Here is a 119854-nt window from a genome sequence, read left to right on the forward strand (position 1 = left end):
TATTTGTGGCATGTCCCTACTGTGAAGTGTCTATCAAAATTTTGAGAAATTTTTTTTTTAAAGATTTTATTTATTTATCAGAGAAAGAGAGGGGGAGAGAGCGAGCACAGGCAGACAGAATGGCAGGCAGAGGCAGAGGGAGAAGCAGGCTCCCCGCCGAGCAAGGAGCCCGATGTGGGACTCGATCCCAGGACGCTGGGATCATGACTGAGCCGAAGGCAGAGACTTTAACCCACTGAGCCACCCAGGTGCCCCTACAGTCCAGGTGCCCCTACAGTGTTTTTTTTTTTTTTTTAAGATTTTATTTATTTATTTGACAGAGAGAGACACAGCAAGAGAGAGCACACAAGCAGGGGTGGTTGGAGAAGGAGAAGGCTTCCTGCCAAGCAGGGAGCCCGATACGGAGCTCGATCCTAGGACCTTGGGATCATGACCTGAGCTGAAGGCAGATGCTTAACGACTGAGCCACCCAGGCACCCCTGAATTACATTAGTTTAAAAGATGTTTTCATACCTGGTTGGGCAGGTGCTTCCAACCCCACTGCTGGCCCTTCTTGGAGTGTCCTCACAGCAGCTGGCTCGGCTGGCTCGGTTCTGGTGCTTTTCCATTTACATAATAAAGGCAGCTTGTCAAAATTTCAAGAGAAATTTTCACAGACTTTGGTTTCTTTCAATTAACTATAGTTATTATTTGCTTTTTGGGTGCTCCAGTTGTCATATTTTGGCCCTTTTAGGTGGGAGCCTTTTTCCTTTCAGGTGTACAGCAGACGTTTTAAAAGTATCTGAGGTTTTTGATCGCAAAAAATCATCCCAGTTCTTGACCTAATGTGTGGAATCAGCCACTTCTTTTTTCAAGAGATTTTTCAATTTATTTTAGAGAGAGAGCACATGTGTGCATGAGCATGGAGGGGGGCGGTGTAGAGGGAGAGGGAGAGAATCCCAAGTAGACCCCCCACTAAGCACGGAGCCCACCTTGGGACTCCATCCCACGACTCAGATCAGACCTGAGCCAAAATCAAGAGGTGGGTGCGTCTTGGTGTCTCAGTTAGTTAAGCATCTGCCTTCAGCTCAGGTCATGATCCCAAGGTCCTAGGATCGAGCTCCGCATCAGGCTCCCTGCTTGGCAGGAAGCCTTCTCCTTCTCCAAATACCCCTGCTTGTGTGCTCTCTCTTGCTGTGTCTCTCTCTGTCAAATAAATAAATAAAATCTTAAAAAAAAAAAAAAAATCAGGGCACCTGGGTGGCTCAGTGGCTTAAGCCTCTGCCTTCAGCTCAGGTCATGATCCCAGGGTCCTGGGATCAAGGCCCGCATCGGCCTCTCTGCTCAGCAGGGAGCCTGCTTCCCTTCCTCTCTCTCTCTGCCTGCCTCTCTGCCTGCTTGTGATCGCTCTCTGTCAAATAAATAAATAAAAATCTTAAAAAAAAAAATCAGTTGAGCAACTGACTGAGCCACCAGTTGCCCCTGGAGTCAACTACCTTTACCAGGGGATACCGATAGAACCTACAGTTTGAACGCTGGGCTATACATACTTGATGGTTCCTTGTGCATATTAGCGATAGGCAAAAAACCGTCGCACCACCACTAGTAAGAGCGAGAAAAAAGACGTTTCTTTCCCAAGTCATGAATTCACACTGGTGGTTCCGGTGAACTCTAACATCACACCAGTCTCTCAAAATTGTATCATAACATCAAAGGTTTAATTTTATTTTCTTTAAGCTTAATAACTATAATTATCACTGTACCTCCTTCTCTTAAATATGAGGTTTCGCCAACTGTTATTTCATTTACATGCATGAAGATCGAAGTTTCGTTTCCAGCTTCTTCACATTCTAAGTCTGAATGAATTGTTTTGACTGTTATGGTAACAGGCATTCTTCGGATCATTCCAGCTCAGGACCCCAGCTGCTTTAGAATATTTGGGACCGGGGCACCTGGGTGTCTCAGTCGTTAAGCATCTGCCTTCAGCTCAGGTCATGATCCTAGGATCCTGGGATTGAGCCCCACATCGGGCTTCCTGCTCCATGGAAAGCCTGCTCTTCCCTCTCCCACTCCCCCTGCTTGTGCTCCCTCTCTCACTGTGTCTCTCTCTGTCAAATGAAGAAAATCTTTAAAAAAATAGAATATTTGGGACCAACAATGTCTGTCTTTCTACAGCATGTCAGAGAACACTTGGTTTGCATAGATTTTTCCCAAATAGGTGAATTTTTAGTTTCTCCTTAATTGAATTACTTTTTTCCTTAATTGAATTCTATACCCCAGAAGTGTGGCAGCTTCTGACAGATAGATGCTTGGTAGCTGAACAAGGATCCTTCATGATACGTGAATAGCTGACTGGCCTCTCTTATCATTAAAAATTCTAGGATGCGGTTGTGGATGACTTCCTGTCTTAGGGTTCTCCAGAAAAACAAACCCAACAGGGAGTACACGCATATATATCAGTAGGAGGTGTATATGCGCACACACACACACACACACACAGATTCATTACGAGGAATTAACTCACAGTGGCTGACAGGTCCTCAGAGTTACGGGAGAGGCAGCAAGCTGGAGACCCAGGAGAGCCAGTGTTTTCATTTTCGTCCAAGCCTGAAGGTCTGAGAACCAGGCGAACTCTTTGTGTAGTTCTAGTCCAATCCAGTCCAAAGTCTGGCAGGCGCAAGACCCAGGAAGAGCCGATACTCACTTTGAGTCTGAAGGCAGAATCAAAGCCAAAGTCTCAGTTCTAGGAAAGTCAGGCAGGAAAACTCTTATTTGGGGCAGGGTCAGCCTTTTGGTTCTGTTCAGGCCTTCACCTGATTGGATGAGGCCCACCGGTATTATGGAGGGCCATCTGCTTTACTCAAAGTTTACTAATTTATATGTTAATCTCACCCAAAAATGCCCTCACAGAGACATCTAGCATAATGTTTGACCAAATATCCAGGCACAACATGGCCCAGTCAAGTGGATACATAAAATGAACTGTCACATTTCCCAGCACCAGGCAGACCCGTCCTCATGTGCATATTCCAAGCCCTCATAGTCATTCCACCCTTTTGCCAGTGGTTACTTCCCAGGGGGCAGCCCTAAGCCATGCGGTACAAGAGACATGAGGGAAAGCTGCTCTTAGGGCTCCCAGGAAAAGTTCCTTTGATCCCAAGAGTGCTGCATGACACAGTTTTCTCTCCCTCCTCTGGATGTTTTATGGTAGAAGGTGATGGCCAGAGAAAGGGACAAGCCGGGTCCTCCGTCACACTGCCACTGACTCAACCTGCCCCAGAGCCGCCTCCTTCTTGTCTTTCAGCTGAGATAATGCACAGCCATTTTGAGCTCTGGTTTGTGCTCCTTGAAACCGAGGCCTTCCTAATACAGATCTATCCAGAGAGCCTTGGCAACCTCTAGAGCCTTTACTTACACTGCCGGTCTATGACGGGCAATCTTGTGTATACATAATAAATTAAATTTGGCTACTACATCAGAGTTCTAATGACATTTAACGTGACAAATGTGTTTCCAGATTTTAATTAAAATTCAATCATGTGTGGCGCTTCCAGTGCCACCAGTCCGTCAGGGGTCACAGAGGTGAAGACACCATCTCCTTAAGGCAGCAGGTAGACATTCCCATCACCTCTCCCAGGGCCAAGTTTCCCCTGGCCATGACTATAAGATCCAACTCCCATTTCACAAATGTTACAGTGTGAGAAAATGTGAGTCTTAGAAATGAGGAAACATTTTTTTGGTGGGGGGAAATAGACATTTCTACTTTTTTTGTGGGGGGAGGCGCTCAGGACTGAGAGTGCAAAACAGAGGTGACAGGAGACGGGACGCTGAGCTGAGGACAGGATGTAGGCCTTGACTTCAAAAGCATAAGACACCATCAAGGGGATGCTTCTTGATTCTCCAGATGTGTCCTAAATGCTTTTCTGTCCCTTTTACCTACAGTGTGAAAATATGAGCTGTAATGACCCGTATCCATATTTCTGCTCATGCAAAAATGTTCTCCTTCCTTTCTTCAATAACTTTTACTAAAAACTGCTATGGAGTGACAGTGCCAGGCTGTGAGCCAAGGGAAAGAGACATGGGGTAAATAAGGCATACTCCTTTCAAGGACCTCTCAGTGTAGTGGGTACAATGGACAAGGGATAATGTGTGTATTATATGTGTGTGTAATATATATGTGTGTACTTGTGTGTTGTAGGGCTGTAGTCTGAATGTTTGTATCCTCCTGCAAGTTCATACATTGAAATCCTAACCCTCGAGGTGGGGTCTTTGGGAAGCAATTAGGTCATGAGATCGAAGCCCTCATGGATGGGGTCGATGTCCATACGGAAGAGACCTCAGAGAATCAGCTTGTCTCTCCTGCCATGTGCCCTCATCTGACAATCTTCCAGTGTCATGACCTTGAACTTCCCAGTCCCCAAAACTTGAGAAATAAATGTTTGCTGTTTATAAACCGCCCAGTCTGAGCATCTGACATTGTCGTATCAGCCCAAATGGACTAAGACACACAGAGAATAGGAGTTTGAAGGCTAAAAAAAATAAATAAATAAAAAAGTTGGAAGGTCACCATACAAGACATTGACCGCTCTTACCTGCCTCCTTCTTACATTGTGCTCTTTATTGTTATTATTCTTTAATTGCTGTGTGTTATAGGGACAGGGGAACCAGTGAAGAGACTTTGCAGTGGCCCAGATGAGGCTCTACAGTGGTCGTGATGGTGGCTTGGATGACCAGGGTATAGTGGACAAAGAGCTTTGCCTGGACGGGAAGCTGCGGGGGAGGGGCAGTCAGGGCTCAGTGGCAGATAGGATAAGAGGAGGAGGCAAAGATGGCTGGAGTGCTGGCGTGGACGGGGGGGGGGGGGGGGGGCACTGGAAGAGATGTGTGGGGGCAGCACCTGCCCAGGTAGATATAGGAGGAGTACCTCGGACAGGTTCCTGCTAGCTGTTCACCCAGAGTAACCTCCCTGACTGGAGAGGTTGGCTGAGAACTCTACGACCTCACCTCACCTCCCAGTGGCCTCTTTCCGGGGCACTTGTCCCTCGGGGAACCCGAGACTCGGTGGCCGTGGAGTCTACCAATAGACCGGAGGTTGCCCTGCTCATTCTAAACTGGGGGCTTCCAAGCCAGCATCCTGGGGCCAGGCCTTGTCGGAGCTCGCCCTGGTGAGACTCCTCCAGGGGCCGACTCCATCCTGCTCTCCGTCTGGCATTCCTAGTGGCGTCATGCATCCCCGCTCTGTGTCACTCTGGGTCTTGGCGGAGAAGGGGCACAGCGATGACTTTTCGAGTGAGTGCAGAGGGTGCGGCCAGGGCCCGTCCACACAGGGTGGAGTGGGCCGCCAACCCAATCTCGAAAATCTCCTGGGGAATAGATCCTTCTCAGCTTTAGAGAGAAAAGCGAGGTGGAGGCTTCCTGAGGATTGGAAAGGGAGAGGTTTGCGGAGTTTTGAGGGGGCATAGGGAGTGCTGCGATGCCATACAGGGGTCCAATGGCGGGAGGAGAGAACGTAGGCACCTGAACGAATGAATTAATGACAAATAGTAGCTTATCTTTCGACCACTGTTACTCAGGATCTAGGGTTGGAAAATCTAACCTCCCCTCGCGGAGCGGAAAGTCTCCTAGTTTTCGTCTTCTCACCTGTTGCGACTTGCATTGTAAGATCTCTGTGCCCCGCTCCATGAGCAGGTGGGCTTCTCCAGCTCGGAGCATCAGGTGGCCCTTGATGGGCGGCGTGTCCCCAGAATCCCGCAAGTCTGCAGAGCTCAGCGCCTGCAGCCTGGGACGGCTCAGGGGGACTCCTGTAGGAAGTGTGGCTCCGCCCCCTCGGACAAGGCCCCGCCCTCCCCTCCGCCCCCCCAGCCCCGGCCCCGCCCTGTCTGCGGACAGACTCTGCGGCGCCGCCGGGCTAGCGCCTCCGCCCCCGAGCGCCCCGGCGGGCGGAGTTGCGGGTGAGGGGCGGGATGTTTTGGGGGGCGGGGGTCCCGGTGACGGCATCGGAGCGCGCCGCGCGGAGGCTCGGAGCCTAACTGCACCGGCGGGGGACTGCTCCCACCCAAGCAGGTGGGTGTGGGCCCGGGAGGGGTGGAGGTCCAGGACGGCGTGGGTGGGGGAGGCGCGCCCTCGCCCCCTCCCCGCGCAGGCCTGGGCCGGGTGGCGGTGGGAGCCGGCACCTGGGGAGCTCTGACAGAGCACGAGGAGCCCCCTCCTTGCGTACCAGCCTCCTGAAGGCCCCTTCCTGGGAGGGCGGGAGCACCCCCTTCCCTAAGCCGGGAGCCGGAGGCCAGCATCCCGGGCCTGGCCGGGAGGAGCGAGAGCCGACGCTGCGAGGGTCTGGTCCGCATTTATAATCACTTTTGCAAACTTCGGAGCCCCTGTCCCGTGCCCGCCTTCTCCAGCGCCCGACCGCACCGGCGGAGTTGTCCCGGCGCGTCCGTGCGCAGGGCCTCCGGGAAGCCGGGACCGCGCTGCGCTGGAAGAGCTCAGGGTGCGGGGCGCGCGGAGGCTCCCACTGTACTGCGCGACGGTCACCGCCGTGTCCCCAGGGCCAGGCACCCAGCAGGGACTGGGTGATTGAAGGAAAGAAAGAACCGTTACATGCGTTGAGAGTAGTGACAAATCGAGAGCTGTGGGCCGGGTCCGTACGGGGCGGTGGGGGCTGTGGTAAGAAGGGAACCCGGACGGGGAAGGTTTTCGGGGTGCAGTTTCATCATCGCTGCTGGGCAGCTACTAAGCGTCCGACCTCGTGCTGGGCGCTGGAGGTACAGCACGAAGCGGGACAGGAGGGTTCCTGCCTGTGTGTGTGTAGTGCTGGGGGACACAGAGCAGAGGCGCCTCCCTGGCTCCCTGAAGAAGACAAGGCCAGCCTAAGCCCTGGAGACATGGGAGTGTGTTGCAGAGAAAGGTGAGCAAAGGTGGGGTGCAGGAAGTGAGTAGACAAGGTGGGCAGAGCTGTTAAAGTTTTGACTACCAAGGGCATTGTGGAACCTCTTTTGGGACAGTTTAAGCAGGAGAGTCACAGGGTTGCATTTCCAATTTTGGAAGATGCCCCTAGTTGCCTTGGCGGAGGGCACAGGGAGACTGAGAGCAGGGAGGCAGCTGGTGAAGGGGCCAGTGGCCAGGCCCCGGGCTTTGGCAATAGGATGGGGGGGCGGGGCAGCAGGTGAACATGATCTTAGGATGGAATTGACAGATCTGGTGGTGGGAACTTGTTCTTGAAGGATCTATTTTCGGGAAGGTGGGGCAGGGCCTGTGAGGTGACCAAGGCAGAGATCATGGGGGAACCCAGTGGGTAGTAGGGAAAGGAGTGGTGGTTGTGTGGGGTGTGTGTGTTTTAGGAGATGAGGTCCGGGGGAAGGGTAGAGCCAGAGTAAAGAAGCCCGTGGGAGTCAGGTGCAGGAGTGAGGGCCTATTTTGCCGGTGATGGGAGCCATGACGGGTTACCGAGCAGGAGCGCGTCGGCTGTCGCGGTGTTTGCGCACCAGGCTGGCGCAGAGGACGTTCTGAACGTTAATGACCCTCCCTCCCCTCTCTCGGAGGTCAGGAGCCCCAGGAGCCCCAGAAACCCCAGGATCCGACTCCCGGTTACCTGCAGGGGGCCGTCCAGCCCCTGGAGTACAGGTGCTGACCAGAGGGGTCTCTTTCTCTCCAGGACCCCACCCTCGCACCATGGGGCTGGAGACCCAGAGGCTGCCGGCCGCTGAGGAGGCCCCAGTGAGGGTGGGCCTGCGTGTCCGCCCGCTGCTGCCCAAGGAGCTGCTGCACGGCCACCAGAGCTGCCTGACGGTAGAGCCCAAGCACAGCCGCGTCACCCTTGGTCGAGACCGCCACTTTGGCTTCCACGTGGTGCTGGATGAGGACGCAGGGCAGGAGGCCGTGTACCAGGCCTGCGTGCAGCCCCTCCTCGAGGCTTTCTTTGAGGGCTTCAATGCCACCGTCTTTGCCTATGGCCAGACGGGCTCCGGGAAGACGTACACCATGGGGGAGGCCAGTGTGGGTGAGTGACCCCCCTGGAGGCCCCAGCAGCGTTGATGGGCCTCTGTGTCTCTTAAACTTCTGCCTCTGCCATTCCCTGTTGAAGGTGGGAGTGCTGCGGGCGGAGGTTTCCTCCTCAGATCTACCGCCCAGGGTGGGACCAGCCATGTCGGTAGAGTCCTTGGAGGTGGGAGCCTTGTGGTTCCACAGAAATGAGGCCACACTGTGTGGTTGTGGTGATCTCAACCGGGAGGACAGGCAACAGAAGCCGGCTTGTTGTCGGGGTGGCTGCTGAGGGTCAGGAATCCGAGTTTGGGTCAGAGTCGTTGGAATGGGAAGGGTCCTGGGAGAGCCGGGCTTTGCCCACCACGGGGTGAGGGAACAAGCAGCTCGTGGGGCTCAGAAGCAGACTCTTGGGAGAGATGCTGTGGAGCCAGTTAAAGGAACTGCTCCCATTTTAAGTAACACAGACTGCTTTCTCTCTCTCTCTCTCTTTTTTTTTTTTTTAAAGATTTTTTATTTGACAGAGATCACCAGTAGGCAGAGAGGCAGACAGAGAGAGAGGGGGAAGCAGGCTCCCCACTGAGCAGAGAGCCTGATTCGGGGCTTGATCCCAGGACCCTGAGATCATGACCTGAGCCAAAGGCAGAGGCTTAACCCACTGAGCCACCCAGGCGCCCCCAGACTGCTTTCTCTTAGGTTATAAAAGTATCCATATTTGTCAGGAAAAATTAGGAAAATACAGAAAAACACAAGTACACACACAAAAGTAACTTACTTGTTGATTGCTTTTCAGCACTTATCCTATTAGCATTCCAGTTTTTTTTCTCCTGAGGAAATTATTTTACCTTTAAAAAATGGGATTATATTATACCCATTCTTTTATAACCTGTTTTTTTTTTTTTAAAGAGTTTATTTATTTATTTGACAGAGAGAGAGACAGGGAGAGGGAACACAAACAGGGGGAGTGGGAGAGGGAGAAGCAGGCTTCCTGCTGAACAGGGAGCCTGATGCAGGGCTCGATCCCAGGACCCCGAGATCATGACCTGAGCCAAAGGCAGACGCTTAACGACTGAGCCACCCAGGCGCCCCTTTTTTTCTTTCCTTAACAACCTATCATAAACATTTCTCTTTATCATTAAATATTCTTCAAGCTAATTTTTTTAAAAAAGATTTTATTTATTTGAGAGATCACAAGCAGGCAGAGAGGCAGGCAGAGAGAGAGGGGAAGCAGGCTCCCCACTGAGCAGAGAGCCCGATGCGGGGCTCGATCCCAGGACCCTGAGACCAGACCCGAGCTGAAGGCAGAGGCTTTAACCCATTGAGCCACCCAGGTGCCCTGCTTCAAGCTAATTTTTAAGTGGTGGCTTGGCATTCTATGGCATTCTATGGTGTATATAATTTATTTAACCAGATCCCCTCTTGGATCTTAGGACATTTTTTTTTTTTTTTTGAGTTATGCAGAGTGCTGAAGAGCCTCTTATTACTTCCTTGGGATAAATGTAGGAGGTCCTTTAGATAACTGAGCACAGATTATAATAACGAGCTCCCTGTCCCAGGGAGTAATCAAACCAGGGGTATCTGATGATCAGGCAGAGATGTAGTGGAGGGGATGCTTACATCATAAAAGGGGTTGGTGGTACCTTGAGAGGTTGCTTCCAACTCTGACATTCTGTAATTCTGCCTGACCACCCCCGGGCATGGGCCGGCTCAGGCTCCCCAGCCATCCTGGCCTCTGCTGCTGTCTTCATGCTGGACCGTCGGCCTCCAGTTGCCGGCAGGGGCCTCTGGGCCCTGAGCCCTGTCCTGCTGAAGGCATGGTGGCAGGAGGCTCTGTGGTGTGTCCGCAGCTTCCCTTCACGAGGATGAGCAGGGCATCATCCCCCGGGCCATGGCTGAAGCCTTCAAGCTGATTGATGAGAATGACCTGCTGGACTGCCTCGTGCACGTGTCCTACCTGGAAGTGTATAAGGAAGAGTTCCGAGACCTGCTGGAGGTGGGCACTGCCAGCCGAGACATCCAGCTTCGGGAGGATGATCGGGGAAATGTTGGTGAGGAACTCCCGGGGCCGCCTCTGCTGGCAGTGGGGCTTCACCGGCTGAGGGGCAGTTCATCTGTCTGCGAGGGGTACCTCCTAACTGGGGAACCCAAGCTCTGGAAGATTTTGCCTTCCTGTCTCCTGTCTCCACTGAGTTCAGTATATACGTCTGTACTTAGAGTGCAAGGCATTGAGGTGGGCTTGGGGCAAGCTGGAGCCCCTCTGTCTGGGTCACGATGGGCAGGACCCCCTCTCTGGGGTTCAGTGGGCATGGGGAAGGGGCATCTGGGTCGGGAAAAGCTGTAGGGGGCCAGCCCTGCTCTGTCTGCCCTCCTGGACGGTCAGTCCCGCCCCAGGCTCACCACCTTCTGTGCCCGCAGTGCTGTGTGGCGTGAAGGAGGTAGACGTGGAGGGCCTGGACGAGGTGCTGAGCCTCCTGGAGATGGGCAACGCAGCGCGGCACACGGGGGCCACGCACCTCAACCGCCTGTCCAGCCGCTCACACACTGTGTTCACCGTGACCCTGGAGCAGCGGGGGCGCGCCCCCAGCCGCCTACCCCGACCCACCGCGGGCCAGCTGCTGGTCTCCAAGTTCCACTTCGTGGACCTGGCGGGCTCAGAGAGGGTGCTCAAGACGGGCAGCACAGGCGAGCGGCTCAAGGAGAGCATCCAGATCAACAGCAGCCTCCTGGCGCTGGGCAACGTCATCAGCGCCCTGGGCGACCCCCAGCGCCGTGGCAGCCACATCCCCTACCGGGACTCCAAGATCACCCGGTGAGGGCCCTGCGGCCAATGGCCCGCGCGAGCAGAGGCGCCTCTCCCGGGCTGCTGGTGGGGAAAAGGGGGCGGGGTAGGGGGAGGCGAGTAGGGGATGGGTCCGGTCTGGCTTCCGGGGCGCGCCGCCCACCAGTCCGAGCTGCCGTCCCGCGGGGTCCGATTCGAGGTCCCGGCGCCCCGGGGCCCCTGACGCGGCCCACCTGGCGTCCTCAGGATCCTCAAAGACTCGCTGGGCGGGAACGCCAAGACGGTGATGATCGCCTGCGTCAGTCCCTCCTCCTCGGACTTCGACGAGACCCTCAACACCCTCAACTACGCCAGCCGCGCCCAGAACATCCGCAACCGCGCCACCGTCAACTGGCGGCCCGAAATCGAGCGCGCCCCCGAGGAGGCGGCGGCCGGCGCGCGGGGGCCCCCGCGCCACCGCTCTGAGACTCGCATCATCCACCGCGGCCGGCGCGTCCCCGGCGCCGCCAACGCCCTCGCCCCTGCCGCCGCCGCCGCCGCGCGTCTGGGCGCCGAGTGCGCGCGCTACCGGGCCCGCACCGATGCCGCCTACAGCCTCCTGCGCGAGCTGCAGGCCGAGCCCGGGCTGCCCGGCGCCGCGGCCCGCAAGGTGCGCGACTGGCTGTGCGCCGTCGAGGGCGAGCGCAGCGCCCTGAGCTCCGCCTCCGGGCCTGACAGCGGCATCGAGAGCGCCTCCGCCGAGGAGCAGGCCACGCAGGGGCCCGGCGGGCCGACGGTGGCCAAGGGCCAGGTGTGGCCCCGGGGAGAGAGGGAAGGGGAAGGAAGAGGTCATCATCAAGCCAGTTGTGCCCCTGCCCCATGTCCATCGGCAGAGCCCATTCCCGATCCAGAGGCCTTTCTGCTGATCACCTCGATCGCATTCCCTACCCTCCCTGAGCCTCAGGGTCTCTGTGAAATGGGCTAACGTTGGTATCTACCTTCTGGGGATGTTGTAAGGGCTGGAGGTGTATCAAGGGCCCAGACCAGCATGCTGTGGAGCCTCAGTAGGTTGTTCCTAGTAATAGCGGTAATGTTATTATTGTCAATAAAAGTGTGATTAATAATGGCAGGAGATGGCCCCAATAGCTTGCAGAGGGGACCACTGGCAGGGTGGGCTCTGGAGCCCCGATTGCCAGGCAGGGCCTGCAGTGGAGTAGCAAGTTGGACTAGGGGAGCCCCTGGCAGGGCAGAGGGAGGGCTGGGGTGTCCCAGAGAAAGGCAGGCTTGTCCTGCCAGCTCATGTCCCTGAAGCCTCTCTCCTTGCCCGGTAGGACGAGGACGGGGCAGTACAGCTGCTTGCACTGCAGAGCCAGGTGGCCCGGCTGGAGGAGGAGAACCGAGACTTTCTGGCCGCGCTGGAGGACGCCATGGAGCAGTACAAACTGCAGGTGGGCGGCGGGCTTCCTCCAGGGGAAACTGAGCCGAGCCTCTCTGCAGCAGAGGGAGTTAGCCACCGCCGGCTTCTGAGAGGGTGGGAAGAGACAGGGGAGGCATAGCTGGGCAAAAGCGTGGAGGTGAGGAACAGAATCTGGTGGATGGGCGCGCGGCATGGCAGTGAGCGGGCATGAGAGGTGGGACTGGAGGGGCTGCTGGTCTGTCCCTGGAGTCAGGCCTTTTTGTCCCAAGGTAACTGAGTCAGCATTGCTGCGGGCGCCCTCTCGCGGCTGTGATTGGCATGGAAGTGGAGGATTGACACAGAGGGCGGGATAGGGCCTAATAGGATGGGGTGAGAATTTGACCCTGAACTAGTGCAGCCCAGCATGTGTTGGGAGTGTGCGGGGCCCTGAGAGGTGGTCAGAGATATTTGGCCCTTCTCGGTTTTTAGCCCAGAGAGGGTGGGGTGGCCTCAGACCTGTTCTACAGTTTTCTGCACTTCTGCCAGTGGGCGTCCATGCACCCTCCGCATCCGCGTCCCCCATCAGCCCCGGGAACTTGTCTTGCAGAGCGACCGGCTGCGGGAGCAGCAGCAGGAGATGGCAGAGCTGCGGCTGCGGCTAGAACTGGTGCGGCCTGGCTTGGGGGCCCCAGGGCTCCTGCAGGGTCTGCCTCCTGGGTCCTTTGTGCCTCGGCCTCACACAGCTCCTCTGGGGGGTGCCCACAGCCACGTGCTGGGCATGGTGCCTCCTGCCTGCCTTCCTGGAGACGAAGTTGGCCCCGAGAACTGGGGAGAGGTGAGGAAGTGGTGAGGCAAGCTGTCTCTTGAACCGGACAGGCTCAGACAGGGAAAGGCAGTGCCGGGGAATGTGCCGCTCACCCTGGGCTTTCCTGGGACCAGCTGTGAGACGCCCTTTCCAGTGCCCCTAGGGGAAGGGCCAAAATTTGGCCTCTCAGAAGGATCTGCTGTCATTGGGCATTCAGGGCTGGCTGGAGATTGTGGAATGAGGAGGTTACAGAGGGGATTCTGGCTTCCGGCGCTGGCTGGGAAGCTTGTATACCTCCAGAGCTTATCACCTCTCAGGCCACCCCTTTTGTCTTTGCAAGTATACTTTTCCAAAGGCCCTAATCTCCCTGAGCTTGTCTTCCTACTTATGACCTTTTGGACAAAGACTGTTCTGGCATCTTCTTCAAAGCTCTGAGTCATGTCTGCTGTAACAGCCCGATGCACAGAGAGGGAGGGCGTGAGTCTGGCAGTAGTCTGTTATATACCCGGTGCTCAGGCAGAGTGCAGACTTGGGTGCCTATGGCCTGTATATAAAGGAAGGGCAGATTGTCACCTGAGGAGTCCCAGGTGCTGTGGGTGTTGTGGGGTGGGGGAGAGGGGGAGCTCCTGCTCCAACTTGGGATGGGCGGTGGGGAGGGGAGGCATGGGGGGTGCAAAGACTGGTGATGGGAAATGACTGATGGAGGGTGCCCTGGAGGCTTCCTGTCCTGAGGCCATTGGCACTCCCCTAGCAGGTGACAAATGGCGGAGAGGCGGGAGCCAAGGTGGAGGCAGATGGGCCTGGAAGCGGAAGCAGTTCATCGGCGGAGGAGGAGGGGGAGGAGCAAGTGGCGGAGCCGCCGCGGACCCTGCACCTGCGCAGGTGAGTGGGACCCGCCGCCCACCTGACAGGAAGCAGCTCAGCGCCCAGGCTGGGCCCAGGAAGGATCCCGTTGGAGTCCCGGGCTGTGCTCACCTCCAGGTCCTATTGGGAGGTACAGATGGGGGCGGTGGGCTTGGAACCCAGGGTTCTCACTGGGGTGAACGTGCTGTGGGGTTCAGGGTTCCCAGCCTTCAAGGCGGCCCTCAGTGCCCCCAAAAGCTCAGCCCTGTGCCTCAGTTCTCCCAGACTGTCACCCTGGTTCCACTGACTCTGAGGGGACCGAAGGCCCAGTGGCTTCTCTTCCTTCCTTGTGGGGAAGGGTACAGACCCCTGCTTCTGTCTTCCAGAAACGGAATCAGCAAGTGGAGCCAGAGGGTGGGGGCCCGCCCAGAGAGTCCACTCGACAGGAAGGGCCCAGAGCTTACCCTTGAGGAAGTGGGTGCAGCCATCCTGGGGCCCAGAGGTGAGCTGGGTCTGGGGCAGAGAGGGCTCTGACCCTCCCCTCCGTGGCCCTGCACTGCCCTCCTGGACGGTCCATGCCTCGTCCCTGGCTGTCTGGCCGCCCCTGCCCGGAGTGTGCCTCTTTCCTCCCCCACCTCCCCCTGTGGGGGCAGCGGCCTTGACAGTGGGTTTGTTACAGTCAGTGGTGGGAGCAAGGCCCCGGCTCGACCCCGTCAGACCCCAGCGGCCATGGCGTCTGAGTGGCGGCTGGCCCAAGCCCAGCAGAAGATCCGAGAACTGGCCATCAACATCCGCATGAAGGAGGAGCTCATTGGCGAGCTGGTCCGCACAGGTGAGGTGGTGGGCTCTCGGGTGGGGCTTCCACCTGGGGGTGGTTAGGAGCGGGGGCCCGTCGGCTTAGGTCTGGTAACCAGCCAGCCTCTTCCAGCTGGACGACCTTGAGCAAGTAGGATAGCACCTCTGTGACTCGGTCTTCCCATCTCTAAGGTGGGGCTGGTAGTTCTACCTGTTTTATGGGTTGTTGAAGTGAGTTAATTCAGCTGGAGCGATGAGGCTGGTTCGCATTACCTGGTGGTAGTAGCAGGGGTTGTATTCATTAGTAGTGTGCTGGGTTAGCCCCATCATGCACACCGACTCTCTTGGTCTCAGGGAGCAAACAGTGTCCCCAGATCATGCTATCTGCCACCGGTGATGCGCGTCAAGGGGCTGGGAATGGTGTGAGGTAGTGACCAGCTGAGCCTTTTTATTTTAATAGTTATAGGTTTATTACAAAATGCCTTATGAAAAATTTCAAACCCACAGGGAGAGACTGGACCAGTGGGGCCCTTACCCACCACCCAGATTTAGCGTTACGAGCTTTTCCCCGCATTCATCTCTTCCTTTTCTCTTTGCTGAGGGCTTCGAAGCAAATCCCTGGCATCTTGTCACTGGGCCCCCACACCTTTCGGTATGCCTCTTTTTGGACATTTTAACCGAAATGCTGTGAGCATATCTAACAAAACTTACTGTCACCTGGACGCCCAAGGCACGGGCCTGTCCCCTCAGTTCCTCGGCAGGGTGTGCAGACCGCTGGTTTGCTGGAACCCAGCTCCCCATGTGTCCCACGTGCTGTGCGTGCTTGTTAGGCCTCTGAAGTCTCCCTTCTAGCTCCTTCTCACGTGTCTCAAATCCCCCACCTCCCAACCCCTGTGTTCTAGGTTTGCCTATTTGCTTCCTTGTGGTGTTATTTAACTTGTTCCTCTGTCCTCAGATTTCCTGCAAAGGAAGTTAATTCTAGAGGCTTAATTATATGCAGGCCCAAGGTCTGTATTTGTTAGCATGTATTAGGTAGAACTAAAGCCAGTTTAATCCATAATAGCTGTTACCAATAAGGCTCATTTAAAAAGCGAGCAATTTAAAAGAGTAGTTTAAGTAAGTAACTCACGTTACCAGTGGAACCAAAGTTTGGCAAAACCCGTGCAGGTGCCCATGGTGGACAGCCGTCTGGAACCCCGCCCAGGGGAGCGAAGGGATGGTCCCCCCTGGTGGAGGGGGCCCACCTGTGCTGAGGAGCATGCCCTCCCCCGCCCCCTTTCTACCAGGGAAGGCGGCCCAGGCCCTGAACCGCCAGCATAGCCAGCACATCCGGGAGCTGGAGCAGGAGGCAGAACAGGTGCGGGCTGAGCTGAGCGAAAGCCAGAGGCAGCTGCGGGAGCTCGAGGGCAAGGAGCCTCAGGACGCAGGCGAGCGCTCTCAGCTCCAGGAGTTCCGCAAGAGGGTCGCCGCCGCCCAGAGCCAGGTGCAGGTCAGTGTTGGGACCTTGGGGTGGTGGCTGGAGTCCTGGGATGGAGACACATGGGCCCCAGGGCCCAAGTTCACTGGAAGCAGTGGATGTTCAGGCCCTCATGGCCCTGGCTTCTGGCTGCTTTGGTGAACGACCTCCCGGCCTCCCAGGGTGAGGCTGGTGTTCCACAGAAGTCGCAGCTGTGGGGGAGAAGGGGTCGGCTCAGCTTTAAACAGAGCAGGGGCAGGAAGGCTACTCCTGCTGCAGACCAGTGAGAGGGGAAGGGTGGGCATCGAAAGCAAGGTACCCCTTCCTCATGCCACCCTCCCCTCCCGCTTCCCTGGCCACTTACCTCTCTATTCCTTCTTCCCTCTGTCTTTCTACCCACCTGTCCATATGTCTGTCTCATCCATACACCCGTTTATCATTTTGCTGGTTTGTAACCCACTCTGGAGCTCCCCAGGGATAACCCGAAATGGGTCCCCACGCTCGGAGGGCAGGGAGAATGGGAGAAAGAGACAGCTACTCCAAGTAGGAAGGTGGCAGGTTTACTAAGCACGGGAACTTGTCTTGGGTGCCCCTCTTTCTGCAGTGGGCTCTGACCCATCAGCAAGGCATTGGATTCACTTCAAGGTAGCTCTTTTCGTGGCCCTCTGGCTATCTTGGAGGCAGATGCCCCAGGAACAACGTAGGCACATGTAAGAGAGAATACAGAATAAGACACTGATTCCAAATTCCAAAATTAGTCACTGCTTTTTCTAAGAGCCCATGATGTGAACCACTGATTTCTGAGTCCCCAAGGCTGGGGCTGGGATCACTCGATTCACTTATGTTCTCGTGTGATTTAATAAAACCCATGTGTCAGCAGACTCAGCTGTGAACACACTGCAGTCTGTCTGGATAATGGCACAGGTGCTTCCTTGTGGAGTGACAGTGTCCCAGGCCATGCTGTTTTGGAGGATAGCTGTTCTCAACAGAGACATCAGTGTTCAGTAAGAACAGACTTTGTGGGCTGTCCTCTAAGCCTTGCTGGATGAATTCAGTAAGGGTTTCTGTGTGTGCTGTAACCACCGGGCTAGAGGAGGGAACCAAGATGGCGGCCACATCGTATTACTGGAAACAATGTCCACCTGGCATTGAGACGCAGGATGGCCCCTTTAGGAAATTGGCCTGGTTATGCATACTGTGCATGTTGGCTGGGAGAGGCAGCACAGTCTGTGTAAAGATGGATGGGGGTGGGACGTACCCAGCCCCCACCTTCTTCCCTCCCTCAATGGTGCATATTCCGTTGCACTAATAGTGCATTTCAGCAAGTCCAGCTTGTAGCAGGACAACAGAATCCCCGTGGAGATTGGATAGTTCCCTTTCACCTGGGGGTGTGAAGTCACTCACCCAACCTGATGGGACATCCCGAGGCAGGTTCTGGTAGATGATCCCTTTCCCAGGCATGGTGGGGCTTGGTCTTCTCAGCAGCACAGCAGCTTGCCCTTCGGGAAGAGTTGGGACCACGGCTGTTTCCCGTGACTTCTATATCTTTACAGGATTGGGTGCTTTGCTGGGGTCCCCAGTCTGACATAGGGGGCAACAGACCCTACTGGTTGATCAGCCAAATGTACGGAAGCCTAGGGCAATACTGTAGTCTACCCAGTCAGACTGGTCTTATGTGTTAATAGTTTAATCTGCTGGGGTTTTGGGGGTTTTTTTTGGAAGTATAGTTGACACACAATTTTACAGTAGTTTTAGGTGCACAACACAGTGATTTGACAAGTCTGTGTTTGTGCGGGGCTCACCACAAGTGCAGCTGTTGCCTGTACCACTCCACACTGTTCCAGTAGCACTGACTATGTTCCATATGCTGTGCCTTTCATCCCCGTGATTTATTCATTCCCTAGCTGGAAGCTTGGACCTCCCACTCCCCTTCACCCATTCTACCCATTCTCCTTTCTGCTAGCAGCCATCAGTTAGCTCCCTGTGCTGGTGGGTCTGCTTGTGATTTCTGTTTGTGCTGTTTGTTCATTTGTTCTTTAGATTCTGCATACTGGCAAAGATCATATAGTATTTGTCTTTTATTTCACTTAGCATAGTACTCTCTGGGTCCATCCATGTGGTTGCAAATGGCAAGATCTCGTTCTTTTTTTAGGGCTCAATGATAGTCATTGTGTATATATACCACATCTTTATCCATTCATTTATCAGTGGACACTTGGGCTGCTTCCGTATTTTGGCTATCGTAAATAATGCTGCAGTGAGGGGCACCTGGGTGGCTCAGTCAGTTAAGCACCTGCCTTCGGCTCAGGTCATGATCCCAGGGTCCTGGGATCAAGCTCCACATCAGGCTGTCTGCTCAGCAAGGAGTCTGCCTCTCCCTTCTGCTTGTGCTTTCTCTCACTCAGTCCCTCAAATAAATAAAATCTTTAAAAAATAATACTCCAATAAACATAGCGGTGCTTGTATCCTTTCAAATTAGCATTTCTATTTCCTTTAAGTAAATACCGATGACTGGATCATATGGTATTTCTGTTTTTTGTTTTTTTTAATAATGTATGCTACTTTTTATTTAAAATTTTTTTTGAGATTTTATTTATTTGACAGACAGAAATCACAAGTAGGTAGAGAGGCAGGTGGGGAGAGAGGGGGGAAGCAGGCTCCCTGCAGAGAGCCAGTTGTGGGGCTCGATCCCAGAACCCTGAGATCATGACCTGAGCTGAAGGCAGAGGCTTAACCCACTGAGCCACCCAGGTACCCCGGTATTTCTGTTTTTAATTTTTGTGGACCCTCTAGACTATCTTCCATAGCGGCTGCCCTGATTTGCATTCCCAGCAGCAGTACATGAGGTTTCCTTCCCACCCACCACCCTCCACAACACTTGTTACTTCTCGTCTTTTTAATTCTAGCCATTCCAACAAGCACGAGGTGATACCTCATCGTGGTTTTGATTTGCATTTCCCTGATGATGAGTGATGGTTGAACATCTTTACGTACGTGTGTTGGCTGTCTGGAAGTCTTCTTTAGAGGAATGTCTGTTCATGTCTTCTGCCCATTTTTGATTGGATTATTTGTCTTTTTGGTGTTGAGTTGTGTAAGTTCTTCATATATTTTGGATACTAATCTCTCACTGGCTATGTCATTTGCAAATATCTTCTTCTATTCCAGAGGTTACCTTTTGTTCTGCTGCTGGTTTCCTTGCTGTGCAGAAGCTTTTTATTTGGACGTGGCCTCAACTCTATTTCTTCGTCTATTTCCCTTGCCTCAGGGGCCTAGCTGGAAAAAAGTTGCTTCAGCTGATGTCAGAGAAGTTACTTCCTGTGCTCCCTTCTGTGATTTTTATGGTTTCAGGTCTCACATTTAGGTCCTTAACCCATTTTGAGTTTATTTTTGTGTGTGGTGTAAGAAAGTGGTCCAATTTCATTCTTTTGCATGTAGTTGTCCAGTTTTCCCAACACCACTTGTTGAAGAGATTGTCTTTTTCCCGTTGGATAGTCTTGCCTCCTTTGTTAAAAATTAATTAACACCATAAGCGTGGTTTATTTCTGGGCTTTCTATTCTGTTTTGTTGATCCATGTGTCTTTTTATTTATTTATTTATTTGACAGACAGAGATCACAAGTGGGCAGAGAGACAGGCAGAGGGGCGGGGGGAAGAAGACTCCCCATTGAGCAGAGAGCCTGATGCGGGGCCTTGATCCCAGGACCCTGAGTTCATGACCTGAGCTGAAGGCAGAGGCTTTAACCTACCCAAGCACCCCTCCAAATCCATTTTGGAAAGCATCCAAATCCATTCGAGGAGGCCAGCACTACCCTGATACTAAAACCAGATAAAGACACTGCCAAAAAAGGAACCACAGGCCAGTATCTCTGATGAGCATAGATGCAAAAATCCTCAACAAAATACTAGTGAACCGAATCCAACAACACATTAAAAGAAAAATCATTCACCACAATCAAGTGGGATTTATTCCCAGGATGCAGGGAGGGGTGGTTCAATATTTGCAGATCAATCCATGTGCTACATCACATCAGTACGAGAAAGGATAAAAACCATAGGATCATTTCAACAAATGCAGCAAAAGCACTTGACAGACTACAACGTCCACCCACAATAAAAACCCTCCACAAAAGTGGGTTCAGAGGGGACAAACCTCAACATAATGAAGGCCACAGATGATAAACCCGCAGCCAACACCACACTCAACGGTGAGAAACTGAGAGCTGTCCCCCTAAGGTCAGGAACAAGGTGATGGTGTCTGTCCACTCTCCCCACTTTTATTCAACACAGTACAGGAAATCTTGCCCCCAGCAATCAGACAACACAAAGAAATAAAATGCAGCCAAATTGGTAAGAAAGAAGTAAAACTGTCACTATATGCAGATGACATACTAGATACAGAAAACCCTAGAGACTGCAACCAAAGAAACTGCTAGAACTGATAAATGAATTCAGTAAAGTTGCAGGATACAAAATCAAGGTACAGAAATCTGTTGCAGCTCTTCACACTCATAATAAAGTAGTGGGAAGAGAAATTAAGAAAATAATTCAAAATATCTAGGAATAAACCTAACCAAAGAGGTAAAAGGCTTGTAATCTGAAAATCACAAAACACTGATGGAAGATGACACGAATGGAAAGACAGACTATGCTCACGGACTGGATGAGCAAATGTTGTTAAAATGTCCGTTCCAGGGGCACCTGGGTGGCTCAGTGGGTTAAAGCCTCTGTCTTCAGCTCAGGTCATGAACTCAGGGTCCTGGGATCGAGCCCCGCATCGGGCTCTCTGCTCAGCGGGGAGCCTGCTTCCCCCTCTCTCTCTGCCTGCCTCTCTGCCTACTTGTGATCTCTGTCAAATAAATAAAATCTTTAAAATAAATCTTTAAAATAAAATCTTTTTAAAAAATGGACTTGGAATAGTTTGAGAGCAATGGGTATTAACACTTCTTTAAAATGTTCAGTTGAGGGCGCCTGGGTGGCTCAGGTCATGATCCTAGGCTCCTGGGATCGAGCCCCGCATAGGGCTCTCTGCTCAGCAGGGGGCCTGCTTCTCCCTCTCTCTCTGCCTGTCTCTCTGCCTACTTGTGATCTCTCTCTGTCAAATAAGTAAATAAAATCTTAAAAAAAAAAAAATGTTCAGGTGAGAGGAGCCTGGGTGGCTCAGTCAGCTAAGTGTCTGTCTCTAGATTTTTGCTCAGGGCATGATCTTGGGGTCCTGGGATCAGGCCCCGTGTCGGTCTCCCCACTCAGTGGGCAGTCTGCTTGATTCCCTCCCCCTTTGCCCTTCCCCCCGCTTGTGCTTTCTCCCTAAAATAAAATCTTTAAAGAAATAAACATTTGGTAGAATTCACCTATGAAGCCATCTGGTCCTGAACTTTTGTTGGTTGGGAGTTTTTTTTTGTTTTGTTTTTGTTTTTTTATAACCAATTTAGTTTCATTGCTGATAATTGGTTTGTTCAAATTTTCTATTCCCAGTTCAGTTTTGGGAGGTTATATTTCTAGGAATTTATCCATTTCTCCTAGGTTGTTCAGTTTGTTGGCGTATCATTTTTCTTTTCTTTTATTTATTTATTTTTTAAGATTTTATTTATTTATTTGTCAGAGAGAGAGGGAGAGCAAGCACAGGCAGACAGAATGGCAGGCAGAGTCAGAGGGAGAAGCAGGCTCCCTGCAGAGCAAGGAGCCCGATGTGGGACTCGATCCCAGGACGCTGGGATCATGACCTGAGCTGAAGGCAGCTGCTTAACCAACTGAGCCACCCAGGCGTCCCTGGCATATCATTTTTCATAATATTTTTACAGTCCTTTGTATTTCTGTGCTGTTGGTTGTTATTTCGCTTTCATTTCTGATTTTGTTTGTGTCTTTCCTCTCTCATTTCTTTATTTTTATTTATTTTTTTTGATAGGATCGGCTAAAGCTTTATCAATTTCATTGATCTTTTCAAGGAACCAGCTTCTGGTTTCATTGATCTGTTCTGTGGTTTCTTTAGTTTCTATATCATTTATTTCTTCTCTAATTGTTCTTGTTTCCTTCCTTACGCTGTATTTGGGTTTTGTTTTTCTTTTTCTAGCTCCTTTAGGTATAAGGTTAGCTTTTTTTGAGATTCTTCTTGCCTCTTGAGGTCAGCCTGTGTTGCTATCAAACTTCCCTCTTAGAACCACTTTTGTTGCATCCCAAAGATTTTGGAGTGTCGTGTTTTCAGTTTCCTTTGTCTCTGTGTATGTTTTGGTTTCCTCTTTGATTTCTCGGTTGACCCCTTCACTGCCTCGTAGCATGTTTAACATCATGTACTTGTGTTCTTTCCAGATTTTTGCTTGTGGTTGATTTCTGGTTTCACAGTGTTGTGGTCAGAGAGGGTGCACAGGATATGACTTTGATCTTTTTGAATTTGTTTTGCGTCCCAATATATGCTCTATTCTGGTGAGTGTTCCGTGTGTACTTCAATGTATATCCTGCTGATTTAGGATGGAATGTTCTGGATATGTTTGTAAGATCCGTCCTGGTCCAGTGTGTCATTCAGAGCCACTGTCTCCTTGTTGATTTTTCTGTTTGGACGATCTGTCCATGGATGTAAATGGCCTGGTAGAGTCTCCCACTATTATTGTATTAGTATCGATTGCATAAATATTACAGTTGTTCTATCGTCTATCTTATCTATCTCCAATTCTTGTTGGATTGTCCCCTTAACAATTGTATAACGTCCTTTTTTGTTACGGGCTTTGTTTGAAATTCCATTTAGCCCCGTGTCAGTGCTGCTACCGGGCTGTCTTCACAGCCATTGCGTGATGGTCTCCATGCCCTCCCTTTCCATCTGCAGGCAACTTTCAGTCTGAAACGTGTCGTTTGTAGGCAGCACATAGATTGGTCTTATTTTTTTATCCATCCCATCACCCTATGTCTTTGTCCTTTGATTGGAGCCTTTAGTCCATTTACATTCCAAGTAATTACTGATCGCTATTGTACTTATTGCCATTTTGTTACTTATTTGTTGGTGGTTTTTTGTAGTTCCTCTTGGTTCCTTTATTCTCTTGCTCTCCCCGCACGGTTTGGTGGCTTTCTTTAATGATATACTTGGATTCCTTCCTCTTTATTTTTTGCATATCTGTTATTGATTTTTGATTTGCGGTTCCCAATACATTTGTGTATTATATTCTCTGCACTTAGCATTCTATCTTCAGTTGAGGGCGGGTTGAGTTTGAACCCGTTCTTTACCTGCCTCCACAGTTTAGGTATAGGGTGCATAACTTTACATCCTCTGAAGAGTCTCTTCACTGAGTCTTACAAAAAAACTTATTTTTACTGCTTTTGTGCTTGATACTTTTTTAACTCTTACTTAACAGTCTTTCCACTCAGAGCCACGTTGAACATTTCTTGCAAGGCTGGTTTAGTGGTCATGAGCTCCTTTAGCTTTTGTTTGGGAAATTCATTATTACTCCTATTTTAGGAGGCCACTTTCTTCTGACCTGCAAAATTTCTGCTGAAAAATCCATGGTACGTAACTGTTTTCTCTTCCCTGCTTTTTAAAAAAAAAATTTTTATTTATTTATTTTTTTAAGATTTTATTTATTTGAGAGAGAGCGAGCAAGAGTGAGAGAGAACATGAGTTGGGGGAGAGGCAGAGGAAGAGGGAGAAGCAGGCTCTCCACTGAGTAGGGAACCAGATGGGGGGCTCGATCCTGGGACTCCGGGATCTTAACCTGAGCCGAAGGTGGATGCTTAACTGAGCCACCCAGGTGCTCCCCTTAACTTTTAAAAATTCTCTCTTTATCACTATTTTTTTGCCATTTTAATTACTAAATGTCTTAGTTTGGGCTTCCTTGGGTTAATTTTGTTGGGGGAGTTTCTGTACCTCCTGGATCTGGATCTTTTTCCTTCCCCAGATGATAGAAGTTTTCAGCTATTATTTCTTGAAATAAATTTTCTGCCCTCTTTTCTCCCTCCTCTTCTTCTGGATCCTTATAATGCAAAACTTACTACACTGGAGGGAGTCACTGAGTTCCCTAAGTCTCTTTTCATTTTGCATATTTTTTTTCCTCTCACCTGCTTGCCTTGATGACTTTCCATTACTCTGTCCTCCATTCTTCTGCTGCTTCTTGTCTACTTATTCTCTCTAGTGTCTTTTCCATTTCATTTATTCTATTCTCTGACTGGTTCTTCTTTAATCTCTTTGTCGAGGGTCTCACTGATGTCTGTTAGTCTTTTCTCAAGTCCAGTGAGTATCTTTGTTATTTAAATTCTTTATTATTTAAATTTATTATTTATATTACATTGTTATATATATATTATATGTATGATATATACTATAATAATAATAAGCTATTAATTTGCTATTTATTATTTAAATTTAAATCTTTATTATTTAAATTCTCTATTCAGGCATGTTAGTTATCTCTGTTTCACTTTGGTCTTTTGCTGATTTTTGTCCTGTTCTTACATTTGGGACATATTCCTCTGTCTCCTCATTTTGTCTAACTCTGTGTCTGTTTCTCTGTGTTCAGAAAGTTAGCTACAGCTCCTGCTCTTGAAATCAGTGCCCTTATGATGAAGAGGTCCCATAGTGCCTGCAGTGCAGTGTCCCCTGTTGCCCAGAACCTGACCAAATGTCTGCCCCCAGCCCACTGATGGGACTGCAGTCTGCTGTGTGAGGTCACAGGTCCCTCTCCTTGGTGGCAAGAGTCACTTTGGAGTGGTGCTGCCTCCTGTCGGGGCTGTTTGCACACTGCCACGCTTGTGGCCCAGGTTTCGATGGGCTCCTCCAAGAGCAGATTAAAGGGGGCAGAGATGTGACCTCCACAGGGACAGGGCATCCAGTTTTAGTAAGGTTTGCGGACTGGTCCTCTGGTGACCGGAACCTGCCATCATGCCTGGGACCAACTGCAGGGTTGGAGAAGGCGGATCTGTAAAGCATGGGGCACAGAGTGTTTGCAAGGTTTGCGGCCTTCTTCTGGGGGAGGATTCCTGTCTTGCTGGGACTCCGGCAGGCCTGGTTGCAGGGGCCAGATCCACTTGAGCATGGTGGGGTGGGATAGGGCTCAGTGTGCATAAATTGAGTAGTAAATGTTGGTGCTGCCTGGTTCCTGCAGATGGCCGAGCACTGATGCTGGGGGCAGCAGAGGGGGAGGGTGCCTTCCAGCTCCTCTGTTCCTGGAGGAGTCTCCCAGTGACCTCTGTCCCTCCAGAACACCTCCGAGATTAGTGCATTTCTCTCCCTCCTGTATGCACCAGGCATTTTTTCAAACCACTGCTTCTGTGCTGTATCTCCTTGGCTCATGTGTTGTGCTCTCTCTGTAAGGGCAGGGATTTAACTTCCTGCCACCCTCGGGGCTCTCCCCTGAGCTGAGCCTGCTGAATTTTATAGTTCCAGGCTCTAAATATGCTAGTTGCTAGTTGTAAGAACTCTGAAAATTTGCCCCCTCTGGTTTTCAAAGCCAAATGCTATGGTAGTTGTCTCCCGTGGTGGCTCCCTGGTGTAAGGGTTTCCCTCCCTTCTTTATTTCTTTGGCATCTGTCCCTCCCGTGGACAGTCCTATGGTCCACTTAGCTCCCCACACCTCCTCCGCCCTTCCCTCCCTTTTCGATGCATTTAGTTGTGGAGTTTGATCTGCCATCCTCGGGTCATTTTCTGGGTCTTTTGGACCAATGCAAATGTTACGTAGCTGTACCCTGGGATGAGGCAAGCCTAAGGTTCTGCCCCTCCCCAGTCTTCCCACACCTCTCCCGCAACTTCCTGTATCCATTCGGCTTTCGTTGCGGCCATCTAGCCGGGAATCACTGTCCACCCGCACTCATACCCTTCATCTTCCAGAAGCTCTGGACGGGATTTGGGGCAAGGAAACTGACAGCAGTTTGTAGAAGGTCTCCCCGACATTTTTCTTTAGTCTCTGTGGGCAGGGCTTTGGAAGATACAAATTCAAGGGGCAGAGAAAGCGTGCAAGTTTTCTTCTAGAAGTTTTGGGGTGATTGCTCTTTAAATTTTTGCCTTTGTGGGGGTGACTTGGTGGCTCAGTCAGTGAAGCGTCTGCCTTCTGCTCAGAGTCCTGGGATCGAGTCCCGCATCGGGCACCTTGCTCAGCCAGGAGTCTGCGTCTCCTTCTGCCCTGCCTGCTGCTCCCCCTGCTTCTATGCTCGCTCGCACTCTCTCTCTCTCTCAAAAATTTTTAAAAAAAATAATAAATTTTTCCTTTGTTTGGGGGCATGGGCCACATTGTCCATTTCCTCCTCAATTACCACAACGTCGTCCTCTTTATTCTGATCACCTCCTTAGAGAGTCCCTCTCTTAGCGTCTGAACCAGGCTTTGTCCCAAGCCCCGATGTCAACTGGAGGTGTCTCGTGCCCTCATCCTCATAACTTGCTTATTACTCTGCTCTCCCACTTTGTCCGCCAGCCTAGAAAGCAGTAGACTCTAATCCGTCCGTCTCTAATCTCAGCTCTTCTAACTCTAACTCAGGCCAAGGCCTCTAGCTGGGTCTCAGCGGCCACATGAACTGCCCACAGTCAAGGCCAGCCCACTGCACAGCCTTGCCTTCTGCTTCTCTACCCCAGCCCACAATCCCCTAAATCAGCCAGCATCTTCAGGGTGCCCCTGTCCTCACGTGGCCGTCCGTGAGTGTCTGACATAGGGGCTGCCCCTCCCCGCCACACACACAGAGCTCTGTGACCAGCTCAGGATTTCCCCTGATGCCTTCTTCCCCAAGGTCCATTCCTTCGGTGGTAATCTCCTTGGGAGCTTCCCAGAGGTAACCTTAAATCGGTCCCCACATCTGGAGGGCAGGGAGAGACCAAAGAGGCAGCCACTCCAGGTTGGAAGGTGGCAGGTTTAATAAGCAAAGGGAATTTATTGACAAAGCTGATCTTCGGTGGATCCCCATGCCTACCTGCTACATCTTGAAAGTTTATCAAGAGGCCTTCACTGGGTTCCGTCTTAGGAACCGTGCAGCGTTCCCAGCTCCTCGTCACTGTCTCAAGACCATGTCTTTGGAGCCCCCTGTGAGAGCGGGAAAGGCAGGCAGAAACCACATTCCAAGGAAAGGGTGAGGCGCCTCTGATCACCCAGGTCCAGCCCATGGGTCAACCAGTGATCACGTCTTTCGATGATCTTCCTCAGCACCTTTGGTCGCAGTGGATGTGACCCACTGTCCGTTTTTCTGTGCATCCATTTGTCTTTCTCTTGTCTTTTTTCTGATGCTGCATTATCTCTTCATCCTGTTTTTTACCCTTCTGTGATCCCGTCCATCCGTCTGTCCAGCTGGCCATCCCTCTTTCCTTCCTAACTTTTCTCAGTTCCGGTGTCCGGGAGACACATAGTAGAAGGACTGGGAGTGCGGGCTCTGGAACTCAACTGCTTGGGTTTGAATCCCGCCTCTGCCTTTTACTAGCTGCGTGTCCTTGCTCGGGTTTCCTGACCTGTCGGTGCCTCAGTTTCCTAAGCTGTAAAGTAGGCATAATGGTAATCCTGCTTTTCCAGAGGAAGGTCAGGATCGCTTGATACAGAACACCTGCTGGGTGCCTGGGCCCTAGTTACCGTCAGACTGCCCCCCCCATCGCCAGTCTGATGTCCTGGGTCTATGCACCCCCCCAGCCCCTGGGCATGTGTCCCCCTCTGTCCGCCCCTCTATCCCTTCCCCGGCCTTGGGTCCTGCCCATCCCGGTGGAGTGTCCGGCGGGGGGTGGGCGGGCGGTGGCCCAGCAGAGGCTGTGTCGGTCCAGGTGCTGAAGGAGAGGAAGCAGGCGACGGAGCGGCTGGCGTCGCTGTCGGCGCAGCGTGAGAAGCGGCTGCAGGAGCTCGAGCGGCACGTGCAGCTCATGCGGCAACAGCAGGGGCAGCTGCAGCGGCGGCTGCGCGAGGAGACGGAGCAGAAGCGGCGCCTGGAGACCGAGATGAACAAGCGGCAGCACCGCGTCCAGGTCAGGCTCCCGGCGGGGGAAGCAGCCTACATCTGGGGGAGGCCCCCACCTCCTGCTCCCCTTGGGGCTGTGTGACCTCCTGAGCCGGTCGCTTGGCCTCCCTGAGTGTGTCCTCCAGCCTGGGGGAGGGTGGAGGCGGGCCGTGCGTGGAGTGGGGTCCCGTGAGATGCGGGGCGGCGAGCCTGTCCCCCCAGGGACTTTGGGGAGCCCAGGCAGCTCTTGGAGAGACCCGGCCTGCCCCCCACGGCCCCGCCGCTGAGCCTCTCGCCTGGTGCGTCCCCAGGAGCTGGAGCGAAGGCACGAGCAGCAGCAAAAGATCCTGAAGATCAAGACGGAAGAGATCGCGGCCTTCCAGCGGAAGCGGCGCAGCGGCAGCAACGGCTCCGTGGTCAGCCTGGAGCAGCAGCAGGTGGGGGGGCGCCGCGCCCATGGCGGGGAGTGGGGGAGCCGTTCTCCCTGCTCTGACCCTGGGCAGCCGCTCACCAGCCCCGTTCCAGAGCTGAGTTTCCCTCCCCGGGCCCCCCACCCTCCCACAGAAGATCGAGGAGCAGAAGAGGTGGCTGGATCAGGAGATGGAGAAGGTCCTGCAGCAGCGGCGGGCCCTGGAGGAGCTGGGGCAGGAGCTCCACAAGCGGGAGGCCATCCTGGCCAAGAAGGAGGCCCTGATGCAGGAGAAGACGGGGCTGGAGAGTAAACGCCTGCGGTCCAGCCAGGTGAGGTCCGGCCAGGTGAGGTCTGGCCAGGCGAGGTCCCACCAGGTGAGGTCCAGCTAGGCGAGGTCCTCCCAGGAGAGACCTGGCAGGGGGGTTTCTGCTAGGTGAGGTTCTGCCAGGTGAGATTCCAATAAGTGGCTCCTTCCAGTTGAGGTTCCTCCGCCAGCGGACGGTAATCCCGCCAGGTAAGGTCTAGACAGGTGAGCTGCTTCTGGGTGGCGTCCCTGCCAGGTCAGTCCCAGCCATGTGATGCTTGGTCCTACGGGACTACAGCCTGCCAGCCCCTGGGGCCTCGGGGGCGTCAGGGTGTTTATGCTGCAGGCTCTGATGTGCGGGTAGAAGACGCTGGTTGGGGCTATGCGGGCAGAACGAGGACTGGCAGGTGGAGAACCAGCCCTCCCTGGTGCTGGACGTGGAGAGACCCGGGCACGTGGCCCAGCCCGCCTCTCTCCACCCCGTGTCATGGCTTCCTCCTAAATAAGACCTTCTGAGCCAGTTTCCACCTCAGTCGAGTGGAGTCGAGCAGAAGCCCCATGTTGCCACGCAGATGGCAAGGGGGTGTCAAACACAGAACCAGAGCCTGGGCCAGGAGCCGGTGCTCCCGCAAGGTCCCCACAGGCCTTCTGACCCGTTGCTGTCACAGAGCACTCTGGAGGCCAGGAGCTCTCAGGGCACTGCTGGATCGTCCAGAACTTCCCTGTGTTCGCAGAGTCCTCTCTTCCTCCCACGCTGGGCTCCTGGAAGGGCCTGCTTTCTTTCGGTCCATGCCGTCCTCTTTTTCCAGTATCTTTTCCCGTGCTTGTCTGTGTCCTGGGCCATCCCTGGGGGCCAGCCCCTCCTTCGAGGCCCCACTCCCTGAGCCCCCGCAGGACGGAGAGCCAGGCCTGCTCACTGAGCAGTGCTCCTGGCTGGCAGGCCTCTTGAGGGAAGCTCCAGCAGCCTCCTTTGCCTCCCTGGGTGGGGCTGGGCCACTTGTGTCCACCCGCTCCCTCCCTGACCCCTGGCGGTGCCGCCCCCAGGCCCTCAGCGAGGACATCGTGCGCGTGTCCAGCCGGCTGGAGCACCTGGAGAAGGAGCTGTCGGAGAAGAGCGGGCAGCTGCGGCAGGGCAGCGCCCAGAGCCAGCAGCGCCTGCGCGGGGAGATCGACGCCCTGCGCCAGGAGAAGGACTCACTGCTGAAGCAGCGCCTAGACATCGACGGCAAGCTGAGGCGGGGCAGCCTGCTGTCGCCCGAGGTAAGCCCCGCGGCCGGGCTTCACTGGTCCCTCATCCGTCCATGCTCTGTGGCCCTCCCCGGTGCTGGGCCCTGCTGCTCCCCAAATGTGTTTTTCCCGCCAGTGAGACCCAGAGGGGGATGGTGGCTGGGGGGATGCTGGCCTGGCCCTGGTGCCAGCTCTGGCCGCCTGGGCTGGGACACGCGGGCCGGGGCCTTGAGGTTCCCACCCAGGAAGACCCCGGGTGCACCCCGCGCGTCCTGTGCAGTGTTAGCCGCATGTGTCGCGCCTGGGCTCCCTGGGTGGGAAGGAGTGTCAGCAGCACAGCCCCGCAGCAGGGAGAGCCTTGCTCAGCCCCGCAGACCTGCTGGTGCCTGCACGGCAGTCCCGCCACACCTGCCCTTCCGTGTAATGTTCTCGGCTTCCTGGTGTAGACAGCGGGAGAGGCAGGCAGTCTACTGCGGAAAGCGGCTTCTCAGAGTCCTGGCGGCCCCCTGGGGAGGCTGGACCCCCCACCACCACCCCGGGGTCGAGGCTGGACCCCCCCCACCACCCTGGGGTCGAGGCTGCCATACGGGGCGGGGACTCTGTTCCTGACATGATGACTGCCTGCTTAGGACGAGGGGACATGCTGTCTCCTCTGTGGCCGGACGCTGGCATTGTCGGCTCAGGTCTGTCACTCGGGAAGTGGGCGCAAGAAGCCGGGCCTCCCTCTGCACACGGGCCTGTGTCCCATAGGAGGAGCGGACGCTGTTCCAGCTGGACGAGGCCATCGAGGCCCTGGACGCGGCCATTGAGTACAAGAACGAGGCCATCACGTGCCGCCAGCGGGTGCTGCGGGCTTCGGCCTCCTTGCTGTCCCAGTGTGAGATGAACCTCATGGCCAAGCTCAGCTACCTCTCGTCCTCAGAGACCAGAGCCCTGCTCTGCAAGTATTTTGACAAGGTGGGTCACTGGCTCCCAGCGTCGCCTTCTGGTGCTTGCTTGGAGGGGAGCGGCAGGGGCGTCTGATGGCAGCTGCAGAGAAGGCCCTGTTTCCTCCCAAGTGCGGGGACAGAATCCGGGCTAACTCATCTCCAGGACTGCCTCAGACTCTCCTTCCTAAAGCCTTTCTTAGTGAAAGTAAGACCCAGTCCTCTCCTCACTTTGCCCCTGTCCATGGGTCCCTTCAGTGTACCCATTGGATCAGTGGTTCTCAGCAGGGAGGGTTTTGCCTCCAGGGGACATCTGGCCATGTCTGGAGAGGCTTCCAGTCACCACCGCAGTGCGGGTTGGGGTCTAGGGATGCCGCTGACTCCCCTACAACCTACCAGACAGGCACCTACAACCACACATTTTCTGCCTACCATGCCAGTAGTGCCAGGGTTGAGAAACCCTGGCCACAGGGAGATCCCGCCACTCGAGGCTCTGTCTGGGCGCTTAGGAGCATGTGACAAGGGAGGAAGGAGGTTGAGGCAGGGACAGAAAATAATCTGGTTAAAAAAAGCGCGGACTCTTTTTTTGTCATTGGGCCATCATTGCCTAGAAGACTGTCCAGGTGTCCAAGGCCCTGTCTTGGCTCAGCAGGACCCCCTGGCGGTTTCCTGGTGACCTTCACCTTGGGGCAGCGGTGGTGGCGAGTTGGCTGAATCCCGGTCGCGTCTCCCCCTATCCCTCCCTCACCGTGGGCACTATCTGGGGAAGGGAGCCGCCAGGGCCAGGGGCCAAGCGTGTCTGGGTTTGGGACAGGTCGTGACGCTCCGGGAAGAGCAGCACCAGCAGCAGATTGCCTTCTCCGAGCTGGAGATGCAGCTGGAGGAGCAGCAGAGGCTGGTCTACTGGCTGGAGGTGGCGCTGGAGCGGCAGCGCCTGGAGATGGACCGCCAGCTGACCCTGCAGCAGAAGGAACACGAGCAGAGCGTGCAGCTGCTGCTGCAGCAGAGCCGAGGTGAGCGCCCCGCCGGCCCCGCCCACCCCGCTGGCCCCGCCCCCACTGGCCCCACCCCCGCTGGCCCCACCCCGCCCGCGGCCCCTCACCCCTCCGGCTCGGGGTCTGTCCCCTGCAGATCACCTCGGGGAGGGCCTAGCAGACAGCAAGAGGCACTACGAGAGCCGGATTCAAGCCCTGGAGAAGGAGCTGGGCCGCCACATGTGGCTGAACCAGGAACTGAAGCAGAAACTCGGTAGCTGGAGCGCTGCCGGCCCGAGCAGGGGTAATTCTCCCCCGAACCAGCGAGCGGCCCCCGTTTCCCCGCTTTTTGCCATGTCGGGTTGAGGCCTGCGGGGAGCTGGGAAACCGCGCTAACCTCAGGTTTTCATGGGCGGGTCACGCGTCGCTCGCGGCCTCCGGCTCTGACAACAGCGCCCTCACGCCCAGTGCCAGGTGCGGAGAAGAGGACGCTGTGCCTGGAGAGTCGACCAGCCCCCGGGCCCGAAGACGAGCTCCCCGCCGCGCCCGAGCTGCTCCGGCCACAGCCCCTCCCTGACGGCGCCCCCCGCGCCCGGGAAGAGGTGCGGGACTTGGTCCGGGCCCCCCTCCCGCTGACTTGGAAACGGTCGAGTCTGTGCGGTGAGGAGCAGGGCTCGGTGGAGGAGGCGCGGCCGCGGGAGGCCCCCGAGCCCCTGGCAGGGCGGGTGCTCTCCGGTGCGGAGGTGGCTCTGCCCTGGAACTTCGGGGTCCTGGCCAAAGCCCGGCGGGACCTGCGCAGAGCCAGCCCAGGAATGATTGACGTCAGGAAAAACCCGCTGTAGGCTTGTGGGCAGAGCCTGCCTTGGGGCGGGGGACGACCCTCTGAGCCCCTGCGCAGTTCCGCTGCCTGCCTCTGCTTCTGGGAAGGACAGTCTCGATTTCCCACCGCAGATCCAGGTCCTGATCTTGACCCCATTGGAGTCTGCAAATTCTGGCTATAGCCCAAATGAATGGGCCTCAATTTTTTAAATATGCAGACTGATGCCCCCCTTTACCTTTGAGCTATGGTACCATATTGCCATCTTTTGGCTTGAGAGTTTGCAAAAGGCACTTCTGGCCTCAAGCCTACGCCTGTGTGCCTGTCGTTCTGGAGTTCAGCCAGAGCCAGACCCAGAACCGTCAGTGCCATCCGGGTAGGGTTTTAAATGGTCTTAGGTTTATGGTGGGAATGGGGAAGCTTTGCCTATTTTTAGAGTTTTGTAAAACCATTTTATAATAAATGAGTGTCTCTGAAAGGAGAAATAGGAGTTTGACTTGGTTTCACCTACAAGACAAGAGAATTTGATCTGAGGACATGACGGGCTTGAAAGCATGTCAGACCCCTGAACCAGGGCCAAGTGAGAGCTGTGCCCCCCCCCCCCCCAACCCGTCCTGGGTTGCAGGGCTGACTTGGAGACGAGACACGGCACCAGCCACCACTGGAGCTCTGCCAGGGTAAGTCAAGCTGAGGCCTCGAGGTTTAAACAGAAAGGCACTGAATGCTGCATAGATGGAGAGGGTTTTATTAGGACGTGAGGAAGTTAAATTCATTCTCTGTCGGGCACAGCCTTCAGCTTTGACCCATAAGGAGCCCTTTCTCCCACTTCCCAAGTGAGGGGGTGGTTGCTGGACTGGTTTTGGTCTCCGAGACGTGAGGGCTAGAAGGGAAGCCTGCGCTGAGGTCCTGGTCTGCCTCCCCTAGCAAGGGGCAGGGCTGGGCGGCAGGCCTCCTGGGAGGGGGAGTAAAACCCGGAAGGGACTCTTGTGGGAATCACAGAGACCGGAGACCAGGCCCTGGTAGCTGCAGGCTCCTGGGGACCAGGCTGACTTCATCTTTTGGGCCTCCTCTGTTCAGAGCGCCCCGCTTCTTCCTGTTTCTGTGCAGCCAGCCCAGGGTGACGCGGGACAGAGTAGTCAGGTCCTGGCTCAGATGAACGGAGTTTCTGGGGTAAGAATTCCTCTATGACTGGAGGCCAGAATTCCTGAAACGGCCAGAGCAAGCACTGGTCTGTCCTGGGAAGGTGGTGGCTCTGGTCAAGCCCAGTGGTGGGTGTCGTATGAAGTCCCCCACCCAGTTGCATCCTAACTAGCTTATCAGCTTCTTCCGGGTGTAAGTTCTGCTGATGGGGCGTCTCCTGGAGAATGCTCGGCTGAAAGGAGATTCCTCGGCTGTCGGGGGGAGGACCTCTATGTCCTCATCTAGAACAAGACAGAGGGCATGCAGGACGTGAGCATGGAACAGAAAAGGGACTTGAACGGGAGGGGATCCACATGCAGAGGATGTCCCCCCAGCCCTGCCTGCGGCTCACGTGCTGAGGAAGGGCAACCTGCGCTTTCTACTGGGCTGTGCCCTCACGCCAGCACGGGGCGGTGGCGGTTAGTGACTGAGAAAGCACAGTACCGTGGTCTGAATTCCTTCAGCTGTTTGTACATTTAAATTCTCGTCTTGGGGGCCGTGGCCTCCCGTGTTCCTCTACAGTTCTAGATGTTTCTCCCCTGGTAGTGCACTAAGCACCTGCAAGCCAGTCCCATCCCAGGTGGGGTTGAGGAAAGGGAATCCCCATGTCCAGACGCTGAGCACAACAGCCGGTCTCTAATCCTAATCTAAGCACAGAGGTGTGACCCTCCCAGAGGTGTGACTGCCAGTGCATCACCTGCCACCTGTGCTGCCCGACACACGCTCCTCAGGTGCCCGTGACTACACTGCACAGAGGTCACTCCTTCCAGAAGCTGTTTCAAGACACACTGGAGTTCCAGCAGTGGAGTTTCTCTGGGACGAGCACAGGACCCCACAGGGACAAAGTCCTCTGTCCCAGCTCGGGCACTCCTTCCGACTCCTCCACGATCCCACTGTCTGGCAACCCTGAGCTACCTCTGGGGAGTCACCCGAAGGACCCACGTAAGTCTCCAGGACCCTCGCTTAACGAGTTACCTCTGGCTTCGTGATACTGTGAGGAAGGCGTCCTCCTTTGGAACAGCAGCGGAGAGTGGGTGAGAGCCTGCAGGCCGCTGGCTGAGAGGCAGCTGCGCAGCGCCCAGCCGGGTGGGGGCGTGGAAGCTATGGGAGGGGACAGGGTGAGCACGGTCCCGTGGTACCCCCAGACAAGGGAGCCTCCCGATGCCTCTGTGCCCAGCACTGCCAGCCGCAACCCCAGGGACACAGACTCACCTGGAAGGAACACCTCGTCGTCGCCCACGGAGGGCAGGTGCTGCCCGCTCCCACGTGGAGATGGCTCCCTGCTCCTGCTAAGCTCTGCGTCTCCTCTCGGCTCCTCACACGCTCTCTTGGCTGGAACCTCCGCTTCCTCCTTGGCAGGAAGGAGCCTCTTCCTGGAACCCAACCCGAACTGTCCCCAGGAGGCTTCCTCAGCCTGAGGCGCACAGTCCCTGGGAGGTGACTGGTCTGGCAGCCGGCACACCCCCTCAAGCTCAAAATCCCCCACAAGGGGCGTCCTACTGCTGCCGAGTTCAAGGCCTCGCTCCCTTCTCTCCGGCTCGAGCAGGGACACGCCTGCAAGGTCAGTGCCGCCGCCCACCGCCCTCTTCCTCCGCGGCCAGTCTTTAATGGTGTCAGGAGTGGTCTTCCCGCTGTGCTTGGGAGACGGGGTCCAGGGAACACCGACGTCTGTTTGAAACGGAGAGGGGGTGCTAGAGGGGCAGCGGGTGGGGGTACAGGACTGGCAGATGTAGGTCTGTCCCCCGCTCTTGCCGGGGGTGCTGTGTGAGGGGCGAAGGCAGGGGGGCGACACGTAGGTGGCTTCAGGTTTCCCCGAGGCCTTGGTGGCCCCAGACATGCTGAGTGCAGGGAGGGTGCTCTCCTCTCCCGGGGATGTCCCCTCCTGTCCCAGAGGCTCGGCTTCGGCTAGGGAGCTGGGGTCTATCTTTTTAATCCGCAGCTTGGGCAGGCCGGAAGCTTGCATCTCCAGCTCCACCTCATAGGCCTGGGGGCTGCCAGAGGCTCGGGAAGGCCGAGTCGGGGCTTGCGGGTTCTCCAGCTGCGTGGTGGCCTGGCGCTGCCTTCTGTCCGCGGTGCAGCGCAGGGCATAGGACAGGGCCAGGGGAGAGCTGGGCCCGCAGGAAGGTGGGGATGGAGCACTCCCGGGGTTGCACGGAGAAGGCTTCTCCTGGGCCACCACTGTCCTTGACGCCTCACCTTCTCCCGCTGGCATGACGTGGCCGGGCGTGCCGTCGCTGCTGTGGTGCTCTGCCTGGTCCAGGAGAGCGAGCTCGTCGGGGTCACTCGTGACAAGAGGAGAGGACATACACCAGTCACTCCTGTAGCCCGTCCCAGAATAACTGTGTCTTTCCGGGGAAGGCTGAGGAGAGAGGGTCACTTCCTTCTGGTTCTTTCTAGTGTCTGTGAGGGCAGCTGGGTTGCCAGCTGTGGGAATCCTAGGCACAGCTGAGGTGCTCGGGTCCAGGTTAGGGGTTTCTCTCTGCCTTTTTCCAATTTTGGAAGGGGGCCGAGGGGGCACGGGGTCAGACTGGGTTATCTGTGAGATTCGGGGGGGAGTGGAAGGAACAGGACAGGAGAGAGACAAGGCTCCAGTGGGTGCTTTCAGGGGCTCTTCCCAGTCCAGTTCTTCAGGGGGAGGAGAGTCTATCGAAAATTCCCGAAATGGACTCTTGGAAATCTCACCTAAGGGAGAGGTCAAAAGTTTTTCTAGAGAAAGAGGTGGGGGAGAAGTCAGATTCGTGCTCCTCGGTGTCTTGGAGACTGAGAGGGCTTCATCCTTCCATTTCTGCATGAGTGCCTCTGCCTGAGGAGGACTCTCCTCAGGGACATGGGGATGATAGTGTGTTGGCTCCGGAGCGGCTTCCTGTAGCGCCCCCGAGGCTGCTGCTCTGGGAGGCGTTATCAGGGCAGACCCGACGGGAGTCAGACTCTCACTCCTGATCAGGGCTTCCGGGCCAGAGGGGCTCTCGGGACTGGAAGTCAGTGAAGGTGGCCAAGAACTCAGAAATCCAGGTGACTGACCCCTTGGCCTTTTGGGAGTTCTTGGCGTCTTCTTTTCGAGAGGAGAGGTTCCTCCTTTTGCCAGGGATTGTCCTTTCCGAGGAGTGACTTTGGGTTGAGACGGTGAGCCCCAGCTATGTGAGGAGTCTTTTAAGGACTCCTTAAAAATGACCTGTTTCGCAGGAGTCACCTCCGTCGGGGGCTTCTGCCGACTTTCAGGGGTGCGCAGTGGCATGCGTGGGGAATGAGGGAACCTTCTTGGTGTAGCTTTAGAAGAGCTTGGAGATTTCTGGTTCCTCTTCTTAGGAGTCTACAAAGAGATGCTTATTTCAGTGCCTAAATACCATAATAACCTGTACTCGCTGTTGAGTATTTTAGTCCTCTCTAAAACAGAAAGGCAGATGGGAGATATCTGGGCAGCCGACAGAATGACCATAAGCTGGCTTTCCAACAGTGACACGTTTCCGATTCCAGCCATGACCCAGATTTCACTTGGCTACTTTTTCTAGTGCCAAACACGGAGTCTAATCTTGGGTCTGGGACAAAAAAAGTTTTCATCACGTGCACAGGCCAGCTAAACCAGGCTTTGTCTCTAACGACATATCCCTCCACTGCTCACAGATACCTTTCTCTTCAAGGAGACAGCTCCTTCTGATCTCTGACTTGGTCTCCCTCTGCTGTTCACCTGCGTTCAACATGTGCCCGCCACGCCCCCACTATGTGCCAGGCCCCATGCAGGTGTGGGACGGAGGGTGGAGCGTCGAATATACAGACATAAGGTATAGACAACAGCTCAGAGAGGAGATCTCCCTCCCTCCCTTTCTGCAAAACACAGTGACACACTCCCCACAGGTAGAGATCAGACACCTCTTGTTTCTACAACCTTATCTGATTATCTCAAGGGAATCCTGGTCGACTGGGCATTTCACGTTCAATGAGGCACAGCCAGAGAAAACACGGTGCTGCCAGTGCACAGGCAGGGCCGTGCATGGGACAATGTGGGAGCACAAGAGCGGGCCGGCTGTCCAACCCAGCTCGCAGGAAAGGGGACAGGAACAGGGAGTCAGGTCTTTAAGAATGGGTGTCAGAGGTAGAGGCCGAAGGTGGGGAAGTGGGGAAGAGGGAACTCTTGTGCCTACACTGAACAGCAGCAGCTGCGTGCACTCTGATGTTGTTGGGAAAGTGGATTATTGGTTTGGGGGGGGCGGTGCAATGGCAGCCCACAGAGGCCCATGCTTGTCTGGGGAGTACTGAACCTGGCCCTAGAGATCAGTGGTCTTCAGAAGACCCATCCTCAGAACTTTGTCCTCCCCCTACCTCTAAGCAGTTTATTGGGTTTCCAAACAAATATTTTTTTTAACACGAGAGTTCCATTTTAGGAAAACCTAAAACCCTGCTTGAACAAAGAATGGTAGAGCTTTAAGCGTAGTGTTGCGGTGTGAAAGATCACTCTGGCCTCTGGGGGCAGGATGGACGTGAGAGGGAAAAGGAATGCAGGCAGGAACTGCACAGGAGGGAGAAGAGGGAATGGATTATGAAATTCAGTCTATAAATAAAAGTGGCAGGACGGACTGCTTGGCTCTGTCCCAGAACAGGGAGCAGTCCAGAGTGACTGGATCGGGCAGGCGATGTAAGGGAAACAGAGGACTGACCCCTGTGCATTTCAGAAAGATGTATACGTAGCGTATGATAAAAATGGTGGGTGACCCCAACAGACTGGAGGAGAGCACTTCTATTTTCTCCCCCCGCCCCAGCAACAGCCCCAGCCAGACTGCTGCCTCATGCCCCCATGTACCCAATGATCATTCATCTCGATCAACCCCACCACCCCTAAAGAGCGAGTAGTAGTGACAGATCACCTGCTTACTTGTTCATCTCTGACAGACTCAGTGGGTTTTCTGGGCCATGTCTCTGTTTTCCCCTCAAGACCACACTTTTTTAAACATTGAAGAAATATTATACCTGATAAGCTGTGGGTATCTCAGAGCCTGGTGGGTTTCTTGAAGATCTCTGAATTCGAGCTGAACCCTTCTCTGAGGGACTGACCATCTCGGACAATGCCCCGAAAAGCAGCCTCTTGGGAGAATGAATACTTTGGTTTGGAGAATTTTCTCTTTGGCCTGCAAGTCAAAAACAGTGAGTCTTTCTCAGCTCCTGCCCTCCCGATACTAAGAGAACAGCCAGTCCCTACAAGATGACAGTTTGACAATGTTTTAGAGCAAGTGGGAGTGGGGAGGGATCCCACCTAGTTACGCCAGCAACTACAGTTATGGCTGCCATCTTGAATTTTAATAAGCTGGTGAATGAACTTCAGCTCTTATATGTTAGGCAAGTAAAACTATTTGTAAATATAAAAGCACATGACTGAGATTCCAGACTAATGGATAAAAGCATGAAGGCCAAACCTGTATCACCTTCTAGCTAGGACATCTGAGTGTAGAATGTGAGCACAGGTAGAAATAATGGGTAATTCCTGTTGAATGGATAATTACCCCGTAAGGATAGTGTGGATGACCAGCTGTAATAATCCAGAGAGAGGACACTGTTAACAAAGGTCCTGGATTGTTCGTCATCCTGAACCTCTCATGGACATACCTGTTCTACTGCTCTAGCGTCAAGCAAGAAAATGTCAAATTTTGTACTTTTCCCAAAAACACTTCCTGCCAAGTAGGCCTAGACTTCTGAAGGCAGATGAACAAGCATCTTACCTGACTTTTCTTGCTGGAATGAGTGAACTCTTTGCACACTTCGAGACGTTGGCTGAGATCCAGAATAGAAGGAACCAGAATTTGTCCTGCTGAATGACAACTGTTTGATTCGAGGACTTCGTCTCAAGCTTACTTCTGCAAAACCAGAATCCCAGTTAGTATCCAGGGAGAAATGCAAGCTTTGTACGTTTTCCTACGTATGTAATATCACATACAAGATGGAAATTTGACAAAGATGGAGACTTCTGAAGTGTCGTAACAAAGCTACAGAGGGTATGATATATGGCCCCAAATGGTACAAAAAAAACCATTGAGCCACTAGACTGTCACCCTCACAAGTCTCAACTGCCAGCCTTTTAACCACAATGTTGGGTGGGGGGAAAAAAAAGGCTTTGTATAGTGTGACTTTTGTAAATTTTTAAAATTTAAAAATTGCAGTTTTCTTATTTATGTTACATACATTTGTACAGAAATGGCACCTGTAAGAAAATTATTAAAACTAAAATGTAGGGGCGCCTGGGTGGCTCAGTGGGTTAAACCTCTGCCTTCGGCTCAGGTCATGATCTCAGGGTCCTGGGATCGAGTGCCGCATTGGACTCTCTGCTCTGCAGGGAGCCTGCTTCCTCCTCTCTCTCTGCCTGCCTTTTCACCTACTTCTGATCTCTGTCTGTCAAATAAATAAAGATCTTAAAAAAAAAAAAAAACTAAACTAAAATGTTAAACAGTATTTCTAAGTGGTGGGATTACGAAGTGACTGTTAAAATTTTGCTTCTGTTTTCTGATTTTTATACAATAAGCAAATTACTTGAATCATTAAAAAAGGTTTTTTTTTTCTTATCACTTTTTTTTTTTCTTAAAAATCTTATTTCTAAGTAATCTCTACACCCAACATGGGGCTTGAACTCACAGTCCCGAGATCAAGAGCCACACACTCTGCCCACGGAGCCAGCCAGGTGACCGCACATGCACTTTTAAAATAAACCACAGCTCTTTGTATTACACAGTGGTCGGCCTGTACCCTGAATTCCATTTCTACTGTGGAAAAAGATTTCTCCAGGAGTCCCCTTGGTAAATTCTGTGTAAGAGACCATTTACTAATAAATATTTACTGATCTATACTGTGGACTCAGAGCTGTCACAACATCTGTAAAATATCTTGGGATATGCTAAGCGACAGACAACTCAAGTACAGAAAGGTTTTCACAGAAACTAGTTGAAATGCAACACAGAAGAGGGGCTCCCGGGTAGTTCAGCTGGTTAGGCATCTGACTCTTGATTTCAGCTCGGGTCTTGATCTCAGGGTCGTGAGTTCAAGCCCCGTGTGCGACGCAAAACAAATGGAGGCAATACCGTCTGCTCCTTTTTCTGGGGACTCTTCAACAACTTCAATATCAGGACCAGGGTCAGACGACCTTAAGGAGTAACAAGTGCAAGGGTTATTCAGTATCCCTCGTTATCACTCATGTTCAGTGCACATTAGAGACCCAGCCCCTCACCTCCCACAGAGGAAGGACCACAGGGTTTGATACCGCCAGTGTCGGCATGCTCGCGCACTGCACGGTCCAAAGTAAAATATTTAGGACGCTTTTTTGGAAAGCAGTTTTACAATATATAAAAACTAATTAGAAATATGTATGCCTTCTAACCCACCAATTTCACCTCTTGCAATTCGTCCTACAGATTCTTACACAAGTATGTTAAATCTGTACACAAATAATTCTAGACGAAGCCTTCCTGGGGCTCCCCATTGTTCCTGTGAAGGGCAGCTAAAAACCCAGGACGTTATACATAAAATGAACTATAGACTAAAAGGTAGTGAAAAGAGGCAGACTGGCTGGGGACCTCAAGATCCCAGGAGAGACAGGACAGTGAGCTCCTGGAGTTACCTTTTTGCTTCATAGCTCCCAGACTGGGTGCTGGGGGGACGGCAGCCCAAATACATCGACAGGTACAAACACTGCCCTTCAAGCCAGTTCTCGCAGCTAAAGAAGCAGGAAAGGGCAGCCTAGCAGGACGAACTTTCAGACACTAACTGCTGTGGAAAACTGTGGCCCAACCACACCCACAGGCCAAGTTGAGATCCTAGACTTCCAGCCTTGCCCAGCAGCCGTGACTCCCTCCATCCAATGATGAGTGGTTTTAAAAATGTTGAATACGTACTTGATAGAAGGCTGCAAAGCGCCTGGGCATGTAAGCGTGCGCGGACACACACACACACACACACACGAACTATGGACACCACAGATAAATCTCAAAATAATTATGCCAAGTGAAAGAAGGAAAAGTACATTCTGTGTGGTTCTCCAGTCCTCAAAGAATTTACAGAGTGCTCAACACTTTGGTTATAAGCAAGACAGTTAAGACGTGAGTCACAGGAGGCTTGTGGAGATGGACAACAAGCCCACAAGACCATTAGCAAGGCCAAGGCAGCGCACAAAGCAGCTGGACAAGGATATTACTCACCTGCCCTTTATTTGTCTATGAAGGAGCCTTCTGGACACTTGCTTATGTACGGGGGTCTCAGCCACACTCCTCGTCAGCAGTCTGTGATAACCTAAGATGTAAACAGCACAAATGTCATTTAACCTTATCAAAAAGCAGCAGCAAGCCCCAGGGGGGCAGTTTGAACTTAGGTATGGCTTACTACTCATGCTGGAGTGGTTTTTGTTTGCACTTAATGGTTTCTGGGCTAATGTCTGACCAACCCCAGGACTCGATTTAACATGGTAACAATAGTTTATCAGCATTACAGACTAAATAATAAGCCAATGTAAAATACTATAAAATTCTTCTCTAATAAACAATCCTGAAAAACAAAGCAAAAACACTTATTAGAGCTAATATATTCACTCATCAGTGGTTCTTATATTTATGATTAAATGAACTAAAGTATACAAAAATGCTGATATGCCACACAGCTTTAAGGTATTTAATAATAAGATCCAGCCAGCTGGCATAAATTTCCACAGTAAAGTATACAACTAAGCTGCTCATGGGAGGTCAAGTTTAAAGGGAGTTAAAAGTGGCTAGGAAGTGGGATGCCTGGGTGGCTCAGTCAGTTGTGCATCTGCCTTTGGCTCAGGTCATGATCCTAGGGTCTTGGGATCAAATCCCATAATGGGCTTCCTGCTCAGGGAGGGAGCCTGCTTCTCCCTCTGCCTGCCCCTCCCTTGCTTATGCGCTCTCCCTGTCTCTTTGACAAATAAAAATCTTAAAAAAAAAAAAAAAAAGATTCTTTCTCTCCCTTAAAAAGAAAAACAGTGACTCAGAAGAGAAAGGATATCAGCTGGAACCATAAGGACCTCTAGAAATAACTCTCCTCCATAAAAGGAATGAGAACACTGGGCAAAAATGGGCAAAATCAGTTTCAGAACACTGGAAATTAACCAGTTTATAACAATCTGTGGAGTATTTATGCAAGAAGAAACACTGAATCCTAGTAACAGCAAGCTTCACAGAATTTTATCTTGCCTGGGTCCTGACCCCCCTCTCCCCTGCCCTGTAGCCTTGAGAACCAACAGTCTGCAACCACACTGCAAACCAACAGCGTGGGGGTCTGTGAATGGGCTGAACAGGACCGAGGCTCTTCCAAAGTACCACTCCCAGCTATCATCATCTGACCTGTCTGGCAGCTTCTTGCAAAACCCCACGCATGAGGGTGGTCTCTGTTGGACCTCGGAACTCCCTCTGTCCAGGGAGCACTGACTGAAACCAATGGGTAGTGACCATAAACGTTACAGCTGCCAGAGGGAGTGGTAACAGCGGGGGCCAACATGCTAACCAGGAGTTTAAAAGGGAACACTGGGGAAGGAGACGTCTACAGGGGCCTTTGCAAAACTCCAATATACTCCTGGGAACCTCAAATTCCATGCAATGTAGGGGCGTGTGTGTGCCCTGGAGAAACCTCTGAGGCCTGAGCTATCAACCGCGACTAACCTCAAGGCCTCCAGCACTCAGCCAGGCGGCTTACGTTTCTCTCTTAGGGTTTGAGCCCAGGCTCCTAGGACCCTCGACAAAGGCTGATAAACTTACTGGTTCCAGGCACTGAAGGAAATCGGTCTGATCACCAGCGAGACCACTAAGCTAACTGAGCAGACGTCAGCGGCCACACAGGACAGAATACAGGCTTTAAAGAATTAGTTCAGGAAAGTCACCCAGCAAACAATGGCACCAACTGTAACAACCAACCCTGGCTGGGAGGGGCAGGTCTGTCAGAACTGCCTTATTATGTCAGTTGTCAATAAAACATGAGACATGCAAGAAGCAAGAGAGTTTGGTTCAGGTGCAGGGAAAGAGAAAAACCAGTCAGTGGCAGCAGTCCGTAAGGAATTCCAAACGCTGAATTTGTTAGACCAAGACTCTAAATTAACTGAAATATGTTCAAGGACCTAAAAACACCACATTCAAAGAACCAAAGGGAAGTAGGAGACTGAGGACTTGCCCCAAAGGCAGCATCAATAAAAAGACAGAAATCCTAAAAAAAGAAACAAGCAGAAATTGTAAAGCCGAGAAATGAAAATATTAGAATGGCTTAGCCACAGATATGAGGTAGGAGAAGAGTCAACAAATTTGAAGGTGGCTTAATTTAAATTATCCAGTCTGAGGGGCAGAAAAAGGATAAGAAGAAACTGTCTCAGACACCTTCAAGTGCAACATCCACATAAGAGGAAGCCCAAGAGAAGAGAGAGAAGCACAAAGAACTTCTGAAGAAATATGGGCTGAAAATTTCCCAACTTTGATGAAAGACATTACACATCCATGAACCTCACTAACCCAAGTAGGATAAAGTCAAAGAGAGCCACACTTAATAAATCCTAATCAAACTGTCAGAAGTCAGAGAGGGTCTTGAAAGGAGCCCAAGATCAGGGAATTCCTCAAGTACAAAGGAACCTCTAGAGAGGCTACAGCTGGTTTCTCACCAGAAAGGAAGGACAAAAACACTGTGATGATGTACTCCAGGGGCTGAAAAGACTTCACCAAGAATTCTCTATCCAGCAAAGTTATTGTTCAAAATGAAGGAAATTAGCACATACCCAGATTAAAACAAATTCCCCCCAAAAAACACAACAGAGAATTTTTAAGTAGAAGAACTGCCCCACTAGAGGGAGTCTTTTAGACTGAAAGGGCACTCAAGGGGAGAGGAATCTGTGGGAAGAATTAGCACCAAGGAAGGAACTACATAAAAAAAATAATATAATGCACAACACAAAAGCATTTTTTGTTTGTAACTGTTTTTCTCCTAGGAGTTAAAAGATAAAGCAATAATTATAAATTGGTGTCGATGGGGAGCCTGGGTGGCTCAGTCCAGTAAGGTGTCCAACTCTGGATTGCGGCTCGGGTCTCAATCCCAGGGTCCTGAGTTTGAGCCCTGTGTTGGGACACCACACTGGGTTGTGGGGCCTACTTTAAAAAAATAAATACAAATGAAAAATAAATTGGTGTTGATGGGCATACAACGTACAAAGATGTAATGTGTATAACAGTATAGCACGAAGGAGGGAGTAGGAAACAGAACTGAATTTATAGGAGCAAAGTCTTAGAATGCTACTGAAATCAAACTGGTATTAATCTGAATGAGGCCGTTATAGGATATTAATCATAATCGGGAAATAGGGGTGATGTTCCACAAACTAGTGCCATAGAAGCTCTTGGGGTTGGTCTCTCCACCAAAAACAACTAGTAAGCTGGGGGGAGATATGATCAGAAGCAAGTATTTTGGAACTATGGAACCCAACTGGCCACTTGTAACAATAAGGGAAATGCTTTATATGAAAGGGAGATGCTGATTTTCGGGAAGGGAATGCCATGCATGGAGAGCTATGATCTCCTTTCCTCAGCCCTGCTGCAGTGGTGGGGAGAGGCCCACATTCTGGGAGCAGCTGGCTGGTGGTAGAGCAGACAGACAGTGGGGACTCTGTCCTCCAAACTTGGGGTTGTGTGCTTTGTGGACTCCTGAGTGCAGACAACTGCCTTGGTTTTCGACCTCTCAGGATGCAACAGCTTTCCCTCAATGCACCCTAGGAAGACTTTTTTTTTTTTTAAGATTTTATTTATTTATTTGACAGAGATCACAAACAGGCAGAGAGACAGGCAGAGAGAGAGGGGGAAGCAGGCTCCCCGATGAGCAGAGAACCTGATGTGGGGCTCAATGCCAGACCTTGGGATCATAACTTGAGCCGAAAGCAGAGGCTTTAACCCACTGAGCCACCTAGGTGCCCCTACCCTGGGAAGATTTTTAAGATTTTTATTTATTTTGAGAGAGAGAGAGAGAAAGAACGTATGCAAGTGAGAGAGAGACACTCAAGTGGATTTCACGTGGAGCACAGAGGCCGACTCAGGGCTCCATCTCACAACCCTGAGATCATGACCTGAGCTGAAATCAAGAGTTGGACATTTAGCCAGCCAAGCTACCCAGGCACCTCATCCCTGGGAAGATTTAAAGAGACAAGAATACCTTTTTGTTTTTCCCTTTTTGGAGTCAGACATTTAAGGAAATCTTTGTCCGGTCACTGATTAACCACAGATAGAAACTTTCGTGACCACACACAACATGGAATAATATATGCCTTACAAAAAGTTTGGAAAACAGACAGAGCTGATGCCCTCAATATGTCAAAAAAAAAAAAAAAAACAACAAACCAACTGTTAAGGACATCAAATCAAGTTTGCTTTCTTCTTTTCTTAAAGATTTTATGTATTTATTTGTCAAAGAGAGAGACACACGCAGAGAGAGCACAGGCAGGGGGAGAGGCAGGCAGAGGGAGAAGCAGGCTCCCTGCTGAGCAAGGAGCCAATGAGGGACTCGATCCCAGGGTCCTGGGATCATGGCCTGAGCTGATGGCAGATGCTTAACCAACTGAGCCAACCAGGCATCCCCAAATCAAGTTTTCTAAATATGCTAATGAGCTCAAGAAAATAATGAAGAAGTAAATGAAATCAGGAAAACAATGTATGACAAAATGAAAATATCAATAAAGTGATAAAAATTATTAAAAGAGGGATGTCTGGGTGGCTCAGGTCAGAGTCCACCCAGAGTCCTAGGATCAATTTCCATATCGGGTTCCTTGTTCAGCAGCGAGCCTGCTGCTCCCCCTGGCTTATGCTCTTTACTCTCTGACAAATAAATAAAATCTTCTTAAAAAAATTATTAAAAGAAACCAAATCTGAAACTATTCCAAAAAATAAAACAGGAAGAAAATTCCTAAATTTATTTAACAAGGCCAGCATTATCCTGATACTAAAACCAAAGACACTACAGAAAACTACAGGCCAGTATGGCCTGACTCGATGAGCATAGAGACAAAAATCCTCAACAAAATATTAGCAAACTGAATCCAGGAATATATTAAAAAAATATTCACCACAATCAAGTTGGATTTATTCCAAAGAAGCAAGGGTGATTCAATATTTGCTAATCAATGTGATCTATCACAGAAACAAGAGAAAACACAAACCAAATGATCCTCCCAAGAGATACAGAAAAAGCATTTGACAAACTACAGCATCCACTTATAATAAAAACTCTCAGCAAAATAGGTTTAGAGGGAACATACCTCAAGGTAGTAAAGCCATAGATGAAAAGTCCCCACAGCTAACCTCATACTCAATGGTGAGAAACAGAGCTTTTCCCCAAGATCAAGAGTGTCTACTCTCAACTGCTTTTAGTCAACACAGCGCTGGAAGTCCTAGCTGCAGCAGTCAGACAAGACATAAAAGGCATCCAAATTGGTAAGGAAGAAGTACGACTGTCACTATTGGCAGATGACACAATACCATATAGAGAAAACCCTAAATATTCCATCAAAAAGCTACTAGAACTGATAAATAAATTCAGTAAAGTTGCAAGACATTAGTATGCAGAAAAGTTACTTTTTTTTTTTTTTTTTTTTTTTTTTTTTTTTAAGAGGCAGGCAGAGAGGCAGGTAGAAAGAGAGGGGGAAGCAGGCTCCCTGCCCAGCAGAGAGCCCAATGTGGGGCTCGATGCCAGGACCCTGGGATCATGACCTGAGCCAAAGGCAGAGGCTTTAACCCATTGAGCCACCCAGGCGCCCCAGAAATGTTACATTTCTACACACGAGTAATGAAGTAGCAGAAAGAAAAAGAAAACAGGAGCACCTCGGGGGTTCAGTCAGTTAAGCCTCTGCCTTTGGCTCAAGTCCTGATCCCAGGGTCCTGGGATCAAGCCCTGCTTTGGGCTCCCAGCTCAGCGAGGAGCCTGCTTTTCCCTTTCCCTCTGCCCCTGCTCGTGGGCTCTCTCTCTCACTCAATCTCCCAAATAAATAAATAAAATCTTATAAAGTATAAAAAATTAGAAAAAAAAATCCCATTTGTAATTCTACCAAAAAGAATAAAATACCCAGGAATAAACTTAACCAAGGAGGTAAAAGACATGTATGATGAGTACTATAAAACACTGATGAAAAAAAATAGAAGATGGCACAAATAATTGGAAAGCTATATCACGCTCATGTATTGGAAGATTTAATATTGTTAAAATGTCCATACCATCCAAAGCAACCTACACATTCAATACAATCTCTATCAAAATACCAACAGCATTTTTCACAGACCTAGAACAAATAATATTAAAATTTGTATGAAACCACGAAAGACCCCAATTAGCCAGAACAATCTTCTCAATTTCCAGATTTCAAGAGCTACTACAAAGCTGTAGTAATCAAAACAGTATCGTACTAGCACAAAAACAGACTTAGATCAATAGAACACAACAGAAAGTCCAGAAATAAACCACCCTTATATGACCAATCTACAACATAGGAGGTAAGAATATGCAATGGCAAAAAGACAGTAACTTCAGCAAATGGTGCTGGGAAAACTGAACAGCTACATGTGGAAGAATGAAACTGAACCACTTTCTTACACCATACACAAAAATAAAATGGATTAGAGACCTAAATGTGAGACCTGAAACCATAAAAATCCTAGAAGAGAGCACAGGCAATAACTTCTTCGACACCAGCCTTAGCAACTTCTTTTTTAAATATGTCTCCTCAGACAAGGAAAACGAAAGCAAACAAATTGCTGGACTACACCAAAATATAAAAAGTCTCTGCACAGCATAGGAAACCAACGAAACGACCTACTGAGTGGGAGAAGATATTTGTAAATGACATATCCCATCAGGGGTTACTATCCAAAATAAGAACTTGGGCAAGTCAACGCCAAAAAATAATCCAATTAAATGGGCAGGAGACCTAAAACAGACATTGCTCCAAGGACATCCAGATGGCCAAGAGACACCTGAAAAGATGTTCAACACCACTTATCATCAGGGAAATGAAAATAAAAACTACAATGGGCTATCACATCACAGCTGTCAGAATGGCTAAAATCAAGAAACAAGTGTTGGCGAGGATATGGATAAAAGGGTAGCCCGGGCACTGTTGGTGGAATACAGGCTGATGCAACCACTGGGGAAAACAGTATGAAGGTGCCTTAAAAAATTCAAGAATAGAATGATCATACAGGGACGCCTGGGTGGCTCAGTTGGTTAAGCGGCTGCCTTCGGCTCAGGTCATGATCCCAGCGTCCTGGGATCGAGTCCCACATCGGGCTCCTTGCTTGGCGGGGAGCCTGCTTCTCCCTCTGCCTCTGCCTGCCACTCTGTCTGCCTGTGCTTGCTCTCGCTTCTCTCTCTATGACAAATAAATAAATAAAATCTTTAAAAAAAAAAAAAAAAGAATGATCATACAATTCAGTAATTCCACTACTGAGTATTTACCCAAAGAAAATGAAACCACTAATTCAAAAAGATACAAGCACCCCTGTGTTTACTCCAGCTTTACAGAGAGCCAAGATGTGGAAGCCATCCAAGTGTCCACTGACAGATGGAAATAACTGTGGTATATATGCAATAGAGTATTACTCAATCATAAAAAAAGAATAAGATCTTGGTATCTGTGAGGACATCAATGGTCCTGGAGGGCATTTTGCTAAATGAAGTTAAGTCAGAGAAAGACAAATACCATATGGTTTCATTTACATGTTGAATCTAAAAAACCAAAACAAAAACTCCAGACTCTTAAATACATGGAACTGGTGGTTTGCCTGAGGAGAGGTGGGTGAGGGATGGGTGAAATAGATAAAGGAAACTAATTTTCTTTCTTTTTTTCCCCAAAGATTTTATTTATTTATTTGACAGAGAGAGACACAGCAAGAGAGGGAACACAAGCAGAGAGAGGGAGAAGCAGGCTTCCCACTGAGCAGAGAGCCCGATGTGGCGCTCGATCCCAGGACCCCAGGATCATGACCTGAGCTGCAGACAGACGCTTAATGACTGAGCCACCCAGGAACCCTGGGAATTAATTTTCAATTATAAAATAAATAGATCAGGGCACCTGGGTGGCTCAGTGGGTCGAGCCTCTGCCTTCCGCTCACGTCATGATCTCAGGGTCCTGGGATCGAGCCCCACATTGGACTCTTTGCTTGGCAGGGAGCCTGCTTCCCCCTCTCTCTCTGTCTGCCTCTCTGCCTGCTTGTGATCTCTCTCTCTGTCAAATAAATAAATAAAATCTTAAAAAATAAAAAATAAAATAAATAAATCAAACAAATGAATAGTAATGCACTCCACCGAGCAAAAGCTGAATGCACGTTATTCTCAAGCGTACACAGACCATTTTCCATTAACAGAACAAATGGTAGAGCATAAAATGAGTCTCAGTAAACAAGATTAAAATACAAGGTTTGTTTTCCAGCCACAATGGAACGAAATTAAAAATTAACAACAACAGGGCCATCTGGGTCGCACAGTGTGTTAAGCCTCTGCCTTCGGCTCGGGTCATGATCCCATGGTCCTGGGATCGAGCCCCGCATCAGGCTCTCTGCTCAGCAGGGAGACTGCTTCCTTCCCTCTCTCTGTCTGCCTCTCTGCCTACTTGTGATTTCTGTCTGTCAAATAAATAAATAAAATCTTAAAAAAAAAAATTAACAACAGCAGGAAATTTGGGAAACTCACAAGTACAGGGAGGTTAACACATTCTTAAATAACCAATGGGTCAAAGAAGAAATCACAAGGGAAATCAGAAAATATTTTGAGATAATGAAAACAAAATACACCCAGACTTAGAGGATACAGTTAAAGCAGTGCTTTGAAGGGAATTTGCACCTGTAACGCTTATATTAAAAAAAAAGGAAGATCTCAAATCAGTAGCCTAAACTTAAGCTTAAAAGCTCAAAAAGATCAAACTAACACCAAAGCAAATAGAAGGAAGGAAATGATAAAGACTGCATAGGAAACCAATGAAATCAAGAATTAAAAACAACATTTAAAAAAATCAATTAAAACTAAAAGTTAGTTCTTTGAAAAGATCATTAAATTGACAAACCTATAACTAGACTGACCAAGAAGAGAAAAAACCCAGCCTCCCACTGGGAAAGTCAGGGGAAAGGGAGTGACTGCTAATGGAATGTGGTTTCTTTCTAGAGTGATTAAAAATGATCCGCAATTCATGATGATGGTTGCATAACTTTGGGACTCTAACCAACACAGGTGAATCATATTTAATTACTAAAAGAGCAAAAAAAGCAAAAAGTAAAACAAACAAACAAAAACATCCAAAAGAACTGAAAACAACTGGTCACTATCCTTCCTTTCTTTTTCATTGGGTTTGTAAACTAGATGTTTGTTTGTGGGGTGGACTGGGCAGACACCAGGATTAAGTCTTCATGCAGGCTTGGAGGGAGAGAGACCCCAAGGGGAAGACTGATGGTAACCACAGAGAGGAAAACAGAAGATCAGTGAGCTTCTCCAAGAGTTGGGAGGCTGCTTTGGATACAAGAGCCCCCTTTCTCTTGGCTACCCTAAAATATAGTACCTTTGGTCCTTTTGCCATTGTCAAGTTTACACTCCAGACCTTCCACTGCAGACACGGAGTGGCTTCTAGGCAACCCTCGCTTTGCCGATCTCTTTGAAGGAGAAATCAATTCCTGGTTGAAGAGGTTTCTTCGAACTTTGGTCACTTCTGAAAGCATCAAAAAAAAAAAAAAAAAAGAAAGAAAGAAAAGAAAAGCAACATTTACTAATATTCACATTTACTAATAGATTTCCTTAAATATTATACTCACATGATACAAACTATTACCCTTACAAATTCAGTTTATTTATTTATTTGTTCATTTGTCAGAGATAGCACAAGCAGGGCAAGCAGCAGGTGCAGGGAGAGGCAGGCTCCCAGCTGAGCAGAGAGCCTGATGTGGGACTGGATCCCAGGACCTTGGGATCATGACCTGAGCCCAAGGCAGAGGCTTAATCAACTGAGCCACCCAGGCGCCCCACAAATTCCATTTAAATCCAACTTTTCAGAAACATAAGTAAGGCCCACATCACTTGAGGCCATCCTCATTGTAAAATGGACACAATCCTTAAGAGGTTGGCTAATGTAGATCAGAGTCCTTTTACTAAATACCATTACTATGATGATTTTCCTCACTTTTGACTACTTTGTATTCTGCTCAGCTCCAAGGAGAGGAACTGTTCCTTTCAATTCCACAAATCTCATTCTTCCTCTTATATTTTACATATTTGCTGGGCTATGCTCTTCCTGACTCCAGGGCATGAGAACTGTGTGACCATTCAGACTCAAAGTTAGGAGAAACAGGGACGCCTGGGTGGCTCAGTTGGTTGGACGACTGCCTTCAGCTCAGGTCATGATCCCGGAGTCCCGGGATCGAGTCCCGCATAGGGCTCCCAGTTCCACGGGGAGTCTGCTTCTCTCTCTGACCTTCTCCTCGCTCATGTTCTCTCTCTCAAATAAATAAATAAAATCTTATAAAAAAAAAAAAAAAAAGTTAGGAGAAACAGCTCCTAACAAAGCTAGCAGGACGTCTTCTACTAGTCTGAAGCAAGATGTCCCAGAGGCGGCTACTCAAAAACTCACGAAGGATAAACTCCTCTTAGAGCAGGTCATTTAAATACAAACCAGGGGCACCTGGGTGGCTCAGTGGGTTAAACCTCCGCCTTTGGCTCAGGTCATGATCTCAGCGTCCTGGGATCGAGCCCCATATTCGGGCTCTCTGCTCAGCGGGTAGCCTGCTTCCCCTCTAGCTCTCTGCCTGCCTCTGTGCCTACTTGTGATCTCTGTCAGATTTAAAAAACAAACAAACAAAAATCTTTTAAATAAATAAAATAAAAAAATAAATACAAACCAAATTAACCCTGACCCACAAGCTGGGAGGAGCCCTGATATTTACCACCCACTGGTGACCGACATTACTGTTAAGGACACCAAAAACACCCAAGTTTCAAAAAAAATACCTGAAATGGATTTAGGACCTGACAGCCAAGTTTGATTTGTTCCTTTGTTTTCCTGAGGTTTTAAAAGTTTAATAGTGACAGAAAGCTTCGAAGAATAACATATTACACATAGACTCAACACTAAAATTCATCAGCCATCAAAATTTGATTTTCTCCCTGCACCTCTCTATGTTTACACAATTTTTTCCCTCACCGAAGTTGCACAGTAAGGTGAGGACATCCCAACCCGTTAGTTCCCTGCACTTCGGTGCACATCAAGGACAGGGCACCCGGCATACTATCCATCTTCCCATTTCTCTTGTGGTCTCAGCAATACCCCTTACCACACCCCCCACACCGGCCCATGAAAGTTACGATGGAAGCAGGGATCACGTGGTGCACTCGGTGGTCACGTCAAGTGCTTTCACCCAAACCAGTTTATCACCGCTTCTTTTCTTTCTTGTGGCTTTCACAGTAATGGTGTATTTAAGAAAGATTTCCGACCAGCGATTTTGCAGAATGCAGTGTTTTGAGACCATGTGAATATCTTATTCTCCTAGCATCTGACATTTGGACGTATTTCATTAAGCAACGATTACACAAAATTCTCATTTACAACTGTATGCAGCTGCTAATATACATGCCATTAAGCTGGGTTCGTCATGTTAGTGAAGAAATGCATTGCAAGAGCCCGGCGTACCTTGTACTGGATCCTTCAGCGGAAGTGGAGGCTGCTGAAGAGGACAAGAGCTCTCCTGGAAGAGGAAGAAACCAACGTTCATTTAAAAGAATAAAAATTCCACGTGAAATCCTCTGACCCTTGCAGTTCCACTTGTAGGAATACTTATAAAATGCACAAAAACAGATATAGGTTCTAAGGACACAGAAGCCTGCATTATAATACAAAATAAGAAATATCCTCAGTATCCATAGTGAGGGGTGCCTGGCTGGCTCAGTAGGTTAAGCTTCTGCCTTCGGCTCAGGTCATGATCCCAGGGTCCTGGGATCGAGTCCCGCATCGGGCTCCCTGCCCAGCTGGAAGCCTGATTCTTCCTCTGCCTCTGCCTCCTCCTCCCCTGCTTGTGTCCAATCTCTCTGACAAATAAATAAATAAAACTTTAAAAAAATATATCCATAGAGTGAAACAAATTTTGATACATCTATCCAAAGCAGACATGAAAACATCAGAAAGACCTCTAGAAATAGAGAAGGAAGGAAGGCCTATCTGTAGGTACACAGAAACAAGTCAATGATGGGGAAAAAGAAAAAAACAAACAGAACGAGTACAACAGGTTTGTACAACTGTTTGTAATGTGTATGTGTGTGTGTAACAGATAATGAAGACATCTTTGATGTGTGCTATTGGTATATATAGAAAAGGGCCTACAACAGACAAAACAGTCATCAAGGATTCCTTCTGAAGAATGAATGGAGGAAGGGGCAACTGAGTGGCTCAGTCGATGAGCACCAGACCCTTGATTTCGGCTCAAGCCACTTTCTGAGGGTTTTGAGATTCTCAGGGTTGTGAGATTGGGCCCCTGCGGCAGGCTCCACGCTCAGCGGAATCTGCTCAAGATTCTCCCTCACCTGCTCTTCTCTCCCCGCCCAAAATAAGTAAAATCTTAAATTAAAAAAAATAATAATGGAGAAGAGACACTTAAGGGTAAAGCCATATAAACCAGAGGAGGACTACACACTTTAGGACTTCACTGATCTATTCACTACTCAATAGTCTAAAAATCTAGATGCATCTAAACAACAGAATTGTTTTTAAAGCTTTTCTTTCCAATTATGCCAATATATTTTTTTAAAAAATGAACTACCACATACAGCCTGACTTAAGGAGTCCTAGAAGGAGTGCAAATCATTGTAACATCTAGAGAGAAAGGAGGTCTGACACCTTTGTTGCCATCCACTTCTGGATTTTCTATGATTTCTGATCCGGATTCCAAGGTACACAAGATTTGCATCTTTTTTCAAGGCATACTAAGGATGTGAAAACACCACTAACTTTTTTTTTTTTTAATAATTTTTTAAAAGATTTTTATTTATTTACTTGACAGAGATTACAAGTAGGCAGAGAGGCAGACAGAGAGAGAGGAAGGGAAGCAGGCTCCTCGCCGAGCAGGGAGCCTGATGCGGGGCTCAATCCCAGGACCCTGGGATCATGACCTGAGCTGAAGGCAGAGGCTTTAACCCACTGAGCCACCCAGGCCCCCCAAGGGTAAAATGGTTTATCTTTAACAACTCTGTAGTTCTTCAGTTGTTAGATTCCAGTTGAATACTCATTTATAAAACCCTCTCGTTTTATTTCTGTATCCCCCAGGGTCCCACTCCCTCAAAGTAGAGGCACTCCCCTTCAAGCTTATTTATTGTATCAACTCGTGCTAGAAGGAACGGATCTGGTGGCACTATCTCCTGTCCCTTGGAAAAAACTTACGTTTTTTGTAGCTCTCTTGGACACTTTGGGGATCTCAATTTGTCGAAGATTCTGGGAAACCTCTGCAATGCTTTTATGTCTTATTAATGCGTTTTTCCTTTTAAAAATAGAAACAAACAGGCATTACACATTGAACAGAGGTTATGAGTAATCTAGAAAAGAATCAGAGTTGAAAATAATACACTAATTAATAAAAGTCAGTTATCTTGCCATTGGTTTGAATTTGCAGCAAAACACAGCAACCTCACAATTTCCAAAAGTTAACTACTATTAGTCCAACTAGTTACGAACAATAGGGAGCATCAAGGAAAACAAAGTCACCAAAGCCGCAAGCTTATCTCAGCTCCTGGAGACCCTACGTGGACAAACAAGGGCACTGTGGACTACATCATCAATCCTGCATATTCGCTGGATAAAATACAGGACGCCAGATGCTGCACGTTAGGAAGGCCTATAGATGGCTTCTGGGATTCAGACAGAAGGACAACTAGTAATTCAACAAATTCTACACCAAGACAACTGCCCTCTGTCCGACCTACAACAAAGCACGTAATTCCTTCAACTCCTTGAGCTCCTACCTTCTTTTCTTAGCTGATCTGGTGCGAAGCTCTTCTAGCTGGTCAGACTCAGTGCCACCACACACTGACCTATGAGCACTTGATGGAAGAGACTCAGAGAGAAGGGGTGATATGTTTTCTTGTGTCACGGAGTCATCACTGAAAAAATCTAGAGGAAGGACACCAGCCAGCTTCTGAGGAATCATAAACCCCAGGCTGTCATAAAGATTTCCAAGTGTCTTCGGGATGGAGTCAATATACCTGTGGAAGAGATTGGTTAACTGTGCGACGATCACCATTCCGCCCTCTCTGTTCCACCCCGCATCCAGCAGGACACACAGTCCTTAGAATTCCGTAATTCTCACATAATTCCAACCACATGCAGTTCCTGGTAAGACAGTTCTAAAGTTAGTAGTCATCAAACTCACAATCCCAAGATTTCCTCGAGAAACTTTGCTAGGTATGCCGAATCCTCAGTCAAACACACCGTGCGCAGCAAGCCTGTCACCTGAAGAACATAACCGAAAATGACCACGTGCCTCCTGCAGGGAAGTGGAGTGGAGAGCTCATCTCCGGCGGTGCTGGGCTATATACTTGCCTCCTTCACCACCTGCTCCATCTCTGCGGTGCTTTCGTGGATGGACGGGCACTGCAGACACAGCTCCAAACGAAGAAACACCTGAAGCTGGCACCTTGACAGAATGAAATACTTGAGTCAGGGGCGCCTGGGTGGCTCAGTGGGTTAAGCCTCTACCTTCGGCTCAGGTCATGATCTCAGGGTCCTGGGATCAAGCCCCGCATCCGGCTCTCTGCTCAGCAGGGAGCCTGCTTTGCCCTTTTCTCTGCCTACTTGTGATCTCTCTCTGTCTATCAAATAAATAAATTTAAAAAAAAAGAAATGCTTGGGTCATATCCATCCTGAGTGCCATTTAACTACATGCTCCCTCCTTAAGCAAAGATCCATTTACAGAAGAACTGACAACCGAAAAGGAGAAGAGACATTGCTTTTAAATAGGGTAGCTCAGACTGCACATCACAACATCGTGGAGAATCAGCCTCTAGGAGAAAGTGGCAATCTAGTTTGTATTTATTTATCAATCAGTCAATCAGTCCATTTTAAGTGGATCCAAGCAAATCTTGGAGCTGTTCTGGAGTGATATAAATAAATAAATAAATAAATAACACCCCTCCCCCCACACACACATACATACATATATAAAGTAAATATATCAAGGTTATAACTTACTCTCTGACTTTATCTTCATCCAATTTTTCCCCTAGATTCTGTCGAAGACTTTTGCTAGTTTTTAAGAGGCTATTTTTCACTTGATCCACGCAGTTCATCTGAAAAAACAAAATCATTACATAGGAGACTACTGAGTTATATATTATTTCTAATTTATTTCACAGCTGATTAATGACCTAAGAAGGGAAGTACATTCCCTTACAAATTGCCCCCTTATTTCATTTGAATGAAAAACAGTGAAATGAATGTGCGGGGTGCCTGGTGGCTCAGTCAGTTGAGTGTCATCTTGGTTTCAGCTTAAGTCATGATCAAGTGCGATCAAGCCCCCCATTGGACTCTGCACTTGATGCAATCTCCTTGAGATTCCCTCTTTCCCTCTGCTTACATGTTCTATTTTAAATAAAGTCTTAAAAAAAGAATGTTCTTTCTCCTTATCTTCAAAAGGAACATGGTAAAGTATTTGAGAGCAAGGGAACATGGATACAAGCCTGCATATCTGACCTTTAAAAAAAAAAAAAAAAAAAAAAAAAAAAGATTCCTTAGGGGTGGAGGGGTACCTGGCTGGCTCAGTCAGTACAGCATCTAACTCTTGATCTCAGGGTTATGAGCTCAAGCACCACGTTGGGCGTGGAGCCTACAATCAATCAATCAAATTAAATAAATACATACATACATACATATATAAATAAGGACCATAAGCAACTCCTGTCCACTTGAGAGGAGCCTGGCTTTTACCACTAACCATGAATAAAGACAATGACAGCATGGTCTAAACCAGTGACTGGCAACACTCCCTGCGCATAAGAATCATCTAGCAAGCTTTTTATAAGTACATATACCCAGGAACAAGCCTCAGTTGGCCTTGAGGAAGCCAGGCATCAGCATTTTTAAAAAAACGTTCCGGGTGAATCTGGGTAAGAACCACCAGCTTAATTCATGCAGCTCGGGACAGAGATTTCATTAGAAAAGAAGTACGTGTAATTTCCACTACCCTCACTTGGCCTATTTCCTGAGTTTCTGCCTTACCAGTTCACCATGTCCACCTTCCAAGGTCTGGAATTACGTTCACCCCTTTGCTTATCTTACCTGTGAATCACACACCACGGAACAGTCATTTCCCAACACATATGGCCACACCTGCCAATAAGAATCCAACCACCCCATACTCTCTTACTTCTAATTCCTTGGTGCCTTTGGATTTTAGGAATGCTTTAATGGTTGAGATCATATTCTGAGCGCATGAATGCAACGTCTTTTCTCCTGTGGCCACAGTCTTTTGGTAATTTTCATGTATGTAAGACAGGAGCTCCTCTTCTGTTTTAAAATCTATGAAAAAAAAAATCAAATTTATCATCACATTTAGCTGAAGTCATTGTATTAAGTCAGTGGTCAACTGGGAATTTTTGCCTCCCAGGGGACATGTGACTGTGTTTGGGTTGCCAGCCTGGTGGGGATCTAGTGGGCAGAGGCCAGGGATGCTGCTAAAAATCCTACAGCACAAAGGACAGCCCCTACAAGAGATTATCCCACCCAAAATGTCAATAGTGTGGAGGATTAGAAACTGCAGAGATGGTCATTTTAAGGCTTTGCAAGTCAAATGTGCATGTTATAAATTTAAGGATAACCATTATGGGAAAAGAAAAAAAAAAAACTATAGGGGTGCCTGGCTGGCTCAGTCAGTGGAGCATGGAACTCTAGATCTCAGGGTTGTGAGTTCGAGCCCCACGTTGGGTGTAGAGACTACTTAAAAATAAAATCTTAAAAAAGCAAAACAGGGGCACCTGGGTAGCTCAGTTGTTAAGCTCAGGTCATGATCCTGGCTGGAGTCCTGGGATTGAACCCCACATCAGGCTCCCTGCTCAGCAGGGAGCCCGCTTCTCCCTCTCCCACTCCCCCTGCTTGTGTTCCCCTTTCTGTCTCTTCTTTCTCTGTCAAATAAATAAAATCTAAAAAAACCCCAAAAAACAAAAAAGCAAAACCAAACAAAACTATGTAACCTCAAAACTTTGCAGAAAGGAAAAAGAGGAATAAACAGAACTTGATTAATCTCAAAGTCTGCTAGCAAGGAAAAAATAAAAACTATAGAAAGCACAAAATAAGACACTAAAAAACCTCGAAGCTTATCAGTAATTATAAACATTTATTTTACAAATGTGCTTGCTCAGTAAAAGAAACTATCAGATTGGATTAAAAAATTCCCTCACATTACAGATGTCAGAAAATATTTAGCATTAAGTATCAATGAAAACAGAATATGACAAACTTGTATAATGCAGTTAAACTTAAAGGAAAATTCATAGACTTAAATAATCCCTTAAAGAAAAAAAAATAGGGGCACCTGGGTGGCTCAGTCAGTTAACTGTCTGCTTTTGGCTCTGGTCCTGGGATATAAGCCCCATATTGGGCTCCCCGCTCAGCAGGAAGCGTTTTCTCCCTCTGCCCTTCACCCTGTTCATGTTCATGCTCTCTCTCTGCACCCCCGACAATAAATAAAATCTTTTATAAATAAATAAATACATACATACATACATACATACATACATACAAGCCAGGGGCGCCTGGGTGGCTCAGTGGGTTAAGCCTCTGCCTCTGGCTTAGGTCATGATCTCTGGGTCCTGGGATCGAACCTGCTTCCCCCTCTCTCTCTGCCTGCTGCTCTGCCTACTTGTGATCTCTTTCTCTTTGTGTCAAATAAATAAATAAAATCTTTAAAAAATAATAATAATAAAATAAAATAAAAACCAATCAGCTAAGGGTCCAACACAAGAAATAACATGAGAGTAAACCCCAAAAGTAGAGGCAATAAGAAAGATAGGAACAAAAATGAATAGGAAGAAAAAAAAAAAGAAATGAGAGATCAACTGAAACAAAACAATGATTCTCTGAAAAACCAAATCCAGAAACCTATAGTAAGTGTGAGCCATTTTAAACGGAAGAAAGCATGAAAAAGCAACATTAGAATGAAAAAATCTAGAGCAGAAATTTAAAACACTAGGAAGAGGTAAGGTTGAAGTTCATTTTCTCCATAAAGATACCCATTTGTTCCCATACCATTTGTTGAAAAGATTATCCTTTGCCCACTGAATTACTGGGACACCTTTGTCAAAAAGCTGTGTGCCACTGTCGGGCAGGTCTATCTCTGCTCAGAATCTAGTCTAGAAACTGTTAATAGCACATGGTCTTGAATGCTGTTAATTTTGCTCTCTCTTGAATGAAACATCCACATTCTTGAATACTTTTACTAGCTCATTAAAGACATTCTGTCTCATTCAGACTGATGATCATCTATGAATCTAACATGCCACAGGCCCAAAAACAAAACAAAAAACAAAAAACAAACAAACAAAAAAAACACCCTTCAAGGAGCAGAATTTATTTATTTATTTCAGAATACTCAAAAGAAATCAAAGGTGACATCATGCAGTTATTGCCCAAAGTCCCTAAGCTATCTTTACAGCTCTACCACAGGACTGGCTCTAAATGTGCCCTGAGAAGGAGAAACCTACTGCAATTCTATCCCTTCTTTAGAAAAGAAAGAAAGAATGGCAAAATTAGTATTACTGGACGAAATTCTTCTGCCCAACTCTGAAAGACCTCAATACCCTAGATCGCTCCCAAAGCTTTCCCCTTCCCTTTCTTCCTCCATGCAGAAAGCTTCTTTAACCACTTGTCGTATGGCTGTGCCATAGCCCTTCTTGTGACTTTGCTTAGGCCAGTCCCCCATCTAGCATGCCCTCTCTTACTGTGCTGCCATCTCAACTATGCTCGCCCCTCAGCATCCAGCCTGGGCTCCTCCTGGCTCCCAAGAAGCCTCCTCAGCCTATTCTGGCCCAAGGCTGCCCTCCCTGTTCTCCGCTCCTCACATGTCTTTAGTTCCCTGATGAGCAAGTCCTTCCTGTTGGAGATTCCTGGCTCTCTTGTGTATTAGGCTGCCTCAGTTCATTGTGTATTTTATATATGTGTGTGTGCGCATCTGCATATATGAACTATTATCATCTTTGTGGTTGCATCATAATCTGAGACCAGGACATGATCTTCTTTTTATTGTGTTCCCCATAACACACTTTGAGGAATGCAGCCGATGTCTGATAAATGTTCTTTAATTGAGGGATAGAATTAAGAATAAGAATCTGAGGGTATTAAAGAGTCAACCTGGCCTTAGACACCAAAAGGCTATGGAACTGAGGGGGCGCCTGGGTGGCTCAGTGGGTTAAGGCTATGGAACTGAGGAATACCTTTAGGCTTAGAGCTTCGTAGTGTCCTTCCTCGGTTTTCCCATTTATCTGCTGTCCTCCCACTGGCTGCCCTTGGGACGCTCTTCTCCCCAGCCGCCTCTGGACCACTGTCGGGACACAGTTTCTGCGCCTTCACGTTCAGCCTCGCCACGTTCAGCATCTTCAGGGAGCGGCACATGGTGCTCATCTTCCGCCGCACGGGAGTCCGAGGGACCCCTCCTTCCAAGACAACAGCGTGCAGAGAAAAGGAAAATAGCTTTCACTTCTGGCAATTTAGGAACCACTTTAAGATGAAGCATTCTGTGAGAGTAGAAAGCATAGCCCATTGGTGGTTCGTGCATCTCTCTGCCTCCAGCCCAGAGTAGAGAGAGAGCTCTTCTTTAAACTGAAGTTTAGGAATGAAACATCGCAAAAAATTGGCCTTTTTAGAAAGGCCAATGCCAGACCCATTTGGTGTTCCCCGATGGTCAGAGTTGCGACGTAACTCTCCTGAAAGCTACTCTCTCCCACTTTTTGGTACAGTAACTTGTTCCTGACAACTTATTCTAAGGAAGGCACTCCAAGAATAAATCATCTGCATCATGTACACTCTAGTATTTATAATGATGAAAACTGAAAATCTCTTGGACAACGTAAGATTTTTGTAAATTTTGTGAAATGATGAGGCAGAATAGTAACTGAAAAGGCAAGGAAGCAGATAGGTATTTATAAGCAGCACACAAAGCTGGATTTGGAGTTCTGTCGTAACTAAGAATGGAAACGGTTTATTAAGAAAGTAGGATTGTGGGCGATTTTTAAACATCACTTTTGTAATTAATGTCATCTTTTTCAAATTTGGAATAGAAGAACCTGTCCTTCTCTCATTCAGTTACCATTTCAACCTCATTTTAGGGAAAGTTAATCTTTTAAAACATACATGCTCAAACAAGACTGCCTCAAGAAACAGTCGGTGTGCTTACGTTTCTTTTTGCTGTCTTCCTGATTGGACACAGCGGATTCTTCCCGAGACTTCCTCTGGTAGAGCCTGGACAGGCAACACGTTAACTCATTTTCAGTTTTGGAAGACTCTTCCTTATCAGATGAGGCAGCATGTAGTAATCTGTGAACAAAACAAGAGGCCTAGGATAAAGCTGAAATTCTGGTATTTCCAAAACGCTTTAACAACAAAATTCACTATCCTTTTATTTTATTTTTTTTTTAAAGATTTTATTTATTTATTTGACAGAGAGAGAGATCACAAATAGGCAGAGAGACAGACAGAGAGAGAGATGAGGAGAAGCAGGCTCCCTGCTGAGCAGAGAGCCCCATGCGGGACTCGATCCCAGGCCCCTGGGATCATGACCTGAGCCGAAGGTAGAGGCTTAACCCACTGAGCCACCCAGGCGCCCCTCACTATCCTTTTAAAAGCTAATCAAAAGATGTCTGCACAAGAAGGCTTCAAAAATATTTTTTGCTTGGAAGGGAAAATATCCCTCTCTTCTCACAATTTAAACACTTATACCAGAAGATAGGAGAGAAACATGCAGTATACCCCCTACACACCCCCACAGCTCTCAGAAGAAACCAACCCATGCAACAGACTTAATAATCACACTTGTAGACTCCATAACTGTGACACAATAAATGTGTGTTGTTTAAGCCCCTCAAAAAAACACAAAACAAAAAAACACACAAAAAAAAACCCACTCAGGAACGGAAGCTACCTATTCACAAAACCATTAATCATGACACACAGGACTGACTTACTACCAAGGTTCTTCACGTCCTAGGGTATATGCAGGCAACTATCCCTTAGTTATTTTTTACTCAGTGTCAATAAGTGTAAGACGGTGTAACAGAACATTGTCACAGTGACCCCTAAATCATTCTTTCACATCGTAGTAAACTGATCTGGGATTGTGAGAAGGGGATGAAGCAGGCCGGAGGGGATGATCACGTGTCCAGTGCTCTTCTGCCTAGGTCTACGTGTCAGTCACTAAGCAAACTAAGAACATGGCAACACTTTCAAAATGCATTACTTGTATTTCACTGTCCTCCATTATGTGGTATTATCTGATTTAAAGTAGGAGGAGGTTATGGCGATGGGCGTTGAATCTGCTGGGGGGTCTCAGCTTCACACACATAGCACATCTGAAGCAGACGATTTCTCCGCAAGTGTGTGGGATATCCTTTCACTGAGGGGAGGGTTTGTTTTTCTGTTAATTTAGAACCTATGAACCTTTCAAATACACAGTAGAGAAAGCATTATTAACTATGTACATCCCAGCAAGATTAAATGTTTGCTAATATTTTACCCTATCTACTTCAGATTTTTAAAAAAATATTTATGGCTCCCCGCTGAGCAAAGAGCCTGATGTGGGGCTCGATCCCAGGACCCTGAGACTATGACCTGAGCCGAAGGCAGAGGCTTTAACCCACTGAGCCACCCAGGCGCCCTTACTTCATATTTTTTTAATGAAATTAAGCATTATAGACACAAAAAAGCCCACTCTATCTTTTCCCATCCCTTCCTTCCAGAGGTATTCCTAGACCTGTGTTTATTTATAGAGACAAACGTATGTATGGAAACCAACATAAGTTGCTATTTATACATTCTAAGTTTTTAAAAATATCATACATCACACCCATCCCTCTGTACTTTTTTGTCTGAAAGCAACATATTTTTCATGAGCATATAAGTAGTTCTTGCTTACTCAGTTTCACTACTCTGTAATATTCCCTTGTATAATTATACCACAGTTCGTTTCTCCATTTCCCCAGAGACACAGATGATTCTTTCCACTTTTTCACTTTTAATGACTGGCAGTGAGCAATCGAGTGTAGCTCTCACGTTTGTGCAAACTTCTCTAATGCAGACACGTGTAAGTGCAATTGCTGGTGGTAAGTTTCTGCTTTACTAGGAATATAATCTGCTCTCTGAAATGGTTGTAACCATTTATAATTCTATCGTCTAAAGTGTTCTCATTTTTCCTCGTGCTAGATCGGATTTACTGACCTAGGACAATCTACTGGTACAAAATAGAATCTTGCAGGTTTTTTCTTATTGTGGTTTTCATTTCCATTTGAGCATCATTTTTTTTTTTTAAAGTAAGCTCTAAGCCCAATGTGGAGCTTGAACTCGGAACCCCAAGATCAAGAGTCACCTACTCCCCAGACTGAGCTGGCCAGGTGTCCCAGCTGTTTCATAGCTTTTCAAATTACTGCTCTGTTGGATTTCACTGCGTGAATTGCTTGGTTGCATTCTTTGCCCAACTGCTTGTCTTTTCCTTGTTGAAAAGGAGCTCTGTACTAATTTGGATACTAGTTCTTTGCTAGTTATATGGATTATAGCCACCCAGGCCTATCACTAGTCCTTTACATCATACAGAAAATTTTAAATTATAGTCATCTATTTTCCTTCATGGTTTGAATGCTTGAGGTTTTATGCAAAAAGATCCATTCCCAGCCTCAACTACTCATTTTCCCTTCTTACAATTTTTATTTATTTGTTTGTTTATTTTACAGGGGAAAGCACGAACACGGTCCCCCACTACCACAAATTATGCAGTCAAGTTTCCCACATTTGCAGAAATCGCAGGGGTCAGCACATCTGGAGTGCAATGGATAAGCCTTGCCCTGGGAAAACCACCTTCGTGATCACGGTATCTCCCCTGCCAGGTAAGTATCCTTCTTATAATTTTACTTATTTTTATTTTTTTTTAATTTTTTTAAGATTTTATTTATTTATTTGACAGGGACACGAGAGAGGGAACACAAGCAGGGAGAGTGGGGGTCAGAGAAGCAGGCTTCTTGATGAGCAGGGAGCCTGATGCAGGGTTTGATCCCAGGACCCTGGGATCATGACCTGAACGGAAGGCAGACACTTAATGACTGAGCCACCCAGGTGCCCCCTTCTTAAAATTTTAAAGCTTTACTTTTCACACTTGTTTTTAAAATTTTATTAGGAATTTATCGTTGTGTATGCTGTGAAGTAGAAATCTAATTTTAATCTTTTCTTCTTCTAGAGAGCCAATGGTCACACCACCATTTACTGAACAGTCTGTTCTTTTCCAGATTTAAAATTCTGCCTCTGTCATATGCGGGGCTCCCATACAGGTGCGGGTCATTTTGGGGGCACTTTACTGTTGCATGGGTCTCTCTGTCAAATCATTGCACGCATCCCACGCTGCCTTACTCACTAGAGCTTTATGGTAAACACTGCTTTCTTATAGGGGAAAGTGCACCTGTTCCGTCTTAGCCCTTTTGAGCTGTGCCATGTTCATGAATCAGAAAACTCGTTATTATGTCAATTCTTCCCAGACTGACCTACAGACTCAATGCACTGTTGGTGAAAAATCCCAGCACCTTTTCCTGGTGGAAATTAACAGACTGATTCCATAATTTACATGGAAATGCAAAGGATCTAGAATAGTCAAAACAATTCTGAAAATAAAGCAAACAAAGTTGAGGGGACTAAGACAACCTGATTTCAGTACTCGCGACAATGTGATATTAACACACTGTCCAGACCAGGTTCTTTTCAGAAATAGACCTAGATGATGGTGGCCAACTGATTTCAACAAAGCTGCCACAGTAACTCAGTGAGAAGAAGATTATCTTTTAACAAATGGTGCTCGAACAACTGGTTATCTCTATGGCAAAAATAAACCTTAGTTTTACCTCTTAATACTAATTTGAATTTCTTCTATATCTCTTACATTTTTTTTTTCTCTTTTTTAGGATTTCTTTACTTGAGAGAGAGAAAGAGAGCAAGAGAGAGTGAGGGCGGGGGCACAAACAGAGGCAGAGAGAGACTCTCAAGCAGACTCCCTGCTGAGCACAGAGCCTGACACAGGGCTCAATCCCAAGACCCTGAGAACATGACCTGAGCCGAAACTAAGAACTGTAGGCTATACTGAGCCCTGGGCGCCCCTCTTTTACATTTCTAATGTAGTTTGTCTGGGTGGCTCAGCTGATTAGGCGTCTACTTTTGGCTCAGGTCATGATCTCAGGATCCTGGGATCAAGCCCCAAATCAGGTTCCCTGCCCAGTAGGGAGCCTGCTTTCCCCCCTCCCTCTGCCTGCCACTCCCCCTGCTTATGCTCTATCTCACATAAATAAAATATTATTTAAAAAAAAAAAACGGGTTTTGCTATAGATAATTCTATTTTATTTGGCTTCTCAAAGAATCACTTTATGTTTGTTGATTTCTATTGTTTTTTTTTTTCCTGTGATTCATGTTTGTTCTTCTCTTTTATTACTGTCTTATTCAAATAAATAAATAAAATCTTTAAAAAAAAAAATATTACTGTCTTATTTTGGGGGTTTACTCCCTTGTGTTACTTACTGTACTGGACCCTTAATTAACTGTTTTTTAGCTCTTCTTCCTTAAAAGATAAGTTCTATGAATCTTCCTTGAAGTATACTTAGCTGCATTAACCAAATGTTACTTTTCATTTTTACTGAGCTTTAATACTAAATATTTTCTGACTTCCATAATGAGTGCATTTTTATTTTTTCCAATTTTTTTTTTAAACATGGCAAAATATATATGCCATGAATATAACATCCTAACCACTTTCGAGTACAAAATTCAGGGGTATTAAGTTGATTTATAATTAAGCTACCATCAATCACCTCCATCCATCTCCAGAACTCTCTTTATCTTGTAAAACTGAAACTCTATGACCATTTGAAAATGTTCTCCATTGGGGCACCTGGGTGGCTCAGTGGGTTAAGGCCTCTGCCTTCAGCTCAGGTCATGATCCCAGGGTCCTGGGATCGAGCCTCTGCAGAGAGCCTGCTTCCTCCTCTCTCTCTGCCTATCTCCCTGACTACCTGTGATCTCTGTCTGTCAAATAAATAAATAAAATCTTAAAAAAAAAAATGCTCTCCATTTTCACATAGTTTTTAATATTATGAAACTATACTAAGAAAATGTGGTATGTCACACAAACCAACCCATATGTAGAGAGAAGTGAGAGCTGATTTCATCAGTCAATATCCAGAGAAATAAAAAAGGTTTACCCAAATGACTCCATCAAACTTGAACTGGCACCACTAAGGTTAGAGCTAGGAAACCACTTCTCCACAACAGCCGCATTCCAGGGACTGGTGCGGCCAAGTTCCTGCTGGGCCCACTCTGGAACAGGAGCAGCTACGGGGTCAGGAGCAGCGATGGGAGAGGACGGAAAGAAAGAGAGGCATTAGGCCCAAAGTGGAAGCACTTGCCCCTCCCTTGAACAGGTGGCCCAGGACACACAAAGTCACATCATTAACAACATTCCTTCGTCCACATCACCAATTCCAATGGGCCTATGCGGTCTATGAAAAATGCTACCCAGCAATGTACAAACGTAGGCTAACTCACAGCTCCTCAAACGCACCCTTCTCAGAGTCTTGGTGCTTGAGTTGCCTCTATCAGCAATGTTCTTCCTGTATTTGCAACCCTCCCACCCCTTACATTCCCCATTCCTTTTTTCCTGCTTTATTACAATGGCACTTATCTCTTTCAAACATACTATGCAACCTCCTTATTTATTGTCTTGTGTCCCTTGACTAGACAGTATACTAAGAACAGAGACTTCTATTTTGTTCTCTGACACATTGCCATTACTTAGTACAGCGCCTGCCACAGCAGCCACTCAATCAATCTGTGGAATAAATATCAAATTGATTATATTTCTATCCACCTAGCAAAAATAAGGTTTGTACTGTGTTAGTAACAATTCAACAAACAGCAAGGTAGACAGAATCACAATAGTTTTATATATAGTCTTCATTAAATATACTAATACAAGGTTCACCTTATACCTTTAATTTCAAAGCAGTTTCACAGAAGTGCTTTAGGATTTCTATAAATAATACTGATTTAAATTGCCTGAAGCATCGTAGCTTGCTTTTATTTGTTTTATAATATATACTGGGGTTCACAAACAGCACAGTGAAAAAAATTCTGACAGTGGAAAAAACTATAAACCCACTGCCCGGGAGTATGCTAGTTATTGGTTCAGAAGCTTACCGCAGGTAACAGGATCTTCAAGTGAATTGTGAACCTGATTTAAGACACTATCCATAACATCAGAAAAAAGGGAAGCTGTATCCTGGGGGCTCTCTGCCACAGCTGTTTGGAGAAAAGGTCTTTGAAATTCAGCCTCCTCAGTGCGGAACACGGTGAGAATTGTAGCATTGGTGGCGAGGGGGGAAATAACTCCCGTGATGGGGGGCCAGCCTTCACCAAGGTCCACACTGGCAACCTACGTCAGAAGTTCTAATTAGTTGAGAAGAATGTTGTCCTATGGCTAAAGCAGAATGTAGCTTACTAAAAGACAGATTGATAATTTCTCCTGATGATTATTATTAGAAAAGTGAGAACTGTGGAAAAGACAGGCTGGACGGGTATAAGTGCTAGAATTGAATTCAGTGACCATATTACCTTAATCTCTCAATTTACAAATAAGAAAAAGCTAAGGTTCACAGGAATATTTACTACGCACTTACGATGAGATTATAACTCACTGAGTCCTCAAAACTAAGGACCTCACAACATTACTCTGAGGTAAAAATGATTATTATCTCTCTTTTACAGAGGAGGAATTAAGGCTGAGAAATAAGTAACCTGCTTAAGGTCACCCAGGTACTAAGAGGCAGAAGCCAAGAGCACATGAATTCGAAACCCATGCTCTTAACCCAATACTATGACTTAAGGGATTTATTCAGATTACACGGTTGGGCAGCAGAGCTGAGACCCAATTCAGACTGCCTGACTCCCGACCCAGTGCTCTATCAGAACAGACAACTCTTAGAACACCAGTTCAGAGACTAGAGAGCTTTTCTTTAAGTGTCTCACAATGAGCTCCAGAAGATGGAAGCTTTCTAAGGTAACAAAGACAAAACACAAAGTAAGGTAAGAAATTTGCTCGTCGTTTAAAAATAACCATCACCTTTCAACAAAATCTGGATAAATATGTATTTTTCAGAAGACATTTTTAAGTTTGTGTAACTACTGAACACTATTACATCTAATGTTACAGTGCAGGGCTTTTAAAAAATGATATTGATTATATAAAGTTAATAAATATGTAACAGGAAGCTTACAAAATAACTAGAAACCAGACATTACTTCACCGCCCTAAACTAATACTTGCATTCCATTCGGCCCGCTGCCTTTTTTCCCCATGTGACTATAATTTAACTTAATTGGGATCAAGGTACATGCAGTTTTATAAACTGTTTCGTCACTAAGGGGCACTGTCATGATGCTACACGTGTCACTGAAACCACGCCGTGTAGAACATTCCTCGGCACTTAGTAAACACACTAATTTCACCTCACCAATGTGGTTTTGGATAAGAAGGACTGAGCATGCGCCAGGTACCTACCAGGTGTAACTCTTCAGCAGCCAGCCTGCTTACCAGCTGCTGGAATAACACCCTCTGAGTTGACCTGTTCTCTGGACTTTGTAGCATCCAGCTCTCAGTGCCCAAAGTGCTGCTCGCTGGCAGAGACCACTGGCTTGCCGTGCCTTTGAGAAAAATTCTGACTGGTTTCTGGAAATGTCTCTGATGCATGGCCAGGGGCTCTAGGGTGACTGTCCATGTTTCTTGAGTCTCTTTGCCTATTAGAGATAAGGAATATTAAAATTCTAATGTAGTCGTTACTAAAAATAGATTTAATAGCAAGAAGAAAAAAAATGAGATTGTCAGTGTGGTACTGGTACTATCCCTTCAAGGTTCATCCCACTGCCGACAGGCTAGCAGAGCGAGTAGGTTTCGTTCTATAGGAAGAGTTACATATGAATAGAATCACAAGGGTCCAAATGAATGTTGCCTGAGAAAGTATTCAGGCAATACTCGAGACAACATAGCTTAAATCCGTAAAATAGAGTATATCACATCATAGGAGAATGTTGAATTCTAAAGATTATGTATGACAAAACTACTCTTGGGGCGCCTGGATGGCTCAGTGGGTTGAGCCTCTGCCTTTGCCTCAGGTCATGATCTCAGGGTCCTGGGATCGAGACCTGCATCAGGCTCTTGGCTCAGTGGGGATCCTGCTTTCCCCTCTCTCTATGGGTACCTCTCTGCCTACTTGTGATGAATCAAATAAATAAAATATTTTAAAAAAAATTACTCTTGAAATTTCCTAAAACTGTATACAATGTATGTAACATAGTTTTATGTATACATCTCTACAGAGTAGGACTTCTGTGTGGATATGGGATTCAGATGTGAGATTCACTATACAGCAGATCATGCAGTAAACTTCTGAAAAGTCTAACATGCTGGCCCTTCCCGGTAAAAAGCATCATTTTCAGAGGCTGGTCACTGATTTGTTATTTCTTCTCTCAATCATTGCTTCCCTATGGCCTTCCATTTATCAGTTTCTTCTATGGGGCGGGAAATCTTCCCGCCCCTTTGCGTGGGCACCTGAACAGTATTATCCTTCTTTTCAACAGCTGGGAAATTCTTTAAAAATCACTCAGTATTCTTTTTAAAGGGGAGCTGGCAGTTACCCGGCGCCTGTGTTTAACACTTCCCTGTGCTACCTGATTCTACACAGACACCTTTTTTTTTTTTTTAAAAAGATTTTATTTATTTATTTGAGAAAGAGAGAGAGTGAGAGAGCACGAGAGGGGAGAAGGTCAGAGGGAGAAGCAGACTCCCCATGGAGCTGGGAGCCTGATGCGGGACTCGATCCTGGACTCCAGGATCATGACCTGAGCCGAAGTCACCCAACCGACTGAGCCACCCAGGTGCTCTGCACAGACACCTTTTAATTACAAGCATTAATCGAGTGCCTAGGCTGTTGGAAAATCGAAAGAGAAAAGCACAGGCTTGCCTGAAAGAAATCAACGTACCTGAGACCATAACGCTCCCCAAGAGAGTATTTGCTTACCTTCAACAGGGAGAAATAATGTTCCTTCCATCCGTGGGAAGGAGGCTTCATAGGCAGAATTATAGAGCAAACAGTTCAAAGTGGCATCAGGTGGCAGAGCTGAAATCCAGGAAGACGGGGCAGAGTCACTCGCCAGCTTTTTTTCACCACCACGCAGCATTTCCCCGGCTTTAGTACAGTCCTGGCTGAAAGTTTCGGATGGTAAGATCGTGCCGCCAACAACGTGGAGCAATTCACACACGGCCCAGTATCCGAGGTGGTCCGGGGAGTCCCACAACTAAAGCAAAATGACAAAGAAACGCAGGGGGCTATAAATGAAGCATCCATAAATCAAGTTTGACGGGAGTGGGAGAAAGTAAAGCTGACATCTACATTAAAGGATCAAATTATTCGATTACTCTATTTATTAAGACACAAACCAATGGCCAATATCTTGTCACCATGCAGCCTGCTCTCACCACAGCCCTCGTCATCTCTTGCCTGGACTCACTGCACAGCCTCTCCCTCCTGGGTCTGGCCTCTCATGTTGCTCTCAGCATTCTCCCAGATCATGGATCTGATCGTGCTACTTCTCTAAAAGCTTTCAAGCCTTTCCGCTGCCTCCGTGGTAGAGCAAGTCCTGGGCTTAGCCCAGCCCTAAGCAACCTTTCCAAACACATTATCTTTCCCTCGCTCACTGCTACCTTCCAGGCACACTGAACCATCCACTGTTTCCTGAATACGCTGTATTTTATCTTCCATGCTTTGGTTCATTCTGTTTCCAGTGCTTTCCCCCTTCTTCTCCAACTAGGGTAATCTAGCTCAAATTCTGCTTTCTCTGTAAAAGCCAGCCTTTATTTCTTCACATAAACAACTGTTCATTCAACCTTCTTTTAACAAACTTTTATGGAGCAACCTTTATATGCTATGGATTAGTAAGACTTGGTCTCTGTCTTCTAGAATCTTAAAGTTGGGGGTAGAGTGAGTAAAACCACAGTAACATGAAATATTTAACTTGGCATCACAGTATAACATGACAATATTCAAATAGTATAGGAACATGACAGAAGAGCGCCTACCCCAAAATAGTTACCCTGCTGGTTTGCTTACTCCACAGGACTTAACAATTGTAGATCATAAATTGCTATGGAATGTCTTGCTGGTCATCTCCAGACTTCATATACTCAAGTTCAAAAAGGGCCATAAGAGTACCCAAGGTCACAACAAAGCAAGGACTAGTCCAAGAACCAAGAATTATCTTGGAGAGTGCTATTAAAATGAGGGTCATGACCCTTTGGCAGCCTTGGATGGATCCTATGATGGATCAACTGACTGGCTCATGATCAGCATAAAAAAAAACAGAACAGAGTGAGAGAGCCCTGTGGGGAAGGGGTGCAAAACAAACAAACAAACAAACAACAACAAAAAAACCCCAGAATAGAAAATATCAGAGCACAAGAGAAAATATCTCATATAGTGAAGATAAACAATATATTATAAAATTTTTGTTCCAGTTATGCATGCCAGCTTGGAAATTAATCAATTAATATTTGCTGTTACCATCTATATGTCCATACCCATGTTCACCGCTACGGGGAGAATGGTAAGCTAGTTCATATACCATAGATCCTGATTAGGATTTTCTGCCAAAGGGAAACAAAAAATTATTTGAAATTGTTAGATATTCTGGCTAGAGGACAACTAGTGGGGTAAAAAAAAACTGCTTATCAAATGAGACGTAAAGCTTTTTATTTTTTATTTTTTTTTAAAGAGTTTATTTATTTATTTATTCATGAGAGCTAGAGGGAGAGAGTGAGAGAGAGGCAGAGACAGAAGCAGGCTCCCTGAGAAGCAGGGAGCCCAGTGCGGGACTTAATCCCAGGACTCTGGGATCATAATCTGAGCCAAAGGCGGATGTTTAACCATCTGAGCCACCCAGGTGCCTGAAAGGTAAAGCTTTAATAAGAGTTGAAAAAAACATCAACTTTTGATGAAAATATAAGCATGATTAAAAAAACACAATCACAAAAAAAACCAACACCCACAATCACTATGTAGAGTACGGTTACATTTTTCATTTTTATGCATGTAACAGATTAAGTGAGAGACAAGTTTTAGTGATAATTTCAAATCTGGAGATTTATAAACGTCCACAAGACTATAAATTCAGGGGCACTTGCTTGGCTCGGTCACTAGAGCATGGGACTCTTGATATCGGGGTTAAATTCGAGTTTTACATTGGGTGTAGAGATTTGTAGAGATTACTTAAAAAAATAATAATAAATCTTGGGGGAAAAAAGACTATAAACTCCACAAGAGCAGGAACTACATCTGTCTGGTTCACTAATGGTACACCCAGCACCCAGCAGATATGGAATATGTACTTGCTAAATAAATCAGAGGTACAAAGTCAAAAGCACGCCGGTGGTTTCCTGCGCTCCCTTCTATCCTGCAAGAGTTCTGTACTTGGATCCCTCTCCCCAAGTCTGTGGGTCCAGGTTCTGTTTCTTCCGCTTCTGTCCCTCAGACTATCAGCTCCGCAAGACAGGACCTCTCCTTCCCTTCTCTCTACCCCTGTAGTGAGAGTTCTCCAGGGACTAACCTAAACTCCCTTTTGTCTCCACAGTGTGGTGGGGAAGAGGCTTTTTGAACAGGAAAAGATTAATCTTCACCAGGAAAAAAAAATTCCAGAGAAGCTTGTTTGATGGGCATTTTCTTAGGGTAAACAACATAGCAGATGTGAGAAGGGAAACCTCAGAGAAAACCCATCCCCCAGATGGTAGAATGTCAGAACTGGAAGAGATCTTTAAAAAGACACCGGCAATCTACTTATTGAAATGCTGTTCCAAAAAGAAAAAAAAGGAGAAGACTCTCCAAGCCCCATCTGCTAAGATTTATTTCTAGCCAGTATTTGATATAATTCCAGAATAAAGTCTTTGGTGTGATTTGGTATCCATTACCCTAAATCACACAGTTATGTGTTGTGTACTATGTCCAACACATGATTTGCTGCCTTAACAAATTTTAAGTTCTAGGATTCCATTTTCTCCACCAAAGGCCCTTAAACAACTTTGTTCTTTCTTTTTCTCTGACAAGCCACTGCTGCCTTATTTTGCATTTACCATGTCTTTTTTGGGCTTTGTATGTGAAAGCACATTAGAGATTTTAATTTTTTTTAAAAACATTTTATTTATTTGACAGACAGAGAGCACAAGTAGGCAGAGAGGCAGAGAGAGAGGGGGAAGCAGGCTCCCTCCTGAGCAGAGAGCCTGATGTGGGGCTCGATCCCAGGACCCTGGGATCATGACCTGAGCTGAAAGCAGAGGCTTAACCCACTGAGCCACCCAGGTGTCCCAGGAAATTTTAACGTTTATCATTAAGTACTTGCTCATTTTCCATTTGTAACCTTGCAATTTAACCCACTCCTAGTTTAGTCACATGTGTTTCCAGTAAGTGGAATCACATCTTTCACACCTTCTCATTGATGGCCACTGCCCATCAATGAGAAGAAAATCTGCACTTTGACTGCCTAGGCCCTACAGACATGTGCTTTCTGAAACAAACTAAGCTCCTTTCCATTTCAAATCTTTATACCTGCTCTTTGTCTGGAATGTTCTCTCCCAACCTTCCTGTTCCTCCTCCTTTACCTCTCCTGCTCATGAAGCTCCCTCCGCACCCTTCTACCTCCTGTTGCTCACCTGTTTGTTCCTATCTGTTTAATATATGTTCCTCACTGGAAGGTAAACCACCCCAGCTGGCCACCACACCTTCTGCAACTTTTACAGTGTAGTAGGCACTCAATGCAATGGCTTCTCAATGACTATTTGTTAATTAAATGAAGGTGACAGCAGAAAAAATGGCAAGAGAAAAGTACTTATTGTAGGTCTGGGTGGCTCAGTCTCTGCCTTCGGCTCAGGTCATGATCTCAGGGTCCTGGGATCCAGCCCGAGGAGGAGGGCACGCTGCTCTGCAGGGAGTCCGCTTCTCCCTCTGCCCCTCCCCCCACTCCTTCTCACTTTCAAATAAATAAATAAAACCTTAAAAACAATACAAATTTATCTCCAGGTACTTAACCGGAGCAGGGGGTCCCACTGCCTAACAAAAATCTAAATGAGCCATTTGTGACTATAAGTATCTAAATTTATTCCTTTAGTCAACAAATAGTTACTAAACTGGCACAATGTTCAATATGCATCTTCAGGGGATACAAAGCCTTTGAGGTATTTTTAGACTAGATGGACGGTGAGAGACTCGCACTACTGGAAGATACAAAGGGGACAGCGGGAGTGGAGGCTGAGTAGTGGTCACGGGACAAGGCGTTCGAAGAAGGGACTGGCATAGAAGAGTGAGCACCGGCATTCGGGGTGACCGGTGACACAGAACACACAGTCAAGGTTTGTTGACCGACTAGACGATGCTTCCATGTGCCGAGTATTCGTCCTGTGTAGGAAAAACAGCCCCTGGGGAGGCAGAGAAGGGCCCAAATTGTGAAGGGCCTCGCACGCGTACCTTAGTGTGTACCAAGGACCTACCTGTCGTCGCAGTTTGCGACCCCGGGACTTCCCTTCTGAAGGGACCCGTGCCGGTGGTGCTAGTCTCGCTCTGGGTCTCCCCGCTGCCCTGCAGACGCTGCCCGGTTCTGGTCTGCCAGCGGGGCACGGTGCGCCCCCTGTGAGCTCCCCGCGGACTTACCTTCGGCCCCTCGGTGGTATCCAGCCAGTACAAGGTGATTTTTCGGGCGATCATGACCTCCTGGACCCTCCTGGGCAGCAACTTCTCCATCACCTGCTTCGGGGGAGGCGGCAGGCGCTGGGCCTGCGCCTCGCAGCCGGACACGAACTGCAGCAGCTCCCTCTGCGAATGCGGACAGGGGGCCAGCAGGAAGACCGCGTTCCCAAAGCCCCCGAGCGCGGTCTCGGCCTCCCTGGCCTCGCCCTCCACGTCCAGCAGTCTCCTCCCGCTGCTGCGCAGGATCGGCTTCGTGGGCGACGTGATCTCGGGCCGGTCCCACTGGTAGTCCAGCAGCGTCTCCATCAGGGCGCTGTGCGTGTGGCTGGCCCGGGGCGCCGGGCCCGGCAGGTGGGCGCCGTGGGCGCCGTCCCCGAGCCTGGCGTCCAGCTCCTCCTCGAAGTCCTCCCAGGAGCGGGCCCCCAGTTCGCGGAAGTCAGACACGCGGGACGGCCGGCTCCGCGCCCCCTCAGAGTCAAAGAACTTGAAGGCCCAGCGGACCCTCGCCAGGCCGAATCGGCAACTCAGGTAGGTGAGGAGGCGCAGGGCGGCCCGTCGGACCGGAGTCCGGCCGGCGGCACCGCCCGCGGTGTCCAGCAGCAGCATAACGTTGTGACAGCAGGCCATGTCGGTCGCGCCGCCGCCGCGGGGCTCGGGCCGGGGCCCGCGCGGCTCTCTTCTCCGCCCTAGCTTCAGACAACCAGCGCCATTCACCTCTTCCCTCAGGAGCTCTCATGGAAAAGCTCCCGCGCTCTCCAAGTGCTCCTGCCATTGGCGGAGTTGGTCCCCAAAGTCAGCTCCTATTGGTCGCTTGCCTTACGTCGCTTACGTGAGTAACTTCCACTCTTGGCGCTGATTGGAAGGGAGGCGGAGAAGGTCTCTGCCTGATGGGTGGAAGGCGTGACTCTGAGCGGGGCTCCGAGTTCCGGGGGAAACTTAACATTCATTGGCTTGGGCCTTCGTTTTAAAATTTAAAGAGGTTGCGCTTCGGGGGCGTGTCCTTAAGTTTCCCTTTTGGGCCCGAGGCCTGAGTTGGGGCGGTTGTGCGCAGGCGTGGGTGCGGGCTGCTGGGAGGTGTTTAATAAAACTTGGAAACTTGGTACTGGGAGGGCATTGGGGATGGTCTTACCCAAACTGGAATGAAGCCACCCTCGACTGTCCATGGGGTAGAATCCGATGATGAAGACTTTCGTTTTCTTTGTAACTTAAGAAAAAATTATCAACAATTTAAAGTTCACCTCTTTTTCCCTGATGATTTCAAGGAGTTTCTCTGAAGAAGGTGATTAGATCCAAATAAAAGACGTGTACGTACATCATAGTTATCTGACTTGAGAAAAACTGGAAAACAGCGCAAGTGCGAATGACGCAAGTACAGTACACCCTAAAAGGGAAGGAACATCATGTAGCTTTTTATAGGTAACACTAGATGAAAAAAGGACCGCGAAACAGTGAGAACCCCCGACTTTTTTATGTGTATATTTTTAAACTGTTAAAACTAGACGAAAAGTTGTCTGTGATGGTGATGACATTATGCTGATTTTTTTAAGTATATAACACTTTTCTAAATTGTCTATAATTCTGTATTGCTTTGTTTCCTAGTCGGAGGGGGGAGGGATAATATTTAATGACTAAAAAGTATTTCCTGTTGGAAATAGAAGAAGCCAGATTTCCAAAAGGGCAAGAAGTTAAAGGGATATTCAGGTAGAGTCTAAGGACAAAGGAGAAATTTGTTTATGGTATACTGTAGGAAGGTCAAGGAAAGGGGGGACCGTGGGTCAAGGTCCCCTTAGAGGATACACAGCTGTCAGGGAGTTAAAATTCAGATGATGAAGATGACATTGGGAGGCTTGGTAAAAGCTGTGGGTTCAGTGCAGGACTCCAGCCATCTGCAGGGTCTGCAGTGAAACCTCTGTTTCGTTCTTGATATAGGTAAATTGTGTTCTCTTTTTTTAATATCAGTCTAACTAACTAGAGTTTATCAGTTTTATCGATCTTTTCAAAGAATGAGCTAGTTTCATTGATTTTTGTTTGCTTGTTTTCAGTTTCATTGATTTCTGCTCTTTCTCTCCCTTCATTTTTTTAAAAAAGGATTATATTTATTTATTTGACAGACAGAGATCACAAGTAGGCAGAGAGGCAGGCAGAGAGAGAAGAGGAAGCAGGTTCCCTGCTGAGCAGAGATTTCCCCATGCTGGATCCCAGGACCCTGAGATCATGACCTGAGCCAAAGGCAGAGGCTTTAACCCACTGAGCCACCCAGGCACCCCTCTCTTCCTTCGTTTGGCTTTACGTTTATTTTGCTCTTCTTTTTCTAGATTCCTTAAGTGAGAATGTAGATTATTGAAGTGAGAGTTTTCCTCTTTCCTAAGATACGCATTTAGTGCCATAAATGTTCTCAGCACAGCTGTGTCTCATAAATTTGGACACCTTATTTTTTTTTCCACACATCTGCATATTTTAAATTTTCTCTTGAGAATTCCTCTTTGACCCATGGATTAATTTAAGTGTGTTGTTCAGTTTCCCATTGTTTGCAGATTCCCTGTTATCTATTTTTGATTTCTAGTTTGATTCCATTGATTTGGTGGACACACTCTGTATGATTTCAATTCTTTTAAATTCATTGAGGTTTATTTTATGGACCAGAATATGATCTATCTTCATATATGCTCCTTGAGCACTTGAAAACAGTGTATATTCTGCCACTGTTGAGTGTTCTAAAATACCAATTAGATACTGTTGGTTAGTGGTGTTTTTGAGTTCTTCTGTGTCTGTGCTTTCTGTCTAGCTGTTCTATCACTTGTTGAGAGAGATGTTGAAATCTTCAACTCTAATTGTGGATAAGTCTATTTCTCCTTTCAGTTCTATCATTATTTTGCTTTATGTATTTTGCATCTCTGTTGTTTGGTGCATACACATTTAGAATTGCTATGTCTTCTTAGTGGATTGACCCTTCTATCACGATGTAATATCTCTCTCTGTAACTGATGATTTTCTTTGCTCTGAAACACTTTGTCTGCTATTAATATAGCTCTCTTGCTTTCTCTGATGAGTGTTTGCATAGTATATCTGGTTTCATTCTTTTTCTGTCAACCTTTCTATATCATTATATTGAAGTGAGTTCCTTTACATGACAAATAATTGAGTCATTTTAAAAAATCTGTTCTGCCAGCCTCTTTTAACTGATGTATTTAAACGATCTGTGTGTAATATATAAGGGCTTAAGTCTACCATTGTATTTTTTTGTCTGTGGGGTTTTTGTTTGGTTTTAGTTTTTGGTGTTTGGTTTTCTGTTCTTCCCCCTGCTTCCCTCACGAACATTTAAAAATTTTTTTTTATTTTTTTAAGGACTTTATTTATTTATTTGAGAGAGAATAAGAGTGAGAGAGATCACAGAGGGAGAGAATGGGAGAAACAGACTCGCCTCCGAGCAGGGAGCCTGACAAGGGGCTTGATCCCAGGACCCTGAGATCATGACATGAGTGGAAGGTAGACACTGAACTGACTGAGCCACCCAGGTGCCCCAGTTGAACATTTTTTTAAAAGATTTTGTTTATGGGGCACCTGGGTGGCTCAGTGGGTTAAAGCCTCTGCCTTCGGCTCGGGTCATGGTCCCAGCATCCTGGGATTGAGCCCCGCATCGGGCTCTTTGCTCGGCGGGGAGCCTGCTTCTCCCTCTCTCTCTGCCTGCCTCTCTGTCTACTTGTGATCTCTCTCTCTGTTAAATAAATAAATAAAGTCTTTTAAAAAAAGATTTTATTTATTTATTTGACCCGTGAAGTGTAATTATAATATGGTATGGAAATATTACCTCTTTTTGAGTCCCTTACCCTCCTCACTTAAAATTGTCTTAACTATTTCCTTTGCAAATATTGATAACCACACTAGTTATCATTTTTGTCTTAACCATTAAACTAAACTTACAAAAAGAAGAGAAGTAAAGCTTTTTTTTTTTTTTAAGATTTTATTTATTTGACAGAGAGAGATCACAAGTAGAGAGAGAGAGGAGGGAGCAGGCTCCCTGCCTAGCAGAGAGCCCGATGCGGGACTTGATCTCAGGACCCTGAGATCATGACCTGAGCTGAAGGCAGAGGCTTAACCCACTGAGCCACCCAGGCAGCCCAAGAAGTAAAGCTTTTTTAAAAAATACCCATACTTTTCCTCTTTCCATTGTTCTTTCTTTCTTCCTAATGTCCTCAGAGTCCTTCTTCAATCCGTTTTTTCCATTTTACAACTTCCATTAGTCATTCTTTTAGAGTAAGTCTGCTTGCAGTAAATTCCTTAATTTTCCTTCATCTGAGAACTTCTTTATTTTCCCTTTATTCCTGAAGGACATTCATCAGATATAGAATCCCGGGTTGACAGTTCTTTTTGTTTGTTTGTTTTTTCCCATCACTTGAAAAATGTGGGGCTGCTTCCCCCACACACACACTCTGTGATCCCCTCCTCTGATACTACAGGTGGGGAACCACGTAATGGGGTGGGGGGCGGCCTGTTTCTCCCCTGTTCCTCCTCTAACATAACCCAAGAAGGGCAGGGTGGGCATCTTCTTCCCAATGGATGGATTTGGAAGTCGAGGTACCCTCAGGGATCTCCACTGCCTCCTTATGCCTGGCACCTGGTAAATATAGGCTCCCACTCAGTCTTGGCTGAGGGGGCTGGGATATCATTTGTTTGGGGCTTTTGTTTGTTTGTTTGTTTGAATTTGACTGGACTGGAGTGATTAATGTCCACAAGTTTTCTGTCTTGTCTGCCCCTGTCCTGTCTTTTGACTAGAGAAAGCAGACTTCTCCTGGGGCTTTTTGTGGGCTGCAGCCATTGAGGTATTAGGACGCGAGCTTCTTCAGGATCCAGTCAGACATAAAAGAGCAAAAGAAAACCCAAGAAACTCACTGCCCTGTCATTCCTGGCATCTCAAGTTCACTAGCAAGTCTGCTTCTTCTCTCAGCCTCAAAGAGTCTTCCCATGTCTGGTTTACACAGACTGTCCAGGGGTTTTAGCTTTACTTAGTGGGAAAAACAGGAGTAAATATGTCTAAACCCATTTTGTCTGGAACCAGAAGTCGGGAGGCTTTTTTATTATAACTTACACATTACACTTTATTCCGGCCCTTTAAGATTTCGCTTTACTTTTTTTTTTTTTCCCAGATTTTATTTATGTTTTTGAGAGAGAGAGAGAGAGAGAGAGCATGACCAGGAGAAGGGGCAGAGGGAGAAGCAGACTCCCCGCTGAGCAGGGAGCCCAAAGCTGAGATGGTGACCTGAGCCAGAGGCAGAGGCTTCACCAACTGAGCCGCGCAGGCTCCCCAAGTGTTCGCTTTACTTTCTAAACTTTGAGTTCTTAGAGGGAAAGAACTGTGCTTTATTTGTCTGTGTATCCGTAGTGCCTAGCAGGATAGCAATAAATTATTTTTATAATTGAAATGTAGTGTGTTATCACGCATTTTCCCAGGGTGGGAATTTGTGCAGAAACCGCTATACTACCACTAGAGGGCAGTAGCAGCACCCTTCACTAGGGGCTCCCAAGCCTGCGGGCCCCCACGGCAGAATGAAAGCTTTTCCCAGAACTGCTTGTCCTTCCTCTGGGTGAGAAGAGCAGAAGTCTGGGAACTGACTGTCATTGGGCCTCTCAGGGAGAAGAAAGGACCTTGGGGTGGCTGACAAGGCTGCACCTGGAGCACTCGGGTCCCATTCTTTTGGAGCACAATGTGTTCTGTGTTCCTGTAAAGACCGGGGAAGTCATTCATGTTATTTCTAGCATCTCGAGGGACAGTCGTGGTTCTGGGCACTCGTCACAGTAATCCTGCAAGGCAGAATTATTTCTTCCCCTTTACTGAGGAAACTGAGGCTCAGATGGTCTTGCACAGCTAGTTAGAGGGAGCACTGAAACTCTTACACTGCTTCCCACCTGGAGTTCCAAGGACAGATCCTCCCTGGACAGGGTGGTCTGGAGAAGGGAGACTAGGCCAGCCCCCCACAACCAGCAAGCCTCTCTCAGCCCTGTGTTCTTCATCTTTCTCTAATGGGATGATAATCTACTTTGCTTTTATGAACTGTGTGATTGGGGTGTCTGGGTGGCTCAGTCAGTTAAGCATCTGCCTTTGGCTCAAGTCATGATCCCAGAGTCCTGGGATCAAGCCCTATATCAGGCTCCCTGTTCAGCGGGGAGCCTGCTTCTCCATCTGCCTCTGCCTGCTGCTCCTCCTGCTCGTGCTCTCTCTCGCTCTCTTAAATAAATAAAATCTTAAAAAAAGAAAAAATAAAAAGCAAGAACTGTGTGATGTAGATCCAAGAGCCAGCAGGACCCAGTACAAAGTGAAAATGTAGGACCCCTTATTAAAAAAATTCAAAATTTCAAAACAGTAGAGCATTAAACCAAGCATGGGGCCCTTCTAATCATGAGGGGCCCGTGTGACCGTCCAAGGCACGCATCAGTGAAGCCAGCCTTGTCTAGAGCAATAGCAGAAATAATGAAATCATAATAGCTTCCTTCTTTAGCGCAACTACTCTGAACTAAATTCTTTCACTTTAAATATTTTCTTTCAGCCTTTCTGGGGGTTTCTCCCCCTTTGTGTGGGTTTTGTTTTTTGTTTGTTTGTTTTTTCAGAAAGAGGGAGAGAAAATCTTAAGCAGGCTCCATGCCCAGGCCAGCGGGAGCGTGACGTGGGGTCTGATCCCACAACCCTGAGATGATGACCCGAGCAGAAATCAGGACAACCGAGCCACCCTGGCACCCCTCCCCTTGTATGTTTTTATCTCTACAGCGAGGAGGTTGGACTAAACCAGAAGTTCTTAACCCTGGTTACACATTAGAAATACCTGAGGACTTTAAAAAACCATCCAAACCTGGCGATTCACAGACCTGTACCCCTGGGGCTAATAATACATCATATGTTAATTTAAAAAAATTAAAAAAAAAAATCCAAAGCTGGGCCTACCCACTGCCCCCAAAGATTCTAGCTGATATGGGTGGCAGTGGGGTGCCGGGCTATGTCACTACACTCCCCCCCAGTTCTGAGACTCTGGTTCCTACTTGGTAATGATGATAAAAATGGCCTTCCTCTGCTGGCCACCCCCCCCCCCCGCCCCTGACCACTCCTGCTGCCATCGGACATGGAGCCTTGAGGTCTCAAGTCTGGGAATTTTGACTGGCAATGACATGAAGAGTGTGTGTCCTTGGTAGGTCTGGACAAGGGGTGGGTCTTCTGCGGAACTTGTTTCTCTGCCACGGTGGTCATTTGCTCAACTCTCCATTCTGCTCAGGGCCCCAGTGCTCCTGGGGGTCTCGGGGGAAGCCGTGCATTTGTGGGGGTCTTCCTGGGCACGGAGGATAAACGATGGCTTCCCTGACCCTTCTGGGGACTGTCCCCTTGCCTAGCTTCCCTGACAGAGCCAGGGCTATGTGCATAAAGCCATGAGGGAGAAGAAAGCAGAAAGGAAAATGTTTATCACACACTTTCTGTGTGCCTAGCGTTGCACTAGGAACACTCACATTTAATCTTCCAAACCCCTTCTAGGTAAGTATGTTTTTAAATCTCCATTTTAACACTTCAGAAAAGCTAAGTAAGGTGCTGGGTGTCACACAGCTCACGGAGTGGTCCCTCTACTTACTGGAGGGGCAGGGCTGTGGTCCAGACGTGTGGTGGAGTGGGGGTTGCAGGCTGGGTGGTCCTTGCTTCACCCCTGCCCTGTCATCTCTCTGACCCCTGCTGGCCACAGGCCTGGGACCCCAATCTCTTGTTCAAACCTCATGTCTACTCCTACCCCAGCAGTGTTCCCTGGTTTCCTGGGTCTGAGGCCAATGTGATCCCAGGGTCTGTGGGACTGGCCCTATTTTCTGGCTGAGAAAACCAAGCTGTGGTTGAAGCCAGTGAGGCATGGCCCAGGCCTGCCTTATCAGGCCCGCACAGGGCTCAGAAATCCTTCACTCTGGGTCCTGTGGAAATGGTTTGGAACACTGGGTCCATTCACTGATGTGAGAACCTAAGGATGAAAGGAACGTCCCCTGGGAAGGAAGACTGGGCTCCTCACAGAAGCCCATTGGGAGATGGGGCTAATGCAGCAATCCTGGGGCCACTGAGCGGGCTGAAACTCCTTCTAGAATCGAACTTCTCTGAAGTCAGTTATACTGCCCAAAGCCTGAGTCTGCTGCACATACTAAGGCAGTTCTGGGAGAATGATCACCAGCCTCAGGCTCCGCCCACCGGAGGTTAGCCTCACCTTTGAGGAAGGGTCTCAAATTCCCCTCCCTACACATGGCAGGGTCTTGTAGAAGCTCAGGAAGACTGTGGGGCCTGGCGGATGGAAGGGCGGGAGGGACGGAAAACCCAGACAAGTTAGGGGGGTGGGCAGGACTGCAGTCTCCCTAATGGATCCAAGGCCAGACCAGAGAGGAAGGCTGGAGCTGATGTGGAGGCCCCACCCCCTAGGAATCCACACACCCCACCCCTTCAGGAGGGAGGACCTGGGCTGGGCTGAGCCAGTGAGGCCTGGACAGGCCAACAGGTGCCAGGACAAAGGATTTCTATCCCATTGTGAATCCCAGGGCTGCCGAGTGGTTTAGGAGTGAAGAACTGGGGAATCTTCTTTTAGTTCATTCTTCAAAAGCATAGGTCAGATGAAAAATATTTTGTAAGATGAACTGTGATATGGGATGAGAGACAGTCTTGGAGATGGAAGGGGGTGATGTTTGCACAACAGTGTGAATGTACTTACTTCATGCTGCTGAACTGTTCACATTAAAATTGTTAAAACAGGGGCACCTGGGTGGCTTAGCCATTGGGTGTCTGCCTTCGGCTCAGGTCATGATCCCGGGGTCCTGGGATCGAGCCCCGTATTGGGCTCCCTGCTCGCCAGGAAGCCTACTTCTCCATCTCCCACTCCCCCTGCTTGTGTTCCCTCTCTCGATGACTCTCTGTCAAATAAATAAATAAAATCTTTTTAAAAAGTTGTTAAAACAGTCAATTTTATGATATGTGTATTTCACTACAACTAAAAAAAGAGGAATGTGTGAAACTGCGGTTCAGTTAGAAAGCATGTCAGGCCAGTCTCATCTGAGGCTCACGAGAGGATTCCGTTGTGCTCTAAGAGCACTGGCAGGCTGTGGCCACCCAACTTTTGAGGAAGGTGTTGTCTTCTCCTCAAGGCTCACAGTGACCCACCCAAGGGGTTAGGAATGGATTTTAAAGAGCCTAACAGATGTGCCTCTCTCCTCACTCTTTCTGGCTATCCTTAGGTTCATGAGACAGGATTTTCTTTCTCCAGTACTACTTGGGGATGAATGTGAGGAATGAGCCAATAGATCAGGTCTTTGTTCAGGAAGGCTTTTTTTTTTTTTTTTTTTTTTTTTGCCATTGTGTTTTAGGACTGATAGGACTGATTTTTTACAAAATCACAGCTGATGTGATTGTGTGGAGTTTGTAGTGGAGAATGTAGGCATCCAACCTCAGAGAGCCAGATAATGACCCAGAGGAGAAGGCACTCTGGGCAGAGATCCCATAATGCTCTGTGTAGGGGTCTGTGGCCATATGCTAGGAGCACAAGGAGCCCCAGGAAAGAAGGGACTTCCTTGCCTGGAGCATATCTTAAAAACTCACAGGAGTGGATCATATTATGTTTTTAGACTTTGGCAACTCGTATACTGAAACAGGAATGATAAAGATTAACTTGGTCCCTGCACAAGAATGGAATCAAATTTGTGAAGCATTCCATATTTTTTAGTATTAGATAGTTGAAAAGTAAAATTTTAAAAACAATTCAATCTGGGGGTACCTGGGTGGCTCAGTCAGTTAAGCATCCAACTCTTGATTTTGGCTCAGGTCATGATCTCAGGGTTGTGAGATCAAGCTCCACATCAGGTGCCACACTGACCTGCTTAAGATTCTCTCTCTCTCTACACCTCCCCTCCCTTAAAGATTTTTTTTTTTTTTTGACAGAAATCACAAGTAGACAGAGAGGCAGGCAGAGAGAGAGAGAGAGAGAGAGAGAGAAGCAGGCTCCCTGCTGAGCAAAGAGCCCGATGCGGGACTCGATCCCAGGACCCTGAGATCATGACCTGAGCCGAAGGCAGCAGCTTAACCCACTGAGCCACCCAGGCGCCCTACACCTCCCCTCCCTTAAAAAAAAAAAAAAATCAATTTACAATAAAAACAAAAAAAAAAACAGAAAATACTTAAGAATAAATTTAACAAAATATGTGCAAAATTTACAAGGAAAACTAGAAAACATCCCTGAGGGAAATTTTTAAAGGATCTGGACACATGGAGAGACATACCATGTTCATGGATTAGAAGACTCAGTACTCTTAATTCTCCTCAATTGATTCACAGATTTAATTCATAAATCATAATCTCCATAGCCTTATAGAATCAGGGAAATTGAAATGCTGATTCTAAACCTTATGCAGAAATGCAAAGGACCCAGACTATCCAAAGCAATCTTGAAAAGAAGTTAGAAGTCTTACATTACCTTACTTCAAGACTAAATATAAAACTACATTAATCAACATAGCATGGTACCATTATAAGAATCAACCAATAAATCAAGGAGCAGAACGGAAAGCTGAAAATAGACTCACCCTTATTTAGTCATTTGATATTTGACAATGGTGCCAAAGGAATCCAAGGGGGAGAGAAAAATCCTTTCGATATATGGGACTGGAATAACTGGATATCCAAATAGAAAAAAAAAAAAGAGCCTTATCTCCTACTTCACACCATACACAAAAAGTAAGTAACTCAAGACAGATCATAGATGCAAGCATAAAAGCTAAAACCATATAAAGCTCTTAGAAGAAAACAGAGAATATCTTCATGGCTTCCTAGGAAACACAAATGTTTCTTAGGAAAGCGAGCCTGCTCTGTGGGGAGGCTGTTTCTCCCTCCTCTCTGCCTACTGTTCTCCCTGCTTGCATGCTTGCACTCTCTCTGTGTCAAAATAAATAAACTCTTTAAAAAAAAAGATTTTTTTGAAAAAGACTTTATTTATTTATTTGACAGATAGAAATCTCAAGTAGGCAGAGAGGCAGGCAGAAAGAGAGCAAGGGAAGCAGGCTCCCTGCTGAGCAGAGAGCTTGATGCGGGGCTGGATCCCAGGACTCTGGGATCATGACCTGAGCTGAAAGCAGAGGCTTTAACCCACTGAGCCACCCAGCCGCCCCCCGCAAAAAAGAAAAAAATATTAGAACAGATGTTTCACAAAAGATGATATATGAATGGATAATAGGCACACTAAAGACAGTATTATTAATAATCAGGGCAATGTAAATTAAAACGATAAGATCCTACTACATAGGCGATAGAATGGCTAAAAATTTAAACAACTGACCCCCACCAAAGGCTAATGAGAATAAGGAACAACCAGAACTCTCATATATTATTAGTTGGAATATAAAATAATACAACCACTTTAGAAAAAGCCAGTTCTTTTAAAACTAATTATACACCAACTCTATGATCCAGGAATTCCACTTCTAGGTGTTGACCTGAGGGAAATGAAATTACGTCCACAAAAGGACTTACACAGGAATGTTCATAGCAACTTCTTCACAATAGCCAAAAAGCTGGAAACAACTCGGGCATCCATCAATAAGAAAATGGGTAACAGTGCTATTTTCATAAAATGGAATATTACTCCAGATTAAAAAAAAAGAACAAAGTATTGGTACATGCAGTAACATAGGTGACTCAAAACCATGATGTTGAGTGAAATATGCCTTACACAAAAGAGTACATTCTGTATGATTCAATATCTATAAAGTTCTAGAACAGGTAGAACTAACCTATGGTGGAAACAACCCAGTGGTGTCCTCTGAGAGGCTGGGGGCAGATATTGACAAGAAAGTGTTCGAGGAAACGTTCTGGGATGATGGTAGGGTTCTACGTCTTGTTCTATGTCTTGGGGTGTACAAATTTATGTATTTGTGAAAATTGGGCAAATGCACACTTAAGATTCTGTGTTTCATTGCTTGTAGATTTCACTTCAAAAAAACTAAAAACAGGGGAGCCTGGCTGGCTCAGTTGGTAGAGCACGCAACTCTTGATCTCAGGGTCATGAGTTCAAGCCCTGCATTGGGTATTGAACCTACTTAAAAATGAGTTTTTTGGGGGAACGCCTGGGTGGCTCAGTTGGTTAAGCCACTGCCTTCGGCTCAGGTCATGATCCCAAGGTCCTGGGATCGAGTCCTACATTGGGCTTCTTGCTTGGCAGGGAGCCTGCTTCTCTTGCTGCCTCTGCCTGCCTCTCTGCCTGCTTGTGTGTACTCTCTCTCTCTCTCTCTGGCAAATAAATAAAATCTTTTAAAAAATGAATTTTTTTTAAACCATAAACAATACTGAGCTCTAGTTAAAGATAAATATACTGAAGTAACTAGGGGGAAGTTACTGATGTCTGCAATTTACTGTGAGATGCATAAAAAAATAAAATGTATTGATAGAAGGATGGAGAGGTGGAGAGATATAATAAGGCAAATATAATAAAATGTTAACAGTAAACATTGGGGGATGGTATAGGGCTTTTTTCACTGTGAAAACCATTGTGTTTGAAATTTTTCATTAAAAATGTTGAAAAAGGGGGTACCTGCGTGACTCAGTCAGTTGAACCTCTGCCTTCAGCTAAGATCCTGATCTCGGGGTCCTGGGATGGAGCCCCGCCTCGGGCTCCCTGCTGCTCTGCGGGGAGTCTGCTTCTCCCTCTGCTCCTTCCCGCACTCATGCTCTCTCTGTCTCAAATAAATAAATAAAATCTTTTTAAAAAATCTTGTAAAAAGACATATAGCTATATCATGGAGTAGCATATGAAATTTATGTGAATTTTATCACAGACCTGTACCCCTGGGGCTAATAATACATTATATGTTTATTAAAAAATAAAAAAATTAAAGAAAAATTATGTGAATTTTATATGCTAGAACAGGAGTGTTCCAGACAATTCTTGAATATATATTTCCTTTATTGGTCTGAAGTGCCCCTTCTTCCCAACACTTAACCATAGTGATTCCCGCCCCCCCCCCTTTCTCTTGGGAAACAAAACATCCAGCAAATTGTGCCTCATGGCTCTGGTTCTCTTCGTAGCCAAAGATTCTGATTCTGGCAGTTTTTTTTTTTTTTTTTTAAGATTTTATTTATTTATTTGACAGACAGAGATCACAAGTAGGCAGAGAGGCAGGCAGAGAGAGAGAGAGAGAGGAGTTAGAAGGCTCCCCAGAGAGCAGAGAGCCCCACGCAGGGCTCCATCCCAGGACCCTGGGATCATGACCTGAGCCAAAGGCAGAGGCTTTTACCCAGTGAGCCACCCAGGCGCCCCTGATTCTGGCAGTTTTAATTTGCTACTAGAGACTCGAGAGGACTGCCCACTGTGCCTGTCTAAAAGAGGTAATCAGGTTAGAGTTGACTATTTAGAGGATAGCAAGGCCTCTGGAGGACAGATCCTTCAGCATTCGCCAAGTGGAGACACAGCGGGGACCTGAGGCTGGAAGGCCCAGCACCCCACAACAGGCACTGTGCAGAGGCTGACTTGGGTCTGGAGCTGGAGGTCTTTGGAGGGAGGAAGCTTTTTATCCCAGCCCTTGGGGGAGTAAAAGGAAGAGTTGGGGCGGGGTCTGCTGAGCCCATGCTGGGGAGCTGAACATCAGGGCACCAGGCCAATGGGAGCCTCCCAGGTCTCTAGGGGCCCTCCCTGCCTCCTGGCCCTCGGGCTTTTACTCCTAGGTTGGATGATTGCTCAGTTAACCTGAGAGCCCAGGGGACCAGCCTGAACTGCTCTTGCCGGAACTGGCAGGGCTTGGAGTGGGGATAGGGCTGGCTGGAAAAAGGCGGTATCCACGGGCAGAGACAGAGGAAGGAAAAGACAAGGACGACTTGACTTCTCTCAGCTGAGGGCCAGCGGCAGCCTGCCTGGTCAGCCCACCCTGCGATTAGTGTGGTAACTGGGAGTCGTGAAGATGACAGGGAAGGAGAGTGGATGATTAGGGGTGCCGTGTTCCCCCAGGGGCCTCCAGGCCTGGAGTCCTTGGATTTAAGCCTCTCTGACCTCACGCCCATGGCCATGGGTCACCCCCATTCTGTGTCCTTCCTTGTTACATCTATTCTTTGAGTGTCTTTGTGTGCTTTTCCTGATTTCTTTCCTTAAAAAAAAAAGTGATCTCTCATAAAAAAGTAATATGTACTTATCATAGAAAATTCAGATAAACAAATTAAATAAATGGAAATAATCACCCAAAGGTAACCTCTATTAAGCCTGCGATGTGTTTTCCTGACAATGTTTATTTCCCAATGGGTATCTACCTAATTTAAAAAATGAGATTATAATATGTGTTCTGCTTTGTAGCCTGCCTTTTCTACTTAACAGTGCGTCATGGAGGTCTTTCCTGGTCATGAAATGCAAGGAAATAATGATCATTTTCGCTCGCTGCTTAGCCTCCCAATAACACGGATGTGCACTAAGTTGTTTAATCTCCTCTTAGTGGAATTTAGATTCTTAAAGTATTTTGCTATTATAAACAGTGCTGTGACTATGAACATCCTTGGACTCAAATCTGCCCTTGTCTGTGATTTTTTTTTCTTTTTTTTTTTTTTAATATTTTATTTATTTATTTGACAGTGAGAGATCACAAGTAGGCAGAGAGGTGGGCAGAGAGAGAGGAAGGGAAGCAGGCTACCGGCTGAGCAGAGAGCCCGATGTGGGGCTCGATCCCAGGACCCTGAGATCATGACCTGAACCGAAGGCAGCGGCTTAACCCACTGAGCCACCCAGGTGCCCCTGATTTTTTTTTTCTTTCAGGAATTCTTTTTTTTTTTTTTTTTTTTTTTAGATTTTATTTATTTGTCAGAGAGAGAGAGAGGGAGAGAGCGAGCACAAGCAGACAGAATGGCAGGCAGAGACAGAGGGAGAAGCAGGCTCCCTGCCGAGCAAGGAGCCTGATGTGGGACTCGATCCCAGGACGCTGGGATCATGACCTGAGCCGAAGGCAGCTGCTTAACCAACTGAGCCACCCAGGCGTCCCTCTTTCAGGAATTCTTTGATGTGGAATCATTCTCTTAGATGGAAGGCAGACTGCTTTAAAGTCTTTGTTGACTTTTTTTTTTTTTTTTTTTTTTTTCTGAATGTAAGGGACATCTGATGTGCTTCCCTGCTCAGAATTCTTTGTCCCGCTTCTTCTAATAACAGCCTTTTGTTTTTCCCTTAGGGAGCCACACCTCCCCTATACTCTCTGGCCCTTGTGGGCTGTCAGTCACTATGAACCTCTCCTCTACAGGGCTGAACTTGCCACTGGAGGCAGCCAGAGTACTCTCTTCCCCTGCCTGCATGTTCAATTCAGAGATGGGCATAAGATCCAAAGAGAGTTAATCAGAGTACTCCCTGAGACTTTATATGAAGCTTCTGTGAGAGGGGGCTTTTTCTCTCCCTTTTTGATCAGAAGCCACAAAGATACAGGCTTGAGGCTCTAAGAGGCCATATTCCCTGCCATGTAGATCGAGTATCATGAGAATAAAGCCAACACATTCAGAGAAACAGTCAAGAAATAATGAGTCAGAGCCCTGATGGTCTTAGCCATGTCCTGAATCCAGCTATGCCTGAAGCCATCCCTCCCTCGGTCTTCCCAGTTAACTGAGTCAATGACTATCCTTTGCTTGTTTGTTTAAGCTAGTTTTGTACTAGGATTTTGTAAGCTAGTTTTGTCCTTGGATTACTGTCACTTGTAAATGAATAAACCCTGAATGATACACCATGCTGTTCTCCTGAAAAGTGACACAAATGTACACTCCTGATAGCATGGGATGAGAATGCCGATTTCTAAGGACCTGCTGCTTGTCACCCACGTAAGAGTATATCATGGAGATCTCACCTTGTCACAGTCAGGAAGGTGTGAGAGGGACACAGCATAATCCCAAGGAAGTGGGACCAAATGGGGCAGCTGACAAGACAAACCTAGATGATTAGAAAATTATTCCTTGGGATGCCTGGGTGGCTCAGTGGGTTAAGCCTCTGCCTTCGGCTCAGGTCACGATCCCAGCGTCCTGGGATTGAGTCCCTCATTAGGCTCTCTGCTTGGCGGGGAGCCTGCTTCCTCCTCTCTCTCTGCCCATCTCTCTGCCTACTTGTGATCTTTCTTTCTGTCAAATAAATAATTTAAAACTTAAAAAAAAAAAAAAGAAAATTATTCCTTAGGATTCTACATGAAATGAGCGTATTCACAGGCTACAGTGAGTGGAGTAGTTCATGGATACGTGGGTCCTGCACTGATGTCTATTATATTTAAGAACAAGTAATCAACAAGTAAGAATGACAACACAACAACAGCAACAACAAATGCAGAGACATTTGATTGCCCATATCTCGTAGCGTAAAACCACAGAAACTGAAAACCCGAGGTGGCAAACTAGCACACCATAGGCTGTATCCAGCCGAGGAACATGGTTTATTTAACCTGTCCACTGCCTTTACAATACTGGGAGAAGGAACCTGAAACTCCTGCAGAAATGGCTAAAGTCAGGGCTGGAGCAGGAACAGTTCCCTTGGGAATGAGAGACATCAAATTGTGCCTGGAAGGAGAAAGGTGACCAAAGGCAGCAGAGAGATGTCAAAAACAAACAAACAAAAAACAAACAAACAAACAAAAAACTTCCCAGAGAACCATCTCGAAGGGGTCTGCTGGCCAAAGGCAGTACAATTTGAGCATCGGAGAAGAATAAAGGATGTCACTGATTACACAACATCGAATACAGAAAAATCCAGCCGTCCACAATGATGCTACAAAAGGAGAACACTTTGTCATTTCAGTCATTCCCCCCTTATCTGTGGTTTCGGTCAACTGCAGCCTAGAAGGAGACGATCAGAAGACCAGTAGCAACCTAACGCTAAGCCACTGGCCCTACGTCTCCCACTTCGCTTCATCTTGTCACACGGGCATTTTATCATCTCACCTCATCACAAGAATGAGTACAAAACAATGAGGTATTCTGAGAGAGAGACTGCATTCCCATAAGTCTTATTAGAGTATATTACTTACATATGATATATTATATACAGTATTACTGCTCTTATTATAATTGTTCTATTTTATTGTCATTCATCTCTTACCGTGCCTAATTTATAAACTAAACTTTATTGGAGGTATGTATGCCTAGGGAAAAACATAGTATATTTGTGGTTCAGTACTATCCATGGTCTTAGAACATACCCCCAGGGACAAAGAGGACTATGGGATTGGCCAAAGCTCTTATACCAGCTCCTTACTCTGAGAAATGTTAAAGACAAAACATGATGCATTTTTTTTCTGTCTTCCAGGAGGAACCCATAGTTCCAGTTTCAGGAAAACCACGTAGCCTCAGTTGGTAACACAAGAAAGCTCTTCCATACTGAGCAATGCCGGCTTGTAAATGTTGAAGGCATAGCAACCCGCTCTTGCGATCCCTAATGAAGTAATTGATTAGGGCAAAGTGTACCAATGGAGGCTAACTCATCCAGTAAAGTGTTTCTGAGGCAATGACGGATCTAAGGAAGAAAATACGTAATTATAAGGTAAGGAATCATCTCAACCTAGTCTTTCATCAGACATCTGTACTAATAGCGACAGTAACCCGGGCCTTCTGAGATCACGGATTAGGCATTCCGCATCACCCCACGACACGTTCTTGCCAAAATGCTAACATAAATTTAATTCAGCCTTTAGATCTAACTTCCAGTTTGCAGGAAATGCAGAAGATAAATGAACAAGGTAAGTGACACCACAAGGAAACCATCAGACCTGTCTAGATAAATAGCACCATCGACAAGACACTGGTCTGAGTTCTTCAAATCGGTGTTCGCAAAAGCACACGCACAAAATAGCAAAACAAAACAGGGATGGTCTCTTCTAGATTAAAGATACTTAAGACACGTAACAATCAAAACCAATTCTTGGTCCTCGATGGGACTCTGGTTTGAACAATCCATCTAAAGCATCGCCTTTGGCGTAGCAAAAGAAATCAGAGTAAAGATTATTTGTTAACTTTAAGTATTATTAAGTAGCTACTACTTAGGAAAATATCTGTGTATTGAAGAGATACCTATTAAAGTACTTAAGGATAAAATATTTTATTAGCTCTTCTGATTTTGTTACATTAAAATACTTCAACAGGATGGGCCGCCCTGGCTGGTTCAGTTGGTGGAGCGTGTGGCTCCTGACCTCGGGGCTGTGAGTTCAAATCCCACATCGCGTGTAGAGAGGACTCAAAATAAAAACTTATAAAATACATAGGCAGGAAAAAAGTAGATGAAACATGGCAAAATGTACAAAGTGTTAAATCTGAGTGAGGAGTGTATTTGGATATGGTTGTTCATTATACCATCCTTCTATTTTTCTGTACATTTCGAGTTTTTTTTTTAAAAGATTTTTATTTATTTATTTGACAGAGAGAAATCACAAGCAGATGGAGAGGCAGGCAGAGAGAAAAAAAGGGAAGCAGGCTCCCTGCTGAGCAGAGAGCCTGATGCGGGACTCGATCCCAGGACCCTGAGATCATGACCCGAGCCGAAGGCAGCGGCTTAACCCACTGAACCACCCAGGCGCCCCATTTCCAGTTTTTTGTAATAAAAAATTTTTTTAACAGATCAAGAATATTTGACCAGTTATTGTTAAATCCGGATGTTTCATGTAGAGAAGTCCACAGAGCTATCTGGTCACTGGGTCCATATTTCTAAATGGAAACATCTGGGGAATGGCCTTCCCTTCAGTCCTTCTGCCCCGAGCACACCCTTCTGTCCACTTCCTTCACTCATTTACCTGCCTGGCCCTTGAAAGGATTTGCATTTGCCTACAAAGACCCCAATCAAACATTCAAGCAATAATGAAACCATCACTTATGGGATACAGAGAGGATGCCGTCTCCTGGCAAGGAGGCAGGACCAACTTTAGGAGCAAGAGGGTGAGTATCTCAGGACCCAGGCAACAGGGTCGGGGCCCAGGGGCCATTCTCAAGGCAGGTCATTGGCTCCGGTCATTGTGATTTTAGGTCACTGATTATGTGTGATTATTTATCCTTCCTCTTGGCTGCCCACAAACACCTTTCTGATGTTTAGGATGGCGTCCACCTTCGGAGTCTGTGTCTCCCTAAAGTAGACATCAGAAACGTACCTTCCCAGTTTCCTTCGCAGTTGAGGCATAGACGTGTGACCGGCGTCCACCGATCAGATGCTTGGAGCCTAGCAGTTGGGAGGTGAGTGCCAGTTTGGGGGTGGTGGCGGCAGAGCCGGGTGCTCAGCATCGGCCCTGGGAGGGCTCCCATCGACCACACTCCACTGGGGCGGCCATGAGATCTCCTTACAGCAGCTCGGCATTGTCCCAGCGCTCAAGCCCAGCCTCTCGCCCTCACAGCGGCTTCTCAGAGGCACACGAAAGCCTTTTCTGCTTACACGCGCCCCAGTGGCTTGTTTGCAGCCAACAACTCTGAGTATCTGTCACCTAATCTGTCCAGGCCTATGACTGAAGCGTGACGGAGAAAACATTGGTGGGAGAGAGTCAGAGCCCATTTCATCCACGCCCTCCACTTCCCCAAACCCCAGTCATTTGGGGAGCGAGCCCCCACTAAGATTTGAAGTCCCAGGGTACGGGAGTGGCCTCAGCAGGACAGGTGCTGAGTGAGGGAATCCCTGTTCCACTGGTGAAGTCTGCCAAGCGCAGTCTTGTCTACCTTGGCAATGAACTTCACGTTTCTTGGCACGGAAGAGTCAATCTTCTAAATCAGATCATACAAAGGAGAGCTGAATGCCTTCCAAGCCAGCCCAGCACATTTTCCCTGGGGCCTGTTTCAAACTTAAGGATCTCCTATGATGAATACTTCCTTCCAGATGTTCCCAGAGCCCAAGGGGTGGTATCGCCCTGGTCCTGGGACCCCGTGCACCTTTGATCCCCAAGATTCCCAGAGACCAGCTGCAGTAGATATGGGGGTGCAGGGGCGGGGAGGAGGGGAGGAAAGAAAAGGAAAACCACGCCCATAAATTTAGAATTTGGGGAGCTATCCAAATCTATTAGCAGAATGATAGAGAGGAGCCATGTCTAAACAGTGCGCTCTGACTCAACTCTGTGGATGCCATCGTGGGGATGGAACCCGTGCCTGTCCAGGGCCCCAGCCGTCTACCCAGAGGCTGCACGCAGCACACAGGGGGCAGGAGAGGAAGACGTTCACTGCCCGTGACCCATTGCCTTATCCACTCCCCCAGCCCAGACTCCTCCCCACCCACCCAGGTCTGCCCACCTTCCTGCCTCTCTCTGGGACTTGACCCAGGAACGTGATTCTCCAGGCACACGTGGAGACAAGCCAGCCACCAGCCACACTCAGACTCAGGAGCCGTCCCCGGGTGACTTGGACCGCAGATAATAATAAATAATAGCCAGCATTTCAGTAGCACTTCCCATGTGCCATGCACTGTTCTAAGAACCGCAAATCAAGACTTGGTTTAATGTTTTATTGTCTCCACCTAAGAAAGTGATGGGAAAATGATCATAATTCAGATTAAACTGCAAAGTGTGTTATATCTGTGGCCATTACGTTCTGAATAGCGTGCACACACACACACACACACACACACACACACACACGCCTGAGGAAATATTCTCTTACCACTGGAAAATAATTCTCTGCTAAAGCAGAGCAACAGCTCACGTTACTGACTAGTGAGTGAGGTTCCAACAGTTCCAACACATCTCGGTTGTTTCATTTCCTCTTCCTCGTTCACATCAACGAGAAAAGTGTTCACCAAGTTTTACATTAAGACTACAGTGAATGGCAACCATAAGTTGGCTAAGGAGGCAAGAGTTTGGCAAAAATCAACCAAAGCGTTTGTGTGAATCAACTGTGTAGAATTTACAGTAAATAGGGGTGCCCGGGTGGCTCAGTCAGTTAAAGCGTCTGCCTTCGGCCCAGGTGATGATCCCAGGGTCCTGGGATCGAGCCCCGCATTGGGCTTCTTACTCAGTGGGGAGTCTGCTTCTCCCTCTGCTGCTTCCCCTGCTTGTGCTGTCTCGCTCTCTCTCTCTCTCAGATAAATAAAATCTTCATAAAAAATTTACAGTAAAGTGTATGTTTTATTATTATTTATATATGATGGGCCATACAGTCTTTGCATCAGTAAAATATATGTATATATGCATGCATACATTTTCCCCTACATCCTGGGTGGACCCAAAGGTTTATCTTCTTGTCTCTCACAGGATGTTGGAGAAGGGAAGGCAGCAGAATGCAAGCTCATGGTCTCCAGTGTCCTCCAGAAACCCTCAAAGTACTGGCAAGGCTCTGGGGCTTCTTAACTCCAGTTTGCGGGTCTATGGATTGCTCATTTTTGTGTCAATTCAGTGATTCATTTAAAAAGACACTGTGTTTCATCTTTTCCTCAGCATTCAATTTTTTAGTTTTCTTCCCCTGGGAGAAGTTCTCAGGTATCTAATCTACCACACTCCTATTTTTGTACTGACACAAAGGCACAGGGGGCCTGGCTAACCTAGGAAGCAGGCTTTGTTTATTTGTTTTCTCTGTCTGGCCCACAAGGACGAAGACTCAGTCATCTCTGAACAGGGAGCAAATTAGTGGATGGTACCTGATTACTGTATCATTTCCAGTCTTCTCATGAAACGTGTGGATTTAGAGTGTGAGGTTTTGGATAACTACATTGTCCCAAGCTTGTTTTGTTGTTGTGTTTTCATTTTGTGAAGGGTATAGGTGGCTTTGGCTTGGAGGTGAATCATTATTGCTACCATCACCATCACCATCGCCACCACCATCAAGACCACCATCACCATCACCGTCACCGTCACCACCAACGTCACCACCACCGTCACCGTCATTACCATCCTCTTGGTTCTCCTCCAGTCCCACTCAGTTTGAACAACATTCCATGCAAGGGGGGCCATTCATTTTAATTGTCACCCTTGGCTAACTGGTACCAGCTGGGTCCCTGCCTTAGTTTGCTGGGGCTGCCAGGACAAAGTACCATAGACACCGACCAGGTGGCCTAAACACCAGAACTTTATTCCTCACTGTTCTGGAGGCTAGAAGTCCAAGATCAAAGTGCTGGCCAATCTGATTCCTGGTACAACCTTTCTTTCTGGCTTGTAGCTGGTCAGCTTCTCACTGAGCCCTCCTCCCACAGCAGAGAGAGGACGCATCCCTCTGATACCTCTGCTTATAAGGACACTAGTCCTATCAGATCAGGGTGCCACCCTTATGACCTCATTAAACCTAAATTACTTCCTTACTCTAAATGCAGCCCCGCTGGGAGTTAGGGTTTCACCTTTTGAGGGTTTTTTTGGGGGGTGGTGGTGGCACAATTCATCCCGTAGGTGTCCCTCTGTCCAGCTGAAGGCCCAGCATCAGCTATAGAGTTGGACAGACCCAAGTTCAAAGCTGAGCACTGCCACTTACTTTGTAAAATATTTCACCTTTCTGACCCTCGGTTCCCTATTCTGAAAAGTATATATTACGTCCCAGTTCAGAACAGCGCTATAACTAGTACACAGCGCAAGTGCAGAGGGAGCTTGCACAACGCCTGGCAGACCTCAGGGGCTCAGTAGGCAGTTTCCAGGATGTCACTCCAAGTGTGGTTTTTGGCCCAGCAGCATCGCCTGACGTCAGGACAGAAAGACAGAATGCCAGGCCCCATCCCAGACCTGACAAGTCAGAATCTGCGTCTTAGCACCAATCCCAGTGATTTGAACGCACGCTGAAATGTGAAAAGCACTGAAGGACTTAAGGGGTGTGACTTGCCCCGGCTGGGTCATGAGACAAAATTCAGGGGTGCTGGGGGAGGGAGCCAGGGCCGGGCCGCACTGTGAGTTCCCTTGGCTAGCGCAGCCCTGAAGAATGCTAGATGGGAAGAAAGGAAGGGAGCCGAGTCTGAGGAATGGGGACCCCGGGCAAAGCTCTCAGCCGTGCACTTGCACTGTCCAAAGGACCCCACTAGGCGAGGTCTCCATAGCTGTGCTGCTTTCCAAGGAGTCTGCCTGCAGCTCGGGCCGGTGGTCACTGGCACTTACAGAAGGCCGGTCCTCCGCCAGTTCCTCTCTGGTCTGAACTCCTAGTTGTTTGCAGAAGCTGCTGTTTCTCATCTCTGGGGTTTCACACCTGATGCTTTTTCTCCTTCTTCCCCCTTTTCTGCTGGCTCCTTCCTACTCCTCCCCCGAAAACTTGGCTTGAAGGACACCTTGAAGTAGTCGCTACCCTTCCCTTAACCGCGCCCTTCCCAGCTCCCTAGCCCCGGCTCAAGCAGCCTTGCCACCCGCAGGGAAGGGGTGTGGGGCACCTGCCCACCTTCCCCTTTGGTTTTTGGAAAAGTTTTCTGTTGGGAGGCTGAGCTGGAGCTGGAAGGCTGCCTCTGCCACTTCGCAGAACAAGTCTCTGAATTTCTAGAAGCTTCACTCTCCTCAGTGAAATGGATACACAGTTCCCCTTGAGAATTAAATAAGATCTGGGTGTAGGGCCGGCAAGCTTTGCAGCTACTGCCAAGAGTACGAGAAATGGCACGTCTGCTCATTCTCTCAATCAGCTTACGTCCAACTACCAGTAGGCTGGAGGGACACTCAGTCTCAGTCCTTCCCGGGGCCTCCTCCCGCCCTCTCCCCTCCACTGCCCCCGCCACTCACACAGGAATCTTGGCAACAATCATGACGTGTGGTGAATGGCAGAAAGGCCCTAGATCTCGAGTCCCACTGTGGACGTCAGCGATTGGCGTACTTGAGCATGTAGGGTAGTGTAGTGGTTGAAAGGGAGACTCTGGCGTGGGTTCCCCCTCCACCACACACCAGCTGTGTGACTGCGGGAAATTCGCTTGACCTCTCTGATCCTCAGTTTTCGAATGAGGATGTTGATAGTACCAACCCTACAGAGTTGTTCCAAGGACTCAAGCTGATCCACAGAAAGCACTTTAGGAAACGTAAAGCTCATGGCACCTAGAAAAGGTTAATCCAGGGAAGGTGATTATTATTATTACAGCGCACAATGTGAGATCCCTGAAAATAAAAATCATTGTCCAAAGGCACCTGGGTGGCTCCGTTGGTTAAGCCACTGCCTTCGGCTCAGATCATGATCCCGGGCTCCTGGGATCGAGTCCCACATCAGGCTCCTTGCTCAGGGGGGAGATTGCTTCTCCCTCTGCCCCTTCCCCACTCATATTCGCTCTCTCTCTCTCTCTCTCAAATAAATAAATAACACCTTAAGAAAAATAAATAAATAAAACCCGCTGGATAAAATTTTAAAATTGAATTTCGTGGAAAACTTTCGAGTGAAGAAAACGTCTCATGTCTCCTGTACATGCCCCCCCCACCCCCAGGATGTGATAAAAGATGCAGAGGAACAGCCAGAGGAGAGACACATGGGGCGGGGCGGGGGACTGGGTGGATCCCTAAGGAAGGAGCTTCTGTCCCTGTGGCATTGGGATGCCTGACCCTCCCCGTGTGGAGTTATACACCAACCTGGAAGCCCACCAGACCCCTGACTGGGGATTTTATGGCTGCCTCATGTTGGCAAGGTCATTTCCAGCCCCCCTCCCCTCTCTGTAGGATGGGGTGCTCCTGAGAATTCCAAGTTTCTGATCATGGGTAGGTCTCTCTGGTGAGCAGCCTAGAAGCTATCTAGGAGCCCACCCAGGGTCACTGCCCCAGAACAAAAGACGCCCCTATGACCCAGGAAATTCCAAGGGATTTAGGAACTCTGTGTCAAGAGCTAGGGTCAAAGACCAAATATTAGAACAAAAGATGCTCCTAGTGGCCTTGTCACTTAGCAATCTACAAGGGTTTTGTGGAGTCCCTTATGGGGAACTGGGACAGAGACACAGATTTATTTGATTAGGTCGCATCTTCATCTTGCTTTCACACCCAGGGAAAGATGACAAAGGGGTCACTGCCCAGCCCTGCGGATCAGGTGCTGGTTGACTTCCTTAGACTCTGGTTCTCTCTCTCTCTCTCTTTTTTTTTTTATAAGACAGAGCAGCAGGTGGGGTGGGGGGGTAAGAAGAGGGAGAGGGGGCTCGATCTCACAACCCGGAGATCATGAGCTAAGCGGAAGTCAGGTGGGGCCCTTAACCAATTAAGCCACTCAGGCACCCCTGGACTCTGGCTTCTAATCTCAAGCCAAACAAGGCCCCGAGTCAGATCCAGCAGAGGACTGGCCCAGAGGTCCCTTGCCATCTTCCCTAGAAGCAGGAAGGCTTTCTCCAGATTCTACCTTTTTTTTTAAAGTAGCATGGGGTTCAAACTCACAACCCTGAAATCAAGACCTGAGCTGAGATCAAGAGTCCGACGCTGAAATAACTGAGCCACCCATGAGTCCCCCACATTCTTATTTAGGACCTTTCCCTTTCCTGGGGTGCTCCAAGGAGCCAGGGCCCTGGGTGAGGCCTGGGCAGTCTGGCTTATACTACCGAACAGGCCCTGTTCTCCTGTCTCCCTGTCTTTCATCTCTGAGACTCCACACACTGTTCCCCTCTCTGCCTCCCTACCCAGCAAGGCCCCCAAGAAAGCTTCCTGCTCCCTCTTATCCATGTGCCTTATCAACATCTCTTTTTAATCGGCTGGCCTCAGGCAGCCACTTCCAGTCCCCAGAGGTGAAGGAGGCAGCTCTCAGGCCATCTGGCCGAGCCAGCACCTTGTCACACATGGCAGGACCACTTCTAGCCTTGGTTTTGGGGAGCGGCCCCCATGTCTGCTCAGACTGCCATTCCTGGAACTGTCTGGCTTTCTCACTGCTCCATGTACCTACACCATGTAGCTGTACCCCCCTACTCAGGACACAGGGAGAGATAGTCAAATCCACTCTGAGACACATACGCTTCATAAAGAAAACTTGCAACATGGGGGCTTAAGTGGGTAGGAGAAGAATAAATGAAAGAAGATGGGATTGGGAGGGAGACAAACCATAAGTGACTCTTAATCTCACAAAACAAACTGAGGGTTGCTGGGGGGAGGGGGGTTGGGAGAAGGGGGTGGGGTTATGGACATTGGGGAGGGTATGTGTTTTGGTGAGTGCTGTGAAGTGTGTAAACCTGGTGATTCACAAACCTGTACCCCTGGGGATAAAAATATATGTTTATAAAAAATTATAAAAAAAAAAAAAAAGAAAAAGAAAACAAACATCCACTGGGTTCCGCAGGGTCTATGGTGGTAGCTGATCCTTCATCCCAGGTAAGCACTCTGGGGCGTGGAGGAGCCCAGGGCTTTTGGAAGCCCTGCCTTACATTATAGAAAACAACATTTTAAAGGATTCCCCCTTCCACACACATTTCACATTAAGTATAAACTTGACATAAAATTGTTTGAAATGATGGGGGACATTTCTTTCTCTTTTTGTTGCCAAAATATATTTTAAACTTTCGTTGCATTTTTCATGTAAAAAAAAAAGAAATACAGAATTAGCTTTATTATTATAAATAATAAAGTGGTATGGTGGTCACCATCCCCCCTTAGAAATAAAAAGTTATTAAGATAGTTGAAACATTCTGTATTCCCCTCTCCCCTCCCTGCCAAGGAAAGGACCATCATGAATTTGGAGTGTCTCCATTTCTTTAAACTTTTCTTTTTTAAGGACTTTTTTTTGGTTTAAGATTTGATTTATTTGTTTGACAGAGCTAGAGAGCACAAGCAGGGGGAGCAGCAGAGGGAGAGGGAGAGGGAGAGGGAAGAAGCAGGCTCTCCACTGAGCAGGGAGCCACTGAGGGGCTGGACGCCAGGACCCCGGGATCAGGACCTGAGCCAAAGGCAAACACTTAACCATCTGAGCCACCCGGGTGCCCCTCTTTAAACTTTCTATATATAAATATTTACATATCTATACATTTTAAACAGATTTACATTTTTTGCATTTTTCAACTCCATCCCAGTGATCAACTTAAACGATTTTACAATTTTTGCCTTTCAGGTATTTGGTTACAAATTACTTAAATTATGATTGGTTCTGATTTCTTATCATCCCTGCAATTCTTGCAGGATAAGAAAACCTGGCCTAAAAGGAATTTCTAATGTCACTAAATGTTTAGGAACGCAGTTCATAATGTTAAAGTGATAGCGCATTTAACAAAGCATTCACTAATTTTGACTTGACAAGTTTCCTTTCATAGTTCGAAGCCAGTCATTTTTCTCTAGGTCTTATGGACGTTTCTGCAGATTGGAAAACCTCGCAGGCCCTACCCTGCAACTAGAGTTTCTGGGAGCAGCACAGAACGGGGTGGGGGTGGGGGGCCGCTGGGGCAAGAAAAAAAGGCTGCCGCTTTGCCACGCCCACTGAGCCCAGCGCCGCCAGAACCCTCCAGTGTCTGAGTTCACTTACTCCAATCAAGCGCAATCAGGCGGGTGCTACTGCTCCCCCCACCAACCAACCCATCCCCACTTTCGGGTAGAGGAAGTAAGCATTCCTGCGCCAGGAGGAACCAGAGCTGGGACTTGAACCCAGGCAGTCTTCGAGCTGCCTTCTCTGTTCCGAGCCACCCTTGTACGTACACGGATGTGAATTTCCTCAAAACCCTCACATGGGCCAGGGATCCTTAGCCCCATTTCACAGGAAGGCAAACTGGCTCAGAGAACCCCAGGTCACCCAGCTGACTGAAGGTGCTGGCGGATGATGCGGGATTTGAATCCGCATTTGTGGGATTCCAGATACTGCCTGTGCTTTTAAAGACACCAAGCTGCCACCCCTCCTGCACTTGCCACTTTGTAGCCAGGCCGAGTCCCCTCCTTGTCCCTTGTAGGGGCAGGGCCCTGCAGGTGTTGAAGGGAGGTTAACAAGGGGACACCAGAGGCCAAACCAGCGGACCATCGCCACGATGTCCCGCCTCTGTTAGCAGGAGGCCCCTGCAGGAGTGGGAGAGAGAGAGGGAGACTATTTATTTGCAGGTCCTTGCCCCCTGCTCCCTCCTCCGTCCGTCCTCTCCTCTTCCCTCATCTCCCCTGCCCAGGGCCCCCGTGCTGGTGGCTGGGAACCGGCTAGCTGTTTCGCTTGCTGCAGATAGTCTCAGCTGAGTGCCTCTCCTCCCCCCGCAACTCCAGCAACTCCCGCTTATCTTGGGCCATCAGAATCTCTCCTGCCTTACCCACCCCCCCCCCCAGCCCCCAGCCCAAGGTCACCTCCAGAGGGCTTGGCGCCTGCTCACTGCGCAGGCCCTCTTCTGCCTGGACCTGGGGGATGGTTTTAAAGCGCCAACCCCCTTCCCTGAACCCTCAGCTTTCCACGCCAAGGAACTGGGTCAGAGTGACCCGTGCAGGGAAAGGACAGTGGGCTATAAACTAGGATTTTGTGCCAGGCTCTGAGCCTCACTCATTGTATAACCTTGAACTAGTCACCTCCTCTTTCCTCTTTCCGGGATCCAGTTTTCTCATCTGGGAAGAATGTGGCTGGACCAGCAGCTTCTCCAAGATCTTTTCCTTCTAGGAGAATGTGTGACTCAGTCTCTACCCTTCACTGTTGAGACTGTGACAGGCATATGTATATATGGGTGTGTGTGTATATATATATATATATATGGGGTTTTTTTTCTTCAATTAGTAGTACTACTGGCAAACTTGTCCCCTACCATCCAGGATGAAGTCTCACTGACTGTTCAGCCCAGAGAGAAGGCCCAGAGGAAAACCGAAAACCGGGATACCCGGGATACCCGTGTGTGTGTGGGGGGGGGGGGTGCACGGAGGCTGAAGCAGGAAGGGGAAGGGAATCCCAGCGTTCAAATTTGGCAAGGCACCAGAATCAGAGATGGAGCTTCTGAAAGCGGGGTGCCCGAGTCCTCCTACAGACCAGTTAATTCAGACCTTGGCGGGGGCGGGGGGGCTTGGGTGTTCATGTGTTTTAGAAACTCCCCAGATGAGTCCGCGGCACAGTGAAAGTCCCCACACCGTTTGGGAGCACTGATTCTCAAAGTTGAGCTCATCTCTGCACCCCAGGAAAGGCTTGGGAGACACAGGGAAGGTGCTGGGCCCCAGGGCTGTTTCTGACTCAGCCGGTGGGGGTTGGAGCCCATGTTAGTTTCCTACTGTTGCATTTTTCTTTAATTGATGCAGAGTGGACACACAGGGTTACACTGGTTTCAGGCGTAGTACAACCTAATGATTCACTCTACGCTGACGCTGTGAGCCCGCAAGTGTGGCTATCACCTGTCACCACGCAGCACTGTCACAGCATCACCGACTATGTTCCCTATGCTGTGCCTATTATTTCCGTGGCTTATTCGTCCCATAACTGGAAGCCTGTATCTCCCACTCCCCTTCACCCATTGTGTCCATCCCTCCCCCACTCCTCCCCTCTGGCAACCAGCAGTTTGCTCTCTGTATTTATGGGTCTGTTTCTGATTTTTTATTTGTTTTGCTTTGTTTTTCAGATTCTACCTATAAGCAAAACCATATGGAATGGGTCTTTCTCTGTCAGACTTCTTTCTCTTAGCGTAATGCCCTCTGGGTCCACGCCATTGCTTGGTTTAGCAGATCGCCACAAACTTAACGGCTTAAACAACACAAATCTATTACCTTACAGTGCTGGAGGTCAGAAGTTCGAAGCGAGCCTCAGCCGGCTGACGTCAAGGTGCTGGCAGTTCTGCGTTCCCTCTGGAAGTACTGGAGGAGGCCGGTTCCCTTGTCTGTCCCAGCTTCTGGAGCCCCTCTGCCTCGATTGGCTTGAGGTTCCTTCCTCATTCAGAGCCCACAGTGGTATCCTCCTGCTTCCCCTTTGTCCACATCTCCTCTCTGCCCCCAACACACCTGCCTCCCCCTTTCATTTGTAAGGAACCTCTTGAGTGCTCGCTTCGGCAGCACATATAGTAAGGAACCTCTTGATTTTACTGGGCCCACGCAGATAACCCAGGATAATCTCCCCAGATCAAGACCCTTAATTTAATCAATCTGATGGTCCTTTTGCCAAGTAAAGTAACATTTTCACAGGTTCTGGGAATTAAGAATTGGGAGGGGGGCAGTATTCCGCATACCACAGGTCCCAAGAATTTACATTTCTAACAGGTGTTCAGGTGAGGTTACATGTAGTTGGACTGGCGAACCCCTTTTTTTTTTTTAAGATTTTTATTTATTTATTTGACAGAGAGAGAGATCACAAGTAGGCAGAGGCAGGCAGAGAAAGAGGGGGAAGCAGGCTCCCTGCTGAGCAGAGAGCCCGATATAGGGCTTGATCCCAGGACCCTGAGATCATGACTTGAGTTGAAGGCAGAGGCTTTAATCCACTGAGCCACCCAGGTGCCCCATGGGGGGACCCTGCTTTGAGAACCACCGCTTTACAGTTTACAGAGAAGGGGAATCCAATGAGTCGAAGCCATACTGAGAAGTGGGTGTCTAGGGGAGGACTTTGCCAGACATTGGGGGAGATGATTTCGCTTTTCTACCCTGACCCCAAGTCCAGGAAAGCTTCCAGGAAATGCATAAAGAAGACATTCGAAGTAAAATCAGTGTTTCCTTTCCATGTGACCATGGGGAGACCCACCCCAGAATGAGAGCAAGTGGGAGAGAGGATTAGGAAATCTTTCTTCCCATGCCTGGGATGCTGCAGATGGCCCCCCCACAGGACAGAGCCACGTATGATGAAAATTCCAGAGGTCCAGGTGACGCCGAGAAAGTTCATGTCCCTGAGGACTGATACCTTTTGGCCCTACTGCCTGGAACGTTCCCCTCCCCTCGCCCGACTCTAGGACACGGTAACCTCCTGGTCCCTAAGTCTCTTCCTCTTTCCCTTCTCTTCCCCTCCCTCCAGGTTCCGTCCAACCTCCAGGAAAGACTGCCTTCTGGACCGCTTCACAGATTTCCCTTCAGTGTTTCACCGCGTCTGCCAGGTGCTCAACGTTTTCCCTGACCACTGAGAAGAGCACTCATTTCCTTACTGTTTCTGTTTTGTACTTACTTGTATTCGGTTTGGGTTCAGAAAGGTCTTAAAACAGAGTCGCCCATTGACTCACATCTCACATGAACTCGCCAGCTAGAAGAGGCCTGCCTGATGCAACCTCTTGGATTCAGCCAGAAAAAACATTCCAAGGTTCCCACCCTCCTTCCCCCCACCCCGTTTGCAGCAATGGGGCAAGACAAGCGTTTGTATCTCCCACTCCTGGACACGTTCTCTTTTAAAAACATCTTCCTGGGGCATCCAGGTGGCTCTGCTGGTTAAGCATCTGACTCTTGATTTCGGCTCAGGTCATGATCCCAGGGTCGCGAGATCAAGCCCCACGCTGGGCTCTGAACTGGGTGGGGAACCTGCTTAAGATTCTCTCCCTCTTTGGGCGCCTGGGTGGCTCAGTGGGTTGAGCCGCTGCCTTCAGCTCAGGTCATGATCCCAGGATCCTGGGATCGAGTCCTGCATGGGACTCCGGTTTCGGGTGCATCCCTCAGCAGAGAGCCTGCTTTCCTCTCTTTCTCTCTCTCTGCCTGCCTCTCTGCCTACTTGTGATTTCTCTCTGTCAAATAAATAAATAAAATATTAAAAAAAAAAAAAAAGATTCTCTCCCTCTTTTTCTCCTCGGCCCCTCCCCCACCTCCTTCTCTTAAAAAAAAAAAAAAAAATCCTCTTCCTTTGGTTCTGGGGATCTAGTGGGACCATAACTAGGCTGACCCTAGTTATCATCAAAACCAGAGTGAGAGGGGGCAGTATTAATAATTACACCAGGACAGCAGGTGTAAACAGGCCTGCCTTGGGCCATGGGACACATGATCACTCTAGCAGGACAGCTGAACGCCACCCACTTGCCCACCAGGAAAGCTTCTTCGTAGCCTTATGACTAAAGGGACCCGAGAACTTATCCCTCTCCGCACCCAGTGAAGGGCTGGAGGACCAAAGAGCCTTGCAGATCTGGCTTTCCCAGAGATTCTCAGGGCGCCCTACACCTGGCTGCTCTCTGGATGGCCTCCCTACCCCCCCAGAGCTGTGTACACATAAACAGAGGCCCCACTCGACCGCCCCTGCCTAGGAGAGGGCAAGTGCCCCGCCATGCGCAGCAGAGCTCGGGTTTCGGGTGCATCCCTCTGTGTGACACCCACTGAACCAAAGCTCTAGGTTGTGCAGTTCGAATGGGCTAGAGCCGCGCCCCCCATCCCCCGCCTTTATTTTCACTTGCACAGCTAGTGCGGGGTTGGAAATACACGCAGGGGTCTGAGATTTTTCTTACGGAGGGACCCCTAGGCAGGCTAGCCCAGGCTTCTGCCCTTGACAGCAGTGTCCCCAGAGGGCAAGCCCCACGCCCGGGTGCTTCTCACCCCGTGATTGCATCATCACGCTAGCTGCCTCGTCATTGGCGCACGCCGCCTGTGACAGTCTCCCGCAATCAGTAACAAACACCTAGATCCATGCCATGTTATGACTGCTCTGAGGGCAGTGAGCCACTGCTGAGAGACGGTCAGAGGAGGGACTTCCGTAGGTCCATGGGGACATCGCCCCTTCTCTAGTGTTGTTGACCTCATGGCCAGCTGGGGACCCCACATCCTGCTAGTTCTTCCTGCAGGTCCTGAGCTCTGTGCCCACAGCCCACGGTGGCTCCTAAGCTTGTGTCTCAGCCCAGGGACTCGCTGGCCATCGGCTGCCTTCTGGGTCCCTACACTCCAGCCCAGTGAGACCCTTCTCTGGGCTGCACTTCTTCATTGTGTGTTGTTGGGAACAAATAATTTAATCAGCTGCAACTGTATCTCCCTCCACGGGGAATACTGATGTCACTGTGTAGGCATTAGGGATGGGATAATGTTCAGGAGGTGCCCTGCTCATCGTAGAAACTCACCCAGGGATTACTACACCTACTGTGTCCCAGCTTAATGTTAATATATTGTTTCTTCGTCTTCACTGCCTGCAGGGGGCCTACTTCCAGGTCTTAACAGGCTTATTGGAGAATTAGTGGAAGTGATTTACAAGCATGAAAGCACCAGAAGGTTCTGCAGAAACTCTCACTACCAGGCTCTCCACCTGGAGATAACATGTTCAGCCACTCATCTGACCAATGCACGGGCCCAAGGAACAGGGGCACGTTAATCCCTTTACCACGATCACATAGCTGCCGTCATCTGTAATCTTGCAATGTCCTGTGGTTAAGCTAAACTCTCTTCCCCGACTCGCTCCGTTACTCTTGCTTTGGGGTGCTTTGTTCTAGCAGGAAGAACACCAGCTCTGAGTTTGACACTCAGCGAGCTGCAGTCTTGTCTCAGTCTCATTTCCACCAGTGAAAAGTTGTCTCCAGCTCACAGACTTGTGAGGCTTATATGAGGTAATGTATGAAAATCTGTCCTGTGGCAGGACTCAATATATGCAGTTTTTTCTTTAAGTTTTTTTTTTTTAGATTTTATTTATTTATTTGACAGAGAGAGTGATCATAAGCAGGCAGAGAGACAGGCAGAGAGAGAGGGGGAAGCAGGCTCCCCACTGAGCAGAGAGTCCGATACAGGGCTCGATCCCAGGACCCTGAGACCATGACCTGAGCCGAAGGCAGAGGCTTAACCTACTGAGCCACCCAGGTACCCAATAAATGTAGGTAGGTTTTATTGCTTTTAACACATTATCTTTCTTTTGATTGACAATATACAATGTTTTGTGGGGCAAAGTAAGCAACCAAGTCAGCCAGAATGTCTAGTTTTTATTGCTGTTTAGCAAATCATCCCCAAACATAGCAGCTTAAAAAAAAAAAAATCTTTTAGGGGGGAGCTTCTGAGTGACTCAGTGGGTTAAGCACCTGACTCTTGATCTAGCTTAGGTCTTGATCTTAAGGACATGAGTTCAAGCCCTATACTGGACTCTACCCTGGAGGTGGAGCCTACTTCATTTTCTTTCTTGCTCATAATTTTGTAGGTTAGGAAATTGGGAAGACTCACCTGGGATGTTCTTGCTGAGGTTCCCTCAGGCAGTTATGGAATGGGGCTGTCATCATCTGAAGGCTCGACTGGGCTGGACGTCCATGATGACACTCACTTCGCAGCAGTTGATGATGGCTGTTGGTTGGGAGCTCCATCTGGGACTGTCCAGTATCTTGGTAGTTGGAATTTTTTTTTAAGTTTTTATTTATTTATTTGTCAGAGAGAGAGAGAGAGAGAACAAGCAGGGTAAGCAGGAGGCAGAGGGAGAAGGAGAAGCAAATCTCCCATTGAGTAACGAGCCCAGTGCAGGACTTGATCTTAGGATGCTGGGATCATGACCTGAGCTGAAGGCAGACTCTTAACAGATGGAGCCCTGCAGGTGTCACTTAGTAGTTGGATTTCTTATTTGGGGGCTGGCTTCCCCACCAGAGCAAGCCTCTTAAGGGGACAGTCAAAAAAAAAAGTCATGGCTTCTTATGACCTAGTTTTAGAAGTCACAGGGCATTCAATTCTGTCATACTTTACCTGTGGAAGCCTGCTCAGACTCAAGAGGAGGGGACTTAGACTCCACCTCTCCATGGAAGGAGTGGTGAGGTTATACTGTCAACAAGCATGTGGGGTTGGAGAAATGGCTGAGGCCATCCTGGGAAAACTCAATGTCGCATCCTCCCAATTCATTTGTCATTTGGGGCTTTTTCTCAGACAGGATTCTTGCTCATAAACTATAGAAGTTGGTTTTGGTTAAATAAAGCAAAAAATTTTGTAAAGCCTTTAGGGCTCACAATCGGTGGAGGCTGGAGAGCCAGGTCTGACAAATGGGCCAGAACCAAGGGTGTCTGGAGGCCTGGGCAGCAGGTATCCCCACAAAAGAGGAGCATAGAGACTGTCCCATCCAAACAGTCTAGCCCATCGCTGCTAGAATACATAGGACCTTTAGGTGCCCAGCTTTCTTGAAGCATTCTAAAGACCAAAGCCCAGGAAAAGTGAGTTCATGGGTTGAGTCACATACTTTCTTTCTAATTGGGCCAGTGTAGACAGAGGGAGGACCCACCACTACATTTTGCTTTCATATTGGGATGCTGGGACATCTGTTTCAGAGACTGTACACAGTAGGAGATTCTCCAAAGGAGAGGCAGGGTGCTATGAGACAGGGGGTAAGTAGATGCTGGATGTTCCCAAACCACAGGTGTCCGCCAGAGAGTCCTCAAACCCAGTCACCCCTCTGCAGTGATCAGTCCCCTGGTACTGAGAAGGAGGAACAGAATGAGCTGAAGAAGATGCTCAGAGTCAGCAAATTATCTTCTTAAGGACTTAAAGGCTGTCACTTAGAAGAGACATCTGTCTTGTTCAACATGGTTGTAGGACAGATCTTTGGCTCCTTATCAGAAAGAACTTTCTTTCTCTTTAAACAAGTTATGTCATGTTTAATGTTTGAACAGGTAATACGTTCGTTAGAGAAGTATTAAAGGCACATAGTGAAAGTCTACCTCCCTTCTCCACCTGCTCCTCACTCCGGTTCCCACCCCTGCCCACTCCAGGCACTCATCTTAGTAGTGACTTGTGTATGCTCCCATGAGGGTTTGTCACCTTTTGCACTTTTTCCCCTTAAGTTTTGTTTATCTAAGGAATCTCTACACCCAGCATGGGGCTCAAACTCCTGACCCTCAGATCAAGTCACATGCTCTTCCAACCAAGTCAGCCAGACACCCCTCCTTTTGAGTTTTTAAAATTTAACATTTAGGGGCGCCTGGGTGGCTCAGTCGGTTAAGCCTCCAACTCTTGGTTTAGGCTCAGGTCATGATCTCAGGGCTGTGGGACTGAGCCCACGTATGGGGCTCTGTGCTCAGCATGGGGTCCGCTGAAGATTCTCTATTTCTGGGACGCCTGGGTGGCTCAGTTGGTTAAGCAGCTGCCTTGGGCTCAGGTCATGATCCCAGCGTCCGGGGATCAAGTCCCACATCAGGCTCCTTGCTCGGCAGGGAGCCTGCTTCTCCCTCTGCCTCTGCCTGCCATTCTGTCTGCCTCTGCTCGCTCTCTCTCCCTCTCTCTCTCTGATAAATAAGATCTTTAAAAAAAAAAAAAAAGATTCTCTATTTCCCTCTGCCCTCCCCCCCACTCATGGGCACACACTCTCTCTCTCTCTCTAAATGCATACATAAAATAAAATCTTTTAAAAATAAAACAAAATTTAACCTTAATTCGTGGTAAAATATACATAGCATAAAAGTTGCCATTTTAACTATTTTTAAGTGTACGACTCTGTAACATGAAGTCCACTCACATTGCAAACATCACGACGTTTTTCATCCTTTTTTTCATCCTCCCAAACTGAAATTCTGTTCCCATCCCATTAACACATGAACTCCTAGTTCTCTCCTCCCTCTGGCCCCTGGCAACCGCCATCCTTTCTGTCTACGAATTTGCCTATTCTAGGTCCCTCGTGTAAATGCAATCGTACAGGAGCGGTCTATTCGTGACCGGCTAATTTCAGTTCACACAAGGCCCTCAAGTTTCGTCCACATTGTAATATGTGTCGGAATCTTCTTCCTTTTAAAGGCTGATTCATATTCCATTATACACATATACCACATTTCGCTTATCCCTTCACCCATCAACGAACACTTGGGTTGCTTCCAACTTTTGGCCATTATGCACAACGCTGCTGTGAACATGGGTGTACAAATATCTTTGTGTACTCTGCTGTCAGTTAACTGGTGGACGGAATGATTACAGGCGACAGTCTATTCAAAACAGAGATACGTGGAGAGGTCCATTTTTGGAAGGAAAGAAAGAAGAGAGAAAGACAGAAAGAAGAAAAGGAAGGAAGGATAGGAGATTGATGATCAATAGCTCGATCTCCGCAGTGTTCCTTTCAGGACAGAACCTCTCCCTTTCTCATCTCACTCATAGTCACCTCAATTGCAGATATTGCCCAATTCTTGATTTTTTACCACAATTTTTGACATTAACGAATGACGCAGTCGCTGATTTACAAGCAAGTTCTTTCTAAAACTTGTGATTCAAACTCCACCACGTTCTGTAGTGCACTTATGTCTGTCTGTCCTAAAAATGAAGCCATGAGGGCTGCATCTTCCCCAAAGTCGTTTTTAACAGTAAAATCTGGGGGGAAATCCTAAATGTTCAAAGAGGTTAAATAAATAAATGACGGGACCTTCATGCACTCAAAATATTGGCCGCTGCTATCATGATGCAAAAATGGACTTGCTGGTACAGAAGAGTGTTCACAAGGCATCACTGAACAGACACAAGCAGGTTGCAGTGCCCGATGTACAGTACAATTTCCATTGCATCTGCTTTCAAAAATCCTTTCTATATTTAAATATGTTAATGTACATTCATGGATATATAAATTCTAGAATGGTAGCCACTACATGTTGACAACACTTACCTGGGATTTCAGGCCCTTCTTGTATTCTTTGTTTCTATTAGCTATAATGCGCTTTCTTTCCTTTATATTCAGGAAGAACAAGAAGGTTATCATCATTTTGTGGGAAACATTAAATTAAAGGAAAGCACATTTCCCCGTAAGAACGCAGCTCGGGAATTGTGTGAATCAAGTGGAAATGAACAAGAACCAGATCTAATAGCAATTCGCCACGCAGCGCTCCCTCGGTCCCCGAGAGCTGTCCGCCCTCACCCACCAGCCTGTGCCCATCACCGCCCTGCAACCCCCAGCTCAGATGCTCAAGGACCGCCAGCCTGGGCTGCCCCTGTCCCTGGGCTGGGCCTGCAGCGGGGGCCATGGGGGTGGGATGTGGAGCAGTCGGAGTCCCAGCTGCCAGAAAGCCTGGGGTAGTGTTGCTGTGGGCAAACCTCTGTCTATGGAACAGGGGTGAGTTTGGGCTCTGGGCAGGGAGTCCTGCCTCCTCCCCTCCTCCCGCCCTTCCTCCCCTCCCCCAAGCCCTTCCATCCTCTGGTCTCTCTCTTTCCCTCCATCCCTTCCTCTTTCCTTCCTTCACTCCCTTCTAATTTCCAAGCACGTCAAGCACAAGGGACACAATGGTGACCCCCCCACTGCCCCACCCCCACGGATCTGTAGTCTGGAGATGGAAGCAGCTGAGTCCACAGTGCGCTGTTGTGTGCTCAGCACCCTGAGGGAGGAGGGCTTCCTGGAGGAGGCAGTACCTGTGTTGAATCCTGACAGATGCGGAGGAGCTGGTCAGGAAGGAAAATGGACAAGAGCTAACCCTCATCGGTAAATCTGTTGTTGCTCTGGGCTCCTGACAGGCCTTTACAGAACCAGCCCCACCCAGAAGCCCTCCTTGGCTGGGACAGACTCGCCCTGGCCATCTGGTGGCCCTGCCTCCCCATCGACCTAGCTCACTGGCCCTGCAACGGTGGTAGGTCATGATGATCAGGCTTGGCTCCAGCTTGGCCCATAAATTCAGCTGAATCAGGAATCATCTTTGTGCTCAGGGCTTTCTAGAAGGGGCCTGCCCCAGTGCTCCAGACAGGTCACGCCCAGGTTCCGTGTTCTCGCCATCAGTTTGGCAATTCTTCCTGCTTTGGAGCCCCAATCCTTCCTGCTGCTTTTAATCCAGTGTCCTTTGCTTTATCCCCAAGGATTTAAAAACTGAAAACAAGAAACTGGTCGCCTCCCTCTGTTGGAGAACAGCTCTCTGGTGCTAGACAGGCATGACTAGGTGTGTCTCTGTCACCGCTCGGTTCTTGGAGCCACTTTTCGGGGAGCTTTCTCACTGCTGTCACTTCTGCCAAGGGCCCCTCCTGGATGTCCTGATCCACCTGCCACATCTGGATTGTAATTTGACAAAAGACCTAGTCAGGGATTATTAGCGCTTGTGAATAAAGCCACTGCCCTCTCCAAATTTCTCTTGGTTTTAAAAGGCGTTCCATGTGAACATAGGCTTTGGGGAGGTCAGGTTCAGGACGAGTCATGCTGGGGGGTCAGACATGGGAGCTGGAGACCAGCAAGAGAGGTATGGAACAAAGGAGAGGAAAGAGACCCACTGAATTCTTTTAAAGAGAGGAGAAGAAATAAACATTCATGGTTGTGAAATAACATTTCAATAAATTCTATTCCAAAAAGGAGAGAGAAAGGGAAGGATTGGCAGGGAAGCTGCTGGAGGCAATCAGAAGGGAGCGTCCACCATAGAGAGGGACAGATGAGAACCTAGAAGAGCTGCGGGGGGTCAGGGGCGGACCTCCCAGCTGAGCCAGCAGCCACAGAGGGACCCTGGGCTGAAGGAGTGGAGCCTACAGTATGGTCTAAGGTTGGGGAATGAGAAGGGCTTTGGGGTTGGCATGGCCACAGGGTCCTTATTTCTCTCCTTCCCTCATTCTATTAACACTGCTGGTCCATCTCAAAGTCCTGAAAATGCATCCTGAATGCTCTGTGGTTCCAGAGACCAGCCCATCGTGATTCCCCTAAAGGGGGTGGGGGGAATGTACCGAGGTCTTCAAACCATCCTGATTCAGGCACAGACCAGCCTCACCGCTCACTGCCCCTCCACCAGGTCCCTGATCCCCAAAGCCAGAAACTGACAGGGGAGACAGACCCATAGACGTAGCCTTGCAGGACTTACGTGGTAAGAGCAATGCTGACACAGTGCCGAGAGCCGTCTGAAGCTCATTCATTTGTTCACTGCTTCCGCATGCTATCTCGTGCAGGCCCTGCTCTAGCCTTTGAGGATACAGAGCTGAGCCCAACAGACAAAAATCTCTGCCCCTTTGGAGCTTGCGTTTTTTTTTCTTTTATATTGAGGAATAATTTATATTTAGTGAAATACATTAATCCAAAGTATAAAGCTTGATACATTTTTATAAATGTATACATCTGAGTAACCACCACCCTCAGTCAAGAACTGTCCCCCCCACCCTGGTAACCACTGTCCCGACTTCTTTCACCACCGGTTACGTTTGCCTGTCCTCGCAACAATCAACAAAACGAGACAAAGGGCAACCTACAGCATGGGAGAAGATACTCGCAGATGACATACCTGATTAAGGGTTAGTATCCAAAACATATAAAGACCTTATGAAACTCAACACCCCCAAAATGGATAATCTGATCAAAAATGGGCAGAAGAGGGGCGCCTGGGTGGCTCAGTGGGTTAAAGCCTCTGCCTTCAGCTCAGGTCATGATCCCAAGGTCTTGAAATCGAGACCCGCATAGGGCTCTCTGCTCAGCAGGGAGCCTGCTTCCTCCTCTCTCTCTGCCTGCCTCTCTGCCTACTTGAGATCTCTGTCAAATAAATAAATAAAAGCTTTAAAAAAAAATGGGCAGAAGACATGACTAGACATTTTTCCAAAGAAAACAGACAGAGGGCCAACAGACACATGAAAAGATGCTCAGTATCACTCATCCCCAGGGAAATGCAAATCAAAACCACAATGAAATGTCATCTCGCGCCTGTCAGAACAGCTAAAATCAACAGCAAAGGAAACAACAGGTGTGGGCGAGGATGTGGAGAAAGGGCAGCCCGCGTGCACGGTTGGTGGGAAGGCAGGCTGGGGCAGCCCCTGTGGAAGACAGTATGGAGGGTCCTCGAAACCTTAAAAGTAGAACTGCCCTATGATCCGTAATCACACTACTGGGAATTTACCCTAAAACACAAAACACTAATTTAAAGGGTTGCATACACCCCAAAGTTTATAGCAGCATTAGTTACAATAGTCAAATTACAGAAACAGCCCAAGTGTCCATCAATAGAAGAGACAAAGAAGATGTGAGAGATACATATGGAATATGGACTATTACTCCGTAAAATATTATGGGATATTGGGCGCCTGGGTGGCTCAGTGTGTTAGGCTTCTGCCTTCGGCTCAGGTCATGATCCCGGGGTCCTGGGATTGAGCCCCGCATCAGGCTCTCTGCTCTTCCCCCTCTCTCTCTGCCTGCTTGTTATCCCTGTCTGTCAAATAAATAAATAAAAATCTAAAAAAAAAAATTATGGGATATTATCCTGCCATGGAAAGAGTGAAATCTTGCCATTTGCAATGACACGGGTAAAGCTAGAGTGTATCACGCTAAGTGAAATGTTGGTTAGAGAAGGACAAATACTAGTTGATTTCACTCCTATGTAGAATTTAAGAAACAAAAGAAATGAGCAAAGGGGAAAAAGAGAGAAAGAGACAAACCAAGACGTAGACTCTTTTTTTTTTTTTTTTAGATTTTATTTATTTATCAGAGAGAGAGGGAGAGAGAGAGCGAGCACAGGCAGACAGAATGGCAGGCAGAGGCAGAGGGAGAAGCAGGCTCCCTGCTGAGCAAGGAGCCCGACAGAATGGCAGGCAGAGGCAGAGGGAGAAGCAGGCTCCCTGCTGAGCAAGGAGCCCGATGTGGGACTCGATCCCAGGACGCTGGGATCATGACCTGAGCCGAAGGCAGCTGCTTAACCAACCGAGCCACCCAGGCGTCCCTAGACTCTTAACTATGGAGAACAAACTGGTGGTTCCCAGACAGGCGGGGTCGTGGGGGGATAGGAGATGGGGATGAGGGAGGGCACATGTCGCAATGAGCCCCGGGTGACACATGGATGTGAGGCATCACCGTACTGTACACCTGATATTAACATTACACTGTATGTGAACTAACTGGAATTAAAAAAAAAAAAACTTTAGAAAAACTTGTCTATCTTTACTTTTTTTCTTTTAGTTTTATTTATTTGTCAGAGAGAAAGAGAGAGAGCACGCACAAGCAGGGGGAGCAGCAGAGGGAAGGGGAAGCAGACTCCCCGCCAAGCAGGGAGCCAGATGCGGGCCTCAATCCCAGGGACCCGGGATCATGACCTGAGCCAAAGGCAGATGCTTAACCCACTGAGTCACCCAGGCGCCCCATGTCTTTGAAGTTGATGTCAATGGCGTTGTCAGGTGCATATTCTTTGGTGGCTGGCTTCCTTCCTTTCTGTCTGGGAGAGCCATCTAAGTGGCTGCACCTACCAATAGTTACCTTGTAAAAAAAAATTTCTATATAAGGTGCCTATAAGTGTTGTATGGTCCTGAACCTTCAGGAAATTATTCTCAAAATAAATGCAGGTGGGGCACCTGGTGGCTCAGTGGGTTAAGGCTCTGCCTTCAGCCCGGGTCATGATCTCAGGGTCCTGGGATCCTGCCCCACATTGGGCTCTCTGCTCAGCAGGGAGTCTGTTTCCTCCTCTCTCTCTCTCTCTCTCTCTCTGCCTGCCTCTCTGCCTACTTGTGATCTCTGTCTGTCAAATAAATAAATAAATAAATAAATCTTTAAAAAATATTTAAATAAATGCAGGTATGATGGAATATGATTCAGACATAAAAAGGAATGAAGTAATCATGGGACACCCAGGTGGCTCAATGGGTTAAGCATCTGCCTTTGGCTCAGGTCGTGATCTCAAGGTCCTGGGATGGAGTCCCTCAGAGGGTTCTCTGCTCGGTGGGGGGTGTGCTTTTTCCTCTCCTTCTGCCTGCCATTCCCGGGGCTTTTTCCCTCTCTCTCTCTCTTCCAAAAAAATAAATAAAATCTTTAAATATGGTGGGCGCACCTGGGTGGCTCAGTCATTGGGCATCTGCCTTCAGCTCAGGTCATGATCCCAGGGTCCTGGGATCAACCCCTGCATCAAGCTCTCTGCTCAGCAGGAAGCCTGCTTCTCCCTCTTCCACTCCCCCTGCTTGTGTTCCCTCTCTCGCTGTGTCTCTCTCTGTCAAATAAAATCAATCAATCAATCAATCGAGGGGGAAATATAATCATATACATGTGACAACATGGATGAAACTTGAGATCTTTAGGCTAAGTGAAATAAGCCAGACCTGAGAGGACAAATCCTGTAGGATTCCACGTACAGCAGGTACCTAGCGTAGACAAATTCAGAGAGATGGAAAGTATATTAGAGGTTGTTACCAAGAGTCAGGAGGACAAAGGGTGGAGAGTAAGTGTTTAATGGGCAGAGCTTCCCTTTGGGGAGATGAGAAGGTCTGGAGATGGGTGGTGGTGATGTTTGCACAACAATATGAACGTAATTGACGTTGCTGAATTGTACATTTAAACATGGGTAAAATGGCTGATTGCAGATTACATATATTCTACCACCATTAAAAACATCCCCTCACTAACAAGATACACGAATGCACAGAACCCACGTGTGCTGGGGGCCAAGGGCATACCTGGACGTTCTCCAAATTAACTGTAGAATGCAGTGCTTCTGAAAGGTTATGTACTGTAACCATGCTCACTGAAGCTTATACATGAATTTTTAAAACTCAATGCTAATTGCAGCCACTGTTTAGAACTTAGGCCAAAAAAGATGTTCTGGGGTAGCGTATATTTTAACATTGTTCGGAATAGCTGATCCTGGTGCACAGTGATAATAAAAAGCAGATTATCTTCTTCTTCTTCTTTTTTTTTTAGACTTTATGTATTTATTTGACAGACAGAAATCACAAGCAGCCAGAGAGAGGGAGAAGCAGAATCCCTGCTGAGCAGAGAGCCCAATGTGATGCGGGGCTTGATCCCAGGACCCTGAGACCATGACCTGAACCGAAGGCAGAGAGGCTTTAACCCGTTGAGCCACCCAGGCCCCCCCACCTTTTTTTTTTAAAGTAAACTCTGCCCCAACATGGGACTCAAACTCACAACCACCAGAGATCAAGGTCAAATGATACCAACTGAGCCAACCAGGAGCCCCCAAAGCAGATCGACTTTAGTTTTTATCACTGTCCTAAATTCTCTACAAGTACCTCCTTATTGCCTGCACACTAATTGAACTGCAGCTACCACCTTGCTCTGGATATATGCCTAAAAGTGGAATTTCTGAGATCAGAGTAGGGGTAGGTCTGGCTTTTACTGATTTATTCTCCCTCTGGCAATGTAGAAATTCTCCAGCTGCTCTATATCCTCGACAACTTTTCTTACTGTTGATCGCTTCAATTTTAATCATTCTGATGAGTATCACAGAATCTCACTGAGGTTTTGTTTTGCATTTCCTTGATGACTGATAGTGTCGAGAGCCTTTTCATATGCTTACTAGCCCTTTAAATAGCCTCTCTTTCAAGTCTTTGCCCAAATTTTGGTTGGGTTGGTTGTCCTTTTCTCATTGATTTGAAGGAGATCTTTACACATTCAGGACATGAGTCCCTTGTCTGATATATGCATTGTGAAAGCCTTCGCTTGCCCTTTTTTTTTCTTTTAAGATTTTATTTATTTATTTGACAGACAGAGATCACAAGCAGGCAGAGAGGCAGGCAGAGAAAGAGGGGGAAGCAGGCTCCCCGCTGAGCAGAGAGCCCAATGTGGGGCTCCATCCCGAGACCCTGAGATCAAGACCTGAGCACCTGAGCCGAAGGCAGAGGCTTAACCTATTGAGCCACCCAGGTGCTACTTCTCTTGCCCTTTCA

General features: G+C 48.0%; 2 protein-coding genes and 1 non-coding gene across 13 annotated transcripts; 1 reads left to right on the top strand and 2 right to left on the bottom strand.

Moving 5' to 3' along the window:
* The first annotated feature begins 5878 nt into the window (after positions 1-5878).
* Positions 5879-40266, top strand: KIF7 (kinesin family member 7). Of its 10 annotated transcripts, XM_059180016.1 has the most exons (22): positions 5879-6042; positions 7631-7975; positions 9804-10004; positions 10372-10765; positions 10982-11525; positions 12046-12162; positions 12718-12945; positions 13667-13797; positions 14145-14260; positions 14438-14590; positions 15840-16042; positions 27713-27910; positions 28194-28319; positions 28447-28623; positions 29643-29858; positions 30576-30782; positions 31566-31764; positions 31883-32029; positions 32194-32385; positions 33168-33219; positions 33650-33712; positions 34379-40266. In XM_059180016.1, the coding sequence occupies exons 2-21, from the start codon at positions 7648-7650 to the stop codon at positions 33696-33698; spliced, it is 3978 nt and encodes a 1325-aa protein (XP_059035999.1). In that variant the 5' UTR covers positions 5879-6042; positions 7631-7647; the 3' UTR covers positions 33699-33712; positions 34379-40266. The 10 variants fall into 10 exon arrangements, 5 of the variants coding, with proteins under 5 accessions (XP_059035999.1, XP_059035998.1, XP_059036000.1 ...); XM_059180015.1 differs by having other exon boundaries at positions 33650-40266; XM_059180017.1 differs by lacking the exon at positions 33650-33712.
* On the bottom strand, positions 33268-76473 carry TICRR (TOPBP1 interacting checkpoint and replication regulator). Of its 2 annotated transcripts, XM_059180012.1 has the most exons (22): positions 75707-76473; positions 71036-71312; positions 69520-69755; positions 68160-68394; positions 67166-67295; positions 62119-62258; positions 61160-61378; positions 58099-58250; positions 56925-57022; positions 56277-56370; positions 56107-56186; positions 55700-55939; positions 55122-55218; positions 53382-53436; positions 51264-51410; positions 41893-41983; positions 40780-40841; positions 39430-39564; positions 38684-38841; positions 34934-37031; positions 34697-34822; positions 33268-33963 (listed from the first exon to the last, which is right to left on the bottom strand). In XM_059180012.1, exons 1-22 carry the CDS (start codon positions 76367-76369, stop codon positions 33851-33853), a joined length of 5646 nt encoding a protein of 1881 aa, XP_059035995.1. In that variant the 5' UTR covers positions 76370-76473; the 3' UTR covers positions 33268-33850. The 2 variants fall into 2 exon arrangements, with proteins under 2 accessions (XP_059035995.1, XP_059035994.1); XM_059180011.1 differs by having other exon boundaries at positions 34697-37031.
* Positions 64661-64824, bottom strand: LOC131837721 (U1 spliceosomal RNA). Its single transcript, XR_009356312.1, has one exon. It is a non-coding gene; the product is annotated as a U1 spliceosomal RNA (small nuclear RNA).
* Positions 76474-119854: the final 43381 nt, after the last annotated feature.

Source organism: Mustela lutreola, chromosome 7 (genome assembly GCF_030435805.1).
Source record: "Mustela lutreola isolate mMusLut2 chromosome 7, mMusLut2.pri, whole genome shotgun sequence".
Classification (NCBI taxonomy): Eukaryota; Metazoa; Chordata; class Mammalia; order Carnivora; family Mustelidae; genus Mustela; species Mustela lutreola.

Bases quoted from the DNA above. Each gene is read 5' to 3' on its own strand.
- KIF7 (XM_059180013.1), top strand. From the start codon at position 7,648: ATGGGGCTGGAGACCCAGAGGCTGCCGGCCGCTGAGGAGGCCCCAGTG. The intron at 11,526-12,045 runs GTGTGGCCCCGG...CTTGCCCGGTAG, and splicing joins CGACGGTGGCCAAGGGCCAG to GACGAGGACGGGGCAGTACA. The intron at 12,946-13,666 runs GTGAGGAAGTGG...GCACTCCCCTAG, and splicing joins GCCCCGAGAACTGGGGAGAG to CAGGTGACAAATGGCGGAGA.
- TICRR (XM_059180011.1), bottom strand. From the start codon at position 76,369: ATGGCCTGCTGTCACAACGTTATGCTGCTGCTGGACACCGCGGGCGGT. The intron at 57,023-58,098 runs GTAAGAGAGTAT...TTGTTTTTTCAG, and splicing joins AAGGCACCAAGGAATTAGAA to ATGAACTGCGTGGATCAAGT. The intron at 56,187-56,276 runs GCAAGTATATAG...TATGTTCTTCAG, and splicing joins TGGAGCAGGTGGTGAAGGAG to GTGACAGGCTTGCTGCGCAC.